This window comes from Ambystoma mexicanum, chromosome 4p (genome assembly GCF_040938575.1).
Source record: "Ambystoma mexicanum isolate Mex_15411 chromosome 4p, UKY_AmexF1_1, whole genome shotgun sequence".
Lineage (NCBI taxonomy): Eukaryota > Metazoa > Chordata > Amphibia > Caudata > Ambystomatidae > Ambystoma > Ambystoma mexicanum.
In genome coordinates, this window is record NC_090927.1 from 44,997,803 (window position 1) to 45,141,981 (window position 144,179).

Here is a 144,179-nt window from a genome sequence, read left to right on the forward strand (position 1 = left end):
TGCAAAAACCCTGGCGGAGATTGTGCTATACTACTTAGACGTAAAAAGAGCACTGAAATCCTATCTACATAGAACAGAGTCCTCCAGGAATTTCCCTCAACTGTTCCTCATCTACGTACATCCAGACAAAGGAAAAGCCATCTCTAAGCAGGGAATTGCAAGGTGGGTATACTCTGCCATAACCTTCTGTCACACCAAGGCAAACAAACCATTAACTGGACCAGCCCACGTCCATTCAACAAGAGCTACAGCGGCTTCAGCGGCATTGTGGTCCGGGTGTGTCTCAAAGCGGCCACCTGGGCCTTGCTACACACCATTACTAGGCATTACTGCCTCCAGGAGCAGCACGCTGCTGATGCAAGAACGGGAAAAGCAGTCCTGCGGCATCTATTCAAATAAGGTAGGCTTTTTTAACTGATTTCCTACCTCCATCTAAATTCATACTGCTTTGAAATCTCCAATGCTGGAGAAGGGGTACGTTTCTTGCCTGTAACTTCATTTCTCCAACAACGCGATCTTTCATAGATTCACATGCGCCCTCCGGCCATCCCCTACGATAAAAAGCCTCCCTCAGATACTCTAATTCAGCATGTACTGGGTAGAATCTGAAAAAGGCTGCAGGGGAGGAGCTACATACTCGACATCCCATTGGTGGGGACCAAAAGCACCCAAAAGGAGAGCAATGGGGTACAAAATAAACACCTAAAGGTTTTTCTTTATTTACTATTGTAAAGTTAACTGAGGATTGCCAGCCTGATGACGGGGAATTGTTCATAGCATGTGAATCCATGAAAGATACCAATGCTGGAGAAATGGAGTTACAGGTAAGAAACAATAGCATCCTGGCCTCCATCCGTAAAACAATTGATGGACCCGTCTCTCAGCGTGCACCTCAGCATCATTAATGCCTCCCTCATATAAGGGTCATTCCCGGATACCCTCAAGACTCATACAACCTCTTTTGAAAAGAAAATCCTAGATCCAGATGACCTGCCCAACTACTGGCCCATTACGATCCTCCTGTTTATTCACAAAGTCTTGGAAGAAATAGTCTGTACACAACTACTCGCCAGAATCAAACAACTGCTCCTCCTAAATGACTCTGCCAGGATTCCATCCCAAGTGGAGCATCGAGACCGCCCCCAGCCAGGTGGTGGATGATGCAATTCAAATCATGTATAAGGGTGAATCATGCCTCCTCCTTGTCCTTGTGATTCTTGTGAAACCCTATTTACAAGCTAAGCCAATATATAATTACATTGAAGAACCTTTATTTGGCTTATTTGTTCTACATTGGTCTTGTGACAAATGGTGCTGATTATTATAACTTGAAATCCTTAGTCGGTATCCTAATCTTTTACATCATGGAGGCAGCTCGGATGCAGGCTCAGAAGGAGATGAAGAACAAGAAACCGATTAAACAAACAAATCAACCACAGGACAAGGTTTCTTTAGAGTATCAAATTAGGAGATATAAGAAAGGAAACAGAACGAATTACTTCCCTACGAAGGAGAGTCTGTCATCCAGAAGGATGAAGATGCAGAGCTTTAATCTTTGGTATTTGTAACAAAAACAACCCCATGATTGTAGAAGGAACACTGCTAACTGTCGTCAAAGAAAAAACGATCCGAAAAAAACCCTGATGGGAAAGGCCAAACTGAAAGGGAGGGACATTGTTAAGTGTGAACCCATCAATGGAACTGAAGAGGAAACTCCTGATGAGGAGAAAAAACAGGAGCCACCTAGCCCTCATCCCTGAGGACTAACTTGATCATACAATCCGCCGGGAGAAGGGCGCCAATGAGTGTAATAAACCCTTCCATTTTGAAGATGTAACAAATAGATGTTAGAACTTGCAAGTTAATTATTGGGAAAAACCTCTCCTCCCCACCCCCATGTAGTGGGAGCATAGTTATTGCATTCACAATTGAGAAACCGTGAGGGACGCTGGTACCACCGTCCCTTCAAAAATGAGGTCACTGACTTCCAACTTCCACACTATCATATTCTGCTTGCCTTACTGAACACTGGGGAAGGAGGCAAGGGAAAACAGACAATGAGAGGAAATACTCAAAATGAACCCTCTTTAACTTACAGCAACCCCGGGAATTTGAGGTGAAAACCCTTCAAGAAAAACCCTGGCCAGCACATGGGGCATTACAGGAGATACACTAGGTATAGCAGTATGTCATGCATGTAACCACACCAGGCACCCCAAATACACCAGGCACCACATACACACCTACCCCTGTCTCTCCTGTGCCAGACCAGCAGCGGCATGTCAGTGGAGGTCGCCGCTTTTTCCCTTTGACAGGACGGGTGCCGTCGCACCATTCCCGGTGTTCGTGGCGGCTGTGGCCGCGTTGGAAGGCTCGGTTGCCTTGGAAATTGAGGGTGGTGCTCAGTGCGCATCGACCCGAGCAGCTGCTACGACGGGCTGGTCAGGTGACGCGGCTCCGGTCACGTGATCGCTTGTTGTCCCGATCACCTGATCACTTTGCCGCACGATAAAGGAAGTCTGATCCTACCCTTCCTTGCTTATCAGTTGTTCTGATAGACTGCTACGTGCCTCCACGTTTTGATACTTTGTTTCAGCCCGGACCTTGCCCACGCTCTTGGATCTTCCTTGTCTCACCCTTGGGCTACGACGACCCGGCTGCATCTAATTAACTCGCTTTTGGATCTCTGCAAACGTTCTAAGGACTGCCTGCACACCCCTTTTGCTACGACGACCCGGCTGTATCTACTTAACTCACTATTGGATCTTTGCAAACGTTCTAAGGACTGCCTGTACGCCCCTTTTTGCTACGACGACTCGGCTACATAACAAGTGACTACGAACTCGCTCAGATTGCTGGGCTACCTTTTCAGGCATTTTTTGACCTCCGCTCCAACTCTCCAGCCTTTACACCCTTGGAGCCTCTGCTGCTGCCCTGCAACCGCTGGATACGGCACTCATAACTCCTGGTACCTTTGTCATCTCGGGGTGGAGCCTCCATCTATTGGGAACCCCATGCAGTTCAAGCCCTTCCTCAGCTACTCCTTAGGTAGGTGTTCTTTAAATCCTGACCTATCAAGGTGTTTGATAGTCTTGTGCTTGTCACTTAATCACTGTTTTTCCTTAAAGCTACCTGGGGCTCCAGCACTTCCGTTCCAGCCACCTGTGGCCCCAATAACCGGTCAGCGAGTGCTTTTCATCTCTCTCTGACTGGTGCTTGGGGACAGAGGTATTCATAGTCTACATGGATACCGATTCACGAGAGACTAAGCCTTTCACCTAGACTTTGGATGCCGCTGCTGGAGACCCAGTAGCCGCTTTGGTTCAGGCCATTACGGTTCTGCGGGCAGACATGTCCGCTGCTACAGCGGCCATACACCAACGATTGGACGCTATACAAAGCGAACAACATGCTCTTCCCTCAGACCCTGAATTCGGGATACTCCACCTCCCCCCGGCCCGTCCAGTGGTTCCAACCTACAGACGCCTGTTTATGTGCCCACCCCATTCCCTCTGGCATCTCCCGAGAAATTCCAAGGCGACCCTAGGAAATTCCATACTTTTATCAACCAGTGTAAACTTAATTTCCTGCGTCGCCCTCAGGCATTTCCAGATTCCACCACCAAGGCTGCCTTTACGCTCTCACATCTAGGTGGTATCGCTGCCACATGGGCCAGCTCGCTACTGGAAAACAATAGTCCAGTTCTTTATGACTTTGATTTATTGGTGGCTGAAATGACCCGTGTGTTTGATACTTGTCACAAGGCACAAGCCAGGGATCTGGAACTATTAGATCTAGTTCAAGGGAAAACTCCTCTGATCGAATACATTACTTGTTTCAATCAATTATCAGTTGAAACATCCTGGCCTAAAAAGTAACAAGGCTGTAGTCTTCTATCAGTGACTAAACGACCCCATGAAAGACGCACTGGCCGTCGTGCCCTCTCTGCCCGCTCAGTACCCTGAACTGGTAGATCTAGCCCTCCAGGTAGACGTCCGGCGAGCCGAGCGGAAAACAGAGGCTGGACAAGGTCCTGGGTTGTCCTTGTCTCCCGCCACGGTGTCTAGTGATGCTCCCAGCGAACCCATGCAGATAGGGGTGGTTCGGAGTCCAATCACGGCCTCAGAAAGGGAACGACGTAGGTCTACCAATGCATGCTTTTATTGTGGGTTAAACAGACACTATGTCAAGGAATGTCCAAGACTCCCCAGACCCAAGCCACAGGGTTTTCCGAAGGCTCGTCCCTGAATCCGGGGGGTACGGATGGGCCTACACCAGACCCCCTCGCGGTTTCCCTCTTCTCCCATGAATCTGATTGTGGTCTGTGCTCTTCTACTATCTTCAGATGGTGCACAACATTCTGTACAGTTGGTAATCGACTCCGGGGCCACGGGTAACTACGTAGACATTGCATTGGTGGCGTCATTGAATCTACCCCTACAGAATAAACCCAGACCAGAACCCGTACAGGCAGTGAACGGTTCCACACTGGTTTCAGGCCCCATCATGCAGCAGACAGTGCCACTAACGTTAGTCATCCACGATACGCATCAGGAAACTGTGTCTTTTGATCTCATCACAACCCCCCAGTTCCGTATGATACTAGGCATTCCCTGGCTACGCATCCACAATCCCTCGATTGACTGGTCTCGTGGTCATGTGTTCTTTAAATCTTCCCATTGCCAGGAACACTGTCTTGTATCCTCTGATGTTGTTTCCTCACCATCCCAAGCTCTGGGTGCTTTAGCACGCCTGACCCTGGATGAGAACCAGCCTATGGACCTAACTCCAAAACACGTTGTGGGTGCCATCACTTCGAACATTCCCTCAGAATACCATGATTTCATAGAGGTCTTCGACAAAGGGTGTGCAGAACATCTCCTGCCCCATCGTCCATATGATTGTCCTATAGATCTAGTCCCTGGGGCTGCTATCCCGACTGGAAGAATATACTCCTTGTCCCCATCAGACGATCAGACCCTGAAGGAGTATATCCAACACTCCCTCCAGATCGGGCACATTAGACCATCACGATCACCCGCAGCCAGTCCCATCTTTTTTGTACCAAAGAAGGAGGGTGATCTCCGTCCCTGTGTGGACTATCCCACTCATCAACCCACTTCTGGATCGGTTGACACATGCCATGGTTTTTACAAAACTCGTTCTCCGAGGTGCTTAGAATCTAGTCCGTGTGAGATAGGGTGATGAGTGGAAAACCGCGTACAGCACTCAGCATGGACTGTACGATTATACAGTCATGCCGTTCGGCCTGTGCAACGCCTCTGCTACCTTTCAGAGGTTCATGGACGAGGTATTCCACGACATCCTTGACACCTTTGTTGTTGTCTATTTAGATGACATACTAGTGTTCTCCCCTTCTCTACAGGAGCACATATTGCATGTCCGGGATGTCCTTGCCTGACTTAAAGCCCATGCTCTATACACAAAGCCTGAAAAGTGTCTGTTTCATGCCACTGAGGTGGACTTTTTGGGCTTTCGCATTACTCCCGGTGGTCTATCCATGCACGCTTCCAAAGTCAATGCTGTTCTTGACTGGCCTGTCCTGACTACGCTAAAAGCACTACTGCTGCTGAACTTTCAAAAAACGAACGTGCGTTCGCATTTGTAAAATCTTCACCTGCACAGCACTGCGAGTCAGGAGACTCTTGCTGTTCTACGTCCGTTCCCCGGAGGGGGCGGAGACTGCTGCCGGTCACGTGCTCATCACGTGACTCTGAATCACCTCAAAGGCCAGACACAGTCTGCCGAGCTGTGTGCTCTCGCTGCTGCAGCTGAACTTTCAAAAAACGAACGTGCGTTCGCATTTGTAAAATCTTCACCTGCACAGCACTGCGAGTCAGGAGACTCTTGCTGTTCTACGTCCGTTCCCCGGAGGGGGCGGAGACTGCTGCCGGTCACGTGCTCATCACGTGACTCTGAATCACCTCAAAGGCCAGACACAGTCTGCCGAGCTGTGTGCTCTCGCTGCTGCAGCTGAACTTTCAAAAAACGAACGTGCGTTCGCATTTGTAAAATCTTCACCTGCACAGCACTGCGAGTCAGGAGACTCTTGCTGTTCTACGTCCGTTCCCCGGAGGGGGCGGAGACTGCTGCCGGTCACGTGCTCATCACGTGACTCTGAATCACCTCAAAGGCCAGACACAGTCTGCCGAGCTGTGTGCTCTCGCTGCTGCAGCTGAACTTTCAAAAAACGAACGTGCGTTCGCATTTGTAAAATCTTCACCTGCACAGCACTGCGAGTCAGGAGACTCTTGCTGTTCTACGTCCGTTCCCCGGAGGGGGCGGAGACTGCTGCCGGTCACGTGCTCATCACGTGACTCTGAATCACCTCAAAGGCCAGACACAGTCTGCCGAGCTGTGTGCTCTCGCTGCTGCAGCTGAACTTTCAAAAAACGAACGTGCGTTCGCATTTGTAAAATCTTCACCTGCAGAGCACTGCGAGTCAGGAGACTCTTGCTGTTCTACGTCCGTTCCCCGGAGGGGGCGGAGACTGCTGCCGGTCACGTGCTCATCACGTGACTCTGAATCACCTCAAAGGCCAGACACAGTCTGCCGAGCTGTGTGCTCTCGCTGCTGCAGCTGAACTTTCAAAAAACGAACGTGCGTTCGCATTTGTAAAATCTTCACCTGCACAGCACTGCGAGTCAGGAGACTCTTGCTGTTCTACGTCCGTTCCCCGGAGGGGGCGGAGACTGCTGCCGGTCACGTGCTCATCACGTGACTCTGAATCACCTCAAAGGCCAGACACAGTCTGCCGAGCTGTGTGCTTTCGCTGCTGCAGCTGAACTTTCAAAAAACGAACGTGCGTTCGCATTTGTAAAATCTTCACCTGCACAGCACTGCGAGTCAGGAGACTCTTGCTGTTCTACGTCCGTTCCCCGGAGGGGGCGGAGACTGCTGCCGGTCACGTGCTCATCACGTGACTCTGAATCACCTCAAAGGCCAGACACAGTCTGCCGAGCTGTGTGCTTTCGCTGCTGCAGCTGAACTTTCAAAAAACGAACGTGCGTTCGCATTTGTAAAATCTTCACCTGCACAGCACTGCGAGTCAGGAGACTCTTGCTGTTCTACGTCCGTTCCCCGGAGGGGGCGGAGACTGCTGCCGGTCACGTGCTCATCACGTGACTCTGAATCACCTCAAAGGCCAGACACACTCTGCCGAGCTGTGTGCTCTCGCTGCTGCAGCTGAACTTTCAAAAAACGAACGTGCGTTCGCATTTGTAAAATCTTCACCTGCACAGCACTGCGAGTCAGGAGACTCTTGCTGTTCTACGTCCGTTCCCCGGAGGGGGCGGAGACTGCTGCCGGTCACGTGCTCATCACGTGACTCTGAATCACCTCAAAGGCCAGACACAGTCACCCTCGCGGCGTTAAGCCCGGTGGTGTCAAGGCCGCTTGCTGTGCTGTTTTGCTGCTGTTTGGCTCTGGGAGGCGGTAATCATCGAGTTGAGCTCATCGATATTCCTGTTTGGCCACTGGATCCACAAGTAAGTGTCCTATTGTGCTAATCCGCAACCTACTGAGATCAAAGGCACAGGAACATTTAGACAAAAATCAGTGCTTGATAGCACGAACACATTAATAACATCCGCACACACAACTCTAACTTCCTATAATTAACGTGCAGAGAAACTGCATTGTAGGTTGGGAGATTATAAGGATGACGACAAAACAAGGCCCACAGACAAGGACAAAAACCATACAACAGCGTCGACAAACAAATCCTTGGTCGCTAGCAAAGGCAGGAGCAGAAATCCAAAAAGCCATCACTCATGTTGTCGGAGAAATGGCTGTAGACCTCGAAACAGACTCTATGGTGATTGGCAATGACAACACAGGACACGGTGAGCAACCCCCCTTGCCCCTTCAAATAGACTCTGTTCCATCGGATGACGAGAGAAATATTGAAGCCTCTCCACCAAATGGCCATTTACAACAGAGCGAAATACATGAAAAAGACAGCGACACGAACCAGAAAAAAATGCTTGAAATAAATCCACACTCGGAGAGTGCCATTGACTTAATCACATCAAAAGGTTTACCTAAGGAAAGCGGGAACAAACTTAAGGCACCATTGTCCTTGTCTGACCTAGTGCCGATCCCGCATGACATCAGTGAGGCTGACAAAATTCAAAGTGTTGAATGCATAGAAGATTTTGTCACCCCCTTTGAAATCCCTGACGTAGACTTACTAGGAGCCTTACACCCCGAGTCAATAATGGAGATCTCTCAAAACACACAAACAATGAACATAAAGCAAATAACTCAACCAACTGATACCCAATATCAAAACTCTAAGGAGCATAATAATCAAATGGAACCTGGGAAAAGTCCTAACCATGTTAATAGTAAACTAGTGTCAAATGTTAACACCATCCCCACACAAGAAAAAACTAATTTGAAAAGTGCCTTGACAAACGGATTTGAACAGGGATCCGCAATGCTGGACGAAGCAACAGTGGATGCTATCTCACAACTTGCTGCACGCCTAGGGAAAACTAACTCCCAAAGGCCGACCCCTGTGGGATCAAAAAACATAATAAACAAGGAACCTTCTAAATCAAACGGGACATCAAACAAAATTCATCAGTCCTTAAACACCAATGAAAATAGCGATAAACAAGGAAACAAAGTAAGTACACCAAGATGGCACGCAAGGACACCCGTGCTGGAAAAATCGAAACAACGACAACCCATGGAATTGAACATTCCCTTGACTCATATGAATGTAGACTCACCGAATTTACAAACAACGCCGAGGAGGGATTCTAGCGAGGCAGCCACGAAATCAAGCCTCTCGGCAGCGGCTGCCATGCAAATACATAACAATGTACTAGCCGCATCATCTTTAGCTATGATCCCCTTCGTAAAATTATACGAATCTCTAAACGAAACCATTAAAGACCAAGGCGCAATGCTAATTAATCTAATGGAAAAGATAGAACAATTGTCCGGTTTTACATCTTTTATCCAGAGCCAAATGGAGAAAGAGGCAGACGTATCTGCAAATTGGCAGATGCGCCTTGGCGACCTAGCAGCAAGATATCACTGTGACAATGACAACTTGTCCATAGGACTGCTAGAAGCGGTAAAATGGATGAGACACGAACGACATCAGTCTACTTTAGTAACTCCACACGAAGTACAGGGAAAGTTCCAGGAAATAAGAGCCAAAAATGATAAGTTACAACAAAACGTACGTGCACCTGATTGCGAGCAAACGACCTTAGAATCATCACAGAACAGGACAAATACCCGGCAATTAAATAAACAACAAGAACTGATGACAGAAACACTTCAAGATCACCCTCAGATCATTCTTGGAGAAGTTACTAAACAATCAGCCTTTAAAATCTTCAATGGCGTACATGAAGAAATAACAAAAGCTTCAAAAAATCAATCTAAAGAAATCACAACAAATGACGTTCCCAAGATCCCACTTTTTTCCGCAACCACCCTTGACAGGAATAAGTGGAAAAGAACAGCAAATACAAAAAAATTTATAAGAAATATGCCATTACCAACTCGACCAGCAATATTCGCACGAACGGAGAAGGCAAATCGAAAACCAACAACGTCAGAAAAGCAAGTCAACTCTAAAAACACCGAAAAGAGGAGCCCATGTAGGAAACGCATGCGGGGAGAAACTTCAGGAACAAGCACAGCACAAACCATCTCAACCTCGTCAACAGAGCTCTGCAATCTGTCAACATACTCGCATAACAGCGACGGAAATGATGACGCGGCTGTGTTTGAAAATGTATGGCAAGACGAGGCTCAACAAAAACAAAATTTTCCAAAAAGTGTTCCAATTCGACGAACCAATGAAAACAATACAAAGCTTCAAATGATGGGAAAATCAAATTCAGAGAAAGAAGGAATTAGAGCACAAGCTGCAAACAAATTAAATCCAAAATTAACAATAAATCAAAGGAAACAAACTGTGCACTATATATCAAAAACACAACAGTATCAGAAAAAGAAAAATGGCAACCAAATCACAAAACTTCGACTTCAAAACATCCATACAGATGAACACGAGATGAATTTAAATCGGACAAATGTGCTGAAGCTATTCCAATGTATACCCTCCTTACGGACCATTCATACGGATGACATCAAAATAGTGGAATACGCCTCTGAAAACTCCACTGATCAGGTGCTACTGCACATTACCTCAAATGCAGTGCGATCCACAATTCTACATGCCTTAGATGAACTTCTGGCATTTGGCTTTGACTTGATGGTAGAACCTCTAGAAAGCTCTAAACAGGAAAGAAGCCAATATGACGAGCAGGACACTCTCACAATGGAATCCAAAATCAACGCATTACGTCATTCACTGGCTAACACTCAAACTAAGCAAGGATTACAAAGACAACCAAATTAGCAATGATTGAAAAGACAAGAGGGACAAGGAAACCTCTTATCGTGGAATACACGTGGATTTACACACTTGTTTGAAGAATTTCCTGTTTCGTCTGAAAAAACAATATTCATTTGTTTGCAGGAAACTTGGCTACGTAATAAACCATCAAAAGATGGTTTTAGCATATTCCTCAATCCTGCTGGGAAAAACAGAACTGGTCGCCCCTTTTCGGGACTTTTGACGATGATTCGAATCAACGAAAGATGGACACCAGTACAATCCCAAAACCCAAATCCCTTTGTTCAAGGAACATTAATAAAATACCACCTACCAAACAAAGAGCAATGTGAATACATGCTAATAATTAACTGTTACTGGAATCCAGCCAAAATTGCAACTGACAAATTCATAAATTCAGTGCTGGAGCTCATAGACAACGTTATTCTAAATCACAGGAAAGTATGGATCATCTGCTGTGGAGACTTGAACTGTGCATGGTTTAAATGGGACCAAAATTCAGAAACTAATCTAAGAATTCCAAAAAACCAACTATGCAAAAGAGCAAATGCCTGGCAAAATATGATGTCAAATCGAGATCTGTGTATGATTAATGGAAACATCAAAGGAGACATCCCGGCAAAATGCACTTGGAGAGGTATCTTCAAAGGTGCAGCCAAAACCCTAGACTACATCTGGACGTCAGCAGAGATGTATGGAAAACTAATTAACATAGAAGTGATCACAACAAGAAAGAGTGATCACGAGATGATACGTCTAAATTGGCGGGTCTTTTGGAAAAAGAGCGAACCAATAACAGCCCAGTTAACAGTAAACTCGACTGGTAACAGACTGAGAATAACTGGCCCGCAGATACGACAAGTCACTGAAATTTTCTGCAGAAACGAGGACCAAGGTACATGTGAATATGCTCCACTATTATCAAACCTTGTAAAAAACCATTTAAGTACGACTGGTAAAACACATAAACATAATTTCAGTAAAGTGATTCAAGACGCTAAAAAAGTATTAAGAAGTGACGTGAGAAAACTGAAAAAAAATCACAAAACGGGTGATGCTCGAGCAAGTATAAAAGTTCGGCGCAATCAATATAGGAACTGGATTAGATCACAGAAAGCAATCATTGATCAAGATCGTGCGGAAAATATTATGAAACTTATGATAAAGAAAAATTCCAGAGACATATGGTCAATATTAAATGCTGGATCCCTGAAATTCCAACCAACAATTGTAAATGGTCTAGCAGGAAACATTTGGGTTGACCATTTTACAAAGGTATATAAAAGCTCCCATTGGGAACCAGCAATAGAACTCAACACTAGAATGAAGGATTGGGACTTAAAAATAGATGCACACGAGATTGCATATGCAATAACCAAACTAAAAAATTCCCGAGCGCCAGGTCCAGACCTGATCACAAACATAATGTTAAAACAAAACGTTGTGGAATGGTCAGTCTTTATGGAAATTCTCTTTGCTCGACTCGCTATAACTAAACAAATACCTGAGTCTTGGTCAAAAGCCATAGTGGTGCCAATCCATAAAAAGGGCGACCGGGACGACCCAAACAATTATCATCCTATCGCTCTTTTAGACACCATAGGTAAGGTTTGTGGATCATTCTTGAGAAAGAAACTCGCGAAATGGGCAAATGAAGAGATGATTGTAGACCCAAGACAAACGGGATTTACTGCTGGCGTCGGAGTGGACGCAAATCTTTGCATTTTAAGCATATTAAAAATGGAAACCATCAAAGCAGGTCAACGGATGTTTCTAGCTTTTGTCGACATGAAACAGGCCTTCGACGGAATAAATCGCAGAAGGCTATGGCAAAAACGTATTCTATGGGGATGCCCGGCTAACCTACTTGAACCTATCATAGCACTCCACACTAATACATCAATACGTGTGCGATTAAGCAACAATGGAGAAATGTCAGAAACCATTAAAACTGAGAAGGGGGTAAAACAAGGGTGTCCTCTTGCATCAGAGCTATTTAAATTGTTTATAGCAGATCTACCAACTCACTTGAGAAACGTCAACTCATTTCCTCCAAAATTGAATAATACACCAATTTCCTGCATAACATATGCCGACGACATAGTACTATTAGATCGTACACAAGTCGGACTGCAACGACTGTTAAGCAAATTGTATGATTACCTGACAATGAATGATCTCGAAATAAACACGGCCAAAACCAAGATCTTAGAAATTGGCTCTAAAGGTAACAGAAAAGACCGAAATTTTTCATGGTCCATAAACGGTGAAAACATAGAAAGAGTAACCTCCATAAAATATCTAGGAATACGCTTCAATAATTCCATCAGTGAAGGACCATGGATCGAAGATCTAAAAAACCGTATGAAAAAGCTGGCGTTGCAAGGAGCAAAACTAGAGAGAGAATACGGCAAATTCTCGTTGGCTCCTGTTATATTGTTCTATGCACAAAAAGTGGTACCAACAATAACCTTCGGAGCGGAAGCTGGGTGGAACATCTCAGAAACAACATGGCATCTGCTGGAAAGCATATTTTGGCGCAGAGTGTTGAATCTACCCAAAAATGTCCCCGCTGCCGCAGTAAGGCACGAATTATCACTGAATTCGTTACACTCGAAAGTTATATGGAAATCGCTTATAACATGGAGGAAAATGAATCTGAACCCCCCAATCCCAGCATATGAGATCTTCAAGACAGAAACTGGAACTCAAATAAATCTAACAACTAAATGGAACTCCAAACTAATGGGAATCCTAACCACAGCCGACATTAAAGAAACAGAACTGCTGAACACACCTCAAATTGCAAAAAAAAAATTTGAACGATGGTCCTGGATAATTAACAAAGAAATGCGAGATTCACTCAAATCAATGGCAAGTCTAGGGCCAATCGAAAACAAATTAAACACGCCAGCTCGATTCCTGACACGATGCCCTTCAAAGTATTATCGTATGCAGTTTCTAAGATTGAAACTAAACATATTAAGAACAAAAGAAACACTAAGGAGACAAAAAAACACAAAAATAAAAGACAGTTCCTGCAGATTCTGTAAGGATGGGACTGAAACCACCAAACATCTTATAACAGAGTGCACAGGAACAATCCCTCAGCGTAAAACACACCTGGAAAAGTTCACTCCGTTGAGGAATGATATCGAAAGATGGTGGAAAAATCTATTATCAGGCGAAAATATACAGCTAGTCTGCTCAGTAATAAATTACATGGACATGCTGTTGCCAAATCAGGATTCCTGGAACACAGACCAGAGAGTCGGCAAACTATAACCAAAGGCAAAGCAGCAGTAACAAGGAATAAGGATGAAGTGTGGAAGAATGTAACAAAAGCCTTATCATAAAATATGCATAAGGCTGTAGTTTTACAAAAAAAAAAAAAAAAAAAAAAAAAAAGCACTACAGTCCTTCCTCGGGTTCGCCAATTTTTATCAGCGGTTTATTTCGGGGGTTCTCCTCCATCGTTGCACCTCTGACGGTGCTCACTAGTCCACAGAATCCCTATATCTGGACCCCCGCACATCAGGAGGCATTCATAGCCCTAAAAACGGCATTCACCATGGCACCCATTCTACAACACCCTAATGATGAGCAACCGTTCATCGTGGAAGCAGACGCCTCCTCCTATGCTCTGGGTGCAGTATTGTCCCAAACCTGTCCCGCCACTGGACTCCAACATCCAGTAGCTTTCCATTCCCGTAAATTCACCTCAACGGAGTCACATTACACTGTTATGGAAAAGGAATTGCTGGCTGTCAAAGACGCCTTCGAAGTCTGGCGTCATCACCTCTTAGGGGCTAAACATCAAATCACACTATACACAGACCACCGGAATTTGCAGGATCTTGCGACCTTCAAGTGTGTCAACAGCCGACAGGTCCATTGTCACCTGTTCTTCGCTGCCTATGATTTCATAATTCGCCATCGCCCCGGTATCATCCATGTCAAAGGTGATGCCCTGTCGCGACTTCCCGGGGGTGAGTCGCTCCCGGTATTCCCTGAAGCTATTTTAGGTAGGAAACACATCATCTGTTTATGTACACCTCCAGAATGCATGCTTACTTCCATTAGACATTGGGTATTACACAACCCTGAATCCGTGCATGATTGGAACCTAGTGCTCCATGATGGTTTGCCATTTTTACAAAACAAGCTCTACCTACCTACTCGGGACACACGCATCCGTGCCTTGGAATGGTCCCACGACGCCCCGATCAACGGACACCCCGGTCAAAAACGCACCTTCGCATTGCTTCAGCGTTGGTGGCCTTCTATGCGCAAAGACATGTGCGATTACGTCAATAGCTGCGCCATATGTGCCCAGTGTAAGAACCGCAGAGGGAAACCCCTAGCTTTGCTTCAGCCACTACCCCTTCCACTCCGTCCATGGCATACTGTCTCGATGGATTTTGTGACCGATCTTCCAAGAATACATGGATATGACACCATATGGATTTTGGTAGATTCATTCACCAAAATGGCACGGTTCATTCCCTGCACCGGTGTGCCTTCTGCCCCAGTCATGGCTGGTGTGTTTTTCCGCTCTGTCTTTTGTCTTTTTGTTCTTCCTACTGTTCTTGTTTCTGATAGGGGTTCCCAATTCACCTCTCGTTTCTGGCGCTCCCTCACTAAACTTACAGGCATCGATGCTAGGTTTTCATCCTCCTATCACCCTGAATCCAATGGACAGACGGAACATCAGACATTGGAGCAATACCTGCGCTGTCTGTCCCTTCAATACCAACACTCTTGGCACCAAGTATTGCATATTGCTGAGTTTGCGTACAACAACGCCCCCCATTCCGCTACTGGTTACTCCCCTTTTTTTTGTTTTGTACGGTCAGCATCCTCACACCCCGCCCTTACCCGAACTCTCCACATCTAACACCCCTGCTGCCAATGTATGTCTCAGGGATTTGTCCTCTATCCAGGATCAAGAACTTACTCATCTTCGGGAGGCCCAACGCCGTATGTGTCGTGCTGCAGACAGGCATCGTATCCCGGCCCCTTCATACATTGTGGGCGACAAGGTGTGGTTGTCCACTAGGCATTTACATATATCTGGGTGTCAAAAACTGCTTCCTCGTTTTGTGGGTCCTTATAGAGTTACCAGGGTGGTCAATGCCGTTGCCTATCGCCTGTCCTTGCCTGTTACCTGGCGAATCTACCCCGTGTTTCATACTTCTCTTCTAAAGCCTTGCTCTCCCTCCACTCGGGCAGTGTTGCCTCCTTCCCCTGTCTTGCATGGTTCTCCGGATGAGTACGGGGTCAATTGCATCTTGGGTTCCCGGCTCACTAGGGGTCGCTTGTGCTAGTTGACTGGGTTGGTTTTGGCCCAGAGGAGGGATCTTGGGAACCCGCTGCCAACGTCCATGCCCCTCTCCTGGTTTCTCGTTTTCATAGGGACAACTCGTCCAGCCCACAAGGTCGTGGGTCCTTGAGGGGGGATTCTGTCATGCATGTAACCACACCAGGCACCCCAAATACACCAGGCACCACATACACACCTACCCCTGTCTCTCCTGTGCCAGTCCAGCAGCGGCATGTCAGTGGAGGTCGCTGCTTTCTCCCTTTGATGGGAGTGGTGCCGTTGCGCCATTCCTGGTGTTCATGGCGGCTGTGGCTGCGTTGGAAGGCTTGGTTGCCTTGGAAATTGAGGGAGGTGATCAGTGCGCATCGACCCGAGAAGCTGCTACGACGGGCTGGTCAGGTGACGCGGCTCCGGTCACGTGATCGCTTGCACGATAAAGGAAGTCTGATCCTACCCTTCCTTGCTTATCAGCTGTTCTGACAGACTGCTACGCGCCTCCACGTTTTGATACTTTGTTTCAACCCGGACCTTGCCCACGATCTTGGATCTTCCTTGTCTCAAACCCCTCGAGCAGAGGAGTAATTGTGCGCACCTTTTGATGCGCCTTGTCGAGGATGGGTAGAGTACTGGGAGAAAAACAGTCAAAGGAGCAGGTTCTATTCCCCTGAGGGGCAAATATCTTAATGAAAGCAACCTTGTCCTATGACCAATTGGGATGAAGTCACATGGGAAAGGACTTACGCCATTGTGTAGAAATGAAGTCGTTTAGTGATGCCGAGCAGGCAAACCGTTCCTAGAGTCCAGCCCAGCAGGACGCGCACATCAACAGGCAAAGCTAGTACCAAAGTCTGGGTGATCTGACCCAACACATTCGATAACTTGCCTTGACAATCCTCAAGGCCTTATCTACCCCATTCGTGCCCTCACTGCTCAGGAGCTGGAGCTCCCCCGAGCAGGATTGACCCCTGCAGGAGCAGCGGACATCCTGCACAAAGGCCACTGCGCCTTCCCAGGAATTCAGGTGAGCGCTGAATTCGTTGCGCTTTATTCTTAAAACCCCTCCGTAAATAGTGACATCGCTCTACCCACCGTCCCATTATCACTGGAGGAGAAGCAGACTGCCATGCGACCTGTATTCAGGTGATTCACTGTGGCAAGTCTACTAACGCCATTACGATACATGCAGTATCTTAAACTCTCCAATATGGCCGCCCGCTCCATGATGCCTTCCACCGGAGCCTAACTAGGCTAATACCTCAGCATCTGACCCCCCTGATTGGCCGCCGTTCCATCTAGGGCACCCATTGGTCACCGGCAGCGAAGCCGGCCCACCAGCACCAAGGACCACAGAACAAGGACGACACCTGTTTTGCTGCCTGTTTACTGCCGTGACTGCCTTCTGCCAGACCCCCCTGATTGATCCAATTCAAGGTAACATCTGCAGCCCTTCTCTGCACTGTCGCCACTTTTGTCATGGGTCAATATTCACCACTACTATATCTCTACTCGCCCCTCCTAATGTTAAGATGCCACACTGTTTCACATTATTCACCTGCGCTATACCGCTCGTGCAAATACGCTGGCTCTCAAATTCCACCTGTTGAAAATGCTGCTATGCTGCTTCTAACCGCACCTGTTTAATTCACACTCGGACCGCCTGTAAATTTGCTCTGCATCGATTTATTGCTTTGACATCTTGTGTGAATATGATGATTTCAACCTTACCTGATAAAGTGGCACCTAGACTGCCTGAAATCTGGTTAACTCTCAATTGTTTATCCACGCATGTTAGCCAAACGGCCCCACTCCGATTTTAGCTGTTCACGATTTACATTCTAGCCGAATTGCCTCCTCTTGAACTGAGTGGTTTATCAATGCATTTTAGCCAAATTGCTGCATTTTGAACTTAGGTGTTCACCTTTTGCATTTTAGCCAAACTGCTTCCTATTGAACTTAGAGGTTTATCCATGCATTTGAGCCAATTGCTGCATTTCCAACTTAGGTGTTCACCTCTTGCATTTTAGCCAAACTGCTTCCTATTGAACTTAGAGGTTTATCCATGCATTTTAGCCAATTGCTGCATTTCGAACTTAGGTGTTCACCTCTTGCATTTTAGCCAAACTGCTTCCTATTGAACTTAGAGGTTTATCCATGCATTTTAGCCAATTGCTGCATTTCGAACTTAGGTGTTCACCTTTTGCATTTTAGCCAAACTGCTTCCTATTGAACTTAGAGGTCTATCCATGCATTTTAGCTAACTGCTTCATCTCGGATTCAACTGTTCACCCCCTGCATTTCAGCCAACTTCCACACCTCAAAGTAAGCTGTTTACCCAGGTAATGCGGCCATCCGCTCTGCCTAACTTAAGCACTACTCAATGCATGCTGACCTCACCATCTAGTATGCGTCTATTCACCACTAATTTGGTTGCCTACTTCCTGATTAGCCTCAATCTTGCATTACCAACCAAGATGGCCCCATATTTACCTAAATTGCCAGCCTCATCCAGGCCTAGCAACCAAGTACCATACCTAGACTTACACGATCCTCAGGCACTGCTACTGTCCAGTCACCCACGCACCACCATAGAAAGGAACCTAGGACTTAGAGCCAGACTAGCAAAAATCTATGAGCCCCCTGCCTGCTCATTGCCCTTCACACAAAATTCTAGAACGTCACCACTCCGACCCAATCCCTCCACACAAACCAGTAACCTATCACAAAACCTCCACCCTACACCGCTCCATAACTCCCTCATCCAGGGCACTCCTGAACCTACACAGGACAAGCGCCATACCACCACTTCGAAAAATTCAGTCACTACTTCAAAAAACCCAGTTTGCCCTAAAATTAAGGGAGCCTTAATCAATGCCAGATCGCTAGTAGCTCATGCTATAGAAATTGCAGACTTAATCCTTACTGAAGACCTCGACTTCCTGGCCATCACTGAGACTTGGTTACATCCAGCAGCGGGCCCTATGCTCATGCTGGCAGTCCCAGATAACTATTCCATCTTAAGACAAAACCGCCCCAATTCCAGAGGAGGTGGCGTCGCCATCATCCATAAGTGCAGTCTCGCCATGAGACTAGCTACATCTACTGATGCCCTCTCTTGCGAAACACTAGCAGTTAAACTACCACTCACTAATACCCAAACCCTTAACATCTACCTGATCTACAGCCCACCAGGCCCCATTGGCACCTTTGAGGAAGACCTTAATTCTATTCTATCCAACAACCTCAAAGGTTCCACTCAAGCCCTCACTTTAGGGGACTTCAACCTGGGCTACAATGACCAGGATGACCATCTCGCCAGCGCCACAGCCAACACTCTCACTGAACTAGGCTTCGTGCAAAGATGCACGACACCCACACACGCAAAAGGCAGAACACTCGACTGGGTGGCTGACTACAATTGCCTAGTGAATATTTTAAATATTTCACCTTTAGCCTGGACTGACCACCACTTGGTATCATTCATGCTTTCCACCGATAGACCTCCACCCACGCCCATCACTAAGGCCCCACCTACTCTCACCAGAAACAAGAAGAACATGACAGTAGAAAGACTTATCCCTAACCTACTTCCCACACTTAACACACTCCCTGACAACCTGGATCCCGAGTCCCTGGTCGAAGAATATAACAAGATTATGGCCACCTCGCTGGACCGCATCGCCCCCCTTAAATTTAGATCTAGTAAACCGAAAACGCACCTTAACAAATGGTACACACCATTGCTCAAAAATTTAAGGCAGCAAAAAAGAAACTGTGAGGCTACTTGGAAAAAATCCCCTTCAGTCTCCAACAAAATCAAACTCTCTAAACTAGCTGCACTTTACAAAAAAGAAATCTACCTGGCCAAACGAGCTTCCTTTGACTCTCGTATATCCCAAGCTAAATCCAACACGAAAGAACTTTTCTCCATCCTCAAAGAAATAGAAACCCCCATAGCACCCCTTGACACGTGCATCAAAGATAAAAACTGGTGCTCAGAAATCCAAAGTGCCCTAGCGAATAAGATCGCGACTCTTCAAAGCAAAATCTCCAGTAAAAGAGCCACCCTGAATGACACCCTCGACTCAAAAATTCTGGATAAGCTCATGCCCACAGACCCCACCTGCTTCCAGTTCGCCAAAGTTAACATACTGCAAGTTGAAAAAATTATCCTGTCCCTGAAACCGTCTAACTGCCAGGGAGACCTGTGCCCTGCACAGCTCATTAAAGATGCCGCCCGTGATCTCTCCCCTTTTATCACGAAATTGATAAATGCCTCCTTCACTACTGGATCTATCATTACTAACCTAAAACAATCTTGGGTACTCCCACTACTGAAAAAACCCACACTTGACCCAGCCATACCTACAAATTACCATCCTATAACAACTGTTCCCTTTTTACTAAAAATTCTGGACAAGGTTGCCTATGTACAAATACAGAAGCACTTGGAAGAACACAACCTCCTAGGATCTAGACAATCTGGATTCCGTCCCCAACATGGGACCGAAACTGCTCTCATTGACCTGAAAGCACAGATGGATCTGCTCAGAGACAACGGACAAGCGGCCCTACTCCTCCTCCTCGACCTATCTGCAGCTTTTGATTTGGTTGATCACTCTGACCTATGCTCACACCTCCATACCTCAGCTCACTTTTCCACTGAAGCCATCACCTGGATCACTTCCTTCCTTAACGGTAGTACCATGAAAGTCTTTTCTCCCACAGTGGCAGCTGACCCTATACCCATCACCTGCGGTGTCCCTCACACTATACAACATATTTACCAAGCCCCTTTTCGATGATTTGGATCATCTTTGTATCACCTACACTAACTATGCAGATGATACTCAGATCCTCCTTCCGTTTTCAGGAGATTATGAAAAGTATTTGGCCTTGCTAAATAGGGTGTACATCATCATCCAGGCATGGATGGCCACTCATGGACTATGCCTGAATGATGATAAAACAGAGCTTATCATCTTAGGTACTACATTCAGCATAAAGAAACTTGGCCCTGCCTATAATTCCTTCATGATTGATGGGAACAACATCAAAGTCGGACAGGAGGTCAAAACATTGGGATTTTACCTAGACTCTACTTTTTCCCTCAAAAGACAAGTGAGTTCTCTTGCATCCTCCACGGCTTACACGTGTTAATTAATCCGCGCAGCCAGACCTTTCCTGTCGAATTCCAGTTGCCTGACACTTGCCAGAGCCCTCATATTGTCTCGCCTCGACTATTGCAATGCCATGTACTTGGGGTCCACCAAGGCCACCACCAGCAAATTGCAAACCCTCCAGAACAACGCTCTCAGAGCAGCTCTGGGCATATCCAGAAGAGAGCACATTACAGGATTCAGCCAACAGAACAACTGGCTCTCCACTAGAGATAAAATTCTCTTAAAAACGGCATCACTTACCCACAAGTCCCTTAACAATGGTGCCCCAATCTACCTGATCAACAGATTCCACAGACAATCCTCCTTAAGACCCGTCAGAACTATTTACAAAGACTGCCTATCTGTTCCCCACTACAAACGGGCCACCATAGGGGGCAACAGTTTCCCGGTAAAAGCTGGCAAGCTCTGGAACTCGCTGCCTCCAAACCTTAGAGCAGACCTTCCCTATCAGAACTTCCGATCCAAGGTAGTCTCCTGGCTGAAATTGGAGTCCCATTAAGACAATGAAATGCCCAGCGCTACCCGCACACATTGCAACCACGTGTGCCTTCTTGCTTACTTGTACAGTACGGTCCGATAATATGACTGCTGATTTGTATATAACACTATGTACCTCATTTTTGTATCATGTATATTCTCTGTATATTGTAACCAAGCTTTGAAATGTCTTGTAATTGCTAAGCCCTGATACCCCCGGGTACGCTCGCGCATTATAAATAATAAAAATAAACAAACAAACCCCCTTTTTTGTGGCCTGTCCCCTTTATTTGGGACCAAAGGATACCATGAAGTGGTCAATTCCTGGAAGAGGGCCACCCTTACAAAGAAAAACAGATGAACAATGTTACCACCCTTTTTAGTGGAGGAAAATGGGAGATCTAATTTTATCTAGCCACTTACCGGAGTCAAACCCCAGGCCACTAGGTTACCAATAGAAGAAAACAGGAACTGCGGGGAACAGCTATCAGATCCAAGAAGGGACAGACAGGGACTGTCGGTATTACTCCTACTCTCTTCCCTGCTTAACATGGGAGGGGCTGGGGGGAATGATGAAAGACGGACTGAGTTGTCCTGTAAATTGATTGGCTATACTAATGTACCTAAAGAGAGCTTGATCTGGAAAAAAGAGAAAAACTTAATCGGAAGGTCTCTTACATAGGCCCCTAAGGCTGAGACTAGTGAGGAAAACAAGGATTGACCAACAGCGTCCAATGAAGACTGACTGCGGTACCAATGGCTGGATCCTAACTCTCACTTTTATTAGAAGGAAAAAATTCTATCATTTGCACTTAATATAACCACAAACCTAGCAGGTAAGGATTAATTTTCCTCAAATACGTCTCATATTCTTGCCGTAACAGAGGAAACATAGGAAAAACATACTCCACAAGCGCACATCCAAGCTGCTCACCCTAGCAGGGTGTGGCACTCAGCAGCACACAAGGTGTAACCTTGCATTATAAACTCAGGCAAAGCCTGAAGCCGAGCAGGCGAAGGTGTGCCTTAAAGCAAGGTGAACAACTGTGCCAATAGTTTCCAGAAAAAAAATGCCATAATGTTAAAAATACATTTATATCTTTCTTAAAACACGCTTAATGCCCGTACTATTTGGGTTTCTAAGTGCGATACGGTATTCGCACCCCTGTTGTCCTGAGTGTAGTCTTGCTTCTAAGACCGAACGTTGCCCTAAGAACCCACCACCCGCTGTGTGCGAAACCTGAAGCAAAGCTTCTGAAAGGCTTGCACCTGGGGCAGGGGTGGGTGGTACATGCCAAACATATTAATAAATTAAAACAAAATAAAATCCAATAAAATATATATATAAATATTTAAATATGCCCCCCAATGCGTGTTGGGCCTGGAGCAAAGGTTACAACAGGCCTGCGCGCATTGGGTCTGGAGCTGGTTGCTCACCAGCGCCGATACCAGCCACGGTAATGGCGCATGCAAAACATCAAAGGCCCACATGCGACGGGCCTGAAGCCAAAGGCTTCCCCGCGCGCATTGGGCATGGAGCGGGCGGGCCCCTTTTAAAACAACAACAATAGGCCCACACGCGTCCTGCGCTGGAAAGCACAGGCACCCCACACACATCACGTCTGAAGGCCAACAAGCTTCCGCCCGGCCTGCGCGCGTAAAGAACAGAGGAAATGTAACTCTGTCGAAAGCGGAGCTGTTAAATAAAGGGAAACAAAACTCCCACCATAAAGCGGCGGTCGCACACGACCTTAACATTCCATAATAACAATAAGAAAGCACTTTTTTAAAAACAAGGAAAGCAATAAAGCGTTACTACCAAATAAAAAACCCATATAATAAAGTACAACATAACATAAAGAAAGTATTATGCCAACACTGACTAGCATGCAAAGCACAACTATAAGGAGTGATTTAGCTGTGGTGTCAGCAGCAAAGAAAGAGGAGTTGGGTTTAAAGTAAAGAACATATATAGAGGAGGGTCCCTGCCCATTGGTCACTGGCAGGGCATGACCTGTCCCCCATGTTGGATTGGGGAGCTCCCCTTACATTGACTGTAAACTGTATTTAGTTCTGTTATTTAAACTTTTTTGTTTGTAAAAGTTTTTTCTTTGCTGCTGTGGTTCAGAATTAAAGATTGTATTGGTTAATATGAAGCGTCCTGTCATGCCATAGAATATGGCACGGCCCGTCCACCGAGGGTGAGATAGTTACAAATGGCCCAGGAAATTCTTAAATGTGCTTTGACAAATGTAGAAAAACTGGTTATTTATGGGCAGAGGTGAAAGTGGGTGGGAACTACCGGGTACTACGTTCCCTTAATTTTTGAGGAAAAACAGCCATTGTGTGCTGACTTTATTTGACCCAGAGCACTATTCCAGTGCTGCAGACAGTGGGCCTCATTATAAGGATGGCGGTCCGTGAGCTACGGTACCGGTAAGCCTGTCGGTACCGTAGTGCTGGAAAAAATGCAACTCTTTCAGCAGCCGTGCCGTTTTTAATGGCAAGGCTACCGCCAGAGTTGTAATGAGGCTCGGCCTCATTACAACTCTGGTGGTAGCCGTGCCGTTAAAAACGGCACGGCTGCCGCTGGAGTTGCATTTGTTCCGGCACCCGCGAATGGGCAAGAACCGGGTCATGCCGAGCTCGGCGGACCCGGTAATTGCCCATTTTTTGGGTGCCTGAATCAAGGGCGTCCCGATCCCCATTTTGCCCCATAGGGCTGAATGGGGATGGGGACGTCGGATGCACCGGCACATTCAGAGTTGTGCCGGTGCATCCGACATGCCATTACACCCGCCAGGAAAAACCTGGCGGGTGAGACGGCCCCTGCGAGCATAGCACGTAGTGTGGCGGTCCGGGAACTACGGTACCGGCATGCTTACTGGTACCATAGTTCCCAGACCGCCATGCTTGTAATGAGGTTCCAGGGTCTATACAGGTAAAGGTGAGGTGACTATAGTCCTGGGCATGTCCCTTAAGAGGTGCGAATGCTGTGTGGATGGAAAGTGGGTGCTGCTTAAAGCTGCATGATGTGCAATGACAGACTCATGGTAGTCATTTAAATGCATTTTCTTTCATTGGGCCTCATTACGAGTTTGGCGGTAGCCTTGCCCTTATTAAGGGCACGGCTTAAGGGCACGGCTACCGCCAAACTCCCTACCGGCCCGGCAAATGGGTTATTACCGGCCCATTACGAGATGAATGGGCCGGTAATTGCACATTCGCGGGTGCCGGTATGGCCGGCCTCCCGATCCCATTCTGCCCATTCGCCATAGCTGTGGAGGCCGTGGGGTGCCCCTGGCGGTCCACTGAAAGCGTAAGGTAGCATTCGGTGATCTGGATGCTGCTCCCTCTGGTCCGCCCACTGCATGGATGCAGAGCCGGTGTGGGGTCTGGTGATCCAGGCCCCCCAACAGTGAGTACAGGTTGGTGGCATAGGATTGCGGTTGGACTGAGGAGAAGAGGGGAACATAGATCCACTTTTTTTTTAATTTTTTACACTTCGTTTTTATTACACATGGTTTATAAAAAGATTGACACGTGGCAAATACCGTCTTTGGAAAGGGTAGCAAATGGGTGTCAAAAAAACAATCTTTTAGAACACTATGAAAGTGCGTAGTAATCGCGGGTATGCACATGCGCTAAATATGCCTAGAATATTCCGAGCTAAACCGGAAAAATACATGTGCGCATGCTCGATAGCAAGGCCGCGTTACAGACATGATGGCGGAAGCTAAGATCTGCGCATGCTCGATAGCAAAGCCGCTTTACAGATATGATGCCGGAAGCGAAGATCTCTGATAGCAAAGTCGTTTACAGATATTGTGCCGGAAGCAAAAATGCGCATGCTCGATAGCAAAGCCGCTTTACAGATATGATGGCGGAAGCTAAGATCTGCGCATGCTCGGAAGTAAAGTCGCTTTACAGACATGATGCCCGAAGCGAAGATCTGCGCATGCTCCATAGTAAAGTTAAACGACTAATATGGTGCCGGAAGTGATGATCTGCGCATGCTCAGAAGTAAAGCCTCGGTTGGAGGTAAAGCTATGCAGTCAAGTTTTCTCTCTGGGGTGGGTGTGGGGCCCTAAGGCGGGTGGTCACCACTTGCCTTGCATTCCTGGACCTGGAGAACTGTCTATTCCTGCATCATTCAGGATGTGTTTATCCGTTCCTGCATTTCTTCTTTGCTTTCTGCCACTTGCATTCCTGGATCTATGTTTGGAAAAGCAAAACTACATGTCTGTGTTTTGTCATTTTATTTTTGTATAATGCCTTATGCATTTTTGTGATTTCAAATTAAGGAATGAAAAAGGAAATAGCGTGCCTTCATCTGCCCAAAGGAATGTGGCATGCAGAAATGTATTTGTCTTATACTTGGGAGTTTTCAAACCTCTCAGCCTATTGACTCTCCAGTGCTTGTGAAATCAGCTGTGCTTGGGGGCGTGTGACGACATTGACGTCAATGGGAACTATTGCATTTTTTTAATGTTGGTGAAAGTGTCCCATGTGTGGATGAGCCTATTGAAAGGAGGGTGACGCGCACCAAATGTGGGTAAGGTGAGAGGTGTCTGTAGATCATGGCTACTCTAAAGGGAAAGAGAATGGTAAGAATGGGGAAGGGGGGCTTTTAGTGGTGTCAGAGGGGGCTTTAAAGGTGAATGGATTCTTTGAGGGAGATTATCGTCCTGAACAGGGTCATGGGATTGATCTGAAAAAAGGTGGATGCTGGCTCTGAAAACTGACGAGAAGGGTTTGGAGGCCTGTGGCCTAAGGGGAGTGTCATGAGGGTCCCCAGCATTCAGTCCTGACACTTTAAATAAAAGCCTTTAGTATGCTTGGATTTTTCAAAATGTTTTGCAAGGAACTTGGGAGTGGTCACCCTGAGTTACCTGGGGGAACTCAGACCTGGACCCCCTGCTCACTGTGCTTAGCGAGGCACAGCTCCACCTCACTGATGAGGACCAACAAGGCTGAAACACGTGTGGAGTTGCTGTTGGTACTCTTGTTCAGAAGGGAATTGCCGTAGCATTTCGGCGCTGGACTTCCCATGTGGGCGGGACAAAGACTGATATGCAAATGGCTATTTCCCATCTGTGGAAGGTACAGTGAGCAAAAAGCAATGGCTGCGGATTCTCAAAGTGGGAAAAAACTACAGAACAGGTTATCATGCCATATTCTTTCTGGAGAGGGGCGTCTGCTACCTTTTCTGGGAAATCTTAGTATGCTTGGGCTTACTGGCATATGTCATAATGGGGAAATTAAAATGTGCACTTAAGATTCCCAGGACTGGGTAAAACTAAGTCTGTATGAAGAGGCTATCTGCAGCCACAGGAGGGGGATTGGAGTTCTGAAGGAGGAAAACACATTTTATAAGCAGGGGGATAGGTGCTATAAGAGTAGATGAATGAAGCCTCTCTGTAGGGTCCAGGAGGGGATCTGGGCAGGGAGGATTGATCTTGAGGATCAGGGGCTCTAAAGTTTAGGAGCTCTAAGATGCAAAGGTACAGACTCTGAGGAGAGTCAAGAAAGTACTCACATAAACCCTTCTGAGGTTACAGGAAGGGGCTCTGAGGTGGGGCATTTCAGGAATGAGGATTGGCTATTGAAAGCAGGTGGTCAGGAGATTATAGGAGGAAAGCAGGATGGGTCTCTGGGGCGTGGAGGTGACTGAGTGGTGGAATAGTAATACACTAGATATTACAGGCTGAGTGGGAGGGTTTAGTTCCTAGACTGAGTACAGTGAAGACTGGTTCAGCTGAGTGGAGTGGCCGTGTTAGGATTGGTAATGCTGAGGAGAGTGGTAGTGGGCTGGGAGTTTGGTGCAGTATAGTCTGCAGTGCGGGCTACATCACTGTATGCTGGAGCTTGCAGTATGTACAATACGTGTCATTTCACCAAACGTGAGAACAATTGTGCTTCAAATGGTTCTACAGTAAGGCCTCACTAGGTGGCTGTTTTATTAAACTTATTGAACATTGTTATTTCTAACAGAAACAATGCACCTGTGAAACATCAGTGATGGCCGAGGTAATCCTTGAATAGATGCTGTGACAGGCCCAGTTCAGCTGTATAAAGAAAATACAAATAAGGGAAATGCATCCAGGTATGTCGACGAGACTTCTCTGCTAATATGTTCCCTATTGGTTATTGTTTGTGTTTCCTGTAAAAAAACACAGCAAGCTGTTCGGTGGGCAGCTGTTGCACTATGAAACATATTCGGGGGAAATGTGGCTTGCTAAACTGTGTGTGACTTTTGAAACTATTGTGTGCTGAAAAAGAAGGCAATTAACAAACAGGTACTTTTTTTAATTTGTATTGTCATCTTGAATTGTCCTTGTGATTCTCAACACAGTGGATTATGTATTTAATTGTTTCAGCACACAACACTTTCTATGCAGTGCTGCTGGGTTGTCCTTTGGGGTCCCTTTTCTATTTTCTCTGTATTACCTTGTGTGAACAACTGTTCCCAAGGGTAGAAAGGATATGTATATCCTCTACATTATATTTTGTGAGACCAGCACACCTCACCTTATGTGGAGTGCTGGGAGAGATGCAGTGTATCCCTGTTCTCACTATTCCTGTGATATTTCTGTTTCAGTGACAAGCTCAACCTAAATGGCTAGTGGCAGAGAACCCTTACTACTGATTCTGTGCAACTTATTCGAAGGCTGTTTTCACAACTACGGTAAGGCAACCTTGGGTGGCCATTTTTCCAAAATGGCCCCTGTCTTCTTTTTTCGCAATTTGTCGTTTGCTTGTCCTTTCCAGGTCCTTCCTCTACTCTTTGGGGTGGGAAATGCCTTTGTGTGCTTTTTGTCTTCGGCGGGATACCTTGGGCAAGCCCGCCCAGGCTCCAAACTGTCTGAGAAGTCAGGAAGCAAGGGAGGAGTCCATAACTCTGCATCCCTTTGTCTTCCAGCCTGCCTGTTTTGGACCAGTTGCAACTGGGAGGTTTGCTGTTCTGAATGGACTGCCACGCACTCAGGTTTGAATGTTGCGCGCCTGTTGAATGGCTAGGTGCCTGTATAAAGTTCAGATCCTAGGATTTGAAGAAGTAGTCAACCACTGAACCAAATCCAAAGATCAAGAAAAGCCGGCCGAGACAATTTCCAGTGACCAGAACACATCCTAGTGTTATAAAAGAGATGTTAGTTACAATTAAGGAGAGTCTGTAAGAACTCTCTTCTCCAAACTGAGCCACTTGCGGCGATTCGCATCACAAATGGCTGCCATTTTACATCCCACCTTATTTATTTACAAAAATAGCATTGTGATGTCACGCTGCACTTGACATCATTACGTTACAGAGTTATCGCTTCTAACGCTAATCAAGCCCAAAACTCACAGGACACAAAAATAATTTCATGTTATAATTGTAATGTCACAATATTAGTGAATCTTTGAGCCTCATTACGAGTTTGGAGGCAGCCGGCTGACTCCAAACTCGGGTCCGGGTCCGTGGTCCCTGAATGGGGAAATACCGGGCCATTCCGACTTAGGCGGGCCATTCAGGGAACCCAGACCATCCACATTCCCATTTGAGCCCTCATATGGCTCAATGGGAATGGGGAGCATGCTAACAACGGGCCCGTTAATGACGGGCCCGTTGTTAGCATGCTGGTCCCCTCGCGGGACCCGCAAAGGACGTCTGGTCTGACTAGACGTCCAGAGCGGGTCCCGTGAGGGGACATCGTAATGAGGCGGTACAGGGTTAACAGCGCCGGCACCTTTACCGGCGCCGTTAACCACTTACCGCCTCACTTGCAATGAGGCCCTTTGTGTATAGATAAGTCGCCAATATCTGGGAAAATATATGAACTAGAGGCCCCCAAAATGTATTATACTCTCAGTATTTGCGACAAATACGAAAGAGAAAGAGTGCACTCGCCAAAGTAAATATTCCAAAATGTTACGAAACGTGCAAACTTAGCTGACCATTAATTCCCACACCTTACATTGGTGGTGAGGGAACGGGAAGGCTAAATTGAGAAAAGATTATAGTTAATACGAGCTCATATTTCATATTATTAAGCCACTAACCGCAGTCTAACTGGCAACTCCCCTAACTCAACAAGTCCTGCTCAGCAACTCCCTATAAGATGCAAGTTTTGTTTTCATGGCCAATTCACTATTATGAAGGGTACTGGAGAGCTATTACATTTCTTAAGTAGATATTCAACAAAGGTTTTAACCTTCCCATGACTATTGAGTCCCAAAACTGCACAAATCAGTCGTGGTCAAAATCCTGTGCCTAATGTTGAAATCCATAGACTTACTAAAACAGGCACAGTCATGTTGGTGGACCCATGGGCATCCAAACCAATACTTTCAACTCTGTATCCGATTAGTATTTGTATCATTCCGCCGCCATTGTTACACTATGCTCCCCTTTAGCATGATGGTCCTGCACCTCACATTCATCTCCTAGTAGTACATCATCTGGTTCTTAAAACATCTACAACTAAGGAAATCTACTATCATTGGTGATGATCTTGGAAGTTGTTAATAACTCAGGCAGGATACTCGGGAACCACTCCAGAGCCAAGATATTATCAAATAGAAAAATATTGTTCTGTCAGGTAAATTCCAATAGTTCCTTTAACATGGTAATATGTAAAAGGTACGAAGCAGACCTACTAGCATAGATATGATCTAGGGTCGTGAGTGCCAAAACATGTTCAATAGAAGTAATATAAAGTTTTCACATCTAAGGGGACAAGGCAATCCTCTTCCGTCCATGCAAAACTTTCCAGCAGTTGTAATAAATGCATCGTATATTTGTATTTTATTAAGCGCCTTAAACCAAAGTGCTGTACATAGGATACGGAACAGTACAACATAAATGTATAAACAATAACATCCAGAAAGGAATCACTCAAGAATGTTGAAGTAGGTTAGATTTCAGGGAACCACGGAACGGAGAATAGACACAGATAAAGCGAGGAGAACGTGGAAGAGCGTTCCAGTGAAGAGGAACAAGGAGTTCAAAGGAACGAAAACGAGACAGTGAACAGGGGGGACGAGGAGCCAAAATTAGGAATTGAGAAAAAGAGCAAAGAGAACGTGATGGGATATAGAAATACATTAGAGCAGTAAGATAGCTAGGAGCAAGACCATACAGAGATTTAAAAACAAGACCGAAAAAATGTAATTTAATTTGAGAATGAAAGGGTAGCCAACCAAGGTAGCCAACAAAGTGTTAAAAGAGAAGAGGTTATAGAGTCCTGCGAAGACACAGAAGATGAATAGAAGAATTGAACACTGATTTAAGAGGTGCAAGACAAGAGTTTGGGAGCCCAAGCAGGGCAGATGAACAGTAGAAAAGTCGGGAGAAAATTAAAGAAGACATTTTAGATGCTTGAAAGGTAAGAAATGGATGAGCCTTGCAAATATTATAGAGATGAATGACAGGAACGGGAGATGTGAAAGGAAAAAGAAAAATTTGTGTCAAAGTAAAGACCAATATTACGAGTGAATGGTGAGATAGAGAGCTGAGATGGAGGAAAGGATATAAAAGAGGGTGCAAGATGAGGAGGAAGAGTGTTGGCGGGAAAGAACAATACCTCGGATTTCCCGGCATTGAGGGTGAGATAATGGGAGGACATCCAAGATTTAATTGCAACCAAGCAAGCAGAAAGATTGTGATGAATTTCAGGAGAGAAAGAGGAGAAGGAAAGAAATAATTGGGTGTCTTCCACATAGAAATGGCGAGATAGCCCAAAAGAAGAAATAACAGCCGCAAGATAGGATGTATAGAGCGAAAATAAAAAAGGACTCAAACGTGGGCAAGCGAGAATGACTCGGAGGACTTGCCTGCCCAAGTGACCAAAAATGTTCTATTAGAGAGATGAGTGAAACCAAGACAGGACCGAACCTGAAAGACCAAAAGATGAAAGTGAAGCCAAAAGTAAGGAGTGATCAACAGTGTCGAAAGCAGCCGATGGATCAAGAAGAATGAGAAAGGATGAGTGCTTAGAGTATCGTACTGTAGATTGAAAGGGGCAGAAACCAGATTGAAATTGGGGAAGAATAGAAGAATTAGAAACAAACGTGGGAATCTGAGAATAAACAAGCTGTTTCAGAAGTTTAGTAAAATAAGGAAGTAGGGAAATAGGATGAAAGTGGATCAGCAGTGGGTTTCTTCAAAATAGGAATAATAGTTGCATGCTTACATGATAAAAGGAAAAGTGGAGGTGGAAAGACAGATATTGGAAAAAGGAGACACGATAGGGTACAAGAATAGGATAAACCTTCGGAATTAACGGGTCACGAGGGGAAGCAGTATGGTGAGCTTTAGCTAACAAAAGGAAAACATTAGAGTTAGAAACAGGAGCAAAGTGAGTAATAGAGGCAGAAGGACTAGGAACTGGAGAGGGAGAGGGTTCTTGGGCTGACTTAGATGCTTCGATGTCCTAACGAAGAGACAGAATTTTTGAGGAAAAGAAGTGAGCAAAATCGGAGACAGAAAGTGTAGAATTAGCAGAATGATCAATAGTAGGAGAGAGAAGACGTACAAGAGTTTGAAAACGACGCCTAGGATGAGTAGACTGAGTTTGTAAAAGATCAGAAAAATAAAGACGCTTAGCAGTAAGTAAACAGTCATCATAAAGAGAATGATAAGAGAAATAAGAGGAGCAATCGGGCGTGGATTTAGTCTTGAGCCAGCGCCTTTTGCAGCAATGAAGAAGACGCATGGAACGCAGGTGGGGAGAGAGCAAAAGGTTGAGAACGTTTATGAGTAGGACAGAAAGGTAATAGGTATCATAGAAAGGTATTTCTTAAGTATGCAGGCAACTTGCTAACTTCCTTAGATATGATGTATCTCGAGTACTTTTCTGTTATCCAACCTATCCCTCTTACAATGGGCCGACCCTCTGGTATAGTATCAAATGCTTTGTGAATCTTGAGTAAAAAGTAAATCCTAAGTATTCTAGGATTTGCTGTTGATAAATACCTCTCATCATGGTATGGTGTTGTTTATTTATATGGCGCCTATAAAAGTGTTTTCAAAGCTCTCAAGGGGGGTGGGAACATGGGGAAAAAACAAACAGTCGCTCAGAGCCCTTGAAATTCGGAGACGATAATAGCCTGCACAGACAGAGTAAGTGCGTACAAAATACATTTAGCAGTTTGGGATACAGCAAATAGGCCTGACGGCGATTCTGCAGATTTTACAGTGCAATTAAGGGGTGAAGACAAGGGAGAACAGACAGGTGATCTTCAGGCAAGGTGCGTAAGGAACGAGCAAGTGCACAGATGGTCACAGGGCGGGGGAGGATCAAGTGCACCCGGTCATTTGAGACTGGGGTAAGTGCAGAAAGAGCCACTCTCTTGGGTTAATGTCTCAAGTGCATTGAGTGTGGGTGGGGTGTAGGGTCCTGGGGCAAGTGCGAGGGAGGACTAGGGGGGTGCCAGGGACCAGTGAGACTCCGGGCAGCCAGTCAGCATGCTGCAAGGAAGAAGAGGGAGAGAGGGAAAAACAGAGAACTAGGTTAGCAGGGTAGAGTGAGAGAGAGAAGGAAGAAAAGAAGAGGAAAGTCTTGAGGTGTTTCTGGAATTTAAGGAGATCCGGCTCAAGACATAGGGCGGCAGGGAAGTTGTTCCAGAGGGAGGCAACTTCTGAGGATAAGGTTATTCCTCCAAATCTCTGCTTGGAGAACTGGCTCACTCGCAGAAGGTTGGAGGTAGATGAGCGGAGGGCTCGTGAGGGACAATATTTAGGTAGGCAGCATTGCAGGTCTGTAGGTCCCAGGCCCCAGAAAGCCTTGTGAACAATGCAAAGGGTCTTGAATTTGATCCTTGCAGCCACGGGGAGCCAGTGAAGGGATTTCAGCACTGGAGAGATGTGGTCCCAGGCTTGATGCCAAGGATAAGTTTCACAATTCTGTTCTGGATGAGTTGCCGAGGGCACAGAGCAGAAGAAGGGAGGTTGAGGAAGAGGCTTTTGCAATAGTCCAGCCTCGAGAGAACCAGGGCTCTGGAGATAGTGAGCCTCTGGGGGAAAGTGAGAAAAGGTAGAGTACCTCTGAGGAGGATTAGATGATAGTTAGATTTTTTTTAGAGATGTCTGAAATGTGAGAGGAGAAGGAGAGAGTGGAGTCAAAGATGACCCCAAAGTTTCTTGCTTCGCAGGTGGGTGCGGGCACAGGGCCAAGGGAGGCCGGCCAGAGTGAGAGAGGGAAAGAGGGAGCCGGGTTCACAGTGCGAACAATCTCAGTCTCAGTAGCGTTGAGGCAGAAGTATTTTGCAGCACACCATGACTGAATAGCGGACAGACAATCGGATATAAGCGAGGAGGCGGCTGAGGGTAGCCTGAAAGATAGTTGCGTGTCATCCGCGTAGCACCGGAATTTAGAGGTGAAAGTGGCAATCACAAGTGCCAGGGCAGTCATATAGACGTTGAAGAACCAGGGGATAGGTTAGATCCCTGGGGAATGCCACAGGTTGAGAGAGTGATAGTCGAGTGAACGTCTCTGAGTTCCACCTGGGATGGGCGATCGGAGAGGACGGAGGTTGACCACGCCAGAGCCTGACCTGTGATTCCCAGGGTGTCAGATGTGCGATCAGGATGTTGTGGTTAACCGTGTCAAAGGCAGAAGAGAGGTTGAGGAGAATGAGGATAGAGGGGGTGTTAGTGTCAAGATTTGAGAGCAGTTCTTCACAGGTGTTCAGAAGAGCAGGTTGTGTGCCTCTGGATGCTCTAAAGCCAGATTGATGGTCGTGGAAGGAACCAATGGATTCAGTGTGGAGATGGCCAGTTTCTCCAGGAGTTTGCCCTGGAAAGGAGTGATGGAGATAGGCCGGTAGTTTGCTGGAATGGAGGGGTCGGCAGAGGGTTTGTTGAGCAGAAGGTGCACAAGGGACTGCTTAAGGGCAGTTGGGAAAGCTCCATTGGAGAAGGAGAGATTGCAGAGATCAGCCAAGGCTGCGGATATTGATCTTTAATGGTTTTGGAGGGGCAGGGGTCCATCTGTTTTGATGAAGCCTTCATAGATCTGACTTGTCTGGTGACCTCTTCCGGTGTGACGGGTGAGAGAGAAGAGGGGGTAAGTGGAGCGGGGGCCAAGGGAGGCTCCGGTGTTGGTGTATGTTGTGGTGTGGAAGAGAGGGTGAAACGGCTGTCTTGGGTTTTTGTGGTGAAGTGTGCAGCCAGGGCCGCTGCAGGATTGGCCAGTTCCTTGCAGACTTTGAAAAGTTTGGTCGTGTTGTTTGATGCCGCGGAGATGCAAGCTTGAATAAAGACTCTTTTCTTGGTGCAGATGCAAAGTCAATGATGCCTTTGAAGGAGACGGCAGGCCAGTTTGTCAGATGGTTCGCCAGACGCATTCCATTTCCGTTCAGCTGCCCTACAATTGCGTTTAAGGGCAGCCAGGTCGGAGTCGTACCAAGAGTTGAACTTTTTGGAAGGCTTCAGTCGGACCCTCATGACAGGGGCATGAGTGTCAAGAGTGTTGGAGATAGAGAGATAGAGGTTAGCAAGTGCTGTGTCATGGAGGGAGTCAGCTGAGGGAATGAGTGGAGGAGAGTAGGAGGAGGCAAAAGCAGCCACTGTCACTTTTTTCATGGGGCTGTGGACTTTGAAGCCAAGTGGCTGTGCCGGATGTATTGCTGTAAGAGGAGAGGAGAGCTTCAGGTGTGTTGAAAGAAGGGAGTGGTCAGTCAAAGAGAGGGAGGTAGTGAGAGGGATAGAGAAAGGATGTCAGTAGAGATGAGAGCATCCAAGGTGTGGCCTGCGGTGTGCCTGGGGCCAGAGGGTAAGATAGCGAGGGCGAGAGAGTCACAAAGGTTGCGGAAAGGACCTGAGGAGTCAGGAGTCCAGATGGATGTTAAGATCACCCATCTGGAGGAGTTGAGTAGAGGAGCAGAGTAGAGGAGGAGAGTGGGGAGGTGGCCAGGTCAGCCCTTTCAGAGAGGAAGAGAGTGGACTGAGAGCATCCAAGGTGTGGCCTGCGGTGTGCCTGGGGCCAGAGGGTAGGATAGCGAGGGCGAGAGAGTCACAAAGGTTGCGGAAAGGACCTGAGGAGTCAGGAGAGTCCAGATGGATGTTAAGATCACCCATCTGGAGGAGTTGAGTAGAGGAGGAGAGTAGGGAGGAGACCAGGTCAGCCCTTTCAGAGAGGAAGAGAGTGGAGTGACCTGGAGGCCGATAGAAGGCGGCCATAATGAGAGAACATTTTGGGCATAGTGAGAGTCTGCAAACTAGGCATTCGAAGGAGGAGTAGGCCTGAGTATGGATGATATGATATGGCATTTATAACGCGCCTATACACAAGTGTTTCAAGGCGTGATGCAGGTATCCATTCTGGGAAGATAAGCACCACTTAGGCCTGGGTGCAGGGAAGATTTTGAAGCCTTCAGGGAGTAGCGTGTCAAAGATCGTGACAGAGCTATCCTTGAACCAGGTTTCAGTGATGGCGAGCACATCAAGATCCATGGGTTCGAGGAGGTTGCAGATATCAGACGATTGTTTGACGGCAGAGCGAGTGTTGAGAGTGGCAATGTGGAGCAGCTCGCCATCTTTGAGGGTCTTCCTCTGGGGGTGGACACAGGGGACAGTGGTCCCCCCAGAGGGTGGCAAGAGGGCCAGGGGGATAGTGGAGGATGTCGAAGGAGCCAAGGACGACAAGGGAGTCGGGACAGTGGGCCTCATTACGAGTCAGGCGGTAAGGGGTTTACGGCGGCGTAAACAGCGCCGACCCTTACCGCCTGATTCCGAGGTCCCTTAGCGCCATGGAGGACTTAACACCTGCTTTTAGCAGGTGTTAAAATCCATGGCGCTAAGGGACCTTGTTGTTAATTACGCCACCGTAATTTACGGTGGCGTAATTAACGCCTTCCCCACTCCCATTATGCCCTATGGGGCAAAAATGGGAATGGGGAAGGGTAAATGGGGATTGGGGACTAACCGCCCCGCCAACCTCGGAATGGGGCGGTAAGTCCGCCAACCACCATGGCGTAAACATAGTTTACGCCATGGTGGTAAAGGTACGACCCAGGCGGTAACTTACCGCCTGGGTCGTAATGAGGCCCAGTACGTCAGGGTAGGGGCGCCTATACATAGGAGGAGGAGGAAGGCACAGAGGGCCAGGGAGCCTGTGCAGAGGTGGAGGAAGGCACAGAGGGCAAGGGATCCTGGGCGGAGGGAGAGGTGAGGTTAGAGAGGCGAGGGAGCAGTCTGTCGGAGAGAAGAAGGTTGGGTTGAGGACCCTGAACCATGATGGTTCCATAGAGATAAACATTAATGATGACTCTGGAAATGGCGACTAGGTCAAGGAGAACCTTCCAGCGAGTGCCACCATTAATGGGAGAAGAGGTGATAGGAGAGAGAAAGCTGACCGTGTAGTGACTCCATAGATCAGGTGAGAAGAGGATGTCAGCGATAGTCTCTCTGGCGGAAGCCGTGCAATAGGAAGGCCTGGGTTGGAGCCCAACATGTCCTTAAGTTTCATCCGGACAGATTTAGTGATAGGAGAAGGATAGGAGATAGTGAAACAGTTGGGAGAGGATAGGAGAGATAGATAGTGACATGGTTGGCTGAAATGGAGGGGGGGGGGGCATTTACCAGGCTGAAGCACTGATACGCTTGTAGGCAGTGGTGGGGGCACAAGGGAGAGGGGGAGACAGAGGGAAGCGCACCAGCTAGTGAAAAACACAAGCAACACAAAAGGTACAACTAAACTCAGTTTTCAGCAGAACAGGTGAAATACATGCAGCAACTGGGCAAAGCTAACTATGAATTTCTGCAGGGCAAGGTGAAACACATTCAGAAACTGGGTAAGAATAAATTAGCCGCAGTTCAGATGAGGTGAAGTGAGAGGGCAAACAGTCCCAGGTGTGAAGGGAAGGATCGATGAGGTTAGTGTAACGCTCACCTGATTCCCACGGAGGCGCCGACCCGTTCTGGACTGCTACAACTTCTTCCATGGTAAAGCGTAGTGCTTGGAAGATGGACTGGACTGGACCCCCAAACCTCGTCTGTCTGGCCCGTAGAATAATCCTTCTGTAGATGGGAAAAGGGAGTTAACTGTCTGCTAGATTGTGTGTGAGATTCCCCCCTTTTTCACCTTCTCACCCTCCTCGAACCCTAGCTGTGCCTTCCGCAGACTCTCACCTTAATTTCTGTATGGACGAGCTCTCCATCCTGCTTCTGACGCAGGGGCGCGTAGGTTTCCAGTTACTTCACTGGATCTCGGATTTGGCGAGGGTTCGATGTCTGCTTGCCTTTACCAAAATGCTGCCTTAAGTATATAGTTCAAAAGATCAAGTCTTATTTGTCCCTTGGCCTTTGTTTAATTTTCAGGGACTAGGTGAGGAATCCGTGTGGAGGAATGGATTCGCTGAGGTAAACTCAGGTGAGTACTTTTAATGAAGGTGTGCCGTAGTGGTTTGCTCCGACACCTTAATGAGTGTGTCTTATTTCCCCATAGGGGCCGGGGTACGGAAAAGCCAGAAAAGCCGCTCCGACCCGAAAAGGGAACTGAGGTCCCAACAAAATTCAGGTAAGACTTAAAGTGAGTAATCTGTCCTTTTGCAATTAGTTCGTTGCTCACCTTGTTTTGTCCTTTTTCTCCATAGGTCTTGAATGCGACCGATGTCGCCTATGGGCGCTGAAAAGGTTGCCGGCGCCACGTGAAGGTAAGTGGAAGCGGCGCGGCAGCGTGAGAAGCGGAGCGCTTCTAACTATTGTCTTTCTTTTCCGTAGGTGCTGGGATGCGGCCGATGTCGCCTATGACCGCTGAAGAGCTAGACAGCGCCACGTGAAGGTAAGTGGAAGCGGCGCTGCAGTGAGCGATGAGATGCGTTTCTAACCCTTGACTTTCTTTTGCAGGATCGACGGAGTGAAGAATCCGGATGCTGGATGAAGGTAGGTAATGTCCTAATGCTTGCCTTTCTCTCCTTGCAGGTGTTCCAGGTGCTGGCGGGCGTGGCAGGAGCCAGGATGCAGGAGCCGACTCGGTGAGCGTCCTGCTGCAGATGCAGAATAACGCGAAGCACGTGTGGCCATCCGGGTGTGGTTTAAATAGCCTTGTAAGAGCTTCAGGTGAGTGTTCTTCCACTGGCCCCACCCGAGTAAGAAAATAGTTCCTGAAAGAAAATAGTTCCTCCCCAGCCTTAGTTGGCTTGGAGCTTCAGACAGCATGGTCTGCCTCGGGTGAGTATGCAGCATGGTCTGCCTCAGGTGAGTTCACCCAAGCATTACCATATGTTCTGCCATGATGAGCCTGGCGCCTATGGCGCCAGGACAGTTGCCTTTTATGAGCCTGGCGCCAAAGGCGCCAGGACAAGGTCCAAAGAGCCCCTATATGGGTTTGCTGGGTCCTGCTTGGTGAGTATGAAGTCTGCTTCCGGGGACGCTGGGTCTGACCTGGCTCCTCGGGAGCAGGCATCATGACAGTTAGTTAAAGGAACCAACTTTCAGAGAAATTCTAAGTGGCCCATTACGTGGGAGGGTGTAGGAGAGGACCCTCAGACCCAACCAGGCAACGGACAGGGGTACAGCCAGGGCTTAGAAAGTGGGCCTTAGAAGAGGGGGCTGGCTAAAGCCTGCCGGTCCCCAATAGGCCAATTTTTTGTAATCTCCCACCCAATCAGCAGACATGCAGGTGGGAAGAGGAGGACTCCGAGGGTCCTTCTAGGTTGCTGGGCAGGCGACGGCCATCTTGGAATTGCCACTCAGGCCACCAGGCAAATGAGCAGTAGATGTGGAGACTCTACAAATCAATATGGTGTGCCTTATATTAGGATGAGATTAATAACTATGAGAATTAGAGGCAGTGAGCTTCTGGGGGAAGGAGAGGAAAGGAAGAATACATCTGAGGAAGTGCAGTTGGTAGTTTGACTTAGAGATGTCAGAGATGTGAGGAGAAAAGGAAAGAGTGGAGTCGAAGATGACCCCGAGGTTCTTAGCCTCACAGGTGGGAGCAGGAAGAGGGTCAAGGGAGACCGGCCAGAGAGTGACAGGAAAGGAGGGTGCAGGTGTGCCAGTGAGGAGAATCTCTGTCTTACTGGCATTAAGGCAGAGATCATTGGCGGCCCACCACGCATGGATAGCAGACAGACAGTTGGAGATGAGAGAAGAAAAAGAGGTAGCAGAAGGAAGCCTGAAAACGAGCTGAGTGTCATCTGCATAGCACTGAAAGTTGGAGCAGAGAGCGGCAATGCGGTGGGCGAGGGGTGTCAGGTATTGGTTAAACAGCCCGGGAGAGAGGTTAGACCCCTGGGAAACCCCAGAGGTAGAGAGTGAGATAGAGGAAAGGAGGGACTCATGTTGGACCTGGGAGGGTCCATCAGAGAGGAAAGAGTTCAGCCAGGCCAGGGCCTGATCGGTAATACGCAGGTTATCACAGAGATGGTTGAGCAGGATGGCATGGTTGACCGTGTCAAAGACAGAAGAGAGATTGAGTAGGATGAGGACAAAAGGGATGTTAGTCGAGGTTGGAGAGCAGGTCTTCACAGATGTTCAGGGGAGCAGTTTCCGTTCTTCTGGCAGCTCTGAAGCCAGACTGATGACCATGGAGACAAGCAACCGAATCGGTGTGAAGATCTAGCTAGGAGATGGCCAACCTTTCCAGGAGTTTGCCCTGGAAAGGAGTGATGGAGATCATGGGATAATTAGCCGGGCATGAGGGGTAGCGAGTGTTCCAACTTGACTTGGGTATCAGTGTCGGAGGGTTCCGTGCACCATTGACACCTGGTACACCAAACGCTGGCTGTTGTTCCCGGCCTTGTAATTCCTTTCTTGGAGGCTTCGTGGGTCTGAGTCGATAAGGACAAGGGCACTTCCCTCGTGGACGTCCTGTCGGTTCTTGCTGCCTTTCTCCTCCTCTTGAATTGCCGTACCGGACAGCTGCCTCGTTGTCAAGTGTGTAAATTATTGGCAATTGCCTGATTCTGCCTGACCCTTGTTTTGGTACATGTCAGGTAAATGGCTTTGTTATTAGTCTGTTGTCTGTCATGGTGTAAGAAAGTGTTTGTGTCGGAAAAGGGGGAGGTAGATTTTCTAAGTATCCTACGGGGTAGGATGGGCAAAAGATGTCATAAGGAATGGGGTGGTTGGTTAACTTAGAAAGGTGAGCTTTGTAGGGTTTGTGAATTGAATAGGAGAGATCATGGGAAGGGTGTTTTGTCACAACAGATTGAGAGTTCGGGAAATAATAATCAGAGGGACGTGGGGGAGAATGATTGGGAGTATTCGGGTACACAACTGTAGAACAGGGATTCTGGTGCAGAGGGTTTTGAGTTTCTATTGGATTTACCAGATATGGAGGGGTCGTTGGATTTGGGTAAGGTATATTCTTTGGGTGGAAGGAGATAGATGTGGAATAAACTAATAAAGCCTCAGGGACTTCGTCCTCCTCGCCTTTGTCCCTGGTATAATACAGCGTCTCACCTTGGGGATTTCCCCAAGCATAACCCCGGACTCATCTACCCAGGTGATCCTGCCTCGCTCGTCCGCTCCGAGGGCTGGGATCTGAGAGCGCCAGCCCTTACCTGACCACCTGAATAAGGGTTTCTCAAGGTCTACTTGGGGAAATACCCTCAGGTTTCTTACAGATGTTACGGGACATATGGATTTCTTTTTCTAATATGGTGGTTATGTATAATATGCAACAATCTTTGGTGTAATAACTTATGCGTTTGGTGAATGATATCATTTGAATCGGATGCACATGATTTTAGTCCTGAAGAAGACCTGATGGTAAAGGTTGAAATATGTGTTGGCAGCAGTCCATTAAAGAGAAATGACTTCAATAACTTTGGAACATTGCTTCTGTTTTGTATATAATTGATTTATAATTGTAGGATATAGCGCATATGGTCACTTTTTCTATTTTATTTATACATTCATGATTTAGGGCTAGTGTCAGGTTGGTTGACCAGTGTATTGTTTTCCTATCCCTTGAACTGTATGAATCTTTTTTGATTTGTATGAAAAATCTATTTTCTATAATTAGGTATTAGCTCGATGAGGTAGTAGCCCATTCACACTCATTCCTATTCTAAAAGTAGTTGTAGGTTCATACTGTTCCATGAATTTGCGTTCCACTATTAAGAAAAGTATACTTGTAGATTGGTTTACTATGTGATTTCTACAACTGAGTGTCACGGTATAACTGAAAATGTCTACAAAAAGGAATCTAACAGTAACATGGTTTGACTCCGCTTGAATAGATGTGTTCTATTCTAAATGCTGTTAATTGGGTTGGATTTACTTAGAATTTATTTCTGTTAGTATTCTGAATAAGGTCTCTGCTTTGGTCTGTAAAAAACCCCATCATTTTTATATAATACTTCTGGGTCAAAGTGTTTCTTTTGAACCATTTGTATGCTACAGGTTCTTTGTACTTTCCTACAGCCATCTCTCCCTCGTAAGATGAGCCTGGCTGCTTTGTCTATGCTACCAAATACTCAGGTGGTACAGCCTTATACTAAGAGCGGAGATGTGTACTGCCTGACTGAACAGTTTTGTGAAACCCTTAATTGGACTTTAGGAAACAGCCCCTAACAGGTTCCATACAAGCAGGTTTCAAAGAAGTGTTAGACCAAGCTGAATTGAACAAACTAATTTCAACTAAAACGCAACTTATTTTGACAGCAAACCATCCTCTTACTCCCATTTCCTCCATGTGTCCAAAGATTAAATAGTCTTTAAACAATCCCTGCTGGGTATCCAATTGTGGCAGCGACAGACGGCTTACTTGAACCACTTTCCAAATATATAGACCAGATCATACAACCACCGATTACATCTACCCCCACCTTCCTGAAGGACACAGGAGATTTCTTGAGGCAATTGTATCTGGCACCAACGTACACTAACCTATTGTTCGCAAGTGATGTGACCAGCCAATACTCGCCAATACCACACAAAGTGGGGTTGAGTGCCATGGAGTGGTTCATCCTCCAACCCGACAATATAGGAGCAGACAAAACCTTTGTACTTGCACTACTCGAATTGGTCCTGAATAGATGTTTCTGCTTTTAGAATAGTGTTATCTCCGAACTGGTACTTCATGGGGGCGAGTGTGGCCCCAGGTTATGCCAGTGTATTTGTGCATTACTTCTAGCAGCAACTAATATTAGCAGAGAGGGCACAATCTCACATAACTCTTCTGTAGATGTTATATCGATGATATCATTGGCGTCTGGCAGGGTACCAAGACTAAGTTAATTTTCTACATGACTGCAGTAAAATTCACTTTTGCACAGACCAGACAGCAATACACTTCCTAAACACCCATATGCAATTCACTGAGGGGAAATGTACTTCACGATATACCAAGCCAACTGATAGGAACAGCTTCCTACATGCAAAAAGTTTTGATCCTCCAAATACTATGAAAGGGTTACCCTTTAGTCCACTTGTAAAACTTTGGATAATTTCTGACCCAATGGAATATGAGAAACAATGTAACCAGATGCTGGAGCGCTGTAGAGCAAGGTACTGTGATGACGGACACTTATCAGTTGCTAAAACCAAAGCCGATACCTTGCCACGAGATACACTACTACAAGAAAGACTTTGGGGGTCATTCCGAGTTGGGCGGTAGCCGTGGTGCTGTTAGCACCATGGCTACCCTCCCAAACCGGGTCCGGTCTGGCAGAATGGGGACTTACCGGGTCATTCCGACCCTGGAGGACCCGGTAAGTCCCCATGCTAAATACCATTCCCCATAGGGCTCAATGGGAATGGGGAAGGCGCTAATAACGGTACCGCAAATTGCGGTACCGTTATTAGCTCCAAGGTCCCTTATCAGGAACCGCAGAGAACGTGTGGTCAGACCACACATCCTTTGCGGTTCCCGCTAAGGGACCTCCGAATTGGGGGTAAGGGATTTCCGGCACCGGCATCATTACCGGTGACCGTTAACCCTTACCACCCAAGTCGGAATGAGGCCCTTTGACGTGTAATTGGCACTTACACCTACTTACGTCAAAGTAATCGAGTAAAGCAAATCATCTCTAAACATTGGAATATTTTGCAGCATGATATCACTGCTAATCTCTTCCCTGACAGACCCATTTTGCTTATAAAAATAAAGCTTCCTTGTGGAAATCACTGGTACATGTAGAATGTGAAGCTATTAGACAGTTGAAATTGATGTAAATTGGGTTCCTTTCCATGTTAAAGACATACACAAGTGGTCACAGTTCAAGGCTGTTTATTAAACTGTATGCAGGGGTGAGAAACACGTCTAATCTAAACCTAAACCTAAGATGGGAGCAAGCTACACCCATCAAATAATAATAAGGCAGTCCTAGTAGCGTCTTGTCCAATCAAAAGGGCCTATACATAAAAAAAAACTATTGCCAATCCTCACCACTAAGTTACAAAAAGAGTGTGGGAAAATGTTCACCAGAAAATAAAGTGTTCTCAAAATGATAAGTCAAAATGGTAGGGCAGGGTCTCCCTTCCCCACATGTCAAGAACGGGACAAGTCGAGCACAGCACACTCCTGGGCCTCTCCAGCATGAGGCTCATGATTCCAGTTCAATGATACCAGAACCTTCAAGGGCCAAGTCTCTTTCCTTCGAAGGCTTGCTGGACCAAAACAATAAACAAACACAGATTCTTTCGGTAGTCTTGCACTTTAGGCGATTGCTCCTTGCCCATAGGATCTCCCTATGCCGGGCTCAGATCCTCCTTGCAACTGGATCTCCCTCCGTCGGGTTCACTACGGCCTTTCTTTAACACAGTTCATGTATTTCTAACACAGTTCACGTTTTCTCTCATTTTCTTCAGGAAGCAGATGTTTCCTTCTAGCTTTCTTGTGGCATCCCTCTGCCGGGTTCACACTTGCCTTATTTCACAGTTAACAATCTTCTCTGAAAGCAGGGTTCTCTTCCCCTAGCCTTCTCTCTCAACCACCAGTCAGAGACTTCTGATTGTACAAAGAATTTTACGTGACCTTTGTAGGACCAGGGCCTTCTGGTACTTGTAGTTCTCAACACAAAAGGGGCCAGCAAGAGTCCTTCGACTGAGCACTCCTACGGCGCCTGACCACTCTGCAGCTGGCCCTTCTCTGGGCTTTCACAAACGTTCGAATATACACAAGTTCCCAGTTTCTGGTTCCTACATTCATCAAATGTTGCGACTTGCAACCTTGGGCTCAACACATGTCAGTTTTGTTATCAGCTTCTTCCGACTCACCCGCTGTGTTGAACCCGTTGGCTGGTCTTGCCTCTGGTGTCAAGGACGGTGCCACGGTAGCTAGCACGCCTCCCCGCTTGTGCTATCAATGTGGGAGGCCCAGTGCAGCGTTGACATCTGATCCTCCACACGCCAGCCATAACTCGCGGTCTTATGATTTCCCTCTCTGAGGTTTCGCGGGTCTGAGGTGAAAAGGGCAACGGTAGTTCCCCCTTTGTCGTCCTTTCAGGTCTCGTCACCTTTCTCCTCCGTTTGAACTGCCGGTTCGGTGTAGCTGTTGTGTTCGGCCTTGCTCGAAGTGTGCTTTCGTGCTCCGCCTTTTATCCCTGTGGGGAAGGTAAAGGGCCATCATGCATGTGTGGGTATTGTCAATTGCCTGACCCGTGTGTTGGGACATGTCAGGTAAACAGCTCTGGTGTTGGTTCATTGTCTGTTACGGTGTAAGAAAGTGTTCGTGTCGGAAAAGGGGGGGACGGGTAGAGCTTCTAAATATCCTTCAGGGTAGGATGGGGAAAAGGTGTTACAGGGAATGGGGCACCGTATCTCGCCCGTCGGTGTACCACTTCCACTCCTCGAAGACCCCTCACCCAGGTGAACCTCCCCCACTGGTCCACCCCAGGGAACTGGATCCAATAGCGATGGCTGTGTCCTGGCCACCTGGATGTCAGTTCTCCGGGGACTAGCGGGTGAGAAACCTTCAGGTTTCTCACAGGACTTTGTTTTGGGCCACTTGGCTTTGCCATTGGCGGTGGGGATGCCGGACTGCCCGGCTTAGGACTCCTGCATACACCCTCTTTTACGGTTTTTATGCAGTTGGGTTACTTATTGCTGGTATTTGTTTCTTGTTTTTTCTTCATACTGTTTCTCAGAAGTCTTGCTATCTAATTGTTTTGTAGTCCTTCTTTACTTTGTCAACTTTTTGTTTACTGTAATTTTGACATTATTTTAGCTTATTAAGTTGTTTGTTTATACCGTTTTACTTTTGGGTTTGTTTTGGTCACAAACACTTCTTTTCAGTAAATGTAGCTACACATGCTTGCATACAGGCATCTGTGGTTTAACCTAGACTGATTTTAAAAAGAGTCTTTACACCATTTCAATATAGCGACCATTTTGCCACAGGGCCTGCTGGCATTTTGTACCGAATGTCAACATCACTTCCTGTTATAAACTACTTGCAGGTGTACAAGTGCTTCGCACAGTAATTCCTACTTCATTCCTAGTTTGAAGTTTATTTACTGAACTAAACCAATGCTTCTTTATAGACAATATTTCTAGTCTTACCTGTAGGGGGTACTTTGAACAAATTGTCTCTGCAGCAAGCCACATAAAGCTGACCATGAGAAAAGCATGAATCCCGTAAATCGATTCAAGCTACTTTGAGTTGGAGCATTGAGATTGCGCAGCAACATTATTGGTGTCCCGATCTACAGCCGAGGCAGCAGCGACCTCAACATACGTGCCGTACGTGTAGGGCTGAATTGTGTAAGCTTAAAGTGCCTTACCCATACGTGTATGGCTGAATGAAGCATGTAAGCTCCGTACTGTTCAGGTGGCATACATTCATCAACTACGCAGGAGAGTTAAGTTTCTGTAATTATCATGAGAGATTAGCCACAATGTGACGGACAGGGTCATTGCAAACACTAGTGGAGAGACATGCACCGTTTCCTGTCACCCACATTACCACAAAAACCCCATGACTTCAAAATTGAGTGCCTCTAATGTCAGCTAGAATGCTGATAGTGTGGAAAGTTTAGGAACGATGAACTGCTGAAGTTTGTCTGTCTAAGGCAAAAATCTGAATAATATATATTTTATACGTTTTACATTGCCTACACTATGGAACCTACTCGCATTCCAAATTTCAGGTTTGTAGCATGTTGGGAAGTATGTTGAACATTTCAAACAGACGCACACATTTTCATTACACGGCCTGCGTTAGCGGGCGTTTAGTTATGGTTGAATTGCTCAACCCATAGGAAGAGCACTTTTTGGGCAGCTTATATCTTTGCCCTCCTGGACGAATCCTCACAGAACTTTGCAAAAACAGTATATGGCCCCATCAGATCGATTCTGTGAAGTTTGAGGTTTCGCTAAAGGGGGACAAAGGTATAGGGTGGGTTCCAAAATGTGTGATTTTCCCATAGACACAATGGAAAAGAATGTTGATCACGCCTACAGCCTAAACCGCTGGAGGTATTTTCACCAAATACGCGGCAGGAGCGGCAGCTTGGTCCTGCGTGCTTTTGTAAATTTGGTGTAAATCCATCCAGTAATTTTTTACTAAAACAGCCAAAAAGTAGGTTAAACCAAAAATTAAGTGACATCTCGGTTCGGTCCGCGGACTCACTTCCCTGTTCAGTCCGCAGACAGGCCTTTGATTGGCCCAGAGGGCGGCATGAGGTCAGCGGACATTGGACGTGCCCGCTGATTGGATGGTGAAAAGCGTGAGGTGCGTCAGATTTTTGGAAACGCCTGCCATGTTGGATTCGCAGACAGCGGGCGATGTCTGTGAACACTGTGGTGAAAACATATTAAACACAACATTGCACTTGTCAAACTAATGAAACAATCTCGGGAGAGGTGTGAGGGGTGATGAGGATGGAATGGGATATAGCCTTAAAAAGCCCAAAGAACTGGCGTTTCTCTTCTCCGATGTCCACGAACAGTCCGGAATCTGGGGCTGTCCTGTGATGTTGACGAACATCTGAGATGTTCGGGGACATATGTGCTTATTTCTACATTACAGGGTTGGTGAAAAGCAGTTTTTGGATGGCTTATAACTTTGGCGCCACTCAATGAAACCGCATGAAATTACGGAATTTCATTCTAGACCTGACTCTGAATTGTTCTGTGTGGTGCTGTTTTGTCAAGAGGGAACAAAATTAAGGGCGGGGGCCCCAAATTATTTAAAAGCTTATAAATGTGGTGCCATTTGACAAATCTGCACAAAAGTTTGCAAAAGTATTGTAGACCTAGGCAAAATTAGAGGGGGTTAGGGGGGGTCTCCACATTTTTAGATGGCTTATAACCTTTTTGCCGTTTGACGAATGTGGACAACGTTTTCAGAAAGATTATAGACCCAACCTTGAATGTTTGTCCAAAGTCTGAATGAATTTTGTCAAGTAGGGGCTAAGTTATGACTATTTTATGTACGTACATTTTGACACTTTTCAAAAAATAAAACGTGCATGGATTTGCAGGGAACCCGTTTAAGGAGCATTGGCAAGGACCTGAAAGCGTGGTTTTGCAAATGTGTCTGTGTTTTATTTTTAAAAAAATAGTGATATAACTTTTATGACCGAGGAAAATCTGGCTACTGGCCATGACCACGAGGGTCCACCAATGGGGTTAAAGTGGGCATGGCTACCAGGGAACCGGCTATGTGGTAAGGTTTTCCGAAATTGTGATAGGTTTGAATGGGGGAAAAAAAAATCTGCTTGTGGGCACAGGTTGAAGCGCTGGATGGGATTGCAGCAAATATGCACAAGGAGGGCCAGCAAGAATCTGAAAGCATTGTTTTGCAAACATGTCCTGTGTTTTATTTTTTTCAGAAGTGCGAAAATTAAGTACACAACACAGTGATAAAACATTGGTGTCTGGGCAATTGGCCTGGCCGTCAGCAAGGAGAAATGTGTACTGTCATTTGTTTATTGGGGCATTTCGGCTTGGCTGAAGCGGTAGTTTTGAATGCGAAACAATATTCTTCTTGCGGCTACAGCCTGAAGTGGTGGACTAGATTACAACAGACTTGCGCGGCGAGCATTAGCAAGGACCTGAAAGCATGTTTCTGGAATATATGTCTTGTGTTTTATTTTTCCAAAGTGTAAGAATGTAAATAGAAAAACTAGTGATCTACATTTGGTGTCTGGGTAGTGGGCCTGGCCCTCGGCAAACGCAAATTATTGCTCTGATTTGCTTATTGGGGAATGCGGCTCGGCCGAAGTCCATGCCCCATGGATTTGGGGGACGGCCATGGCTGCAAGCCATGAGCACTGGCCATTGGTTACATTTTTAAGTTCAAGTTCTTATTAATATACTTTCAGTGAAGAGGCTTTGTATATACACATACAACATAAATCATGACTCACAGCCAAGTATACAAAATTGCACAATTAAAATCACAATACTGTTTGCTCCAAGAGTCACTTATCCACAATTTGGAGATAAAAAGATACAATAAAATAAATAAGATTAATATCATCACCTAGCATGAACTTGCTCCATACATCAGCAATGTTGTTAAAATCAAACATGTTATTATGGGATTTTAAAAAATAATAGCGCAACTTGGCCAGACTTCCACAATCAATTATGAAATGTTAAAGTGATAATGTCATCGCCTCCACATAGACGACACTGACGCATTTCTTTAGGCACGCCTTTCCTTACCATTGTTTCAAGAGCTACTGAGGAATGTAGTGACACTAGGATAAGCCACGATGTATTGTGGCAAATTTAGACGGGTGAGCCCATATTGGCCAAGATTTGAGTCCACACATGACTGCCATTGATATATATCCAACAGTCCATTTCCCATGAATGCTTTGAATTATGCCACTGTGCCAATGATTGAACTGCCACCCAGTCTCAAAAAAGCCTTGATGTAAGCTACAGTGATGGTATCATTCTGTAATTTACACAAGTTAACAAAAAACATGACACATTGGCTAGTATAAGACATCACAACACTTTACAGGTCAAACTCTAGATAGAGATATTCCACAGAGATGTTCCTGGGAAGCCGCATCAATTTGCGAAGGAGCAGCGCTTCAAATGCTATAAGCCGTCTCCAATATTTACGGCCCCATATTGCTACTGCGTATAGCAGGATAGCTCTAACTTTAGCTGTATATTGTTAATATGACATGTGTAGATTACCCCACATTTCTTCCGATAAATACGCTTAGTGCATTCACAGCTACTAAACATCGAGATTTCACTGATTCCCAATGGCGATCCCACTTGAGTTTGTCATCAATTAGAACACCCAAACATTTGTGTGCACTTGTTCTACTCTCTCATTACTAAACTCCCACACATAGTTCTTGGGGTTTTTTTCTGCTGGAAAGACCATCGCTTTACTCTTCTCGATATTAATGGTCAAGCCATTGGCAAAGGAGTAAGCGGCAAGAGCATCCAGCATTTGCTGCAAGCCAGTAGGGGTGTAATCTATCAGCAGCAAATCATCGGCATAAGCCAACCAGCCAATCACTGTTACCCACCTTCACTGGATTGGCACCGATGTTACCAAAAGCTTCTTCCATATCTGCCAAGTACAGACTAAAAAGGTTTGCCGCCACGATGCATCCTTGTTTGACGCCACTACTTGCAGGCAACATTGCTGATAGCCTCCCTGTGGCATTCAATCGCAAATGAACATTTGTATCCGAATATAACATCAGCATTTTTAACAGGCCTTTAGGAATGTTCCAAGTGTTTAGTTTCTGCCATCGACGGTTCCTCATCACCGTATCGAATGCAGCAGAGACGTCAATGAATGCACAGTAAACATTGAGCTCTCTGCGCAGCCATGCATGTTCTATTGCCGATGTCATAATCAAGAGGTTATGGGCAGTACTTGCTTTAGATCTAAATCCTATTTGATTCGGAAGCAGGATTTTATTTTCAGTTATCCATGCATTTAGTTCGAGAAGCAGGATAAGTGCAAAACATTTTGAGGAGATGTCTAACATAGCCAACATACGAAAATTTGCCGGGTTATCCCAGGTGCCTTTCTTGTACACTGTAAGTATATGACTTATCGTCCATGACTTTGGGATCATACTCAGCTTACCTATTTCTGTGAATAATAAATGGAGAGCCGCTGCCCATAATTCAGGCTCGCTTTTTCAGCAATAGGTTACATGCGCCATCCGGGCCGGCCGCCCGAGAGTTGTTAAGCTTTTCTATTATCAATACTAAATCTAACACTGAAACTTTACACTCCCAAATTTCTATCAGCAGTGGAAAACTGTCTTTTGCATCTTCAGCATGGCCAAGGGTAGCTTTAATGTGGGCACTCAATTGTGCTTCTGGGATGCAATTTAAGTCTTTGTTTTCCACTTTGCAGTAATTGCCAAATCCCTAAGGTGTTCTTCGTGAGTGCTAGATTGGCAATGTTTTGCCATTGCTCAATCTCGCACTGCTGCTTGTGCTGTTTTAACCATTGTCTATAGTTCTTTTTCACTTCATGAATCATAGAGGATATAGACTTGGCCTCAGTTATGTTATTATGTAGGGTTATAATGTTGCTATCTCACAGCGCATCGTCTTTTTGGCTACACTTACCAGCTACGATTGAAAAAATATCTAGCATAGATAACAGCCCCTCGGCTTCGAACAGGTGCATGTGTCCCCTTGTATTCCATGAAGACCTTAGTTCCCATTTATCAATGTCATCGATGTTCCTCGGCGCAATACGGTTTCAACGTCGCGGGGAGCCACTGCCAATACCCATCAGGCATGGAGCTATTCTGGGCCACGGCCGGAGGGCTACCAACTATAGTAACTATTTCAGTGGCATATGTCTTAGGGACAGTAGAGCCATTGTTGGCCGGTTTCTTCGTTAGATTCACCCCCTTCTTTTCCCACTACTGACAGCACACTAGTAGGTGCTGGTAGAGATTTCTTTTGGCAAATATTCCCAAGCTTAGGTGGGCGATTTTTAATTAGTGTGAAGGGCACTATTGTCGCTGTGTACACCAGCCTCAGTATATCAACTTGGTAGCCCAGGATGTAATTAAGAGGAGAGTTTGAATGAAAACATATGTTCATGATAGTTCAACTTGGTCCACAAGCCAAATAAATTGGGGTGAGATTACTCTTAATGGTATAATGGCCTGGAAAATATTCATCACAGCCCTATGATTTAATGGTATCTGCGAACCATCGCAGAAAATGTGTTGGAGTTGCTAAGCCCTTAGGTGACTCCCATTATCTACAGTCAAGTTATCTTCAGGATGTCTCTGTTCCTTAGTACTGTTATTTGGAAGCTTCCATAGGTCAGTCAGAGTGGATTGGGCATGTGGAGCAGTCATCCTCTGTGTCAGCCATTATATGTATAGCAGGCAAGGATGGTTCAATCAAAGGCGCTCTGATATTACTAGCTGTTGGCCCATTAGTTAATTGGGCAGCTGTCCATCATCCGATTGTTGGGCACGGACCTCGACCCGGCCACATACAGCTAACGGCTGTTTTATCACAGTTTTTTTTTGTGTTGCACTCTATTTTTGGGCAAGCAGGTTTTTTTGCTGTACATGAAGGCGTGGTGCACAGGGGGTCATTTACCCTTTCCGTTTCTCATACCATGCACAGCAGCAGCCTTATTAGGGTTGTCATTTTGAAGAGTGTTAGTTAGATTAGGTCCCAGCGTGCATTCTGAAGACATACTAGTACTTCAGTGGCAAACAGAATAATCTTTGGAGCTCAAGCTTTGATGAATCGACGACGATTGTACATCTAGCTTGGTTTCCAATCTCTCCCTTTTGGCCAGCAATGACGGGAGCAAGTTCTCGAGCGCATTAAATATGTCATCAGAGGACATGCTCACCTCATATCTACTGATGTTTGGGCTCTCCTGTAGTACATTCGTCGCTTTTAAATATGGGTCCAACTTGATGCCATTAGCACCACCCTTTGGCATGGTCATGTTTACATATTGCATCATTGGAATTTATATTAGGCTCAAACTATGGGGTGACAGCATGTAGGGGGTAGATACAGCATCAACAAAAGACATTTCTTTATTTCACAAACAGTCGATATCAAGTTCCTCCAGCATGGAACTAGCAAGACTGATATTGGTGTGAACTGTAAAAGGCAGACCAGGGGACTCGGTGTGCACCATTGCCTTCTGTGTGTGCACATTGCCCACAGTAATGGGAGTATTATGCTCCCTAGTAGTAGGTTTAGTGGACTCCCATATACGTGTCTTAGAGGGGACATTATGTCCTACTGTCACCATATCAGATATTACTTTTTCCATCGGGCTAACGGAGGCAGCCAAGGACACGCTTGTGTTTCCACAAATAACATCACTAACCAGTTAACAGCTAGCACATCCCAAATCATTCGTAAGAGTGACAACTAATTCTTTTGTCGCTAGGTTCTTCATATTAGACAGATGATGATGAAGTCTGCGATATGGATGAAGGCAATTTTGTGTAGTGTTCAGTCATTTGTTTACTTGGGGTCAGTATCTTTTGAGGATGAGAGATCGCGTTTGGAATACAGATACGTCTATTTCGTAGCGCTTAATGGGTGGCGAGCTCACACTCCATATCGACAATGCCGGTGCACACTTTGCGGTACTGGGAGTGGCTTAAGTATTTGTTATATAAGTGTCTAATACTCGCTGGACCGCTATAATACCGCTCGGTTAGCTACACTCGCCGGAAACTTGCATTACCAACGGGTCTGTAGAATGAAATATCGAGGATCAATCACCAGCAAAACCATAGTCACACTACTCTCCAGCTACCTCCTAAGCATAGACACAACATAGACCTAGCATAACCACTCTAGTAACATGGTGCTAGTAGTATGCTAGTAGGAGTTCACAATGCCATGCGAGTGATAACCAAGATGTACCTTAGTCAGAATCACGGGCGGATCACAACGCAGCAACACGTGGCTTGATACTGACGGGATAACAGGATGAAGATTAACCTCAATTGGACACGCTAACTGTACGCATGTGAAATCAAACCTGTAAAACGGTCAACTATCAGGTTAACGGCTGACGTGCTGCGCTGCGAGCAGTGAACAGCCGAACAGCAACTTACAGAGCCACTTGCTCTGAGCGCGCGCACCGCACAGTTTGTGGGATTCTGGGAAGGGGGCGAAGTCATCCTAAAAATCAAATAAAATGGATATTAAGGCTCTATAATTCTTGTTAAAGCCTCTAAATTATATACCAATCGTCTAAGAGTCCAAACAAATTGGGTTTCCACTCCTTAAAGGCGTACCAAATCAGCGATGTGGTATTGTATCAGCAATCTTCTTGAGCGTGATCCAAGGGTCCCAGCCGAACAGCCACTTACAGAGCCACCTGCGGTTACATTATTAGGGTATAGTGGACACTGAGCTAGGATATAGGGTAGGTGCAGTGAATAATAGGGGTGCTTTGGTTCGGCCGGGTTCATGGTGGAGCCTTAAGCCGTAGGCAATTGAACGACAGACATAAGTATGTGTTGCAAAAAATGTTTTTTAAAGGAGGGTTATAGTTCTTTCATATTTATGAAAAGAGGAATTATTAATAACTTATATACAGTGATGTAACACCATGAAACATTTTCACTTATAAAAACCTATTAAATTGACAGAAAAAAACTTTGTTAAAGGGATGTGTAAGGAACTCATGGTGGCAACAGTAAAGACAGACACAAGTGATCATAGTTCAAGGGTGTTTATTGAACTGTAAATGCAGGGTTGGAAAAAGCCTAATGTAAACCTAAATCTAAGATGGGAGCAAGCTTCGACCATCAAATGAAAAATAAGGCAGTCCTTGTGGCGTTGTGTCAAAGTAAAAGGCCTATACTAAAAAAAGCCTATTGCCAAATCCTTACAACTAATTACAGAAAGAGTGTGGGATAGGGTTTTCAATAAAGAAAGGAGTGTTCACAAATAGTAAGTCAGGATGTGATTTCCAGGGGTCTCCCTTCCCCACGATTTGAGCATGGGACACAGTGGATCTCCTGAGCACAGCACACGCTCGAGCTTTCCCAGCACGAGTCGACAGTTCTGTACCAGCTATCAGGTTCTTCGATGGTCGTCTCTTTTTTCAATAAGACGTCTCTTGCCTTCGAGGCCTGATGTATCCAACAAACAAATACAAAGATCAGTTCTACGTATACTTTGGGTGATGGCTTCCTCTTCTGGGTGGCGACCCTTCACCAATCGTACTCAACAAATCAACTAAACAGTTCCTTTTACAATGAACTTTGGGTGATAACTTCTCACCCCTGGATCTCCCTCGGCCGGGCTCGGACTCAAATGACAAGGGGGACAATTCACTTCCCCGGGTCTTCCAATACTTCTTGCATTCACAAATCTTTGTCTTTTAAACAGTTTTTTGGGCTTTGCTCCTTTTTGTCGGCTTCCCTCTGCCGGGTTCACTCTCGCCAACTTTTACAGACATTTCACTGTGGACACCCCGCGGTCGGGTTCACTTCGATCAACACACTATTCATAGGGACTTCAGGTCTCACGCCTTTTTTGTAAGCATCCCTCTGCCGGGTTCACTCTTGCCAACCTTTATCAAACAGTTCATGCGCTCATTTCACCAAACAGGATTCACTTCCCTTAGCTTGGCAATCATCTATCGGTCAAAGATTTATGACGGTACAGAGGATTTTACAAGACCCCTGTATGACCACTTTGACCTTTTATCGCCTCTTCCCCAGGGCTTCTGATTACGGTAGTTTCTACCATCGAGTAATCGGCCAGAGTTTCCTCGCTGAGCACCCACGTGGTGCCGGACTCCTCTGTTGCTGGTTTTCCCCCTCTTTCATCAATCGTATCTTTCAGATTCTCAAAAGTTCAAACTAGCCGTTGGCTATTTATCGTTCAACACGGTTTCTTATCGACACTCCCCTCGACTCACCGGCTGGGATGAACCACTTGGTTTTCTTTCTCCTTGGAGTCAAGGTTGGTACCACAGAGATATTTCGTTTAACAACCAAATTGGTACTTCAGACCCATTTTATTTCAGAAAATAACTTTAACCCAATTTGCTTGGGGCGCAATAAGTGGTGCAGTTGGAATACTTGTTCCTGTTTGAACTAACAGAGTAGAGGAACTCAAGGTCTCAGCTGTTTCATGCACCAATGTGACACATTCTAAATTGAATCTGATCCTGGTCGCGGGGGTATTCCCAATTGATATCACCCAAAAAGTTCCTCATGTGAGATAACGATATTCATATGACTGTAATTGTCAATCTTACCTCTACTACAGATTTTGGCCTTTTCCAAGTTCCTATCAGACCATCCCAATTGAGAGCCCTTGCTGTTTATTCCTAGTGCACCTCCTCGCTGCACATTTATGCATACAGATAGTTAACCAATCCACAATCTCTTCTGCAGACTTCATATGACTGTAACATGTATTCCAACATCAACACTTATTGCGCCACAAGCAAATTGGGTTAAAGTAATTTTCTGAAATAAATGGGTCTGAAGTACCAATTTGGTGGTTAACCGAAATATTTTATTAGTTGGCCCTCTGTGATAACACGTGTTTCGGCACTTGACTGTGCCTTTTTCAAATCAGGGCTAGTCTATCCATGAAATAAAAACATTAAAGCATGGTATAACATATGCCGCTTTTTCCAAGTTGATAATTTGACCTTCCAGGCTGTTTTATCCAATTCGGGCGTTGTACAGGCCGCCTCGTCCACCAGCATCATGATTCAGCTGCTTCATTGTGTATTTCATTCGGTACTGTGGAGACAGCTGGCCCCACAAAGAAATCAGTGATTTATTTTTGTCGAGGAGGAGGCCATATTCAAATCAGCCTCTTCCTGCACCGGCACCAACCTATTGTGCCCCTTTGTTTTAGCGTTTAATTTCTGTTTGTTTCATGATTGCCAAACAGAAACACACCAGCAGCTCTTTCCAATTAACCAATAACACCAATTATTGGTTTTCCTACTTTGACTCAGCCCCGCGGGGGAGCCACAGGATCGGGGGCGGCTCAAAGTCTTAAAAGTCCACAGCCACTGCCCCTGATTACATGTATTCAAAATAGACACAGGTAGAACGAGTCTTGCCAAACCCGGACACCAGTTACAGCAGCGATCCGCACTTACTGAGGGCGGCTCAAAGACTATCTAACTGCACAGTCGCCATACTAGAATGAGAGCGCAGGTTGCTTTTAACCAGTATAATAGGAGGAAAATACCAGGTTCAACATTCAACGTTCAGGAATATCACCAAGTGACAATAAGTTCCTTGTTACGTAATTCAGAAGTACGTAGTATCAAGACAGCAACCAAACTTCAGAGAACGTTTAGGGGATTGACATATATTAGCAATCTTACCAATTGCCAGCAACCCGTTGCCCCCGCCTACCGCCTGCAGACTGTCCACTTCAGGCTCCACTTCATGGCCCGCTTTGCAGTTCCCGTGAGGTTTTATTATAAATGTGGGCAGAGTTTCTCCTCGGTACGTCAGCAAATAACACGTTGGAACAGCCACTAGACAGCCTTTCCTTCTCACAACCAGGTAGCAGAATATTGTACTCTTGTGCTCCACCTTTTATCCCTGTGGGGAAAGGAAAGGGCCGTCACGTGTGTGTGATTCGGTTAATTGCCTGACTCTGCCTGGCCCTTGGGTTGGACATATCAGATAAACAGCTTTATAATTAGTCTGTTGTCTTTTACTGTATGGGAAGGTGTTTGTATTGAAATGACCGGGAGTATTCTGCGGGCAACAGAAAAACAGGATTCAGAGAGAGGTTGTTTCCTATTGTGACGAGTTTGGGCTTTTAATTGGTTTACCAGAGGTGTATGGGTGAAGGGATTCTAATAGGGGAGCGTCATTGGGAGGAGGGGAGATAGCTGTGGTACAACCTACAAAGGTTTCAAAGATCTCGTTCTCCTCTCCTGCTTCCTCGGCATAAAACCGCATCTCATCTGGAGCTTTTCCCTGAGCATGACCCCGGGCTCCCCTACCCAGGTGATCCTCCCTTGCTCGTCCACCCCCAGGGTTGGGATCTGAGAGCGCCCGCCCTCCCCTGGCCACCTGAATAAGGGATTCCCGAGGTCTACTTGAGAGAATACCCTCGGGTTTCTCACAGATGTTACGGTGAAGATGCATCCCACCCTTGGTGCTCCAGTAGTTGGCCAGTGGCATCCCACCTTGGCATCCCTGGGTTCTCATGAGAACTTGCCCATCCGTACTGCTCCTTGGATTTATGGACATCTCTCACTGCACAATGCATATGTGCATTTATAGGAGCACTGTGCAAAACCCTTTTGTCTAAGTAAGGGAAATGCAGATGCACAAGATTTGTAAAAGATTAAATGTCGGTTATTGTGTGGAAGCTTCCTAGGTGACAGGGTTATATGTAAATGTTTTAGAAGTGATTGGTGGATGATGTGTGACTGTGTGTAGGCAGGCATTGAGGGAGTGTTACAAATATACAATGTACAAGGGTAGAAGGGCTGCCCTGTGCGATGGTGTGCACGTGCCATCCGAGTCTTTTAATGATCCCTGGCCTGGGAACGGGACTCTGGAGACTGTGGATAGTTATAAAGGTCCATCGATTATGGTCCCTATTGTGTGCTAGAATAAAAGTATTGTTTTTGTCCTTTTAATATTTTCTCTATTATATAATTGTCCATTAGCACCCTGAGTGGGGGAGCCAGCCAATTAGGTGGCTAGGAACGCAGGCTTGAACGGCCGGTACAAGCTTGTGTTCCAAGCCTCCTGACGGCTGGCTCTCCCCGCTGCCATCCTCCCCACCATCCTCCGTCCCATTATTTATTTATTTTTATCCCCCATACTCACCTTATTTCGGCAGTGGCGGGTGCTACTGCCGCATCCGCTGTAGGAAGGAAAATCCTTTTTTTAAAACCTTATTTTATTTTTTAGCACCCCAGGTTACTGCTTTGGCAACCTGGGGTGCCAATGGCCTTCATGGGGCTGGAACGGGGGGGGGATGAATGCCTCATTATTACCATTAGCATAACACAAAATGGTAATGGAAATGTTGGAGAATCTTATTCAGTCTGGAGAATCATATTCAGCCGGTCTACTTTACTGAGAAATGTAAAGTAGATGGAACCTTTAAGATAATTTTTTTTAGTTCTATTTTCTAACTGTGAAAGGTGGCCTCAAATATTGTCTCCCCAATATCCAATGTAAAGTAATCAAATTATGGAGCAGGGTTGCTGGGCCGGAGTTCAACTTTCCCAAAGTAGTGAGACTTCTTCCAGAGCAAATGTTTGGGTCTTGAGAGGATCTGAGAGAATCTGAAGAAGGGGTGGGAGTCCCCTTCTTATAAATACGCAAGTCCCCAGTTGATTGGACTAAAACTAGCCTGCCTTAGTGGTCCAATCCCTATTCTTGAACCAAGCAGACTTTGCCCTTCGGATGTCACACCCAAAGTGCTTTGCTCCAGAGGAAGTGGAGGGGACAGGAAAGAGAGCGGCAGAGAGAAACAATATGGTGGAAGTCTCCTTCCTTTGACCAGAGCACTCCTGCCTACTCTAATCACGCCCCTTCCCTCTAAGAGCAAAGGCCTTTAGAGATTGCAGCACCATGGAGTGAGGCTACTCCTTCCACTTGCGTGTGCTCCCTTGCTGCCTGGGCCAGGACAGCTACCTGCTGTGTGGCTGTCTCTGGTGGAGGGTGTTAACTGCCCTCACAAAAGAGATCAAACAGGCCCAGTCCTCCAGGTTCCCGTCCTGCCATTTTGCAGTCTCCACCCGGCTGCCCAGAAGACACATCCCCTTCCCCAGCAGAGCTGACACATGGTCATATCAATTGGGATGTGGCGGCCATGATCATATGTAGTGCCATAGCTTTATTTGAGAGTTTGCCCTGCCACCTGCATGGTTTACTTCTGATCATTGCAGTTTTGTTACCAGGCGGGGGTGGGGATATCTTATATGCTGTTCCTGTGCTGCAGAGACTTTTCTGTTATTCCAGTTGTCGAGTGGGCATCTTGAGACCTTGGAACTTCCTTTGCACTGTGGTTAGAGCAGGCGCTGCGGATCAGGCTACTGAGGCAGCACGGCACAAGCACACTATGCTTTTGGCATGGAATTGAAGACCAGTGGAGTCAGGTTAGCAATTCCCCTTTTGGGGATGGAATTACCTGCATCATTTTTGTGTTAATAACAATTTTTTTTTAAAAGCCAGGGCTTTGCACCCTTGCCAGATGGCAATTCCTCACAATAGCAGTTACAGTGCAAAAGGGGCACTTGCCATTAGCCATCGGCTAGAGGTAATTGACTTTTAGCGAAATGGTGTGCATCTGTAAAGAATTGAGTTGGCGGATGACTTTCTATGGCTGGCTAGGAGCTTGCAACAGTTAGGGTGGTTTATGTGGAGTGGGCACACAATCAGATCATGGGATGGTCAGTATGTGATGGTTAAAGGAATAGATTGTGGACTATTGCCACCACTCCTCCCCTGCAATGAGTACTCTTGTAGGACCGGTTGGGGGAGCCAGGGTGCAGGAGTCTCAATGCCGGGACTCGGTGTTCATAAAGCAATGTGATGCTAATTAAGACAAGTCCTGAAAGCTGGTGCACTGAGGAGTCTACAACATAATGAGGTACACGTCCTGAATTCCAGGGGTTGAAGAGGGTGGGGGTGATTCAAAGCATTCTTTGCCTAACACAGATTTTGCAGTAATTGCACCTGGCTGGTGCCATTGGTTGGGGTGTGGTACCTGGCCTATTGATGGTGGAGATTAGAGATGGTCCGTGTTAGGGCAAATTCTTACCAATGTGCTATTTCCCTTCACCTTAGGGACTCGCAGCAATTTTGCTGGATTTTTGAGGATTTGAGTTTTTTACCTGGAAAGAGTGTGAGCCTTTTTTTCCTCACTCTTTCATGTATTTTGATGTGTGTTTTACACTTGTGTTCTTTGATTATGGAGTTTAAGTTAACTCCATGGGCATCATCTTTTCATGTGTGTTACACAGCACCCTCAGTGCAGTGACACAGGGGTGTCTTTTAGACTTCCCAAAGGTTTGAATACATTCTCTGGGATAAGCTACTGTTTCCCAGAGAATGTAGAGTGAAATTGACTTTACTAGTCTTTCCAAATTCCTAGGCCTAGTACACACCATCTTACCATGGAGTGCTGGAGGGGTTCCATAGTATCCCCTGTGTCTAAATACTCATGTAGCAGTCAAATGCTACCCTTTCCTATTGAAAAGGCTGGTGGCAGTGGTTTTACAATGAACTACCATGATTTTTCCCGACCGCGAACACAGGTAGCTAAAAATCACGGGAGCCGTGTTTTTCAAGATGGTGCCTTAAGCCCCTTTGTTTAAACAGGTCCCGGTCTTCTTTTTTCGCTGTTTCTTTTTGGAAAGGTCCTTCTAGTGTTTGTCTCTGGGCGCCAAACCAGGTTTGGTCCCTTTGTCCGTATGCTTTTGGCGTGCTTCAGGACTGAAGACCGACTCTGGCATCTGAGTGTCTGGGGTGGGCAGGAAGTGAGGGAGGTGCCCGAAACTCCCTGTGCATAGTCTCCTAGGACACCCAAATGCACTCTGGCGTGATTGGCTGGCTGACTGTCCGGCAAGGACAGCCACCCTGCTGGGTGAGTGACAGCTAGGCTGGAATGAAAGGGAGACAACTATTAAAAATGCAAGTCTCTTGGACTGGAAAGCAGAGTCGACCACTGGAACGAAAGAACCGAAGAAGAGCTGGAAGAGGATGGCTGCTGCAACTCCTGGCCCGGTGAAGCCCTGCTGCAGGTCCGAATTGCCAAGTTCATCTCGACAGAGAAGCCCCTTCAAGGACGACCTTTGAGTTGGTGGGACCATCAACTCATAAGCCACCTGGATACCATTCTCAAGGCTGGTTAGGATTGACCAGGGAGAGGGACACCAGCTTGTTGTGCTTGAATCTACAGCTACTGAAACTGAAGTGACTCCATCTTGTTTGCTTTTTCCGACGATCCCGGGCAGTGCAGGAGTCCCCTGACGTCCTCCGTCTTGTCACCACGACTGAGGCTCAGGCACAGTGAGATATGCAGGACCTGCCAGGAACCACCGACTTCAGCTGCAAGTCTTTCTTCATACTAAGGTACTGTGCCAACCCGATTGAGAGAACGCCACTCTGAGGGTGAAAGTTCGTGAAACTTTCCCAACTTGCAGGCTTAATCAGCTTGTGACCCGACATATGATTCTTTTTCGCCTAAACTACTTCTGAGAACTTTTGCGAAGACTTTACCTTTTGATACCAGAACTGCTCCTTCCTATCCAGAACACTAGCCCGTGGACTTTGGCCTGGCCTATTGACTTGAATTGAGCTCTTCTGGTGAACTGAAACTATTTGCACTGTTTAACAAGTATATGTGATCCATTCTACTTACCTTGCCCCTTTTGCTCACTTCGAAGTAACTGAACTGCCATTTGGCTCCTATTTCAGGGGAGCTCAAACTGTCTCAAAATCCTTTGTGTGGAAGTGTATTGGTATATAATAATTAAGTTACCTCGTTCTAGTGAAATGTTTTCTAAATGATTGTGTAATCAATTAATAAGTGTTTTTATCAAGAAAACTTGAGTATAAGTGTCTACTTGAACCACTGTGATTGAAAGACCTCTGTGTAACCTCTTGTACTGCTCACATTCACTCTTGAGATAAGCCTGGCTGCTCAGCTCGCTACCAAAAACTGTGTGGTACAGACTTATACCAAAGGTTGGTTTGGCTAACACCTGGAGTCCTAATTGTGTGTGGTGGTCCCAGAGGGTACTGCATGCAATTCTGCGCAACAGTCAGTTGAGTAGAGCCACTGGGAGCCATTAATGGGCTGATTGGGGCTTTCAGTGTAGAGGATGTGGGATCTCTTTCTACTTTCTCCTGGGTGCAGGATGGACACAGCGTACATATTCCTGCACTTAAATTACCCATTTGGGCCAAGAAAACTGCAGCTGAAGTAATTGTTACCTCGGACCCCCCTGTGCATGGCGAGCTTTGAATCGCACAAGAAAGACAGAACTTGACGTTGCACATCAGCTGTCGTAAGTGTTAAGAAACCAAAAATTACCCACCATGCGTTTTCCTGGGATTAGTAAGGGCTCCGTTCAGGCCGCATTCTCTGCTTTGTGACGCTGTACTCGTAGAATGGAAACCACAGCAGCTAGAATATCTTTATGGGTGAGGGGATATAACCCAGCATTTCTTTCCTCTGATTCATGTAGAGAATGAGGCAAGGCATCCACTTTTCTGTTTTGAGTTGCTGGAAGAAAGGTGATCATACTGCAGAGAACAGACACACCCACAAGGCTTGTCTACTGTTCCTGCATTGTTGAGTATGAAATATTGAAGATTGCAGTGATCTGTGCAGACTTCAACACTAAGGATTCCCCCTTGAAGTTCTTTTTAGTTTTTTTTTAGTTTTGCAACAAAATGGCACTGATGCCTTGGCCCAAGGTATCAGTTTCCAGAACAAAGGGTAGGGCATTGTCCGGGGTGCTATGCCAAAGCCCTAATAAATGCCTATTTGAGAGATTGGAAGGCCGCCCTTTCCATTTCAGCCCACTGGAATCTTCGTCTGGTGCTCAGAAGATGGGTCAGATCTTGTGAAAGCCGTGCAGAGTCTGCTCTAAAGCCACAGTAAGAAATTGCAAAGCCGAGAAACGCTGAACAGATTTGAGATCATGGAGGGTCTTTCCAGTTTATGATGGCCTGTGTCTGTAAGTCCATTTGAATACCATTACAACTGATAATGTACCCCAGGAAGTCAATCAAAGCGACATCAAACATGCATTTCTCCAGTTTGGCCTATAAATTGTTTCCTGAGGCGCTCCAGGACTTCTTGAACATGACACACGTATGACTCGGAGGGTGAAAACACCGGGATATCATCAAGGTAAACCCACATAAAGCATTGCAACTCTGCCAGAGCAGTACCAAGATCAAAGGGCATCGCCTTGTATTCGTAATGCCCAAAAGGCATTTAGAAGGCAGTTTTCCAATCGTGTCCCGGTCTAATTCAGACTAAATGATAAGCACCACAGAGTTCCAGGTGGGAATACATCTTGACTTCCCTTGAGGACTCCAGCATGTCTTTTATCAAGGGACATGGTTATATCCTTGAGTGTCGTTGCATTCAATAAACTGTAATCAATGCAAGGCTGAAGGGTTCCCTCTTTCTTGTACACGAAAAATAGGAGATCCCAAATGAGAGTCTGAAGGAGTTATATACGCATGGTCAATATTTGTATGTTATTCTTTTTAAAGCAAAGACCTACCTCGAGAGCAGTGGAGCGCTGTACAGACTGAGGGTAGCCAGCGTTTGGGCTGGTATCTTTTAACAGTAGTGCAGTACTGTGAGGTGCGGTCTGTGTGTTGGTTTGTGGAGAGCCTGCAGTTCATCCCATAGTTCCTGTAATGCTTCATTTTGGGCTCCATAGGATTAGTTGTGCATCAAAATCTGTAAAGCGGCCCACTCCCCTTTGTCCGCTTTGTAAGGAAGGCATGGTATCAAAGCAAGACAGAGACAAGTGATCACAGTTCAAGGGTGTTTATTATACTGTAAAATGGGTGATATAAACACCTAAGCTAAACCTAACTCTAATATGGGAGCAAGCTACGACCATCAAATAATAATATGGTCCTAGTGGAGTCCAGTCAAATAAAGAGGGCCTATACTCAAAATAAACTATTGCCAATCCTTACTGCTACGTTACAAAAGAGTGTGGGATAATGTTCACAAGAAAAGAAGGAAGTGTTGGCCGGGGTCTCCCTTCCCAATGTTTTTAGCACGGGACAAGGTGGGATTCTCGAGCACGGCACACTCCTGGGCTTCTCCAGCACGAGGTTACAGTTCCTTTTCCAGTATCAGGGCCTTCTGTGCTTAAGTCTCTTCTCATGCAATGTCTCTTGCTTCAGAGGGCCTGATATGCCAAAACAACAAAAAATAAAGTTTCTTCTGGTAATCTTTACATGGGGTGAATACCTGTCACCTTTGGATCCCCCTCGGCCGGGCCCCGATCCTTCTCTCAATCGTCAGCCTCCCTCAATCAGGTTCAGACCAACCACTCACTGTGGACATCCCTCAGTCGAGTTCACACTTGTCATCACAGTGTTCATAGGTGTATTAACACTATGCAGGATTCACTTCCCCAGTCAGGCTTTCTTTTAAGCCCCCAGTCAGACTTCACATAGTTCTATCATCGCTATGATTTAGCAGGCATTCCTTGGTCGGGTTCACATTTGCCCCAGTATCACAGTTCCATTGTTTTAGTTTTTCTTTTCCCCTACAATAATCGAAAATCTTAATGTCTTTTTAAACAGTAGCACAACGTTCAGATTAGGTCCCCCTCGTCCGCGCTCAGACCTTCCGAAGGACGATCACATCTCGCCGGGTCACTCTGTTAGCCTACGGCATGCACTGGCTTCCTATGCTCACAGTTTGTACGGCGTTCGCCTCAGTCGGGCGGCAATGCTAGTTCACAACAACATAACATCTTCTTTAGTGTGTCAAGGACTTCGATTGTACAAAGGATTTGACTTCACCCTTGTATGACCACCTTAACACCTTATACCGGCCTTCCTTAAAGCCTCTTGGCACTTGTAGTTTCCTTTATTCGCAATGTTCAACAGTCTCTTTGTTCAGGAGAGGGGCACCAGCTAGAGACCTTCGACTGAGCGCCCACGTGGCACTGGACCACTCTGACTCTGGTACCCAGTTTGTTCATCAACAACCTTTTGTTTAACTTATCTTCTTACTACTGCAACCTCAAGCCTAACACAAGCCGGTCGACTATCAGTTGCTTCTGACTCACCGGCTGTGTTGGACTTGCTTTGTCCCTTTTTGCCGCTGGAGTCAAGGATGGTACGTTGATGGCCAACCCGCCTCCACGTCCTGGCAATCAGTGCGGGAGCGTGCCATGTACCGCTGACATCCGTCGCACCACCTGCCAGCTGCGATTCCTGGTCTTGCGTGTCTTTCATCGGAGGCTTTGCGGGACTGGGTTAAAAAGAACAAGGGCAACTCACTCCTTGACGTCCTTTCTGGTCTCACCACCTTTCTCCTCAGTTTGAACTGCCGTCCTGGAATGGCTGTTTCGTCGTGCGTTCAGCCTTGCACAGAGTGTGCTTGTGTGCTCCGCCTTTTATCCCTATGGGTAAGGGAAAGGGTAGTCAGGTGTGTGTAGTTGTCGGTCGAATTTTATTTTGACGTTTTTTATTCGAAATGGGGGGTTCCCCCCAACCCCCATTTTTTTTTTGTTTTACCCATTTTTTTTTTATTCACGGACCCCAAAATATATATATAATTAAAAAAAGGGGAATTTTTTTTTCTACATTTATTTTTCGACATTATTGTCAATCTACATTTTTTTTGTCGACATTTTGCCTGACCACCCGGTAATTGTCTGACCCTTCTGTTGGGACATGTCGGGTAAACGGCTCGGGTATTAGTCCGTTGTCGTTCACGTTGTGAGAAAGTATTTGTGTTGGAAAGGGGGGAGGGTAGAATTTCTAAGTATCCTACTGGTCAGGATGGGGAAAAGGTGTCAAAAGGAAGGGGGTACCGCGTCTCACCCTTAGGTGGCCCACTTCCACTTCCCGAGGATCCCTCAGGTGATCCTCCCTTAGTAGTCCACCCGCAGGAACTGGATCCAATAGCGATGGCCGTGTCCTGGCCACCTGGATGACAGATCCCTGGGCACTAGTAAGTGATACACCTCCAGGTTTCTCACACCTCGTACTAGATACACGGGTCTTCTGCTGATGATCCAGAGTAGCGTTCTAGGCCCAGAGTGTAGTCTGCTCTTGTGGAAGGACCGTGTGTGGGGGGGATCCCTCTCTCCCTTCGACCCAGCACTGAATGACTCACTCCTGTTAGTTGGAAGATCCTTCTCCCAATACCACAAAAGAAAGATCTCTTGCGTATTAGCATGATATTGGAACAGTGATAGACCCTGATCAAGGGTAGCCAGAAAGAAGGGAGACAGAATTGAAGGACAGAGACTACCAGAAGATAGCATACGGATGTTTGATCATTCGGCCCCAGAGCCCGGCATTCGATTATTGCATTGAGTTTGTTATTAGCATGCATGTTAGTCTTGATAGCGACGGCATCAGTTAGGTGCGTCTATCTACAGTGTTCACTGTGCCCACATAGTTCAATATCTGGTATCTTCAGCCTTGTTGACCGTCCTTTGCACCCCTCTGTAAGTCTGTCTATAGTTTTCATGACACTGCATTTAGTGACGGCACCGTCCTGGTGCGTCCGTTTACTATGTATATACCTGAAAACAAAGGTATATATTAGTTAGTCTTTTTATCAATGTTTTGAAATGTATCGCTTATGTTTAGAATAAGGAATATGTTCTGGGGATGTCCATGATGAAAGACTAGTACAAATCTGAAATGCATTTGGCACAGAATTATTATCTGATCGCCGCCTTTTCATTGTACAAACAACTCGTTTGGAATTCGACCAATAGAGAACTTGATGGGGAAAGGTGTACTGCGATATATATTTTCTGATCAGTAACTTGATTTTTCAGGTGAAAGTTAAAGTACCAGTTGCAGTGTTTTGCAAGGGATAAGGTGGCACCACAGGGTTGTTTTCCCTGGTCTTGGTTTTAACATTATATAGGCCATTTGCTTGTGAAGGTGGATAATGCTGCCTTGTCCTAATACCTATTTGTAATTGTTAGTAGTTCTTGAGTAAATCAAGGTTGTGCCCACCCCTCCTTGTGTTTTCACTGCCAAAAACTTGTCCCAAGGAGAGAAATGGAAGATGGTGGAGGAAATATTAGGAAGAGAAGAAATCGGGTGGGGCAGAGGCAAGGAGGCCCCTGGGCAAAACTGGCACAGTGGGGCAAGTGGTGCCTCGCCTAAGGCAGCATTCTGACACCCAGTATATCCTCCATCTACAGATTTTTCAGACACATTTTATCATGTATTATTTCTCATCAGAAATGTGTTCCCAATTAATGACCCAAGACCAATATCAATATAACCCTTTTATATTGAGTTTTACACATAAGTACAATAGACTGTGTAATTGGTATTTGAATGAGGAAAAAGTAGTAATAACCAAGCTCTAGAATTATGTGGGTAAATCATGAGTCTGAAACAATAAACACCTCCCTGATTATGAATGGTCTGTGGACGTTTGATAACATTTACTGCAGCCACTTGACTGAAATGCAGAGGACGCACTTTAGAGAAGATCCCTTTGCTTGGAGAACGTCTCCTGCATGGAATATCTTTATTCAGAGTTTGGTATTAAGATATGGGTTGCCAGGTAGAACAAGATGACTCTTATTTAAGCAATATACCCCGAGCGGCGGGGGCATTACCGACTCAGGTAATGCCCCGGGGTCATAGTTATAGGCCCAGAGCAAAGCAAGGGCCTTAACGAAGGCCCCGGGGCATTACCAGAGTCAGTAATGCCCCCGCCGCGAGGGGTATATAGCTATTAGTACCCCGGCCCGCAAAAACTGCGTGACCGGGGCACTAAAAGCTTTTTTTTTGTCCCGAAACGCTGCAGTGTTTAAAAAAAAAAAAAAGACAAAAAAGAAAATGGCCGCCGCCATGGAAAGGGAAAACAGAGTCCGTTTTCCCTTTCCATGGCGGCCATCGGGAGCGGACGCGCTGGGAACACAAGTGTTCCCAGCGCGCCCGCTCCTGAAAAAGGATCAAAAAGAAGGTAAGTGGGGTTGGGAGGGCGGGAGTGGGATGGGGGAAGAAAAAAAACAAAAAAAAGTACCTGCGTCCCCGGCGAGGGACGAGGGAAGCCTCCAGCCGTCTGGAGGCGCGGAGCAGGGAAGGCCCCGCTTTTAGTCTACACACGGCTGGAGGCTTCCCTCGTCCCCGGCCGGGGACGCAGGAACAAGAAGGTAAATTGGGGGGGGGCGGTGGGAGGGAGGGAAGGGAATAATAAAAAAATACTTACCCGAATCCCCGGCGGGGGGCGAAGGCAGCCTCTCAGCCGCGGGGAGGCTCGAGGCGGGGATGGCCCCGCTTCGAGCCTCCTCATTGGCTGAGGGGCTGCCACGCCCCCTGCCGGGTACTAAAGCCGTGGAATCCCGACAGAGGGATTCCCGGCCTGGTAACGACTCGGCGAGGGCCAATCAGAATGGCTCTTTCATTCTGATTGCGCCCTCGCCGGGTACTAATTGGATATAAGACATTGGGGAATCCCCAGTATATTTCTGAAATGGCTGAAAGAGGAGCTGTGGGTGATCCGGTTAAGACGGGTGCTGGGAGATCGCCTTAAAATTCCAAACATTGAAAGTATTTCTAGAGTATGTAATGAAAAGGGAAGGGTGTGGTCACTAAGGCATCTGCACCCATTTAGGGCTCTGCACAAAGACTGAATAAAATGCAGAGGAGATTTGTAGAGAAATGGGATCGGAAAGATGCAATATTCTGGCTTGGAGCTTTAAGGGGAAAGGAGGTTGCCTTAATCTTGGCTATGTTACGACTTTGGTTTATAGTTTGAAACCTTAAAGACATGTGAAATAATTGTAAACTAATGAAACACTATTTCAAAAATAAAGAAACTGTGCATGTCTAATGTTTCTTTTTTCTTTGTTTAAAAAAGAATGTGTCAATTTTCTTTTACAGTTTTCTAAAGCCTGCACAGAAAAAGCAAAGGGTTAAGATGTAAAATGCCCGAAGAATGGGTTTACCTGTAACAAAAGGGAGGATGTTGGATATCTTATGGAATGGACGTTTCTAGAAGGCCAGTCTGGTCAAGAACTGGGGGTGGAGGAAGCTACGCATTATTGAAAGGATTTCTATTATCACATGCATTGCATATTCAGAGTGTCAAGGTAACCGGGAGAAGGAAATGCTTCTGAAAAGTAAAAGAAAATGCATGGATGAGCAGGAGACCCGAAAGCAAGGCTGAATTGGAATTACTATTTAATTCTAAATTCATAGCATGTTTATTCATAAAAGAATGCAAATAGTAGAAAACAATATCAGTGCATTGAATTTGAAAACACTACATACCAAGGTTGGATCCAATAACCCTAACAAACATGTTCTTTTCACAATCAGCATACTAACAACATAAGACATTAAAGCATTAAGATTCTCTGAGACCACCCAAATGGGAGGAGTTGTCAAAAATTCAACATGCATGGACAAACAGAAGTGAAAAATCGAAGCTCCTAAAAAGAGCTTTCCTTTGTACAATGCATTATATCCAGGAGCGCACTGAGAAATGAATATAGAGCATTCTATACAAATGGCTGACCCTGTAATGAGGTTCACTTTGCTGTGGCATTCTTGCTAAACACAATCCAAGCTGGAGAAATGAAACCCCCAGAGAAACCTTGCCAGGACAATGAATGCCATAAAAGCTTCAGTCTGAAAACCCACCTGGCTCAAAATGAAAAAACCCACACAGGAGAAAATCCTCATCAGTACACAGAATGTCATAACCGTTTCAGCCAAAAAACATATCCAACTCTACATGGGAAGACCCGTACAAGAGTAAAACCTTATCAGTGCATTCATTGTCAGAAAAGCTTCAGTGTGAAAAGCAACCTAACCACCCATGAGAGAAGCCACACAGGAGCCAAACCTGATCAGTGCTCTGAATGTCAGAAATGCTTCAGTGTGAAAAGCGGCCTAACTATCCATGAGAGAAGCCACACAGGAGCCAAACCTTATCAGTGCTCTGAATGTCATAAATGCTTCAGTGTGAAAAGAAGCCTAACCACCCACGAGAGAAGCCACACAGGAGCCAAACCTTATCAGTGCTCTGAATGTCAGAAATGCTTCAGTGAGAAAAGCCACCTAACCACCCATGAGAGAAGCCACACAGGAGCCAAACCGTATCGGTGCTCTGAATGCCAGAACTGCTTCAGTCAGAAAAGCAACCTAACCACCCATAAGCGAAGCCACACAGGAGCCAAACCTTATCAGTGCTCTGAATGTCAGAAATGCTTCAGTGAGAAAAGCCACCTAACCACCCATGAGAGAAGCCACACAGGAGCCAAACCGTATCGGTGCTCTGAATGCCAGAAATGCTTCAGTCAGAAAAGCAACCTAACTACCCATGAGAGAAGCCACACAGGAGCCAAACCTTATCAGTGCTCTGAATGTCAGAAATGCTTCAGTATGAAAAGCAACCTAACCACCAATGAGAGAAGCCACACAGGAGCCAAACCTTATCAGTGCTCTGAATGTCAGAAATGCTTCAGTGTGAAAAGCAACCTAACCACCCACGAGAGAAGCCACACAGGAGCCAAACCTTATCAGTGCTCTGAATGTCAGAAATGCTTCAGTCAGAAAAGCAAGCTAACTATACATGAGAGAAGCCACACCGGAGCCAAACCGTACCAGTGCTCTGAATGTCAGAAATGCTTCAGTGTGAAAAGCAGCCTAACTATACATGAGAGAAGCCACACAGGAGCCAAACCTTATCAGTGCTCTGAATGTCAGAAATGCTTCAGTGAGAAAAGCAGCCTAACTATCCATGTGAGAAGCCACACAGGAGCCAAACCTTATCAGTGCTCTGAATGTCAGAAATGCTTCAGTGTGAAAAGCAGCCTCACCACCCATGAGAGAAGCCACACAGGAGCCAAACCGTATCAGTGCTCTGAATGTCAGAAATGCTTCAGTGTGAAAAGCAGCCTAACTACCCATAAGAGAAGCCACACAGGAGCCAAACCGTATCAGTGCTCTGAATGTCAGAAATGCTTCAGTGTGAAAAGCAACCTAACTAAACATGAGAGAAGCCACACAGGAGCCAAACCTTATCAGTGCTCTGAATGTCAGAAATGCTTCAGTGAGAAAAGCAGCCTAACTAAACATGAGAGAAGCCACACAGGAGCCAAACCTTATCAGTGCTCTGAATGTCAGAAATGCTTCAGTGTGAAAAGAAACCTAACTACCCATGAGAGAAGCCACACAGGAGCCAAACCTTATCAGTGCTCTGAATGTCAGAAATGCTTCAGTGCGAAAAGCAGCCTAACTACCCATGAGAGAAGCCACACAGGAGCCAAACCTTATCAGTGCTCTGAATGTCAGAAATGCTTCAGTGAGAAAAGCCACCTAACCACCCATGAGAGAAGCCACACAGGAGCCAAACCGTATCGGTGCTCTGAATGCCAGAAATGCTTCAGTCAGAAAAGCAACCTAACTACCCATGAGAGAAGCCACACAGGAGCCAAACCTTATCAGTGCTCTGAATGTCAGAAATGCTTCAGTATGAAAAGCAACCTAACCACCCATGAGAGAAGCCACACAGGAGCCAAACCTTATCAGTGCTCTGAATGTCAGAAATGCTTCAGTGTGAAAAGCAACCTAACCACCCACGAGAGAAGCCACACAGGAGCCAAACCTTATCAGTGCTCTGAATGTCAGAAATGCTTCAGTCAGAAAAGCAAGCTAACTATACATGAGAGAAGCCACACCGGAGCCAAACCGTACCAGTGCTCTGAATGTCAGAAATGCTTCAGTGTGAAAAGCAGCCTAACTATACATGAGAGAAGCCACACAGGAGCCAAACCTTATCAGTGCTCTGAATGTCAGAAATGCTTCAGTGAGAAAAGCAGCCTAACTATCCATGTGAGAAGCCACACAGGAGCCAAACCTTATCAGTGCTCTGAATGTCAGAAATGCTTCAGTGTGAAAAGCAGCCTCACCACCCATGAGAGAAGCCACACAGGAGCCAAACCGTATCAGTGCTCTGAATGTCAGAAATGCTTCAGTGTGAAAAGCAGCCTAACTACCCATAAGAGAAGCCACACAGGAGCCAAACCGTATCAGTGCTCTGAATGTCAGAAATGCTTCAGTGTGAAAAGCAACCTAACTAAACATGAGAGAAGCCACACAGGAGCCAAACCTTATCAGTGCTCTGAATGTCAGAAATGCTTCAGTGAGAAAAGCAGCCTAACTAAACATGAGAGAAGCCACACAGGAGCCAAACCTTATCAGTGCTCTGAATGTCAGAAATGCTTCAGTGTGAAAAGCAACCTAACTACCCATGAGAGAAGCCACACAGGAGCCAAACCTTATCAGTGCTCTGAATGTCAGAAATGCTTCAGTGCGAAAAGCAGCCTAACTACCCATGAGAGAAGCCACACAGGAGCCAAACCTCCCCTGCAGTGAATGACGGAAAGCCTTCAGCCAAGAATTCTAACTTAATACAAAAAACCCATGCATTAAAAGAACCATACTACAGCGCTGAATGTCAGAAACAAAATCGGCCCTTAATGATCTTTAATTCTCTCTGTGACAAACTACAGAGGACAATACCCTGCAGAGAAGCCCCCTGCATGTCTGGGAAGCCCCCTGCATGTCTGGGAAGCCCCCTGCATGTCTGGGAAGCCCCCTGCATGTCTGGGAAGCCTCCTGCATGTCTGAGAAGTATCTTCCAGAAATGAAGCAGCTAATCGTGTGGATCCAAACAGGAGTAGAACCTTCAGTGCTTTGAATATCAGGAAAGCCTGAGTCAGAAAGGCAACCAAAATCGAGATGGGTGAAAACACAAAGGACACAAAGCTGGTCAGTTCACTGCATGTCTGAAATGCTTTAGTTCCAAAATCAGTTTAAGGCCACATGAGAAATCCCTTTCTGTGTAATGGACGTCAGAAAATATGATACAAGTCTAATTCAGAGGCCTGCAACCTTTTGGATTTTATTTATTATGCACCAAAAACCATACAGGTAATAGGGGGTGCTAAAAAGATTCAAGAACGCACATAACGCACAAGACAACCTATGATAACAGACCAGCAATTTAGTTAATTCAAACAAGTGTTTTGGATCTCCAGATGTTTTGGAGTACAACATCCATCAGCTCTATTGAGCATAGTTAGTGGTTAGCGCTTATGGGAGTTGCTTTTCAAAACACCTAGAACACTGCAGGTTGCAGGTCGCTGGTCTAATTCAACATGAAAGAGCCAAGTGTCTGTCATAAATTCAATTTTACTCAACATCACAGAAACCGCACAGAAGCAATCCTGTATTTCAGAAATGCTATATTGAGAAAAGTCCACTCGCTTGGCATGAGAGACTACGTGTGATATTTAAGACAGAAGAGTGCACGAAGAGAGAGGAGATGATGAAATATCAGGAAAGGCTCACAAACTGCAATCAGAATGCAGACGTTGGTTTAGGACAGAAAGAAGATGGACATCCGGTTCCTCTCTGATAGCGCAGCAGTTGAATGCTAATTAATCATTAACATCAAAATGATGATCCTGCTGTTCCCTAAGTATGCAGAATACGAAGCAACTCCCCCATGCAGTACATCCTGCGGAACATTCAGACACTGATTCCTTTCAGCAGTAACCATGACTACGAAGCAGACCCCCCATGCAGTCCATCCTGCGGAACCTTCAAACACTGATTCCTTTGAGCAGTAACCATGACTATGAAGCAGACCCCCCCCATGCAGTCCATCCTGCGGAACCTTCAAACACTGATGCCTTTGAGCAGTAACCATGACTACGAAGCAGACCCGACATACAGTCCATCCTGCGGAACCTTCAAACACTGATTCCTTTGAGCAGTAACCATGACTACGAAGCAGACCCCCCCATGCAGTCCATCCTGTGGAACCTTCAGACGCTGATGCCTTTGAGCAGTAACCATGACTATGAAGCAGACCCCCCCATGCAGTCCATCCTGCGGAACCTTCAAACACTGATGCATTTGAGCAGTAACCATGACTACGAAGCAGACCCGACATGCAGTCCATCCTGCGGAACCTTCAGACACTGATGCCTTTGAGCAGTAATCATGACTACGAAGCAGACCCCCCATGCAGTCCATTCTGTGGAACGTTCAAACACTGATGCCTTTGAGCAGTAACCATGACTACGAAGGGAACCCCCCATGCAGTCCATCCTGCGGAACCTTCATACACTGGTTCCTTTGAGCAGTAACCATGACTACTATGCAAACCCCACATGCAGTCCATCCTGTGGAACCTTCAAACACTGATGCCTTTGAGCAGTAACCATGACTACGAAGCAGACCCCCCATGCAGTCCATCCTGTGGAGCCTTCAGACACTGATGCCTTTGAGCAGTAACCATGACTACGAAGGGAACCCCACATGCAGTCCATCCTGCGGAACCTTCAGACACTGATTCCTTTGAGCAGTAACCATGACTACGAAGCAGACCCCCCCATGCAGTCCATCCTGTGGAACGTTCAAACACTAATGCTTTTGAGCAGTAACCATTACTATGAAGCAGACCCCCCATGCAGTCCATCCTGTGGAACGTTCAAACACTGATGCCTTTGAGCAGTAACCATGACTACGAAGCAGACCCCCTATGCAGTCCATCCTGTGGAACGTTCAAACACTAATGCTTTTGAGCAGTAACCATGACTACGAAGAAGACCCCCCCCATGCAGTCCATCCTGTGGAACCTTCAAACACTGATGTCTTTGAGCAGTAACCATGACTACGAAGCATACCCCCCAATGCAGTCCATCCTGTGGAACGTTCAAACACTAATGCTTTTGAGCAGTAACCATGACTACGAAGCAGACCCCCCCCATGCAGTCCATCCTGTGGAACCTTCAAACACTGATGCTTTTGAGCAGTAATCGTGTATCTACGATGCTATCTAAGATGAAAGTGCCTCAAAGAAAGCTTATGAATAAAGGGTACATATAATTAAATCAAACTTAGTGTAGAGCAGCACTGCGCAACCCGAGGCTCTCCCAATTTGGCCTCATGATCACAGCCATTGATTAGGCTAGCTAAGGCTGATGGAGTTTTAGTCCAAAATATCTGTACAGCCAAAGGTTCCAGAACCCCTGGCCTAGGGGTTAAAACCAGCAGCTGTGAAAATGTCGTAAAAGAAATCTATGAAGTGGTTTTATGAAGTGAATTTGGCCACATCAAAGCTCTAGGAAGAAACTTGCAGCTGGAGTGTAAAAATAGATGAAGCATCCTCGCGCTCAGACCAATGCTGGAAAATGAGACATTTCAGCTATAACACTCTTAAAATGACCTCCCAGGTGTTGATTGATTTACTGACATTTGCTCAAAAAGTGGGTGAGTTACATGACTTTTTCAGTGAGCAATCAAAAAACAGACTTGACTAGTCAAGATTTTAAGTTAATTGTTTGAGATGAACAGTGAATGATATCCTATTTAACTATAGAAGGTGTAAGGTTTTCAGATGGCCTAACTCTCAAGTTAGTGTTTCTTAGGATTTTCCATCTGAGGTGAGATCTATGAGAAACACTTTGTGGCACAAGACAAGTTTCAAAGTACATGCAACTAAGTAAGACAGACACAAGTGATCACAGTTCTAGGGTGTTTATTGAACTTCAATGGATTGATTAAACGCCTATCCAATTCTAAGTCTAAAATGGGAGCAAGCTACGACCATCAAATAACGCAGTCCTAGTAGAGTCTTGTCAAAATAAAAGGGCCTATACTAATAAACCTATTGCCAATCCTTACTTCTAAATACAAATGATGTGGGAAACGATGTTATACAAAAGAAAAGTGTTCAAGAAATTATATGTCAGGATATTTGAGCCGTTCGTTCTCCTTTCCCACGTTTTCAGCACGGGACAAGGCGGCACACTTGAGCTTAGCACATTCTCTTGCTTCTTCAGCATGAGGATGTATTTCCAAACCTCAATATCAGGGCCTTCTGTGCCAAAGTCTCTTTGCCATTCAAAATATCTTATTACAGAGGGCCTGATGTGACAAACAAACATTCAAAGTTCCTTTCTTCTCAGGATTTCCTTAAGCCCAATTTCTCAGGTGATTCTTTGTTGAACCAGGGGCCCCCTCCACCGGTCTCAGACCCACCTTAATACAATATTCTCAATTGGTCTCCCTCCGCCGGCCTCAAACCATTTTATCTCATTTTCCAAACCTTCCTTTCTGTATCAAAAATCGAAGACTTTCGACTGTGCGTAGGATTTTGCTCGACCTTTCGCAGGACCACTTCGATTCACAATTCTTTCCTCATTACAACACTTTAACTTTCACTTCTGTCACTTCTCAGCTGGGTACCGTATAGAGACCTTCGATTGAGCACCCACGTAGTGCCGGACCACTCTGTCAACGATATTGTATCTTTCCTTTCAAAGTTCAAGCATTCATCAGCAGTTTAACTTTACTCGCGTCTTTCATCAGACACGTTTTAACAATGTTTGTTCCAGCGCTCGTTATACACTGTTGCTGCTTGCAACCTTGGCTTCAACACAGACCGGTCTTGTATCAGTCTCCTCAACTCACCAGCTGTGTTGATCTCTTTGGCGCTTCTTTGATTGTGGAGCCAAGGACGGTACCACAGTGGCTGCAGATTCTCCCCAACTCGATTAGTCTCGCGGGAGTGCCCCGAGTATCTCTGACACACAATGCAGGGTTCTTCAGCCTGGTTTCCTGGCCTTCCTCTTTTTAATCTGACGATTTCTTGAAAGCAATGTTTTTTTGCTGAAAAGGTCAAGGTTATCTCCCTCCTTGCGGACCCTTCTCGATCTGACGTCTTTCTCCCCTTGCTCAGCTGCCGTCTTGAAACTGCTGTCCCTTTGTGTGCTTTGCTTCGTTCAGAGTGTGCTTTCGTGCTCCGCCTTTTATCCATGTGAGGGAAGTTCAATGGAAGTCAGGTGTGAGTAATGGTCAGTAATTGCCTGACCTTGCCTGACCATTTCATTGGGACATGTCAGGTATACTGCTAGGGTGTTAGTCTGTTTTCTCCCAGAGCGGGCTGTCCGTGTGAGTGTTCATGTAGGAAAGGGGGGGGGGCAGAGCTCCTAAGTATCCTACCTGGTAGGATGGGGTAAAGGTATTACAGGGAAGGGGATACCGCATCTCGCCATCCGGTGTCCCACTCCCCGAAGACCCCTCACCCAGGTGATCCTCCCGCACTGGTCCACCCCCAGGAACTAGATCCAAAAGCGATGGCCGTGTCCTGGCCAGCTAGATTACAGATCCCCAGGGACTAGCGGGTGGGACACCCTCTGGTTTCTCACACTTCTCAGCTGTTCTAAAACTGCATCTCCAGATGGGCATATGACAATCTAACTTGGGCAAGCAATCTATTTGTACACTCCTAGGGTTTAACAGTTTGTACCGTTTCCTGTATGTGTGCATTTATCACTTGTATAATCTCCTGTGATGCAAGAATTGTGTTTTGGTCACCTAGAGTACTGGGGTGGACGTTACTGGTGTTGTAAGGGTGGCACTCATTAAATCTGGGTTGCTTCATAGCTTCAAACCACTCTTGTAATGGGTGACATTGCATGGAGAAGCCTATGTTACTTTTGGCATTCCATTTAACATGGTTTCTGTGTGAGCTCTGGCAATTCCTACTTAATGCAATGTTGCAAGCTCAGTTTTTCAAACACCGAATTCTCCCCATGTGATAGAAAGTTAGCAAATCATTTTCTCATGGTGATTCCTGCACCGAGGATATTGTGGGTCTCATTCCGAGTTTGGAGGTAATTTGGTGGTAAATCTACAGAATTCCCACCAAATGTGATTACGGTTACCGCCACTTTGTCAAATAGGTTTACCACAGGATTACAAGTGGAGGTAAATCGTCATCTTTGGAGTCCATAGGGATTTTGGGCAGATTTAGTGCATGGTAAATTCACTTTTTTGTGGGGGTTGTGCAAAGTGGCAGATTTACCTCCAGCTTATTGTATGAGGTAACTGTCACGAATGCTGGGAACCAGCGGATTATCCTCCAAATCTGATAAATCAACGTCCACCTCCCCTTTCTCCTCACCTGTCTCTTCCGGAACGGATTCTCGTCTGGAGGTCTTATTCTTGGGCTTCTTCTTCTTTGTGAAGAGGTACGGCCGTCCGCGGGAAGAAGCCACCCTGATCCCCTGATAGACAGGGAAGCAGCCGGCCCCCGTCCCGCAGAAACCAAGATGAGAGGAAAAAAGCAGCCACTTAAAAAAAACCTCTCTACGGATGTAGCTGGTACTGATGCTGTGCAGGAAGTGATGACTGGTAAGCCCGGGAATGCAGGAAAAAACCGGAGCAGGAGAAATTAAGGTAAGTTTCTCGGTGTAGCAGTAAACTGGAGAGTCCGGAGATGCTGGTACTGAACAAGGAGCAGTGCGAGGGACTGGAATGGAAGCACCGCCAGGAACCAGGAACGTGATCCAGGTGAAAAGAAGGAGAGGAGAAACCCCGTACGGTAAGAGGACCAGAAGGACGGGAAGGCAGGGAAAAGGAAGGGAGGAAGAGAAGCTGAGAGAAAGGATTCCGCGATAGACACCGCGGAAAATGGCAACAGGAAAAAAGCACGGAAACAAAGTAGCACGGCAACAAGGCAAAGGAAACAAAGTTGCAACGCACAGAGCCCAGGGGAGGGCGTGGCTATATACAGAAACAAGAGAAAAAGACTAGACGTCAAACCAGGAAGTGAAAGGAAAAACAGGGAACAATCTAATGGCGCCGCCAACGCCAAGCCTTCCATAGCCGCCAGCGACCACCAAAAGACGGCGGCATGACAGTATGCCCCCCCCAAAGGACACCCCCCCCCCCAGTTTACCCGGGAACAGACGGTGAAATCGCTGAATCAACGCCGGAGCGTGCACATGAGACACCGGTTCCCAGGAGTCCTCCGAGTGTGGATACCCTTTCCAGTGGATGAGATACTCCAAGCGACCCCGCCGATAGCGGGAGTCACGAACGGAAGCCACCTCATACTCATCGGAAGGAACCACCTTGGGGACTGGATCCCGTGGCAAAGGGCGATGGTAGGGATCACCCTTACATTCCCTCAGAAGAGAGGAATGAAACACAGGATGGAGACGGTGCATGTGTTTGGGCAACCGGAGGCGGAAAGCCACGGGGTTGATCTGGCGAAGTATAGGGAAAGGACCCAGGTACCGGGGAGACAGTTTAGAGGGGCGAAGCCAGCGAGGCAGAAACCTAGTAGACAACCAGACCTTGGTGCCCCTCCGCCATGCCGGAACGGGCAGGCGCTTAAGATTGCAGTATGATCGATACCGAAGACTGCTTGCCCGCAAACATCCCGTGGCAGACTTGTGAGCCTCCGAGATACTGGTAAGTAGGGCATCCACAGATGGAGTGGTGGAAGGGGGAAAGGAGAGAAAAGGAATAAAGCTGGGATGGAAACCATAGGAACAAAAGAAAGGACTGAGACCAGTGGCACTGTGCTTGGCATTGTTATAGGCAAATTCTGCGGTGACCAACAGACTAACCCAATTATCCTGTTGGGCATTTGTGAAGCACCTAAGATACTGCTCCAGTGTGGCATTGGTTCTTTCAGTCTGCCCGTTAGTCTGTGGGTGGAAGCCAGATGATAAGGCAGGTTCCATTCCCAGTCTTTCACAAAGCTCCCTCCAGAACCTTGAAGTATACTGAGAACCTCTGTCGGAAATAATCTTGTCCGGGGTACCATGTAAGCGAAATATTTCTCTGGCAAATACAGCTGCCATCTCAGCGGCAGTGGGAAGACCAGCCAAGGGAGTGAAATGTGCCATCTTAGTGAAGCAGTCGACAGTTACCATGATGCATGAACAACCTTCCGAGGGTGGCAGATCCACAATAAAATCTGTGGATATAAGACTCCAGGGTCTCTTGGGAAGGTCTTGTTGTTGGAGAAAACCAATCGACTTTTGAGTGCTATGTTTGGATCGACAGCATACAGGACATGACTTGACGTAGGTTGAAACTTCTTTGGCCATACTGGGCCACCAGAACCTGCGATGAAGCAGTTCCAAAGTGTTCTTAACACCTCTGTGTCCTGCCGTTGGATCATCGTGGCACCACTTTAAAGCCGACTGACGGGTGAATCTGTCTGGCAGAAACAATCGCTGTTGCTTAAAACACAAACCATCTTGAATGGATAGGTCCTTTGAGAGAGGAGAGGTGGACCGTGTGGCCTTGCAGACCCTTTCCAAGAAAGACTCCACCGAACAGATTACCTTAACTTCAGGAAGCATGAGACTGGGAAATTCCTTCTGAGACATGTCTGGATAAGGCCTTCTAGAAAGGGCATCAGCTAGTATGTTCTTGGAACCTGGTAAGTAGGTCAATGTGAAATCATATTGGGAGAAGAAATGCGCCCAGCGAGCCTGACGGGAGTTGACACATTCCATCTTTTGCAGTATTTTAAGATTCTTGTGGTCAGTTCTGATTTCAAAGGGATGGTTAGCCCCTTGTAGGAGATGTCTCCATTCTTCGCATGCGGATTTCATGGCTAGGAGTTCTTTTTCTATCACCGAATAGTGTGTCTGGCTGTCATTCAGTGTCTTGGACATGTAGGCAACAGGATATTCCAAACCTTCATGTTCCTGTAGAAGAGCTGCACCAATCGCCGCAGAGGAGGCGTCAGTCTCCACAATGAATCTTAGATTCTGATCTGGTTGATGAAGTACCGGGGCAGAGCAGAATTCCTCTTTAAGTCGTTGGAAAGCTCGGTTTGCCTCAGAAGTCCAGAAAAAGGGCATTGAAGACTTTTTTAACAGCTTTGTAATGGGAAGAACTCGATCCGAGAAACCTTGGATGAATTTGCGGTAAAAATTGGCTAGCCCTAGAAACCTTTGGACGTCTTTGATGGAATGGGGTGTAGGCCATTGCAATATGGCGTCGATCTTAGCGGGATCCATGCGGATTCCTTCCGAAGACAGGATAAAGCCAAGATAGTTTACCTCGGAGGCTTGAAAAATGCACTTATCAGCATTGGCTTTAAGTAGATTGTCTTGCAGTCTTTGAAGGACTTGGTGGAGGTGATCAGAATGGAGTTGGGCGTCTTTAGAATAAACCAGTATGTCGTCAAGATAGACGACGGCACAATGAAAAAGCAGATCAGAAAAGATGCGGTCCATGAATCTTTGAAATATCGATGGAGCGTTGACTAGGCCAAAGGGCATGACACAATATTCGTAGTGTCCGAAGGGAGTGCGAAAAGCAGTCTTCCATTCAGCACCTGATCGTATCCGCAAAAGGTGGTAGGCTCTTCTTAAATCGATCTTAGAAAAGATTTTCGCCCCTTGAACTGCTTCCAGAATGTCTCCGATCAGTGGCATGGGATACCTATCCCTAAGCGTGACTTGGTTTAGGCCCCTATAATCGATACAAGGACGTAGTTCATTGGAACCTTTCTTTGGAACAAAAAAAAGTGAAGCCCCAGCGGGAGAGAATGAAGGTCGGATCAGGCCATGATGTGTATTAGAATCCAGATATTCCTTGAGAGCCTTCTTTTCCTTGAGGGAAAGAGAAAACATTCGCCCAAAAGGAACAACAGCATTGGGCTGGAGAACGATCTGACAATCCTCTGGTCTATGAGGAGGTAACTCCTGCGGGCCATCGTCCGTAAACACCTCCTGATAGCGGAGATATTCTTTGGGGATGCTGTTTACCTTCAACACATCTGAACAGGAGGTTAAATCTGGAAAAATGTTGACAGAAGTATGCAGGGTCTGCGAAGTACATGACTGACGACAAAATGTTGAAGTAAATGACAGTTGATTCTTTGTCCAATCAATGATCGGGTTATGCTTCCGAAGCCAAGAGACTCCCAGGATCACTGGAAAATGTGCTGCTCGGATAAGGTCGAATTGAATGGTTTCGTTGTGATGTAGGATCTTCATCTGCATAGGAGGTGTGGTATGGGTGATAAGACCCGAGCTGAGTGGTCTACCATCTACACCTTCCACCTTTTGGTCCTCGTCTTTCTGCAAACGGCGAATACCGACCTTTTCCGCCCAAACCAAATCCATAAAGCAACCAGCAGCGCCGCAGTCCAGTAGCGCCAGAACCTCATAGGACTGCTGAGAGATGCATAGCTCTACTCCAACTACCATGAGACGGTTGTCTTCTGTGGTAAGCATGGGTGTCACGGATAAAGAAACAAAGGGACCAGGAAATCCCCCTCAGTAACTTGTCCCTACTAGCTCCGAGGAATGGCGTTTCCCGAACGTCTTGGTGGAACATTAGGACAGTCTCTAAGAATATGCTGGTTGGATCCACAATACATACACAGGTTGTTCTCCCTGCGTCTTCTTCTTTCTTCCGAGGTGAGTGGCCCTCGAGTAGTCCCAATTTGCATTGGCTCCTCTTTCGACATACAGGTAGGAGAAGGAGAGGTAATCCCAGGATCAGGCGTAGCAGGGAATCCACGCTGTTTTCGACGTTCAGACCGCCATTCTGAAAGGCGGAAATCCAGCTGTACCACTGTAGACCACAAGTCGGTTAAAGTCGCTGGTCTGGTTACCCTTGCCAATTCATCTTTAAGGTCTTCCCTCAATCCTCGACGAAAAATGGTGTACTGAGCATTCTCTTGCCAGCCTGCGTCTGCAGCCACCCGTTTAAAGCGGGAGATGTAGGACAGAAGATCTGAACTTCCTTGTCGAATATCCAGTAACTGTTCACTGGCGACTACCGCAGTCTCTTGCCTTTCGAAGGCCAATTTGAACTGGGCGGTGAACCCGGCGTAATCGTGTAGTAACGGGCTGGCACTGGTCACAAGCGGAGTAGCCCAGGAAAGAGCGTTACCCGTAAGGTTAGAAATCAGAAAACCTATGCGGGCTGCATCTGAGGCATATGTCTGAGGTCTGAAGGTGAAATAGATTATGCAAGCCTCCATGAATTCTTTAAATCTAGTAGGTGAACCATCATATTTACCGCAGGCTAAAGGCATGGGAGGCAGATCACTCCGGGACTGTTCGAAGTGGTCGACTCGCTGTCTCAGAGCAGCGTTTTCGGCCTTCACAGCCTGTAATTCTAATGTCACATTCTGCATTGCTGTAAGCAGCTCTTGGACCTGTTCCGGAGTAGACATTGTAATCTCTTTCTGGCGTTGCAAACTGTCACGAATGCTGGGAACCAGCGGATTATCCTCCAAATCTGATAAATCAACGTCCACCTCCCCTTTCTCCTCACCTGTCTCTTCCGGAACGGATTCTCGTCTGGAGGTCTTATTCTTGGGCTTCTTCTTGTTTGTGAAGAGGTACGGCCGTCCGCGGGAAGAAGCCACCCTGATCCCCTGATAGACAGGGAAGCAGCCGGCCCCCGTCCCGCAGAAACCAAGATGAGAGGAAAAAAGCAGCCGCTTAAAAAAAACCTCTCTACGGATGTAGCTGGTACTGATGCTGTGCAGGAAGTGATGACTGGTAAGCCCGGGAATTCAGGAAAAAAACGGAGCAGGAGAAATTAAGGTAAGTTTCTCGGTGTAGCAGTAAACTGGAGAGTCCGGAGATGCTGGTGCTGAACAAGGAGCAGTGCGAGGGACTGGAATGGAAGCACCGCCAGGAACCAGGAATGTGATCCAGGTGAAAAGAAGGAGAGGAGAAACCCCGTACGGTAAGAGGACCGTAAGGACGGGAAGGCAGGGAAAAGGAAGGGAGGAAGAGAAGCTGAGAGAAAGGATTCCGCGATAGACACCGCGGAAAATGGCAACAGGAAAAAAGCACGGAAACAAAGTAGCACGGCAACAAGGCAAAGGAAACAAAGTTGCAACGCACAGAGCCCAGGGGAGGGCGTGGCTATATACAGAAACAAGAGAAAAAGGCTAGACCGTCAAACCAGGAAGTGAAAGGAAAAACACGGAACAATCTAATGGCGCCACCAACGCCAAGCCTTCCATAGCCGCCAGCGACCACCAAAAGACGGCGGCATGACAGTAACTCCTCCACTTTACCTCCAAATATATGATTCGACTGTTTGTGAAAAACAGCAGTAATTCCGTTGCCACCCCAAAAATCTGAATTACCGCCACTTTTTTCCCCGGCCTGCCAAACTTGTAATGAGGCCCATTTTCAACTACACTTTTAGGGTATTTTAAAACCTTACCAAGAGTTTTTCAAATATTCCGGTCACATGCTGCGAAAAAACGGAGCATATAGGTCCTGTAAGGCAAGACTAGAGAGTAGCAGGGAGGGAGAAGTGGCATCCAATATGGCGGACAGATCAGATGCAAGCCTGGGCCATCCCCCTAAGGCCAGAGTGATTCCAGGTGCACTAGGAGCAACAACAAATCCCAACCCTGCCGCAATTACAGAACACAGTTCAATACCATAACCAAAAGCCCATCCCAGGGAAAAAGGAAGAGAACTTTAAAACTGAAAGACCTCATTCAGACAGCGTTGGTTTTTGGAGAAGCTTGAGTCATGCAGTTGAAGAACAATACAAGTAACGTTCGGGAGGTATTGGGGACAAGGAGAGATGGGACAGGTGGATGTAGTAAGGAGGAGTCCATAACATGCACTGAGATCGGGCTTGAGAAGAGGCAGTGTCCCCCTAACAAGACTTAGCAGAAAGACAGGAGCAGGCCAGGATGCCCTAAGGCAGGCTCAGGAGACGGTACAAGATTCGGGCAAGGAGTCCAGAGGAGGAATTGTCAGGATTACAAAGGGGAAGAAGCTACAAACTTTGTTGAAGGATGTTGTCTGGCCCTGGGTATGCATGGGGTGTTAGGAAGGGGAGGTGCCTACGTCTGACAACCTCAACCTGACAGGAACTACACCTATGTTTAGTTGGATGTGGTACCAACAGGAATTGTTTGGTAAATCGTGTGGAATTTAGGCTGGTAATAGGTTTCATGAACAACCACACGACTGTCAAGGGTACAGGAACTCTTGGAAAAACCAACCATGCATCTGAGAAGTGAGACCGCATCACATCCTGTTCAGCCGATTTGACTTGCGTGTAAGTGAATCCTGGGTTCTAGAATTCACGAGTCCTGTCTTTTTTTGTATCCCTTGTGGCCTCCCTCCATTCTCTTCTGTTAATGGTTTACTCTGCTGTTTAGCCCTTGTGGCTTCCTGAGAGTATTTATGACGCTGTACCTCCCTCCATTCTCTTCTGTTAATGGCTTACTGTGCTGTTTAGCCCTTGTGGCTTCCTGAGAGTATTTATGACGCTGTACCTCCCTCTATTCTCTTCTGTTAATGGTTTACTGTGCTGTTTAGCCCTTGTGGGCCTCCTGACAGTATTGATGATGCTGTACCTCCCTCCATCCTCTTCTGTTAATGGTTTACTGTGCTGTTTAGCCCTTGTGGGCCTCCTGAGAGTATTGATGATGCTGTACCTCCCTCCATGCTCTTCTGTTAATGGTTTACTCTGCTGTTTAGCCCTTGTGGGCCTCCTGAGAGTATTGATAATGTTGCACCTCCCTCCATTCTCTTCTGTTAATGGTTTACTGTGCTGTTTAGCCCTTGTGGGCCTCCTGACAGTATTGATGATGCTGTACTTCCCTCCATGCTCTTCTGTTAATGGTGTACTCTGCTGTTTAGCCCTTGTGGCCTCCTGACAGTATTGATGATGCTGTACCTCCCTCCATCCTCTTCTGTTAATGGTTTACTGTGCTGTTTAGCTCTTGTGGCCTTCTGACAGTATTGATGATGCTGTGCCTTCCTCCATTCTCTTCTGTTAATGGTTTACTCTGCTGTTTTGCTGTGGCTCTTTTGTCTTGCATTTCTGTGTCTCCTTTCATTGAAATGTGTGGGTTCCTGCATGTACCCTCCTTGCTATTTCCATGTGCACCTCCCCCTCGACACTTATCTGACCTCCGTGTACTAAGGCTGTGAATGACCGAAGCCCCCACCCCCTCCCCACATGTGACGCCAAGAAGGGGCTGCGTTTCACTGATGGCATTTTATAAATCAATGATGAATACATTCATAATTATCTGCCTTTGTGAAATAAACAAGTTCCTGTATAATGTTAGGGTGCCAAAAGAATATATGACCCAGACTGATGTCCACGTTCCTTATGTATTCAAATTTGTTGCATCTTTTGGAAAATAAAACCGATGACCTATCAAAGTACTGCCCAATCCAAGCATCTGACTTTTTGTAGGCACAAGATGTACCCATTCAGTACCTGTTTCACTCGTTATCACTGTTTCTTGCATAGATGTACATTTAATACTTCTGTAGACATGACAATGTTTTTCTTGAACTGTAATTTGTAACTCCATTTAAAATAGAACATTTGATAACTCTTCAGCAGCAGGCGATGCTTGTGCTCTGTGTTGCTGTGTTGTGATGTCTGCTCTATTTTTATATTTTAATCTGGGTATTTGAGCATGAATCTTGCTTCAGGTAGCCAGAGTCTGTACATCGGTAGGTGTGACAGGCATACATTGAATCAGGGGTCTGCAACCTTCGGCTCTCCAAATGTTCTGGACTACAACTACCATCAGCCCTAGCCAGCATAGTCAATGGTGAGGGATTATGGGAGTCCTAGACTAAAACCCCTGGAAGGCCGCAGGTGGCAGAGCCCTGCACTGGATGGAAGCCCGTGGTGCAAGGGCACAGTATTTGCAACCGTATGAGAAGGAGGAAGCACTCAGCTGGGAGCTGATCCCAGACTACGCCCCATGGTTTTCTACTGCCGCTGCACTGGCACGCCAGGGTGAAGCCCATGGGGCAAGGGTGCAGTGTTTGTCATCGTAGGTGTTCAGCACCCTGAGGTGGTGACGCCTTTTCTTAGTACCTGAACCAGCGCGGGGCTGTCGTTGGGCTAAAGCGCTCCCATTCGTAAACCTGCTCTTGTAAGTGGGCAGTGCATTATAACCGGAAGCACAGTGATTTATAGTTACTGGAGCTAAGCCTAAGCATTCAGATTCTTTTTTTGATCCTTCTTTCCTCAAGATGGTGAAAAGAAAAGCTGAAGAAGGTAGAAGGAAGCTTTCTAAGCTGTTAAAGCCTATTAAGGATGTCAATGTGTTAATTACTGAAATCCAAGATTTATTGGAAGACATTGATGTATTGACTCTGCTGGCCCAGTACATGCCAAGATGGCGCAGGAGCCCCTAGAGATTGTAAATTTGCGGGGGGTAAACCCAATTGTGCAGTGAACTCGCGTTCCTCTGACTCAATAGACGTACTCATCATGTTGGAAGATGGAGCCGTTGGGTCTAAAGTGATGCCGGTTGGTATTTGCAGAAATAAAGGCAAACCCATACCAGATGTCCTCAAGGCCTTTGTGGTGGGTAAAAAAGGTGACCAAGTGGGGGAGAGAACTGTGTGTTCCCGGTATCCAACCCAGAGGCGTGCCCAGGCAGAGGGGCGGGCACATGTCATCCACATGCAGGGTATAGTATTCTGCCAGTCCAGTAGTGGGGGGTATAATATAGCTGAGCTTGAGAAGGAGGTGGGCGCAACCTTAGGTGTGAGTCTGTGCCCAGGCATGAACCAGGCTCCTTTGAATGAACCAGGATGCTGCTCACCCATTTCCCATGACTCGGAGCTTTCAGGCGAGCAGGTCGTCATTGCACCGGATGTCCTCTTATGTAACAGATTTGGGCCAATAGAAGAATTGCCAAGCAAGGAACCTGTAGAGATGGCGATGAACGCAACGCTCGGGGGAGTATAGGGAAGGGCCAGGGCAAGAAGGCCGGGGCTGCCACTCTAACAGCTGATCCACCCACCAGGGCCCTTGGAGACTGTACACAAGCTGTTCCCTGTTGTGATTGTGGTGGGAATTATATTTTTAAAGTTCTAGAGGAATTAGGCAAATTGAATGAAGCTGTATCCTGTATGGCAGAGGAAGTAGCCAATCTGTGTCGCCTCTGCTACCGGCCTAAACATGATGCTCTGAACTTCAATCCCAAGCCCCTCTGAGTGAGTTGAACAGTGCTAACCTCTTATTGCCACCGTCTAGCGTGGGCTGGAGTCAATCCACCCCGCTGAGCTTTTCAGACATTTTGAAGAGAAATATAGCTATAGGAAACCAGAAGGTGGAGAAGCAAGGATCATGTAAGATAAAACCAGCAAGCTAAACATCTGACTCTGTGTTCAGGGAGACTCACTGTGATTTGAGGTCAATATCTGAGACTGTAGATAACTATTCTCGGTTGAATCCGCCCAAAGGGTATTTTAATAATGGTACCTCCTTGGCTGTTCGTTCGAGGCAAGTACTATACCCCCTATGCCATCAAGGTCGGTTGGCCCAGAAGGACTTTGTTTGCAAGTATATGTACAATGTGCCTAGGCTGTCAGAAGAGCAATATGAAAACCAAGAAGCCCTTGTCAACAAAATATACATTAGTTGCACCACGTCAGGGGCTGTAGATCTGTTATTAGAGCTGACCTATTTGAATGTGTAAGGGGCAGTATGACATCTGGCCAGGATGATTTTATCCGGCTGACTCTGGTTAACAGATTGTTGGTGGAGGGCCTTTTGTCAATAGAACTTCCTACTTGTCCTCCTGTGGGTTCGAAGATCACTACGCAATCATTTGATCCAATCCTCGGTCTCTCGCAGGCATGCTGGGTTGAAGTTGTTTCAGCCGTCCTGTTATTCTCGGCCGGGGAAAGGAGGGAGAGGATTGAATGGCGGGTGTTGACTGACCATCACTGCTGGCTGTTCCCTGTTTAGCCCCTGTCCTCTTTCCAGCTAATTTATCATTGCCTTTTGTTTCTTCTTCAGCAAAGTTTGCCTGGATGCAATATTTTATCATGGAACATAGCTGCCATTCAGAGACATATGGCCGATCCTACCTGTATTCATTTCTACATGATTTTGATGTTTCTTTCTTACAGGAAACCTGCACCTGGAGGTTGAGGATATCCAGGGTTTTTGTTCCCACATGATTCCTGCTCCAAATGGCCCCAGGGGGAGACCTAAGGGTGGGCTGCTGACTTGGATTGGTCCTCATCTAAATGTATCCTTCAAAAGCTGCCCAACAGGCTCCTGTGATATGCAATGTCTAGAAGCTAAAACCACGGAAGGTAGGCCTATAGTCCTGTTTAACATCTACAACCAGCCATATGGTGTAGCACCTTTGGTGAGCTTACATAGGATGTTTGACATTATCCGGAACGACGAACATCAGGTTATGGAACCCCCGCTTGTGCTGCCAATGGGTGATATGAACCTCCAGTTTGAGCCCTTGTGGGACGATCAGGACAGAGTTTGGTGTATACCAGCTTTAGAGTTTGTTCGTCCATCTATTATCCACCAATTTGCAATAGAGGCAGCACGCATCCTTAATGATGCTGGCCTAAGAGCTTGTAATGGCAGGATTAAACCAGACCAACCATCTGAGTTTACTTATGCTCGGCATAATGGGCATTCTAGGATTGGCTATGCCTTCATCAGTGCTAACGATGGGGAAAATGTAGCCGGTCTTGAGGTTTTAAAGCGCTGTGACAGTGACCACTACCTGATCCTCAGTGTTATCCGTGTGAGGCTAATGTTACAAGTGTATCTCGCGCCAACACAGTCGCTCTAACAGGCCATGCTAGGCAATGTGGCCCTCTATTGATCTTTCCTCTTTTAAACATAGCATCTATAGAACTATTGAACCAAATATAGCAGTGATTTGCCAAGAAAATATTGATGACGTGAGCATTTTGACTAACTACAACTTGTTGGTACATAGCCTCCTTTCCTTCTTCATCAAACCGGCAAGAAGGGTTCAACAGACTGCCATGAAGAAAAAGGGGTTGTTTGATGAGGAATGTAAAGAAGCCAAAGATAGACTATCATTACACCTGATACATGGACCGTGTATCGATAAACAGCAGTGAGAGTTCTGAGGTCCTTGTATAAAGACGCCATTCGAAGGAAGGATGTTTACGCTAATTATAGTTGGGATGACTTGCTGTCTGCATGTAGACTGGGAGGTTCCACTTCCTTTTGGACGCTGGTTGAAGGAAGGAGCTGAACAAGCTGGAGACTCCGAAATGTCAAATTCTACTGGACATATGGCACCGTCACTTTGTCGATTTATATGGGGATCCCCAGGAGGGGCCCAAGGTAGTAGACCTTTGTTGTAGCTATCCACCCATGGGGGTGGAATCTGTTACAATATCAGTGAAGGAAGTAGAGGAAGCCCTTACTGCATTAGGAACCGGGAAGGCCACAGGCCCTGATAAAATCACCATTGACCTCTACAAAGATGAGAAGTCCATTTGGGCGTCTGTTTTCTTGTGTGTTTAACTCGGCTGTTGTTATAGTTAAGGTTCCACAGTCTTGGTGTGATTCGAAGATTCTACCCATTCATAAGAAGGGGGTCAGAAGTATCCCAAGGAACTATAGACCTTATTTCTCTGTTGGATGCAGCTAGTAGAACCTATGCCAAGGTGTTACTCGGTCGTTTGCAAATGTGGGCAAATGCGTGCAAGGTTATCAGCCATCTACAGTCTGGTTTCCAGTGGGGATTAAGCACCGTTGATCAGAGCTTTAGATTAGACCTGATACTGGATAAGTAGGTCTCTCTAAGCCAGGTCAATATTTATGATATCTTTGTTGACCTTTGGATGGCCTTTGACTGTATTCCTAGTAAGTATCTTTGACAAGTACTGTTAAAGCAAGCTATTCCTGGGAATACACTTGTCAATATTAAAACTCAACACTGACGATAAGGCTACAGTCGGGTGAGGATTGGAAGGGGAACTAACGTAACCTATTGAGGTAGACAGCAGGGTCCGCCAGAGTTGTGTGTTGGCCCCCCTTCTCTTCTTTATATACATCAATGAGCTGGTTGAAGAGTTACTGGACCAATGCCTTGATCCGCCCAAATTGGGCTCTGACCGGCTTCTCGTATTTTTCACAGACAACGCTGTAATCCTGTCTACTACCCCAGTGGGTTTACGACATAACCTGGCTATCTTTAACAAAAAATGTAAGGAATTGAGCCTTGTGCTTAATGTTGAAAAGACCAAGTCAATGGTCTTCAGGCATAGGGTATCCAAGCGGACCAAACTAAACATTGAAGGTAATGGTACCATTTTGGAACAAGTGTCCACATATGATTACTTGGGCATAAGATCCTCAGAGAATTGTCTGTGGTCTCATCTCTTGAAAGCCACCGTGACCTTGGACAAATACAGTGGTGGAATGGGGAAGTTCTTGGCTACTCATGGTAGGAGAGCAATAACACCAGCTCTACATCTGTATCGGTCCTAGGCCCGATCTTCAGCTGCTTATGTAGCAAAGCTATGGGGTCATGCAAAGGATTCCTCACTTAGTGTTTCGGAGAACAACTCCATTAGTGCACTGCTTATGCAACCCTCCGGAGACCCCTAGCTAGCCTTCGTTTGGAGTGTAATCTTTACCCAATCGCTGTTGTTGGGATCAAGCCATTGTTTTATTGGGTGCGAATTTGCTCTAATGCAAACGCTGCTATATACCAAGCTGCACTAAAAAGCCTGAGTCTGAATGGATTTGGTTCACTTCCCTGGCTTGGGTATGTGCGCTCAGAGCTTTTTAGGCTGCATCTCACCAAACTTAGGGAATGCCCTGAAGGAAGCTATGAACTCGGGATGCTAGGCCTTGCTCAAGTGGGCAAGTACCAAGGTAATCTTTCATCAAATGAAAGCGGGATGTATGTTGCGGAGTACTGGTCGTTTGTATTGAAATTCCAAAACAAGAACCTGGCTTTGACGTTGGAGTATTCAGGAATGAGACGGACACAAAGATGTCATGTTTTAGCTAAAATCTTTTATTAAAAGAAAAAGACAAGGTCGGGGGAGAAAGGCCTATCCTATCCGTAAACTATGAGGATTTCCCTGCCTCAACAAAACAGGCTAGTGAAGCAGTCAATGCCAGGATTTCCCCAACCAAAATATGTCCTGTGTCCAAAACCTATCCTATCCCTTGCAAAACTGTCTAAAGTGTGTAGGGCCAAAGTGTTCAAAAATGAAGTTTCTTTCAACGTGAAAGTATCCAAAAGCAAACAAAGTTCCAAAATAGTAGCACACAGTTCCCAGGGGAATGACTCCCTTCCCCTGGTCTTGATCCAAGAACACGTATTTGTATTTATTTATTTGTATTGCGCACCTTGCCCTGGAGCATCTGGGTGCATACATTTGAAGAAAGTGGTTACATACAATCATCACAGCTTTTCCAAGGGAAAGAGCAAATCTTAACAATGATAATGCAGTTCTTAAGGGATACAAAAGATATAATACAAGTACAATGTAGAGAGGTTACTATAAAATTACTTTTGGTATACTACAACATATGCAAAAAACAGAAGATATAAATACAATTGGGAGGGATAGGAATGAGATGTTAACACATTACCATAATAGGCCCGAGTGGGTAGGTAGATGAAGCACATGCATCAAGCTCGTGGAGTCAGAGTGGACAGATGGTTCTGTTCCGAGTGTAGTGGGTATGGTGTTCCATAGTTTGGCCGCGAGGACTGGGAAACTAGATCCCCCGGCTGTCTGAAGCTTGTAGCTGGGTATAGTCAGAGTGTGTACATGGGCTGACCTCAAAGGTCTGATGGCTGAGTGTCGCGTGAAGCGATTGGTCATGTATGCAGGAGCCAAGTTGTTCTAGGCCTTGTGAGTTAGAGCAAGGGTTTTGAGCGATATGCGATATGCGATGGGCAACAGGGAGCCAATGTAAATTGCTTCTTGTGTCAGAGATGTGTAATCTCCTCGGGAAGTTGAGGGCCGCCTTGGTGGCATTATTCTGAATGACCTGTAACTTATCAATGTTACTTTGGCTAGTCCCTAAGTAAAGGGCGTTACAATTATCAATTTTAGACATGATAAGAGTTCTAGCGAGGATAATGCAGTTGTCAGTCGTCTGAAAGGGTCTGCAGGCAGTGATGAGTTTGCAAGTGTAGGCCGAATTCGAAACAACAGCATTAGTTTTTTTTGGTAAGAGATAGTGTCAAGTCTAGGTAAATGCCAAGTGTTTTTGTAACGTTGGACACTTTGATAATGTTCCCGTCAATAGTAAAAAATGTGTAAGCTGGGTCAAGTTTCGTAAGTTTGGTGTGGGAGCCTAGGACAAGTAGCTCAGTTTTTTCATCATTAATGCAGAGCCTGTGATGTGCCATCCAGGCCTGTATGACTGTGTAGACTTCATTGAGTGCTTTAGAATCAGTTAGATAGTCGCCTGTGATGGGGATGAGTATCTGGGTGTCGTCCGCATAGTTAGGGCCTCATTACACGGATGGCGGAGAACCATGGCGCTATTAGTGCCATGGTTCCTGCCGGTAAAATACCGGCACCGCCTTGGCGGAAAGGGGAATTACCGCCCCATTCCAAGGTTGGCGGGGCGGTAATTCCCCCTTCCACCATTGCCCTTCCCCATTCCCATTTTTGCCCCATAGGGCATAATGGGAATGGGGAAGGCGCCAATTACGGTACCGCAAATTGCGGTACCGTAATTACCTCCCTGGGTCCCTTTGCGAGTTGCTTTTTAACGCCTGTAAAAAGCAGGCGTTAAATCCCCCAACCTGCAAAGGGACCTCGTAGTAAGGCGGTAATCCTTACCGCCATCCGTGTAATGAGGCCCTTATTGTTGGAGACACCCAGATAGTCAAGTATGTCAAAGAGAGGCTTAGTAAACACATTGTACAGTGTGGGAGATACACAAGATCCTTGTGGGACTCCACACGGGACACGTGCTGGTTCCGCCAAGGCAGAAGGTGAGAAAACCCTCATGGTTCTATTAGCCAAAAAGGAGCTAATCCAAGATGTGGCGGCGTCTGAGAAATGGGCAGCTATTTTAAGGTCGTGACATAGGATTTGATGATCAACCAAGTCAAAAGCTGCTGAAAGATCAAGAAGAAGTAGGAGTGCCAGCTTGCCCTTGTCTTTCAGATCCTCGATTTGTGTTTTTAAATCAATCAAGGTGGTCTCTGTCCCGTGTCTGGGTCGGAAACCTGATTGTCTAAGGCCCAGTAGTTTATTTGTTTCGAGGTAGTCCTGGATTTGTAAGTAAGCTTCCCGGTCCAGGATTTTTACTAAGTAAGGCACAGTGGTAATAGCCTGTAATTGGATGGGTTACTCGGGTCAAGAGTGGGTTTTTTGATTAATGGGATGACCTAAGCGTCCTTGAGGTTATCCGGGACAATACCAGATTTAAATGAGGCATTTATAAAGGTGGTGATGAATGGCGTGAGATCATGCGCAGCCTCCTTGATGACAGGGGCGGGGCATGAGTCCCCTTGTCAATTTGAAGGTTCAAGCTTCTTGAAAATATTTTCAACTTCCCCAATAGAGAGAGGTACAAAGCGGAAAGGTTTGAAGGAGTGTTTAGGCGTAAGGAGGTTGTAGGATGGGGAGTTGGATGCAGAGTCAGAGAGGTAGCTTCCTTTAGTGTTGATTTTGGCTTGAAAAGTAGTAATTTTATCTAGAAGTGCCTTTTGGATGTTGGTACACCATGCAGTGTCAGGGGTCCAGGTATCCAACAGGGCTACTGGAGACTCTAACTCCTTGAGGATCTTAAAGAGTTCCTTTGTGTTTGATTGTGCTAGCAATATCCGTTTGTTGTACCCGTCTTTTTTAGCGCCCAGTAGGGCTTCTTTGTAAGTAGAGGAGGCATTAGTTAGGTTGTTTTTGTTAACTAGAGACGGTATACTTTTCCAATGTGCCTCAGCCTTTCTTTTTTCTTTGCGCAGCTCTCTGAGTTGTGGGGTGGAGGCGAGGTTTTTGTTTGCTCAGTTTTAGCGGCACAATGGTATTAAGGGCTTTGAGCATGGCATGATTGTAGATATCTACTAGGACTGTGGGGTTGGAGCAGGTGGTTGAAGCAGTATCAAGCAAAGGGAAGATCAGCGGTATGAGTTTCTCCATCGTGATATCCTTCTTATTATGAGTGTGGATGGATGGGGAGAGTTTAGGTTTGGCTGTTTGTGGTTGGAGTTAATAGAGAAAATTATTTTGTGATGATCAGACCAAAAACAAGGGGGTCACAGAGATCAGGTTGAGCAAACAGTTAAGGTCAGCGATCCAATCAAGGGTGCGTCCTTTATTGTGGGTAGGCTCTTTGATTTGTTGGGTAAGGCCGAAGTCAGTTAGCGTGCTTGCTAGGTCAAGGGCTTTAGTATTGTTCACATCCTGGTACCCTAGATTGAAATCGCTAAGTAAAAGGATTTGTGAGTTGGGCTTGGTATTGGTGGCAAGGATGAATGAGATGTCCTCGGAGAACGTGGAAATAGGACATGGGGGCCTATAGATAATGTGCACTCTAGCAGTTTAATTGGGAGAGATAGGTAGTTTAATGGAAAGTAGTTCAGCGGATGGGATCCGGAGGTTAGGGACAGCTCTATATTACAGTGAACTCTTGAAAATGAAGGCTAATCCTCCACCCTTGGTTTGATTCGTATCCTTGTCGCACCTAATGATGGAGTAATTGTCTGGGATCGCCAGGGACAAGGCAGGGCCTGCTGCCGCATGCAACTATGGTTCCGTGATGTCAAGGAAGTCTACATTTTCGGTTATGGTTAGGTCAGCAATCTCTAAGGCGTGAGCAGGGAGGGATCGAGCATTGATGAGCGCGCCTTTGACCTTGAAGTCCTTGGCAGTGCTGGTAGCCAGAGGGGCTGAAGCATTTTTGTTGGATATCTGTGCAGTGCTTATGTTGTTGTCAGGCGCTGGTGATTTGTTGTTAGCGTCATGGTACTGTCGGCGTGTCAGATGGTGAGTCTGGATGCTAATCTTTGGTTTATGGCCTGGGTGCGACATAGTTGGCTTGTGTATGTAGGTATAGTCTAGTTAAAAGCAATTAGTGGAATAGCCAGATGTGGCGGCAAAGGACTGTTGGCAACAGTGAGTGCCTGTGAGATGGTTAGGCGAAGTCTAGTACCTAGTCTTCGGTTTCTAATATAGGTGGCAGTGGGGCGATTAGATAGGGGGACTTTACTGTATAGAATCGGGGTCTGGTTGAGAGTTACATGGCAGTGTCGTGAGGTTTCTACTGTGAGTAGTGCAAGGTTGATTGGGTGTGGGATTGGATGCAAAGTGTTGTAACCAGAGGGCTGGTGCATTCAGATAAGGATTATGGTTTGTCATGACGACAGGAGACTTTCAGGTATGTCGTAAGGGTAGCTAGTGAGCGTGAATGAAAGTACTGTGAGGTAGTAGTGCGTGGTATGTAGGTGAAGTAAGGTGTCCAAATGAGGGCCCAAAAGGTGAGTAGGAGGTGCGTTATGGTGCGTAGTGTATGTGGGTGGGCGGGCTGCAGTATTAATCTGACAGTTATAGGGAGCAAGGGCGCAGAGAATTCAGGGGTACAGTATATGCAATCTGTGTACCACCAACCCTTCAGAGGATTGGTGGAATTAACATGCAAGGTACTGAGTTAGCCTAATAAGCTGTTGACCACCGTGTAGACCGTATATTTCAGAATAGGCACATCAAATTAAACACGTAATGGCATCAACTGTACACTGAGAGATGGTGAGTAACAAAATCAATAAATCAGGACGCCTACAACGTTAGCTAGCAACACAGGAGTGGCAAGTGAGCAGGCAGAGAGTGGAATAAATCATAAACAAAGCAAAGTGGGAGCAACTGTGCAAATATAAGAACATGCTAAATGCGCATAAAGGGGATGTGATAATAACATATGACAGATATGACAGCTAATCATAAGCTGTTAGAAAAGCATGGCAGGTTGGTAGTGTATATGGACCATGGATACCAGGAGTTTACTAGGCAAACTGGGAGGCAGACAGTGAAGGTCAGAAGGGCAATGCGTCAGGAACATGGATAGAGAGTACAGATAATACAAGCAGGCCACTAGGGCGGTTACAGGTCTCAAGGAAACATAACGCAAGTAATGAATGCCATGACATTAACCTTAGAGGTAGTAGTAGACTGTAAGCAGGAAACATGTAGGTCAAAAAGTCTTAATGACATGGTGTCGGAGGAGCAGCATAAGATGCAGAGGTTAACTGTGAGCACCAGCAACAGGCAACAACTATCCGGGTGGGAGTCGGAAAAGGCGAATGCTGCTCAGGCACCACGGCCCTGTGAGCTTGCGTGAATGAAAAAAGTTAAAGTACCTTGTACGAGCTTCTTGGATGAAAGTGGAAAGACCGACATGCAGGGTTTCTGGCTGATGACTGCGAAGGCCTAGGACAGGAAATTAGCCTTTGCGCAGGCCATGGTGCTGGAGGCCGGTTTACGCATGCCGGCTTGCGAATGGCCAAAATAAATGCTTGGGCGGCCAACGGAGAGGAGCCAGCAGCCTGGGTGGACCCAGACAGGGGAGGCAGAGTGCCTAGGAGTGCCAGGCGGCCATCTTAGAAGGGCGCCCACGAGATACGCAAATATGGGATCAGCTTGCAAAATTGAAATAACGCTGTATAGCGTGGATAAAAGGCAGGCGATGGTAATTCCTCAGCAGAAGAGGAAACAGTGCGTGTTCAGCAGCGCTTTTAAGGGCAAAGTTAGGCAATTTTCTGAATAATGCTGCATTAGCCCACGGGCCTACCTCGTTGTAGGAAGAAGCTCCAGCTTCACTCCCAGGCGTTGCACTGCTCCTGCAGTGTTGGAGGGGCTCCTGCTCCTCTGGTGCAGAGAAGAAGTGTACCTCCCTCCTCTTGTTAGCACAAAGTTTCTCAGCCAGAGGGACTGGCTCCCTTCCCTTGGTTGGTTCGCACCTGAGCAATATTCACATCCTAGTAAGCCAAGAGAATGCCTCTCACCTCTTGACAGCGCACTGCTTTATAAAGTTCACAGGCCTGACGGGAATTACTCCCTTCTCCTGGTTCTTTAATTCTTTATCAAACAAGAATATGTCTCGTCGTTTCAATATTCCCCTTGCACAGCCTTCATAACCTTTTAGCCGGAGAAGTCCCTCTCCATCTACCCAGATGCTCATTAGTGGGTAGGATATCAAATCGTAAATAGGTAATAAATTGCATAAGCTGTATATTGATGGGCTTGAGCAGGTATGAGCAAGGGCGAGTAGGAGTAAAACTCTGTCCAGCGTAGATCTTATACATCTTTTTTGAGAGTAGGATGGGTAAACTCTTGTCAACATCCCAAGTTGCTGTTTTCCTTCCAAGGTCAGGCAAGGTTTGAGGGTCATGCAACAGATTATCATCACTAGGCATATCAATCACTGCCAGGTGCTCCTCAACATCTAGGGCCTGTCTAGTGAAGGGTTATGCTCTCTAGGGCCCATCTAGTGAGGTGTCTCACTCTAGTCTAGGAAGGATTGTGCTGGGTCTAGGGCCCATCTAGTGTGGTTCTCACTCTAGTCTAGGGCCTGTCTAGTGAAGTGTCTCCCTATAGTCTAGGGCATGTATAGGACAAACTGTGCTCAGTCTGGGGCCTGTCCAGGAAAGATTGTGCTTGATCTAGGGCCTGTCTAGTGAAGGGTTATGCTCTTTCTAGGGCCCATCTAGTGAGGTGTCTCAGTCTAATCTAGGACCTGTCTAGTGAGGTGTGTCTCTCTAGTCTCGGGCCCATCTAGTGTGGTGTCTCACTCTAGTCTAGGGTCTGTCTAGTGAGGTGTGTCTCTCTAGTCTAGGGGCAGTCTAGGAAGGATTGTGTTCCATCTAGGGCCCATCTAGTGAGGTGTTTGGCTCTAGTCTAGGGGCGGTCTAGGAAGGATTGTGCTCTGTCTAGGGCCAATCTAGTGAGGACTCTCGCTCTAGTCTAGGGGGCATCTATGCAGGATTCTGCTATGTCTAGGGCCTGTATAGTGGAGGGCTATGCTCTGTCTAGTACCTACCTAACAGACCATTCCAGGCATACTTCTTTTCCTCTGATGCAGTGACTGTGTGTGTCTGCATCCAGAAACGAGGGAACAGGGAAGGACGGCCTTGACCTTTGGTTTGCAAGCTTCATTGGCTATTGTTGCATTGGAGCTTGACGAGGCAGAGCCTGGAATCCTAAAACATGGCACTAGATTCATCCCTAACAGATACATCCAAGCATTACAGTACTAAATGGAAATCGTTGACCGAAACCATGCATGCAAAGTAATCGGCATGCTATTTGTCAAACATTTAGAATACGTTTTTAGTGTTATCTGTGAGTCTTCGTTTACACTTAAACACATTGTTATTGGCATTAAATTAGAACAGGGCTAGTAGGTGAACATGACCTGTCCCTACATGCGTAGTACAGGAAGTCAATACAGCGATGACAGGCAATGCTTTCATGTTCATTTTATAACATTACTGCATTCTCTCTCTTAATACATGATTTTCCCTATAGATAGCAGTAATTGAGCAAAACAGAAATTCGATAGTTTGGCAACCCAATAGTCGTGCTCTAAACTCCATATACTTGGTATTACTAACAGTAATCATCTGGCAGAAGTCACTTCCATTGAATAAAATGGAGATGTGAAAATCTAAGGTAAAAGCAAAGCCCATGAATGCACTCAGGTGACCCCCATCACATGGAGTCACCTGGCAATACCTAATCCCTTGTGAGATGCTCCTCTGGTCAGTCGCCCTCCCTGGTTAGTCACTCTGCTCTGGTCAGTTGCTCTTCTGGTCCTTGACTGCTCGGATGAGTTACTCTCCTCTGGTCCTTGGCTGCTCTGGTCTGTTGCTCCTCTGGTCCTTGGCTGCTCTGCCGCCCCTCTGGTCTTTGGCTGCTTTGATCACTTGCCCCTCTGGTCTTTGACTGATCTGGTATGGCCCTTGGCTGCCGTGGTCTGTCACCCCTCTGATCCTTGACTGCTCTGATGAGTTACTCTCCTCTGGTCCTTGGCTGCTCTGCTCTGTTGCTCCTCTGGTCCTTGGCTGCACTGGTGAATTGCTCTCCTCTGGTCCTTGACTGCTCTGATGAGTTACTTCCCTCTGGTCCTTGGCTGCTCTGGTTCATTGCCCCTATGGTCCTTGGCTGCTCTGGTGAGTTGCTCTCATCTAGTCCTTTGCTGCTTTGGCTGTTGCCCATCGGGTCCTCGGCTACTCTCGTGAGGTACTTTCCTCTGGCCCTTGGCTGATCTGCTTCGTTGCACCTCTGGTCTTTGGCTGCTATGATCACTTGCCCCTCTGGCCTTTGGCTGCTCTCATCTGGTCTGGTCCTTGGCTGCTCTGCTCTGTTGCTCCTCTGGTCCTTGGCTGCTCTGCTCTTTGGCTGCTTTGATCACTTGCCCCTCTGGTCTTTGACTGATCTGGTCTGGTCATTGGCTGCTCTGATCTGTCACCCATCTGGTCTTTGGCTGCTTTGATCACTTGCCCTCTGGTCTTTGACTGATCTGGTCTGGCCCTTGGCTGCTGTGGTCTGTCGCCCCGCTGATCCTTGACTGCACTGGTGAGTTACTCTCCTCTGGTCCTTGGCTGCTCTGGTGTATTGCCCCTATGGTCCTTGGCTGCTCTGGTGAGTTGTTTTCCTCTGATCCTTTGCTGCTTTGGCTCTTGCCCCTCGGATCCTTGGCTGCTCTGGTGAGGTACTTTCCTTTGCTCCTTGTCTGCTCTGCTCCATTGCCCGTGGTCTTTGGCTGCTTTGATCTCTTGCGCCTATGGTCTTCGGCTGCTTTGATCACTTGCCCCCCTGGTCCTTGGCTGCTCTCTGCTCCGTCGCCCCTCTGATCCTTGGCTGCTTTGATCACTTGCCCCTCTGGTCTTCGGCTGCTTTGATCACTTGCCCACCTGGTCCATGGCTGCTCTCTGCTCTGTCGCCCCTCTGATCTGCCAATGTTCAAAATGTAATTTGATTCGATTCAAAAGTGATAGTGGGCACTGCAGTGAAAAATGCCCCTGGCACCAGGGTATTGGTCCCGGGAGGATAGCTCAGTGGCAACGTGCTCGCTTTGGAAACAAGATGACATGAAGCAACACAGGTTCGATCCCCGGTTCCGTGGTTAGAAACCTCTGGGTATTAAGCGCGTTATAACTACGCAACTAAGCCATATTCCTGTAACAGCGCCTCGATGCCCCCGGGCTGTGTGAGCACTTTAAAAGTGCAAAGAAAAAGAAAAAAGTACACTGAAGTCTAGCCATAAAATAGTTTTTCCCTAGAGAGGGTATATTGGCAATCGAGGATTGAAGCGTGCCCAACCCTGCTAGAATAATGGTGCGCCATAGTTTACACCTGGCGATGAGCCATAGAGATCTGAGTGATAAGACCCCCAGTTCCACTCCAAGTGCTTCAACCGGGACACCGTGGGGCACTTCTAAAATAGATCTCAGAATGGAACTTCTATCCTTTCCATCCAGGAATTATTCCCCTCGTCCAGATAGACAGCCCTGTATAGATTACCACGGACATTCGATGTGCTATACACCTTGACTTAAGTGCAGTGATGGAGCGCTGTAAACCATTGGGGGTCTGATCCAAAAGGATGGTCTCATCTGCATAGCAGAGCCATGAGATTCTTACTCCTCCCAAAACTGGCGGTAAGTTGCTCACCCAAGAACATTTCTTATACTTTATAGTCTGCATTTTACTTCATATAGTTTGCTACGGAACAACAGGGTTCTTTAGTTCTTTCCCAGTGTCCTTTCAGATTCTTACAGACTCCTCCTGGTATCCCAACCCTTTTATCATGAGCACACTGGTTGAGCATCAAGGTAGGGGGTAGAGCACTAGGAAAACTAGATCCCTGCTCTGGTTGTGGTAGTTTAAGTAGTGAATCCTGCTGCCGGTTGATGGGTTCTTGGGGTACAGTGCTCTTCTGTCCCAGTTAATGGTAGGAAAAGGTTTGTAAGAACCACGTGCACTCGGGCGTTGGATATTAATTATTTTGTCCAATTGGGTTTGAGTATATTAAGCACCAAATGAGAAGCCTTGTCACTTCGGTTGGGTTCAAGTGATAGAATATTAACATACAAGGTGCCGACACGTGTTTCGACTCAACAAGGGTCTTTATCAAGGCTGTAGTGGTTCAGAAATAGTGCAGTTTGCGTTGCGTGTGAGACAACGTGAGGAGTTGAGATGAGTAATGGCCAATTTGTCATTGTGATGGAGAAAGATGTGTAACGTGACATAGGCGTAGTGGTATTCCATTGGACATGATATTGTTATGTGGTACGCAAGGTGATACTAGCGTTATTGCATAATAAGCATGGTGTTCAAGGTAGCAGTAGTAATTGGTTAGGTATACATGGATTGTATTTTTATCGGTGTGTGTGTGTTTAAAACATCATGGTTAGGACAATCTCATTGTTATAGTTTTTACACACAGTCGTTGCAAATTAAACCATTTTTACGTCAAACATGGCGGAACAGAAAAAGCACCAAGGGGGGAGATAAAACACAGTGGGTGGTTACTAGTATTGTGCATCCGGATGGGATGTGGAGCTGCTGTATGGCACATCAGGAAAGGGGCTCTGTGTTATATCTTACCGGCATGTAACAGCTTCTAAGCATTAAGCTGGGCTAGGAGCTCCAATGTTGTTGGTTCTGCTGATTAGCAAGCTGTGGGAGAAGGGGGAGAGGACCTGCATATATCTCAGAGGTTCCTGGATAGCACAGTAATCAGGTTTTTTGGAGAGAGTGGTTGAAGGTACAGCCCAGGAGAGTTGCATGAGTGTCCGATAGGCGAGGTGCCCTGGCATCTTGGGTTAAGTGAGGGCCAATGCTGGGCATGGCATGTGGCTGTGTAGTTGGGCAGCAGTCTTAAACCCATGTTGGAGGTTGTACTGTCCGGGGGGGGGGTGAAAAAGACCATTTAAAATTGAGGTTAAGGGATACCACTAGGGGGCTTGGATGGCAATGGCTGCCTGAAGCAGAGCGCCACAAGCCTGAGGGTGACATGAGATGAGAACAAGCGATTCCGAAAGCGGCTGCAGCGGGATCCGAGACGCCGGAGGGTCTCAAGAGCGCACATCGCTCCCTAAAGTGATAGGGGACCCCGAAAAGGACACCTAACAACGAAGCTTAGAGGAGCCGGCTCGGAGGCCAGGCCAAGAACAACGGACGGACGCAGGTGGGAACCGAGGAAGAGGTGGGGGAAGGGCACCACCCCGGAGGACGGTCCAGAGCTCCCCCGAAATAGAAGGATCCATGAACGCCAAAGCCTGCGGTGTGGGCTGTGGCGAAGAGCGTTGTCAGAAGGACATGGGGTGACCCGAAGCGAGGCGAGGAGTCAAGGAGAAATACTGTGAGCTAAACAGAAAAGTTCTGATGCCACCACTGACCCATCACCAGCGGCCCACCACAAGAGGGAAGCGAAGGAGAGGTGGGGGGAAGTGTGGAAGCCCAGAGGTCGGTGCTGCTAATCCAAGGCACGCAACCCCAGCAGTTGAGAAGAGTAAACAGAAGAAACGAGGCGAGCCACAAGAGAACCCGGACCCGGTAACAAGCATTGGGGAATAGAGGCAAAGAGGAGATAGCCGCCGAGGGAGCCCGGAGGAGCAGTGAATAACACGGACCGACCAGCGCATGATGGTGAGAGAAAGCCTGGTGCCCTGGCCTGCGTAGAGCGCTGCAGGAGCAGGGCGGGGTGGCATCACCCTCCATATGGACCCCCCCCACTGAATTAGGATGAAAGGGACAACGCAACCCGAGGACCGGGCAGTGAGCCCCGGCAAAATCCCCTCCCCCCGCCCCACAGAACAGACAAAAACTCTGCCGGCAGCAAAGGGGGCTAGGAAAAAGTGGATGAGAGTCGGGGTGGGCCCACACAACCCCTCAAAGCCAACCCCTTTGACCCAGCAGCTGAAAAAAGGGACATGTTCCCGCAAAGCTTGACCAAACCCACAGAGCCCATGCCCAGGGGGCTCACTACGAGGCATACAAAGAGGACAGGTGAGGGCGCCAGGAGCGAACAAACCCCCATTTCAGGAAGCGGGAAACCCAGAGGAGAGACCCACCTGGGTAGCCCACCAGCAGAAACAAAACATAAGGGGCGGTGGAGGGGAGGAGTGAGACAAACAGTCAAGGAGGGCGGAGGAGCCCCACAACTGAGCAACCCCCCTCACATTGGAGTCAGCAACAAAGGTACGGGGCATCCCCCCACACTGGACTCATTCACAGCAGCAAAAGAGGCGCTAAGAGCGGTGAGGCAACACTCAGGCCCCCTACAAAAAGTGCCACCAAAAAGCAGGCCCAAACAGAGGTACACTGCACGGGGAACACCAAAGAGAGAGTGCCAGACCCCCATCCACCCCATTGAAACAAGGCCGTAGGAGGCAGGTACCTGCCCACAGTAAGGTTCCTGGGATAGGACAAACAGAGCACCAACATAGGCTCACAAAAAGGAGAGCGGTGGCCGATGCAAGGCCCCCCACTCCAACAGTACAGAAGGGAAGAGGCCCACCAAACAAGGGACACGCCCAACTCGATCCCAAAAATGAGCGACGCATCCATAAAGGAGGACATAGCGGGTGTAATGGCGGAGATAAGAGCCCTGCGCACATACATTCAAACATCCATTGCGGAGCTGCGAGGAAAACTGGAGAAAATGGAAGGAAAGGTGGAGAACCTTGAGCACAACCCGATCAACGTCGACCTGGTGGAGATGAAATTGAACACCAGAATGACAGACATTAGTTGAGGGAGGAAGATGACCTGGAAAACGGAACATAGAATGAACCTATGGATAACCGGCCTGGAAGAAACAGAAGGAGAATCGCCGGCCCAGGTTGAGAAGAAAGTACAGGACATTGTGAACCTCCCCTATCAAGCGGAAGGAGGGAAAAAGGTTGAAAGAGCCCACAGAGGAGGAAGAACGTTCACCGGTGGCCCATCCTCCATAGTAGTGACATTTCTGCAATACAGAGAAAAGACAGAAGTCCTACTCAGGGCGAAGCAGGCACAAGAAATTGACTATCAGGGATCCAAGGTCAAAATCTACCAGGACCTGTCGGGCCTCACCTAGGGGCGTAGAGGAGAATGCAGGCCTCTCACCACATGGCTCACGGTTTAAGGAATACGGTACAGGTGGGGGTACCTCTTTGCCCTGCTGTTTGAGGCCAAAGGAGAGGAATAATGTCACCACAGCAGAGCAAGCAAAGCAAGTCCTGCAACACGTAACAGAGTGCACAGATAAAAGAGCGCTAACAGGCCCACAGGGGGCTCGCTCTCCCAGGACAATACAAGTGGAAGTAAGACACCAGAGGCGCAAAAGAAGTAAAATGGGGAGGAAGTACGTGAAACTGAGCCCCCACTCGCCATCAAAGCCACCCTGACCCAGATGGGGGCACTGAGCCTGCTCTAAAAAGACAGCGCTAGGAGGTAAAAAGACAGCGCTAGGAGGTAAACGGGAAAGGGGAAGGAATAACTAAAAAGACCTCAGGCAGTGGGGAATTTCCAACCTAGCTGCCCTCAGTTCAAAGAGGGTGTCTCAACACAGGGTACCATGGTTGGGGTACACGATTGTTGGGATACTCTCTTAGTTTTGTTATCAGTTTGTGGGGGGTAGGGCGGGAAACAGATGGGGTCGAGACTAGCAAAAAGTGAAGGGTTGGGGAGAATCGGATGGGGAAACGGAAGGTCCACGGCACAGGGATATAAACGAGAGGAGGTAGCCCAGGAATGGAGTGATAATTAGGGGAAGCGAAAGGGAGCAGCCTCCTGAGGGTGGGAACGCTAAATGTCAAGGGTATGAACTCTCCCACCAAGAGATCCCTGGTGGTGCGGGAATTTGAAAGGGCGTCACTTGATATACACCCCTAACCAGGACCAGAGCGCTTTCAACAATGAGGCTCTCTTCACCATACTGACTAGGAGTAGAGGGGTACTTGTAATAGGAGGAGACTTTAACACATGGGCTGAACCACAAATGAACAGACAAGTGACAAGATCGATGCACAGGGTGACGCAATTGGGAGGAGACAAATTTAAAAAGAGTCTGGGAAGCAGAGGCCTACTAGATCTCTGGAGGTCCCGGGACCCAGTCCAGAAGCAGAGGCCTACTAGATGTCTGGAGGTCCCGGCACCCAGTCCGGAAGAGGTACACATTCCTAGCAAGTGTTCACGCAACCTTCACTAGAATTGACAATTTACTAATAAGCAGAGAGCACAAGTCCTGTATAATAAATAGCGAAATCCGCTCGGTGGGCTGGTCAGACCACGATATGGTCACCATGGACCTTGAGATGGAGGGCATAAACAGAGGTGACTCCAAGTGGCGCAGCAACGAGTACCTGTGGTGAGATATAATCTTCACCAGGGATCTCACCGCTGTAATAGAGGAATATTTCCAGATCAACGATAACGGGGAGGTAGGGAAGACAACACTGTTGGAAGCAGAAAAAGCAACATGGCGGAGGGGCTGTAATAAGGGAGGGAGCCAAGAAGAAACAAGAGCGAAGGTTGAAGGAGGAGAAACTGGGCAAGGAAATCAAGAAACTAGAGGGCAGACTACACTCCCGGGGGACCTACCGAGATGAAGACCTGAGAGCACTCAAACAAAAAGGGGATGAATTGAGCGTGCTGGGAGTAGGGGACACAGTATGGAAATTAAAATTCTTAAAGCAAAAATGTTATGAAAAGGGAGACAAGGTGGATAAGATGTTGGCCGCCAGGCTGAGGGCTCGGAGGACAGAGAGATGGGTGGAACAAGTTCAGGGGGAAGGTGGACACTGGGCCACTTCCCCGGGAGAGGTATCGAACCAGTTTGCCAATTACTACGAAGGGCTTTATAAAAGTGAAGGCTCCAGGGAGAGATTAGAGATGCATGAATATATCACTGGGGCAGGGGTGACGCAACTGACCCCAGCTGAGAGAGACCTCCTAGAGTCAGCATTCACCCCCGAAGAAATAAAGGTAGCGATAAACAGACTGCCAACAGGAGGGGCCCCAGGGGAAGACGGATACACAATGGGATTTTATAAGAAATTTGCAGGAACTCTGGCCCCCCACATGACTAGATTATTTAACTACATACAGGATTCAGGTCAAGCCCCACCATCCTTTACGAAAGCACACATAGTAATCATTCCCAAGAACAGCAAAGACCACACCAACTGTAAGTCATACCACCCGCTATCCCTCTTAAACATAGACGCAAAGATCTATACCAGAGTCCTGGCCACACGTATGGAAGGAATCTTTGCCCGCCTAATTCACTCGGGCCAAGAGGGCCTTATAAAAGGCAGACAGGGTGCAGACGCCATACGCAAAACACTAGACATTATAGAGCACTCGAGAGGGGGGGGCATGCACTGCTCAGTTTAGACTTGGCGAAAGCTTTTGACCGGGTGGAGTGGGAGTTCCTCTGGGTCACATTGGAGAGCTTTGGATTCGGGGATCGGTTCATGACAGGGATTCGAGCGATATATAATGCCCCCACAGCAAGGGTGGTAGTCAACGGCAAAGCCTCCAGAGAATTTAATCTCACAAGGGGAACCAGGCAGGGCTGCCCGCTACAACCCCTCGTGTACACCCTTTTCATAGAACCCCTTGGGAACATGATTAGGAAAGACCCCACCATATAGGAAATCAGGGTGGGGGACTGTGACTATAAGCTGGGTATGTTTGCTGATGACATCCTCCTGTATACCTGACCACCTCCACACTGAGAGCCCTCCAGGCCATAAGGAACTACGGCTGATGGGCGGGACTGAAGGTCAATATAGAGAAATCCACACTCTTTCCATACAGCAACCAGAGGAACGCAGCAGAGGATTAGGAATCCCAGTTGCCCCGGAATCAATTAAATACCTGGGAATTAACATCACAAAAGACACCAGCGACCTCTACGAAGCAAACCTTCCCCCACTTATGACAGAGCTAAGTGTAGAGCTTGGCAGGTGGTCGAAACTGACGATTTCTCGGCTTGGGCTCCTCAATGCGATCAAAATGGCAATCTTCCCCAGAGTCATCTATCACTACCAGATGCTCCCAGTAGAGATCCCAGGGACCCACTTCACCGAACTGAAAAGCAAAATCAACAAATTCCTATGGCAAGGGAAGAAGCAAAGGATAGCATACAATACCCTGTTCCGGGGCAAAGAAGAGGGGGGAGTAGGCCTTCCTGACTGTTATCCATACTACTGTGCAGCCCAGCTGCAGGCCCTGCTGCCGCATATCAGAGGAGACAAAAACAAGCAGTGGGTGGTGTAGAGAAGGAGCCAAGTACTCTACCTCAACCACTTCACCCATATTGCATATATGTTGGGAACCAGAGTGTGAGACGCGTGCGGTATCAGTGAAAATACTGATACCAAGGAGAATCCTGGAAGCAAGGTTCCCATTCAGAAAACCATACATGCATTTGAGACATGATGACCATTTGAATGAAATCCCAGAAGAAGCAGAACAAATGAATGGCAGAGAAGAATGGTGACGTCACACAGAACCGAGCTGATGTACATAGAAGAGATGAAGAGACTAGAGAATGAAGATATTCTATAAGGCATCAATAAAGTATCAAAGATTAGGGACATCTTGGGATCAAGATGAAGGAAACATGCTACAGAACTGATGAAGATATCAAGTCATTTTACACGTGTACAGATGCAAAGAAATGCAAGCAGATGAAGTATTCGTGAGGCTAGCTTTATAGTGAATAGATTGCGGCATGTGCCAACATGCACATGTATTGGAGTGAGTAAAGAATGGATGTTTCGAGGGGATTGTGTCCTCCAACGTATTCCACATCTATGACAAGTAATGTCCACAGCTGTGCTTTGGAAAACTTTCAGCAGAGGGCGACCTGCGTCGAGGGCGTCGATCCGTTGTCCCTCGAGGTCCTCCGTCGAGGGTCGACGTCACCGGATGTTATATATAGGATACACAGCGCCTGTAGCTTCAGTTCGTTTTTTTCCGCAAACGTGTTTGCTTCAGAATCTCGGCGTGCTCGATTCTTTCTTAGTGTATGATTTCTTCATCATCTTCTACTACCCCGAAGTCGGGCTTTAAAAAATGTCGGGACTGCGGTTCGAAGATGTCCATCACGGACCATCACAACATCTGGTACTTCGGCGAAAGCCACACCACCGACGACTGCGAGGATTGCCAGTCCCTGACGTCTAAGGCCTTACAAGAACAGAAGGGGAAATTGACGGTAGGTAGGGTGTCTAAGCCCCGTAAATTGAAGTCTGCTGGGCTTTTGACTGATGACTCGAGGGCCGACTCTGTGTCGGGGAAAATCCAGGGGGTCTCGGTCTAGGAGTGGTTCCCGCCATTCCTCTCCCTCGTCGAGGCATTCTAGGAAACACGGTCGCCTTCCCCGTCCTCGTCGGAGGAGGACTCCGCCAGATGGTTGACTTGTCCCACCAAGTCTTCGTCACCGGCCGAATGGGATGCATTCCGCCAGCAGATGTTAGCGATTTTCGAGTCGCAAGGCACTGTTCCGGCCACGCCTTCGAAAGGAGCCGGCGGGGAACGAGCTAGGTCCACCACTCGCACGCCTTCGGGCATTTGGCACGATCATCGGGAGCCGTCGAGGTCCCGCTCGGAAAAGGGAGATTGCCATAGCTGTGTCAGATCCAGGTCCCGGTCCTCAACGCCATAGAGACCATCGGAACCTGTGAAGCCTTCCAAGAAGGCGTCAACGCCATCAGCGCCGTGTCCGTCGAGGGGCTCTCTCGAGGCTCCAGCCTCGAAGAAGTCGTCGACGCCATCCTCCGGCACCCTCGACACCGTTTGTGGAGGATTTGAGGTGCCCCCGAGGGCTGAAGAACCTCCGAGGAAGGCTGCCAGTAAGTCTATGAGGCCTGTTTTTGAGCCCTATTCTGTTCCTCCTCCTAGATTGGAGTTTATCCAACCTTTACAGGATATTTCAGAGGTTGAGGAACTGTCTAAAGAGGAGATGGCCTTGCCTGTGCCTCCTGATGTCCCTGATGACCTTTTGTCTGGGCATAGTCTGATGGAGGAACTCTGTCAGTCATTGCATGACGCTATCGGCCTTGGCACCTCTCCGGAGGTGGAGTTTGGCCGGCCTGGGGCACATGCGGATTCCTCCTATCGGCGTCTCATGTCAAGGGTGACGGAATACTTGGAGTGGTCTGCTCCACCTATTGAGTTTGCTCAGGATGATTTGACGGACATCCTGGATCAAGGTCCGCCCACTGACCCGGTGTTGCCGTTTCACATGGCTTTGCAAAGGAGGGTGGCGGCGGCTTGGACTGCTCCGGAGAGTCTACCGGCAGTTAATAAGTCGCTTCCAAAGAAATACTGCCCATCCAGTAGTGACCCCTGCTACTTATCGACGCACCCTACTCCGGAGAGTTTGGTGGGACAGGCGGCTACGGCCTCATCGAAGCAGGCTGCGTACCCTACCATCCCTCCTGATCGGGATGATAAGCACTTTGATCGTTGGGCAAAGAAAGTATTTTTTCGGCTGAGGGTATGGCCTTGAAGTCGGCCAACTCCACTTGTGTCTTAGCGAGATTTACACACACTCTGTGGAACTGTGCGTCTTTGGCGGCTGAGCATATTTCCGAAGGGGAAGAAAGGGATGGTTTTCTAGCCCTCATGCAAGACGGCAAGGATGCCATGTGCGAATCCCTTCAGTCGGGTTTGGACACGGCAGACTGTGTCAGCCGTACCGTGATACGCAGGTTTGTGTGGTTACGGAAGTCGGGGTTTGCTCCTGGTGCAATCCCATCTTCTGAACATGCCCTTTGATGGGGTTCATCTGTTTGGCAGCAAGGCTGACGAGAGCCTTGAGAGGTTGCAGACCTCCAAAGCTGCAGCGAAGTCTTTGTGTGCTGCAGTACGTCAATCTCCGCCTTTTCGTTCTAGGGAACATCAATAGAGGGGAGGTTCCTTTCGGTACTACTCTTCCTTTGGTAGATCAAGAGGAGCTGCCAGTCAAGGGGCCACCGTAGGATTACCCGGGGTGGAAAGCAAGGTACTCAGGGTGCCAAAGCCACTTGGGCAGTTGCCTCTTTGCCCTAAGGCACTGCCACAGCCGCACCCGCTCAGTCATGATGCCATGTCCCATGGTTCGCCAGTTGGGGGCAGACTTGCGCAGCATCTTGGAGATTGGCGGGCCATTACTTCAGATGTGTGGGTTCTGGAGATCATAGCCCACGGCTACTGTCTTCCCTTCCGGCAGAGGCCTCACGACAATCCACCGGGGAAGCTCTCTTTGAAGTGTCTGGATACGCTCCTTGCGCAGGAAATCCTATCCCTTCTGGAGAAAGGCACCATAGAACTGGTGCCTGTAGCGGAGAGGAACAAAGGATGGTATTCCCCTTATATTTTTTATCCCAACAAAAAGACAGGGGATTGAGACCCATCATGGACTTGCGTTGGTTGAACAAGCTCCTCAGGAAGGACAAGTTCAAGATGGTAACTCTTAAGTCGTCCAGGCCCTTCAACTTCAGGATTGGTTGGTGTCTCTGGACCTCAAGGATGCTTACTTTCATGTGCCAATTCATCCCAAGCACAGGAAGTACCTGAGGTTCGCGGTTGGCGACTCGCATTTTCAGTTTTGGGTCCTGCCGTTTGGATTGACCTCCGCCTGAGGGTCTTCACCAAGCTGATGGTGGTGGTGCCAGCGTATCTCAGGAAAGGGGGGATTCACGTCTACCCCTGCCTGGACGATTGGTTGATCAGGGCGCGCTCTCCCAAGCAAGCCCTGGATCATCTGTCCGTCACCTGCCACTCCCTTCACAATTTGGGCTTCTGCCCAGAGTCTCCCGGCGTTCGAGTTCTTGAGGTTGCTTGGCCTCATGGCATCCTGCATTTTCCTGGTGCCAGAGGCCAGGCTCTGGATGAGATCTCTGCAGTGGGCTCTCAAGATGCAGGGGTCACAGTTCTCCGGCAGGATGTCGGATCCCATTCAGATTCTGACCTTGGTCGCCCAGGACCCTCTATGGCGGCCCATCGAAGGCAATCTGATGAAGGGAGCACCATTTTGTCAACCATGGCCGGAGGTGACTATTGTGATGGACGCATCCCTCACAGGTTGGGGCGCTCATGCCAACGAGTTGACAGCCAGCAGATGTTGGTCTCCGTCGGAGTCCAGACTCCACATCAATCTGTTAGAGCTGAGGGCCGTCAGGCTAGCCCTGAAGGCTTTTCTGACGTCTGTGTGGGGGAAGAATGTCCTGATTATGATGGATAATACAGTGGCCATGAACTACCTCAACAAAAAAGGGGGGGCAGGGTGACTCCTGTTGTGCAGGGAGGCGATGCATCTCTGGTTCTGGGCCATCCAGCAGGAAAGTTCGATCTCGGCAGTTCATCTGGCTGGAGACGGAAACGCGGCAGTGGACGCTCTGAGGAGGCAGAGCACGGTCTCTTGCGAGTGGGAGCTGGCTCAGGAAGTTCTTTTGGAGATCTTCGCCCTTTGGGGAACCCCACAAGTGGATCTCTTCACCACCAGTGTCAACCGGAAGTGCGAGAGATTCTGCTTGCGGGAATTTCCCACAAGAGGAGCCATAGGGGACGCGTTCGTAGTGGAGTGGTCCTTCCCACTGCTGTACGCGTTTCCTCCAGTCCCCATCATTCCGCAAGTGTTGCGGAGGTTACAGAGGTTCGGTTCCCGAATGATCCTCATTGCTCCAGCATGGGCCAGGAGAGCGTGGTACCCGGACCTTCTAGACATGTCCATCTGCCCTCCACGCCGTCTTCCCTACCGAGACGATCTGCTCTCACAGTAGGGAGGTCGGGTTCTCCATCCAGAGGTCAAGTCTCTCAGCCTTCATGCTTGGTACCTGAAAGGTTGAGGTATAAGGATTGGGACCTCCCCGAAGACGTAATGGAGGTGTTGCTTTCGGCCAGAAGGCCTGCAACGAGATCCCTGTACTGTTGCCATTTGAGAAAGTTCTGTGACTGGTGCAGGGTACAGAATGTGGATCTTTCCAATGTTCCATTCCTTTGGTTTTGTCTTTTTTGCTTTCTTTAGCCCACAAGGGCATGCAAGGGTATCGGGTAATATTATCCCCACCAAAAATATTGCCGTACATATGGTCGTCGGGAACGGCCATAGGCGATATTTTTGGTGGGGATAATTTATGGGGTAAATGGGTGGGGGGGTTGCGGGGGTGTCCCCCACTCCCTTTAAAAATATATGGGGGGTGTCCCCCGCAGGTTCCATGGAGTAATATTGCCGCAAAAATATGGCAACATTTTTGTATGGCGATATTTTTGCGGGGATATTATCACATGGAACCCATGCAAGTGGGTACCATTAAGGGTTACCTGGCGGCGCTGTCCATATTTAACCGCTCGTCTGAGGAATGTTCTTATTTTAAGATTCCTTTGATCTCCCAGTTTCTAAAAGGGCTAACTAATGTGTTTCCAGCATCGCCTTTCCAGGTGCCGGGATGGGATTTGAATTTGGTTTTAAAGTTCCTAATGGGAGCTCCGTTTGAGCCCTTACATTCTTGTCCGTTGCGACTGTTGTCCTTTAAAACTGTGTTTTTAGTTGCGGTTACTTCTGCACGCAGAGTGAGTGAGTTGCAGGCACTTTACGTCAAGCCACCCTTTAAGGTTTTCCATAAGGACAGGGTTGTCCTGCGGGGGCGGCCTTCTTTTATTCCAAGGGTTGTGGCGGAATTCCATTTGAGCCAGAAGGTGATTCTTCCGGCGTTTTATCCTCCTCCACATCCTGGTAAGGAAGAGAAGAGGCTTCATAGTTTGGATCCTCTGAGAGCTTTGAGCTTCTATCGCTCATGGATGTCCCGGGTCAGAGTAGACGATCAGCTCTTTGTTGGTTATGCTGGAAGGCACTTGGGTCAGGCTGTTTCCAAGCAGACCTTGTCCAGATGGATCATTTTGACGATCTCGGAGTGTTACCGTTTGGCGGGAAAGGACCCTCCAGTAGGCTTACGGGCTCACTCTACTAGGGGTGTGGCTGCCTCCACTGCTCTACAGAGGGGCGTTCCGATTCGAAATATTTGCGAAGCAGCCACATGGGCCTCTGTCCATACTTCTGTGAGACACTATTCCTTGGACTCCATCCCTGGGCAGGATTTAGCCTTTGGTAAGGCAGTCCTCTATTCAGCCATTTGATTGGGCATTCTAAAATTGTAAATTCTTTCCCACCTCCTTAAGTTGGTACTGCTTTAGGAGTCTGTCATAGATGTGGATTACGTCGGAGGACACAATCCCCTCAAAGAACAAGTTACTTACCTTATCTGGTAACATTCTTTCGATGGAATGTTCCTCCGACGTATTCCACATCGCCCTCGCAGCCTGCCCCTCTACTGAATTTCCTATGCGATTGCATCTTACGTTTCCGCAAGGATTTCTGCAGTCATACTGGCAGGAGATTGGTGCCACATGTTCTGTGAAAAAACTACAACTGAGGCTACGGGCGCCGTGCGTCCTATATATAACATCGGGTGACGTCGACCCTCGACATAGGCCCTTGAGGGACAACGGATCGACGCCATTGACGCAGGACGCCCTCTGCCGAAAATTATCCGAAGCAGCACAGCTGTGGACATTACTTGTCATAGATGTGGAATACGTCAGAGGAACATCCCATCGAAAGAACGTTACCAGATAAGGTAATTAACTTGTTCTTCCACTACGTAATTTGGCAGAGCTGGACTAAAAAAAGGAAGGTCTCTTTTCCAGTGTGTCACAGTTAAAAACAATTGGATTACAAAGCGAAACTCAGAAAGGCAAGGTTGGTTAAGCCCCAGGAAGCCAAGGTTGTATCAGGCTGGGGTGAGCAGACATTGGATACAAATCGTGTGAAAGAACGAAACTCCTGTTCAGATGGACAAAAGCAAGGAAGACGTCAGATGTCCATTCAAAAGTAGTATTTTAAAGGCACCAGAAGCTCGATTTTGTGGTCTTCAATCACGTGGAAGGATGAAGTTGGACGAACAAGATGACAACACCTAGAGCATGCCTTCACTCCTCTAAATTCTCCAGAACAAAGAACACTCCCAAGGACACGTTTAAAGTCCTAATTGACAGCAGACCATTGAGGTGATGATAGATGATTATGCTAATTGGTGGGAAGCTATGGTTAAGATGAGCCCAGCCTGCGTGCTGCTAACGTAGGTGGAAAAGTACTGACGGAGGTTAGAGTGACAACCAATGTAGGGGGCCGCATTATTAAGGGTCTTATAGTTTGTGTAACCAATGGGACGTTGTGTATTCAGTGACGTTCATAGTGACCTGTTTAAGGGGAGGGCTTAGTTGCCCCACCTGATGTTAAGAAACCTATCTCTTTCTCTCACTCTCTTAAACTAGTATGGAACATATACTTAGATGTTCTCGTAGACCCTATCACAATTGCCACTAGGTTTTTGTAGTTTTACACGTAGGATGACGTTAGTAAATACGTATGTTGACGTCACCTATGACAAATTCTTGTTCTAAAAGAATGCTTTTTTTAAGATGTATTGAGAGAAACTTGCGCTGAGACGTCCGTTGATGTCTGCTGTACTCCCTGTTTTAGATAATTAATATTAAAACAGTTAAAACAGTTATCTTTTGATGTTTGAATAATTTCTGCAGCCCCATCCATCTCAAGGGTATTGCTATCTTGAGTGTCCCAGTGCAGTGGAAATAGAAAATTATTAAGGCCAGTGTCACTGGGGGAATGTCTCTGGGCACCGAAATCAGCATACCCAAAAAAGGCAATAAACCACAGGATACTAGGGTCGCTCCTTAAACTGTGGTGGAACAAAAGCGAAATGAAGGGACACACAACATGGCCCTCCTCCATGAGCCACATCTGAGCCCGCCGATAAGAAATGAGATTCAAGACCCACAGCGCTTCCAAGAATGGTACGAAGCAGGCCCGGAAAGAGTTGGTCAAATGATAAAAGGCAAATTATGCATCTTCCTCCAAGAACTAGAAGAAGGGCTACAAATCAAACCCATACCATCCTTCTACTTCCTCCAACTGAAAGGGGTCTTTATGTCCCCGAAATGGAAGGACAAACTGCAAAGAGACTTAAATCAGCTGGAAAAGATATTGAGCGTATCCACATCATCGAAGGCCCTAATTTCTCAAATGTACAAAGTCCTTTTGAGCAAAGAGAGGAGCACAAACGAAACCCTCAGGTAAACGTGGGTAAAGGATTTGGGTGACCCAATTCACAAAGACTTTTGGGAGCGCCTCTGCAAGAACGCTCATAAAACCTCCACCTTGTGCCAATTCAAACTACACAGATTAAAGCTTCTTCATCGGTGGCAATATGACCCCAAGCGCCTCTCAAGATGTTCCAAGGGTCGAGGCCACTATGCTGGTGTGGCGAGCAAGCCGATTACTGGCATGTATGGTGGTGGTGCCCAAAGGCACAGGCATTCTGGAAGGAAGTTCTGGTGTGGATTAAAAGCACAGACTGGGTGGAACACTGCTGCAACCCCTGTTGGTTTTATTTGGGCTGGAGGAATCAGAGGGCCGATGGTCATGCCTCCAGCACGTGCCGCACTTCCTACTACTGGTGGCAAGAGTATGCCTCACGATAAGATGGAAAGCCCAGACACTCCCATCTGAAAGAATGTGGGGCCAGCAGGCCAAAGAGATTTACGAGATGGAGAACATTACAGGGGCCCTCCACGACCTCACCCGAGGAACAAAATGTAATGGCTACACTTCCTCAATGTATACAAATAAGCCACCCCAGGTCTAGACACGGGCCCCGTGCCGGCCCATCCGAAACCCATGATAGCCATCTGATACTCTTGACCCATCTCGACCCCGGGGGTTAAGGGGTTTCTTCATATAGACAGACATGTGTAGAATCAATGTTATGCGTTTCGATGTGTATCCAAGTTCACTCACTTCTTGAGGGGATGCAGGTTACTTGAGGGATGATATTTTTCTTATGTGCTTTGTTCACCTCAAAAATGCATCATAAAGAAAGAATTTAAAAAAGAAAATTGAGGTTAAGGGTGCCCTGCAGGGTGTGTGTTGGTGTGCTGGCAGTGTGGGGTGACAACACAACCGCAACTATGTGGATTCATGAAATACAGTACCCTAAACAACACTTACATTTTGGACTGAACTCTAGTACAAATGCAATAAAGAACAGGAAAGCTTAATGTTGGAGTGGGTGTAGCAAAGCATGGAGGAAGGGAGGTGCTGGTGACGGTTGAACGTTTCTGTTTGTATTGTCTCCGCCCTCTGGCTTGAAATTTCGGCCATTTTGGGAAATTGTCTGTCCAATGTATAGTACTTCTTTCTGACAGTACTGTAGTTTAGCCTTGTCCACCTTGTACCCTTTGTCAGCATGTGTACTGCGTCATTCCTACACTTGTCTTCTGTCATGATGCAAATGAAAATGTCATCTACGTACTGCAGGACCGTGCTTTCCATCTGTAAATTCGCTAGGTCCATCTGGGGGTCCCTGTGAAATATAGAGGGTGATTCGCAGTACCCTTGAGGAGGTTTCTATGCGTAAAGGACGTCAAGTCTTGTGAGTCTGGGTGTAGTGGCACTGAGAAAAAATGTGCTTTTCAAGTCTAACTGTGAAGCAGCCGGCTTCCGCCAGAATGCTGCACATAATTGTCGCTGGATTTAGAACCAAAGGATACTGCTTCTACAATATGGTTTAGGGGGGCGTAAATCCTGGATGAATCGCCACAAACCCCACCCCCCTTTGATTTCTTTACGAGGTACACAGCCGTGTTGCATGGGGACTCTAATGGCACTAGGATGCCTCGCTCCACTAGTGCTGCAATCGTCTCATAAATGCCCTCATCTGCCTCCTTTGAGAGTGGATATTGTTTGACTCTGAGTAAAATTGCTCCTGGTTTTAACTTTAGCTTCACTCCCCCTATCACTTTCAGAAGCCCCACATCATAGGAACATGTTGACCATAGGATGCTGGGTACCTAGGCCAGATCCTTCTCACAGAAGGATGGTGGTGACTCCAGCGCCATTGCCATCCTCTGTGGCAACTCCCTGTAGTGTGTTCTCAGCCAGTATGTCACACTCATCTCGAACACCATCTCGTGCGCTGACCGGTCGTCTTTGCCAAGTTCTTCATCTGTCACTGTGGTTAGCCTGCACCCTTCTGCCACTGCTCGCCATGCTCGTCCTGTGTCATCCATCCCATGTACTTCTATCCACTCGTACCTCAGAATTATTGCCTCGATCTCTATTGGCACTATCGTACCTTCTTTCTCGTCCATATGGATCTCTGGTCTGAACAAGTACTCATTTGGCATTCGCCACATCTTCCCTGCATACTCATACGTCCCGTCCTCTTTCCTCCATACTTGTGGGGACATTTCGTCCTTCGAGACTGGACCGAAGCACTTTTGTAAAAGCATCAAAAATGTTGAATTTTGTCCTTCTTTTATTTTTACATGGGGGTACCGCATAGCCCTCAGTCCTTTTCTTCGTGCGGTAGGGGCTGGACGCACTAGCATCACCAGGAATTTTTTTTTATTCCCTTTGTCCTTCCTTCTTGCTCCGTTCCCACGTCATCTAGTCCTCTGTCTATGCCGGAGTGTCTGGGATTCGTGTCCTGTTCTTCATGCGAACGTCGTTTCGCGAGGGCGGATCCCCATTCTCTTTGCTTGGAGTGTTTAGGCCCAGTGTATCGCTGGGATTTGTGCTTCTATTGCGATTCCCTCTCCTTCCGGGCACTCCAACGTCGTCTTCTTCGGTGGGAGGAAGTGTTTCAGCACGTTCCTCCACCTCATTTCCAGCTTTACATCAACAAAAAGAAGAAACACCCAGTAAGTTCTTTACTTTTTAGGGTGCCACGGGACTCCTTCCCGGGTTCTTCCAGGTCAGGGAGGGGCTTGAGTAGCTCTGTCACCACGGGTTCCCCTGAGATATGATATGATATGATATGATAAGGCATTTGTAACGCGCCTATACACAAGTGTTTCAAGGCGCGACGAGGCAGGGGGGGGACAAGGGGAGACAGACAACGATCTTACTAGGCCAGGTGTCATTCAGATCGCGCAAGTGCAAGGGTAGAGGGGAAGGGAAAAGTGCATGGGGGAAGGGAGAGGGGAAAGTGCAGTACAGGGTTAGATGCCTCAAGGGCCTAATAGGCGCACCGGAGTGGTCTCCGAGGGTTCCCACATCAGACCTGCCAAAACAGCACCCTGTTCTGAGGTTCACCGTTTGGGTGCTAAAGTTCAGCTCAGTTCTTCTGTGACTCTGGATACCGTGGTTCCCCCTGAGGTCTCTACTTCTAGAGCTTTCCACACAGACACCGGGGTACGCCCTGAGGTCTCTATTTCTGGCGCTTTCCACACAGAGTCACGGCTCGAGGCCCCTCTTGAGGGAGCTATTCGTCCCAGGTTGAAACCCTAGGTTCCTCTTCTTGGGGCTAAAGTCAGCACAGACGGATTCGAGAGATCCTCTTTGAAGATCTTGTCGGTGAGGTACATTCCTCAGCCGTCCCACGCTCAGGATTGTGGTGATACCGGTTCTGTCGAGGGGGCAAAGAGGGCGGTAAAGGACCATAGGCTTTCCAGTACCGGCTCTGCTGAGGTTCCTCCACTGGAGGCTAATTCTAGGGCAGTTTCTAAGATGTCCAGTAAACATCCAAGAGCTGCTAGCACCGGCTCGGCCGAGGATCCTTGTGTCAAGGCTAAAGTGTTACTTAAGTCCGCTGTCTCCCCTGAAGATGCATGTGACGCAGTTCTCCTCAGGTGTTGACAAAATGGCGGCACACGTCCATGATCCATGGTGGCCATTTTGGATACCTCTCTTACACCAACGTTCACGAGGTCTGATGCTGGGCGCATTTCTCTTGGGGCTGAGCAGCCTTTTCTACTCTGTGGACAACAAAAACCTGTTCCGCCCTTCATTCGACTGGCGTGCTCAGACACTGCTGTCTCATACAGTCTCGCTCCCTCCTGCTTTAGCACCACTGATCTATGTGGATCCGGCCGGTGGTGGGCCCTCCTCGTAACCATCCTCCTTGCGTTCATGAGGGTATGGCCCTCACGAGCGGCCTCTGCCTGTTCCAGAGCCACAACCTTTGGCTGAGGATGAGTTTTTTTTGGGAAGTTTCAGATGCTCATGCATTCTGACCCCATGAAGGCATGTTTCAAACGCATTTACAGGGAAATGTACCCTGAACCTCCTGTGCCACCTTCTGCCCCGGCTGGTTCTATGCGGGTCCCGGTGGTGCCACCTCCTCCACCGCTTCCTATTGGACCTCCTCCACCACTCCCTCCTCTGCGCCCGCTGTCTCCTATAGAGAAGACACCGGCAGAGCGGGAAAACACTTTAAACCCTGAGGCGGTACGCGTGGTGGACCAGTCTTCTGTTCCCGCTTCGTTGGATGTGCCTCAAGCGCATCAGGATAGCGATGAGCAGCGCCACTTTGTTAGAGCATTCCATGACCGGGTCCTGGATATGATGGCCCTCCTTGATATTCCAGTACCTGAGGCCCCCACTCCACAGATGGGGGTGCTTTCTGGAGCCTTTACCATGTAACCTTAGGAGCACATCGACCTGTTGCTCCAGAAGGACATCTTGGCTGAGGCCCATAAGGTCTGGGATAAACCCCGTTCCGGGCTACACCTCAACAAGAGGATTGACGCTCGATAAAAGGTTCATGCCTCTGAGGAGATAGCCTTATTGGCTTGTCCGCTCCATTCCTCAACGGTGGTGGCAGCAGCCACCCTCCAGTCCAAGCCAGACTCTGCCTCTTCCACGGCAGCGGCCCAAATCCTTTCCAGAGAGGATAAACTCCTGGAGGCCTTGGGTAAGAACGGCTTTGTCAATTCGGCGCTCTAACTTCGTCAAGCCAACACAAAGCTCATCCTGGTAGCAGCCAATATGAGGCTGTGGAAAGAGCTCGCTGATTTCCAGGAGTGTATTCCTGCAGATAGGCTAGACTACTTTAAAGGCGGTTTGTTGGACGCCAAAGTGTTGGCACAGGATCTACTGTAAGCTGCAGCACACCACGTAGATAGCTCTGCTCGAGGCCTAATGGCCAGGGTTGACATCTCCCGCCAGGCGTGGCACCACGCGATGAAGTTCTCAAAGGAAGTGCAAGATAAAGTACTGGACCTTCCTTTTAATGGCAAGGAATTGTTCCATTCTTCTACAGACGAGGAACTCACAAAGACGAAAGCGAGTACCCAAACCACCAAATCTTTATTGGTCCTGGCTCCAGCTAAGGCCCCTTATACACAGAGGTCAGGGTCCCGGACTTGGCCTTTCTCTGGATTCAGGGGGTTTCTGGATCGCCCTGTGCACGGTACTAAAGCTCCGGTTGGCGGGCCCCATCGAAAGCAACAACGGCAAGGTGGTCGGTTTTTCTCTTGCCCATCAGCCTCCTCTCCAGGGACAGGTAGTCGCCCTGCCGACATGTCATCCAAATGATATATCTGGTCGGTCGCACAAGACTCCGGTGGGAGGAAGAATCTTGTCTCATCTGGAGGCATGGCAGACCATCACCGAAGACTGTGGGTTTTGTCCATCACTCGGGCGGGCTTTCGCTTGCCCCTCCCCCTTACCCCACCCTTCAATCCTCCCTTCCAGCAGATCGGGTCGCCCTCTTTCAGAGCCGAGGTACAGAAACTTCTAGACCTCAGAGCGGTGGAGCCTGTTCCCATCGGGGAGCAAGGGGAGAGCTTCTACTCCTGTCTGTTCACAGTGCCTAAACCCAATTGGGCTGGCCTGCGTACTATCCTCGATCTTTCCCAGTTCAACCTTTCTCTTCCCCAAGAGAAATTCAAGATGATTACGCCTTGCCAAATAAAGTCCTCTCATCGGAAGGGCGACTGGCTCAGTGTAGTGGACTTTCAGGGCGCATACATGCACATCCTGATATGAATGCTGCATTGGAAATATCTGCGGTTCACCCTGGGAGGGGAACATTTCCAGTTCTGTGTGTTCCCTTTTGGTCTCAGCTCACCGCTGCATGTCTTTACGAAGATGTCGGTCATCGCAGCTTTCCTCAGGCTGTAGGGCGTTCATGTATACCCATATTTGGACTATCCGCTCCTATGCAGTCCTTGCCACAGACGGCATTGATCAATCTCCAGTCTCAACTCCAGCTCCTGTTCCACCTTGGGCTGTCGGTGAACTGGCGGAAATCTTCCATGATGGTCTCTCAAGACCTGATTTTCCTGGGTTTCTGTTGGAATACCGTCAGTACCAAGGTGTTCCTAACGGCGGTCAGGATTGCGGACCCATCATCCACGTGTCAGCTCTTCCTCCAGTCTTCGCACAGGACTGCTTGGTGGTTCCAGAGACTTCTGGGCCTCATGGCCTCTTGCGTGCTAGCCCTTCCTCTTGCACGTCTGAAGATGAGGCATACTCAGCTGGCTCTTCGGAGCTCTTGGTCTCAGGCTTCAGACCAGGATTCCAAGATAATCCCAGTTCCATCCTGCATGATGGCGGATCTACAATGGTTGTCTTCTACCGACAACCTTTCAGTGAGGGCCTCCTTCCAGGTTAGCACAGACTCCTCCCTTCTGTGGTGGGGTGCAATGATGTGTCATCTCGAAGTATTCAACCTTTTGTCACTTCGGGACAGGCAGTTTCATATAAATTATCTGGAACTCCTGGCTGTTTTTCTGGTGCTCAAAGCCTTTCAACCGTCCATCATGAACAAGGTAGTCCGTGTTCGCACAGACAATTCTGTGGTGATGTTTTACATCAACAAGCAAGGTGGCGCCAAGTCACCTCTCCTTGTGGACCTAGCAATACAGATTTGGGAATGGGCCATCCAGCACAAGGTTTGTCACTTGGCTGTACACATTCCGGGTCATATCAATGTAACTGCATGCTCACTCAGCCACCAGTCCCGAGTGGGAATTGAACACAGATGTTCTCTCTACCATTTTTCCCCAATGGTGCACTCCAGAAGTGGACCTCTTTGCGACTTCGACCATTTCAATACTTCTCAACCCGTTAATAAAAAATGACGCAACTATTTTTCACACGCATCGATAGGTCTACCTGACGGTTATTGAGACAGAGTGTCAGCCCTTACTGGTCGAAAAAAGGTACTTCACCCTTAAGATTTTCCTTGTTGTTTTCTACGTACGTGTAGTTGAACCACAGTAAATCACTTATACTTACAGTCACTTTTTGACTATTCCTGATAGGTACATTTTGGAATATCGTTACGTGACTTTAACGGATTAGAATATCCATACTACAATGACCATTGTAGTCTGAAGGACAAACTCTGGTGCACAAACATCCAGAATGCCCTATTGAATAAATGTCTCTCCTCCAAAGCAAGATTGCTAACAAAAAAGCTAACACAAGCAAGCATAGCACAGCCACAGCTCAGTCCAACAAACCACAACATTATTTCCGCTTTTCTCAAGTATCCACCTATGAGGTTTTGACTAAACTTTGGAACAATTAGGACATTATTTTAAAACCAGTTGATAAGGGTGGTGCTTTGGTCGTCATGAATCGATCACTCTACAAACAGGAAGTAGAAAGACAATTGCAAGATCAAGAAACGTATTTAGAAGTGTTTATTGGCCCTACAGAACGAGTTGGAGAATTGATTAATTCCTTTTGAAGAAGCAGAATCACAAGACTGGATTTCTGAAAAAACGAAACTGTTTTTGACTAAAAAATATCCAACTATGCCGGTATTATATATACTACCTAAAGTTCATAAGAGTTTGTCTGAACCTCCTGGAAGACCCATTATAGCGGCTACTGATAGTCTACTGGAACCATTAGCACATGGATGTCTGTAGTCTGTACACCAATATCACACACGAAGCAGGCTTGGAAGCCATGGAGTGGTTGTAGTTGACATCTCAAGGCTGTAGTGTCAACAAATTATGTATTTTAAGTCTGTTGAAAATAGTACTCAACAATATTTTTTCCGATTTGAAGAAAGATTCTTTGTGCAAATATCGGGTACATCTATGGCTGCTGCTATGGCACCAGGATATGCCAATACCTATATGGCATATCTCGAACAAACAGCGGTATTTACCAAAATACAATACAAGGAGCATTTGAGATGCTATTTTCGTTTTATTGATGACATCTTTGGAATTTGGAGAGGGCCCTAGGAGAATCGTTTGGATTTTTTTTCATACATGAACCAACTAGCACCAAGGATCAAATTTACAACTTTAACCAGTAAAAGTCATATTCAGTTTCTTGATGTGGAAATATACAGCAAAGAAAAGCAATTGCATACTACTATCTACAACAAGCCTACTGATAGGAACAGCATATTAATGGCATCTAGCGTTCATCCTAAGACCACCAAAGAAAGTATACCTTACAGTCAACTTTTGCGGTATAAAAGAGTTATCTCAGAACCTGAAGAATATGCGAACCATGCGGCAAAATTACATGAAAAGTTCATAGAAAGAGGCTATTCACAAGATTTATTAACAACTTCACAGATTAAGGCATCATCATTGCCAAGAGATCAGCGTTTAGTACCATCTGAAAAGACTGATCAAGATCCATTGGTTTATGTTACTACTTATTCAGAACAAAGTCACAAGATCAAAAAAATTCTAACAAAGTATTGGGAGATGCTTAAAATGGACTCGATTTTGGCACAATTGTTTGAAAATGTCCCAACTTTTGCTTACAGAAAGAGTAAATGTATTAAAGATTTCCTAGTTAAAGCAGAATATCAAAAATCATTAAAAGAATTGAACATATTTAAAGACACATTGCCTTGTAACAACTGTCAACATTGTCACAATGTAATCAGAGGTTCAAGTATCAACCATCCCTATACAGGTAGAAGAATTGAATTGAATCATACAAGTACTTGTGACACATCAAATGTGATTTATGGAATAAGTTGCCCGTGTGGCATCTTTTATGTATGATTAACATAAAGAAAAGTGAAAACAAGATGGACTGAACATAAATCAAACATAAGAAATAAATAAATCCACTCGCCGGTATCACAACACTTTAATTCCCAGAATCACACAATAGCTCAAATGAAACTTTTAATCCTTGAACATGTCAAAAGTCCAAAACGAGGAGGAGACATTAAGTTGCTATTGAGACTGAAAGAGATTGAATGGATTGAGAGGCTTGATTCCCTGGAGCCCAGAGAGATGAATAATGAGTTTGATTTAACGTGTTATATTTAGTTTTGTATTGTGAGAAATAAGTAATGTTTGATGGTTGAGTTCTATGATACTCTCTTTTGTAGTGGTAATTGAGTAATATACACATTGAGGAGTATATATCAAGTCCAATATGTTTTGTTTTTCCTAAGAGCAAAATTGTGAAAAGTAAATAATGTTATTCTCTCAGTGCCAAGCACCGTCAGCGCTTTTTCAATTCGAAATTACCTCATTAATCTCCTTGGTCTGACACCAAGTTTATAATAGTATGGGTTAATCACATATTCCTGTAAGTCATTAGAGTCAACACAGAACTCTGTCAGTATGAGTCATCATCAGTGTTACGGAGTGAACATATACTTATCACGTGAAAATACATAGAATTTCACATAGCGAGTGTAGTTCTTTGATTTGAATTATCTATTGGTTTTTGGTCAATGACCAATATCATTAGGTATTCAAGAATACCAGACAGAGTATTGTGATGCAATTGCACACTGTACAGAATTATTAGGTTAAGAGTCACATGATAATGAATTCTGTGTGACTACTAATAAAAAATAATAAAAATTAAATGAACTACTTACATTTGTTAATTTGTTGAGGAGTAAGAGCTCTCCAGATAGATATTTTTATTATGTATTGAAGATCTTAAAACACTATGCAATCTCTAGACGTGTATGTCACGTGACTGGTATTGCGATCATGTGACTACACTAGGAAGAGAACCGAAGCCCGGGACGGAAGACTGCTGGTCCAGTGGTTTTTTAGTACCCGGGCTTCAATTTCAGTAATAACAACTAGATTAGGGGGTCTCAAAAAATTACTATAACGATTGCAGAATCAGCATTGATGATAGTTACGTGTCACGTGTTCGGAATCGCAATCACGTGACCAAACCAGGAAGAGGTTATAACCGAGGCCCGGGACGGGAGACTGCTTGTGCAGTCGTTTACCCAGTTGCAAGACTTCGGTTTTGAGAATACATCAAGTGGTGATTCCTAGTAGCTACATTTAGTATTCTTTTGGAGTTTTTGTGGCATGGAGATTGATTTTCTTTGACACATAACTTACGGTTGTTGGTGGCTTCTCTTATAGATCCACCACGTGGGAAATAGAGCTGGCCTTAGCTTGAGAGACACGGGGCTACCAAGTAGGAGGTTTGGACGATGCTTGAACAAGTATGTGGTTTTTCACTTTACACTTTGGACATGGAGTTATTTAAAAACAAAAAAGATCTTACATACCTCTTGGATCATTGTTTTCAGATCCTGGTGACATTAACTCATGAGGAACAAGTATAATCTATCTGGATGGATTGAAGTCATCCTAGGATAGTAAGGTTAGCGAGGGTATTTACCTGATATGCGCTCAGGGACTTGGCAAGAGAAATAACATTAGAAGTTGCTGATTGAAATATTTGGTCTTTTTTAACAGAAAGGGGAATCTAACAGTAACATCCATACCTGAAGAAGGGGACATAGGACCCCGAAACGCCTCGTATAAAGTGTTGATCAACTGTTTTGTGAACAATATGAAGATAATATTGTCAGATCAACATAGGGTTGTTACTTCATTGTGTTACATTTTATTGATGTCTTTTGAACAAATCAAATTGATTGTTTCCTAAACATACTGGCTATGAAAAGTAAATGTGTATCGTGTTGAATTCGGCACTCTGATTTATTTTGGATGCATACAGTTGAGATCATATGCGATTGTTATTAATAATTTGTTTTCATCAGGAAGTTTTTCTATAGAATTCTTACAGATAGTTACATTTTGATGAAGATGATGATTTCCTCATTTAGAGTGATCAGGTTGTCATCTCAGTGGATTCTGAGGTGAAAATAGTTTTCTTGTTTTTTCACTCTCTGTTTAGTAGCGAGGGTTTTTCTAACCTGGAGCACCAGAAAAGTAATGAAATGTTGTCTTTAATTGATTTGAATAGGAAGTATTAGTAGTGCACCAGAGTTTTAATTTTTCTAGACATCTGGGTGTCACCTACACTAACTATGCAGATGACACCCAGATCCTCGTACCTCTCACAGGAGAGTATGACAAGGACCTGGCCTTGGTGAATAAAATGGTTCCATGTCATTTAATAGGGATGTTTTTTCGCGGGGGCCAAATTTCTTTTACATTATTTTTGTGGGGGGGTTCCCCACAAGCCCCCCAGTACATTTCATTGGTTATTTATTCACAAACACCCACACCCCATATATATAATTGTCTAAACCCCCTAATAAATTAGATGGATTTTTTTCGTTAAAAAATTCAGGGTAAAAAAAACCTGCGGAAAAACATCCCGCGATTAAAGGACGTTGTACCAAATAAAATATACCTTATCATTCAGGCCTGGATGGCCGCACACGGCCTATGCTTGAATGATAAGACTGAGCTCCTAATACTCAGAACCACAGCCAACCTCAATAAATTGAGCGCAAACTATACCGCCTTCAATATCGACAGTAATACCATTAAAGTGGTAAAAGAAGTAAAATCTCCAGGTTTTTACCTCGACTCTGCCTTCACATTAAACATACAAGTTAATGCCCTGGCGTCCTCTACAGCTTACAGAGAAGGTTGAAGCTTTGTTCTGGTTGTGTTCAGTGATGGCAACAGATCAACAGAAAGTGTACTCTTTAACAACCAAGCTGATTTGTCACAGTGATACCGTTTGGAGGGACAATTTTGAATCCATTAAACCCTATAACCCGAGTAAAAGTAATAAGAAGTCTGAGGTAAGTGGCACCTCCACCACTCATATAGAAACCCAGGGGTATGATCGTTCACGGGTTGGACTACCTGGGGCATCGGGGGCGGTTATAATCTCAGACACACTGAATTCTACATGGGGTTTGGAAGACTCTGTGAATATAGCAGCAGTGTCCGAGGGAGATGCGATCGATGCCCTTTGTGCAGAAATATCTTTGATGAGGGAGACATCCAGCCCAACCATAGGGAAATTACCTCAGCAGAGGGTTTACTTCCAGACAACCCAGAAAGATGGTCAGGTGGCTGGTCTAGGCATAGGTGGCGGGCCTCATATAATATCAAGGAAGCACCAGGATGGGTCAGTTAGAACGGTCAAGTTAAATGGCCCCATGGATAAATGGATCCGTTTCCAAGACACTAATATGGTGATACACCAAGAATCACATAAGTTAGTGAGACCCCTGTTAAAGACCCAGTAATATCAATCTAAAAAGGTATCCACAGGTGGGTCTGTCCGTAATAGCCAGGGAATTCTACCACATGTTGTGGGACCTGATACAAGGTCTGGGATGGTCTCCAAATGGTCTGCCCTCGATGGTGGAACAAGTGGGAATAAAGAGACAGACCAGTATAATTGGATACATAATTCACAACCACAACTCAGTATTGGGGACACCGGGGCTCAGGCAAAGAGGGTACCAGTCTTTCTATTGGTACAATCGAGTAAGACTATTGACGTGCATATGACCAATGATGTGGATAAAACCCAAGCACCTTCTATGGCCGACCTGATGGACCTTGGACTCACGCTCAGATTGGACTAATTAGTTCCTACGGACGTTAGGTAATTTCTAAATGGTGTAACGCTCACCTGATTCCCGTAAAGGCGCCGGTCTTGACTGGGCGCATACCGTATCTTCAAAGGTGATGTGTAACACACGGCTGGCTCTTTGGGCTGGACCTCTGTGCACTGTATGTCTGGCTCGAAGGGTAAGATGTCTGCAGATAGAAAATGTGGGATTAATGAACTGGGTTATTGAATGTCTCTCTCTTCTTCCCTTTCTCTTCTCCTGTAGAACCCCAAAGGTTAACGCTCTCACCTTAGGTAAGTGAACGCCGTGCTCTCCATCTGCCTTGAGGCAGGGTGCTGTAACCAGTTTCTTCACTGGAGAAGGGGAGCAGGCCTCTTGACTTCAGAGGACTGCTGTCCGTCGTTTACTGCACGAACGGTAAGTTTCGAGTAATTCTAATGTCTTTAAAGTCTTTAGTAATGATGTCTCTTGTTTTGCAGGGTTCCGGCGATGGCGGATGGCGGGCTGAAGTGAGTATTAAAGTTCCCCAATGTCTTTAAACGCACCTTGTTTTGTCTTTCAGATGCGGGATGCAGCGCCGAAGGCCTCCGGAGCGTGCGAAGAGTTGGTAAGCTTTTGTCTTTCAGATGCCGGAATGCAGTGTGAAGACCTCCGGAGCGCACGAAGAGTAGGTAAGCCTTTGTCTTTCAGATGCCGGAATGCAGCGCGAGGCGTTGGTGACAGCCGATGGACCAGGTAAGTGAAGAGCTGTCACTGAAGACCGTAATGCTAACCTGTTCTTTGTTGTCTTTATAGGTGTTGCTGAAGACTGGATTCAGGATGGTAAGCCTTTTTCCTTAGGCCCAGGATCAGATGCAGAAGACACGATGAGCGTTCTGCTGCTGAGGATGCAGAATAACGCAAAGCAAGATTCATCCATCGGGTGTGGTTTAAATAGCCTCCTGTAGTGCTTAGGTGTCTCCTTCCACAGCCACGCCTAGGTAAGAAAAGAGTTCCTGCTTTCCAGAAGAGTTCCAGTGTTCTGAATCTAGGGAGTGGCTCCTGCCCCACCCAACAGGAAAAGTAGTTCCAAACAGAAGAGGATCAGAGACTCAACTGGCAGGCAAGTAAGCAGCATGGTCTGCTGCAGGTAAGTCCACCCAAGCATTATGAGCCCGGCGCTTCCAGCGCTGGGACTGGGCATATTTATGAGCCTGGTGCCACTGGCGCCAGGACTGGGTCCAAAAGGTCCCAATTGGGACTGGTTGGCACTCGGAACCTGGGTTATGGATCTGCTTCCAAGGGAGTTGGGAAAACCCTGACCTTTTGGAAGCAGAGATCATGACAGTACCCCCCCCTCAAGGCCCCTCCCAAACCGGGCTTCTCGGGGGGTTTTGGCTTGTCAGGAAATGTTCTGTGAAATCTTTTGATTAGGCGAGGAGCGTGGACATATTCAGCAGGTTCCCAGGATCTCTCTTGGGGGCCGTAGCCTTTCCAGTCAATTAGGTAGAATAGTTTAGATTTGGAGATCTTGGAGTCCAGAATGCTTTTGACTTCAAACTCGAGTTCTCCATCAACTAGGATAGGTTTTGGAGATTTGGTTAGTCGGGTTTGAGGTTGCACGGGTTTTAATAGAGAGACATGGAAGACCGGATGTATCTTCATGTGCGGGGGCAAGTCCAACTTGACCGCTACTGGGTTTACTATGGTAGTGATGGAATAGGGACCAAGGTATCTTGGGTTGAATGTGCGTGGCCCTTTTAGAGGTAGATATTTGGTGGATAACCAGACTTGATCCCCTACTTGATATTGAGGGGCTTCCTTCCGATGTTGATCTGCTCCTTTCTTGTATTGTTCTTTAGCCCTTTGAAGGTGAGAAACAGCTTCCTTAAAGGCTTGGGTGATTGTAGAATGCAGGTAGTCTACTGCTGGTGTTTCAAGATCTTGGAGGGGATCCAACTCTGAGGTTCGAGGGTGACTGCCGTACAAAAGAAAAAACGGGGTTTTCCCAGTTCCCGAATGGACAGAGTTATTGTAGGCATATTTGGCTATCCAAAGGATGTCTTTCCATGTTTTTTCAGTTTGTTGCAGCATGCAGCGTAAATACTGTTCCAGAGTTTGATTGGTCCTCTCGGTTTGTCCGTCGGTCTGAGGGTGGTGACTGGTCGATAGTCTCACATCAATTTGAGCCGACCGACAGCAACTTCGCCAAAAATGAGAAATAAATTGACTACCTCGATCCGAAATTAGAACCGAAGGAAAACCGTGCAGTCGGACGATGTTTTCGAGAAATTCTCGGGCCAGAGTTGCTGCTGTTGGCAAGCCTTTGAGCGGAATGAAATGCGCCATCTTGGAGAATAAGTCCACGATTACTAGAATCGTATTGTATCCGGAGCATGGAGGTAGATCGGTGATGAAGTCCATAGAAAGCGTATGCCAAGGGCGAGGTGGGATGTCAATAGGGCGTAAGAGGCCTGCTGGTCTTTCCTTTTGACTCTTGTTTTGGGCGCATACTCCACAGGACATTATAAAGTCTCTGATATCTTTTTTCCAAGACGGCCACCAGAAGTAGCGCTTGATCTTTTCTGAGGTCTTGGCCATACCGGGATGTCCTTCCATTAAAGAATCGTGATAACAAGAGATTACTTTTTTCTGTAAATCTGTGCTGGGTAGGTATAATCGTTCTTGGAAATACAATAAGTTGTCCTTTACTGCAAAGTCCTTTCCCTGCAGATGCCAATTCTGTATGTCTGCTTGAGTTACAAGTTGCCTGGCTTTATCCTTAACTTCCTCTATGGATTCTGTGGCGATTACACCCAGAATTCTTTGTTCGGGAATGATTGGTACAGGTTTAGGGTTGATCAAGTGTTCTTCCACTCCCATCCGAGAAAGGGCATCAGCTTTACCGTTTTTTGTACCAGGTCGATAGGTAATTATGAAGTCAAACTCGGCAAAGAATAATGCCCAACGGAGTTGTCTAGAGGATTGGGCTTTTGCGGTTTTCAAATATTGCAGGTTTCGGTGATCCGTAATCACAGTAACGGTGTGTCGGGCCCCCAGCAGATAATGCCGCCAAACCTTAAAGGCAGACTTGATAGCCAGAAGTTCCTTGTCAGTAATCGTGTAATTGATTTCAGGAGGCGAGAATTTGCGGGACCAAAATGCTTCGGGATGCAACTGATTGGTTACCGGGTCCTTTTGTGATAGAACTGCCCCCATGGCAAGGCTTGAAGCATCAGTTTCCACGATGTAGGGGAGTTCGGGGCGAGGGTGTTTTAAGATTGGTGCAGAGATAAATTTAGTCTTCAAATCCTGGAAAGCTTGTTCCGCCTCGGTAGACCATTCAAAACGTTTGTTTTTCTTTAACAAGGCAGTGATGGGCTGGACTATTCGAGAGAATTCGGGGATAAACCTGCGGTAAAAGTTAGCGAAGCCTAACATGCTTTGCACACCTTTTACAGAGGATGGTGATGGCCATTTGAGAACTGCATCGACCTTCTTTGAATCCATACGCACTCCGCCAGGTGATAATATGAATCCCAAGAATTCAACTTCAGTCACGTTGAAAACACATTTTTCCAACTTAGCGAAAAGTTTGTGTTGACGCAATCTTTCGAGGACCATTTTCACGTGTTTCCGATGTTCAGATTCCGATGAAGAATAAACGAGGATGTCGTCAATGTAAACAACAACACACACATCTATGAGCTCTCTGAGGACATCGTTCATAAAATATTGAAAGGCGGCCGGGGCATTACAAAGTCCGAAGGGCATGACCTGATATTCAAATAGCCCATACTTGGTGCGGAAGGCTGTCTTCCATTCATCGCCCTCTTTTACTCGTACCAAGTGGTAAGCTCCTCTAAGATCCAGCTTTGTATATATGCATGCTTTTCTGACTTGGTCCAGGAGTTCAGGGATCAAAGGTAACGGATATCTATTCTTAACGGTGATCTGGTTCAGGGAGCCATAATCTATACAAGTTCTAAGGTCTCCTTCCTTTTTTGGAACGAAGAACAAAGCTGAAGAAGCAGGGGACTTGGAAGGACGAATAAACCCATTTGCCAGGTATTGATCCAGGTATTGTCGAAGGTGAAGGTTCTCAGGCTCGGTGAGGGCATAAATTCTACTACAAGGAGGAGTAGATCCAGGTATCAGGTCGATCTGGCAGTCATAAGACCTATGAGGAGGTAGAGAGTTAGCCTGATCCTTCCGGAAAACATCTTGGTATTCTAGGTATGCGGGAGGTAACTGGGGAGTCTCTGAAGAAATTGCTGCCAGTGCAACACCAGGTGGAGGGTGACAAGTAGAGACACATTCTGGAAACTGGACCGTTCTTGCTCGCCAATCGATCAGAGGATTGTGTTTCTCTAACCAAGGTATTCCTAGAATAATCTGAAACTGAGGGGCCTTGATCACATCGAACACAATCTTCTCATGGTGTCCATCTTGACTTACTAGCGTCACTTCTTGAGTGGTATGCGTTACTGGCCCGGAGGCTATCTCCGTACCATCCACCGTAGTAATGACGTCCTTTACAGCCTTGGGACAAAGAGTTAGATTCATCCTCAAAACCATTTCATGATCCACATAATTGCCGATGGCACCGCTGTCGACGTAAGCTTCAATTGCATGTAATCGATCCGGATTATCAGGGCTAATGAGGACCATAGGTATCACGAAATGCGAGGTCACGGAACTGGTTTTCACGCTCAGCAAGAGGACCTCTATTCTTGTCGGGCGAGGTCGTTTCCCTGCTCAGAGTTTGTAACTTTGGTAACTGCAGCTCCTACTGCCTTCTTGGCAGGTTTCACCGGACAGTCTGGAAGAAAGTGCCCTGAGTTTCCGCAATAGAGGCATAATTGCAACTGTTTTCTCCTTTCCCGCTCCTTTTGTGTTAGAGGACCTTTCAGACCCCCTATTTGCATGGGTTCCCCGGAGTCTACTCCTTTGGAAGGAGTTGGCGGTTTGGAAAATACTCGAGCATCAAACTTGGAACGATCGGCCTTCCTGTTCTGCAGTCTGTGATCTATTTGAACGACTAAGTCTATATAGTCCGAACAATCTTGTGGGGGATTCACTACTTGGGCTAACACATCTTTGAGCTCTCCGCGTAGACCTCTATAAAACAGCTTAATCCTTTTGTCCTCAGGCCAGTGAGTTTCCACTATCAGTCTGTTGAAAGACGCAATATAAGCCAAAAGGTCTTGATTACCTTGTCGCAACGAAAGAAGCTCATTGTCCAAGGCCTGCCCCTGTGAATGTCTTGCGAACAGTTTTTCCATACTGAGCTGAAAAGCTTGAAAATCATGGAGGACCGGATCATCTTGATTTACTAGAGGGATCGACCAGTCTGCCGCATTGCCACTAAGGTACGAAAGCACGAAAGCTACTTTAGCTTGATCAGTTGGAAAGGCTGCTGGCCGGCATAAGAAATGCAACCGGCACTGATTGATAAATACTGCAAACCTCTTTGGGTCACCAGAAAATCGTTCGGGCGGAGCCAGAGGTACATTCCCAGGTAGGTTGATCTGCACTGGATTCATAGAGGATGTAGAAGGAAGATTTCCCCCCAGATGCGGGTAACGGGGTCTGTCCGGCTTGTGACTGTAGCAATTGTCTAGCGAGATAATCTGTTCGCTCCTTGGAAATAATCAGTTCCCTTCTTAGAGTGTTCGTTTCCTGACGGGCTGCATGCACTTCTGCCCTTAGTTCCCCAAGTAACTGGGCTAGCTCGTCGGTATCCGAGGTTTCCATAGCGCCTGGACGGGAGTTTTGTGGTAGGCTTTGCGTTCTGTAACGCTCACCTGATTCCCGTAGAGGCGCCGGTCTTGACTGGGCGTATACCGTATCTTCAAAGGTGATGTGTAACACACGGCTGGCTCTTTGGGCTGGACCTCTGTGCACTGTATGTCTGGCTCGAAGGGTAAGATGTCTGCAGATAGAAAATGTGGGATTAATGAACTGGGTTATTGAATGTCTCTCTCTTCTTCCCTTTCTCTTCTCCTGTAGAACCCCAAAGGTTAACGCTCTCACCTTAGCTAAGTGAACGCCGTGCTCTCCATCTGCCTTGAGGCAGGGTGCTGTAACCAGTTTCTTCACTGGATAAGGGGAGCAGGCCTCTTGACTTCAGAGGACTGCTGTCCGTCGTTTACTGCACGAACGGTAAGTTTCGAGTAATTCTAATGTCTTTAAAGTCTTTAGTAATGATGTCTCTTGTTTTGCAGGGTTCCGGCGATGGCGGATGGCGGGCTGAAGTGAGTTGAAGATGGAGCCCGTGTGATGAATAGAAGCGCCTGGAAGCACGTAAGTAAGCGCTTGTTGCCTGCTTCACGATGCGCTCTAACTGTCTTTTTATTTTGCAGGTACAAGTTCGGGGCGGCTGCAGGGTGCCGGAATACCCACTGGGTTAGATGTGGAAAGGAGTAATGGCACGTGAGTATTAAAGTTCCCCAATGTCTTTAAACGCACCTTGTTTTGTCTTTCAGATGCGGGATGCAGCGCCGAAGGCCTCCGGAGCGTGCGAAGAGTTGGTAAGCTTTTGTCTTTCAGATGCCGGAATGCACTGTGAAGACCTACGGAGCGCACGAAGAGTAGGTAAGCCTTTGTCTTTCAGATGCCGGAATGCAGCGCGAGGCGTTGGTGACAGCCGATGGACCAGGTAAGTGAAGAGCTGTCACTGAAGACCGTAATGCTAACCTGTTCTTTCTTGTCTTTATAGGTGTTGCTGAAGACTGGATTCAGGATGGTAAGCCTTTTTCCTTAGGCCCAGGATCAGATGCAGAAGACACGATGAGCGTTCTGCTGCTGAGGATGCAGAATAACGCAAAGCAAGATTCATCCATCGGGTGTGGTTTAAATAGCCTCCTGTAGTGCTTAAGTGTCTCCTTCCACAGCCACGCCTAGCTAAGAAAAGAGTCCCTGCTTTCCAGAAGAGTTCCAGTGTTCTGAATCTAGGGAGTGGCTCCTGCCCCACCCAACAGGAAAAGTAGTTCCAAACAGAAGAGGATCAGAGACTCAACTGGCAGGCAAGTAAGCAGCATGGTCTGCTGCAGGTATGTCCACCCAAGCATTATGAGCCCGGCGCTTCCAGCGCTGGGACTGGGCATATTTATGAGCCTGGTGCCACTGGCGCCAGGACTGGGTCCAAAAGGTCCCAATTGGGACTGGTTGGCACTCGGAACCTGGGTTATGGATCTGCTTCCAAAGGAGTTGGGAAAACCCTGACCTTTTGGAAGCAGAGATCATGACAATGGTTCCACATTGTTGTGTCTATGGGCTAAGATGCCCTAGTTATCCCTGATCACTTCAAATGATATAGCCCAGTTATTCTGCCCAAATATATATATTATAATATATATACTTTGTGATAATGCCCATGTATTGTTAAGAGCAGGTTTGAAGCTCTTGATGTGCAGAGAGCCGAAGGATGTGTGTGATAACAAAATAAATATCCATAAGTCTAAAGGGGACAGTAAACAGATTTCAGAGTGACTGGTTAGATTGGATGAAATCCATACATCGGACGAAAGCCCCTTTCTGAATAGATCTATGCTTTTTCAAATTTGGGCTAGGATACCATGGCTTTTGTTAATTTCATCCAATGATTTGGCACACGTACTGCTGCCAAGGGCTGATAGCCCAACAAACTGGGCAATATTGAGGTTATCAAAGAAAATTGCGACCAATCTATTGTGGCGAAATGCTGAGGAATTGCTTGGGCCGGGTTTAAGGGTAGAGGCGGCTGAAGACACCTGCCTGACTAAGGTAGGGATGAATCATGGGGGGGTCATTACGAGGTTGGAGGTAATGGAAATATGATGCCGGTAAAGGATTACCGGCACAACATACCACTCTGGGCTATTCCGACTCAAGAACTCGGCATTAGAGGCGCCGCTAATAACGTTGTCGCTAATAGCGGCATGGGCGCTGTCACGCGGCCCTTCTGGCCGGCAATACCGGTATGCCGCTAACAGGAGGACATCACAAGTCAGGCATACATGCAAATACCGGCATCATGAAGGCGCTAATACTGGATACCGGCATGCCAGCAATACCGGCATCGCGAACCACCCGTAAGCTGCTATGTGCAGTGTTCCCAACTGCCACAGGTGCACACAATCAGCACAGGTGGAGGCAATGGAGTCTGGGGGAGCACAAAAGGAGCACACCCACACACCACACCCCTTCCCACACCAAAATGATTCCACTAGTAGTCGCAATACTGGGGCTGGAGGACATGCTTGCATTGCTACACCAGCAACAACAACAACAGCAGGCACCACAGAGGAGAAGCAGGAGGAGAAGGAGGGTGAGACAGGCCCAGCAAGCCCCACCAGTGCAGCCAGTGGTACCACGCAGGCAGCCCCCAATCCCTCGCATCAGAGCCAGTCCATTCAACCTAACCCCTGAGCAGATCCACACCCTGTACCGTCTGGACCGGGACACCATCACCACCATTGTTGACATGAGACACAATGACATTGTCAGCCTCATTGAAATACGCACCGCCATCCCCCCTTTACTGAAGGTACTGTCGGTGCTCCACTTCCTGGCCACAGGCACCTACCAGCACACAGTGGGGCACATGCATGGCATATGACAACCCTTATTTTCTCGCATGCTGAACCAAGTGCTAGATGCCCTCCTGAAGCACACAAGGGACTACATATCCCTACCACGGACTCCCCAGGAGATCTTTGATACAAAAGTTGGCTACCATGCCCTGGCAGGCATGCCAAATTGTATTGGTGCCCTCGACTGCACCCACGTGGAGTTGGTGGTCCTGCATGACATGGAGGTGGTGTACCGCAATCGCAAGCTTTACCACTCCATCAATGTGCAGATGGTATGTGACGCCAGCAAGATCATCACACATTGTTGTGCCCGATTTCCCGGACCAACTCATGACTCAATGGTCCTGCGGAACTCTACGCTACCACGCTGCATGGAGCGACATGCAGGACAATGTGCCTGGCTGCCTGGTAAATTGCATGACAGGCACATGGCAGTGAAATGGGGGGATAGATGCACACACCACCATGGTGTCATTGTTGTGGTGACAGCACGATGTGCACATCCCAAAACACTGTGCCCCAAAGCATCCCAAACAGAACATGACAACCAATTTCTAAAGCAATGAATTAAGCTGCACAACTATCACAACATGCCAAACTTAAAACCACCCCACATCCCACAACACATGCACCACCCATCATCGGCCCACACCCTCCATAACACAATCCAGCAACATGCTGTGAGTATTCATTATGTAAATGTCTGCAGCAAATCACTACACAGGACAAGCATCCATGAAAGTGCACTAAAGAAAACCACCAAGGGAATCCACTGCTTGTCACAGGGCCACCACCACAGAAGTGCAGCATGTCACCATGTGAATAATCGGCGCTGAAAGCCTAATAATGCAGAGACTACTGCCAACGCTGCCAGTTAGAAAATCATACAGATCACTACACATCACATATATATCACAAACACAGCCGTATGCGTCTACTATGCATGAGCCACATCAAGGCAATGTACACCGTGTATCATCTTGAAGATGCAATCCACACCATAAGAGCATGGCACAGCACACATTAAGGGAATGAAAAATGAGTGCATACAACCAGGGACATGTGCATGTGACCAACAAATATCTGCAGGCATGTGTGATGAGTACAGCTGTCCATCAAGAATCGACTACCACATACCTTTTTTTTCTCACATGCAGGTGATAGTGGCTATCCCTTGAAGCCGTGGCTCCTCACCCCTGTCCGAAACCCGCAGAACAGGCACGAGGAGGACTACAATCGTTCCCATACCCGTACCCGTGTGGTAGATGAACAGACCTTTGGCCTGTTGAAGGCACGTTTTCGCTGCCTTAGCCGGTCGGGTAGGGCCCTCCTCTATAGGTATGAGAAGGTGGCCAAGATCATCATGGCAAGTGTCATGCTTCACAACAAGTGTATCCAACGGAACGTGCCCCTGCCCCCTGACATTGAACTGCAACCACCAGGTGATGATGAAGGGGAGGAAGAAGATGTGGGCGCACATCATCGCGGTGCCGATGCACAGGAGGGACGTGCTGTGCGCCAGTCTGTGATTGGACAATATTTCTAAGACACATGGGTGAGGAGGATGACATGAAAGTGGGACAGAGGGCACTGGGTGTTGGAGTACATGGACACTATGCACTGTATAGCAATAAATGACACATATTCAGTAAGGAATGTCCACTCAAGTATTTTTCTGCTACACAACGGGTGTATTAAACTGTTCAATAGTGTTAAGTGCTCAAACCCTCCACCTCACAAACCCTCTCTCACCTCCCCCTCCCCCCACAACTCCCCCACACACCCTCTCCCCCCACCTCCCCCCACAACTCCCCCACACACCTTCTCCCCCTCCCACTCCCCCCACAACTCCCCCACACAACCTCGCCTCCCTCCCCCACAACTCCCACACACATGGTGTCCAAGCAAATGCTTCATATGTCTGCGTCTATTGCCTTAATCAGGCTGCCCCATCTGCATTCGTCCACTTCCTGCACCTGGTGGCGGCATGTCTGATTGCCGCAAGGTGCGCGCTGACCTGTGAAGGGGGCTGGTTTGAGTGGAGCTGGATGATGAAGGGATGGCCGCTTGCTCCAGTCTGGGGGCCGGATGCTCAGCCTCCAAGGAATCCGCTATGCGGGAGAGGACCTGCCTCAGAGCAGACGCCTCCTCTCATATTCGCGTTGTGCTTGCCTCAGTGGCCAGCCTCAGGGACGCAGTGTTGTTGCGCCCCTCTTGGTACTTTCTAGCGGGTACCATTAGAAGTGTTTTTGATGCAGCACCTCCGACTAGTAGTATACTAATTGCAACTGCATTACTTTGGCGGTACTATAGCGCACCATCTACTATAACGACCTCTAGGTTCCATACATATCTTTACTATTCGTTTTGATAGTGCTGCTGACAGCGGCCTGTATCCTTTGAACACATGGCAGACTATCTACTTAATAGAGAACAAGACCGAGCTGCCCTTTTTGCACCACAAGTAAGTACAGCCAATGCCTTTAGAAGCAATTTTTGTTCGATTGAAACACTCAGACAAAAATGTATTAAATTAGAGTGATTATCAAAAAAAGAAATCAACAAATATTGGGAGCAAGCATCCCTAACCAAGTACTTGGAAAATTATAAATTACTGAGAGGCTTAAGAATCCTTATTTTCCCAAATTTCACTAATGAAGAAGACGCAGACTTAGCAAACAAATGGGAAGCAAACCTCACCCAAAGTTCACAAACTATGTTAGAACTACTAATCATGCATGCTGAACGAGAACACACCAGAGTCCTATCTCAAATCAATGTCCTTAAAGAAGAAATTAAAGCCATGCCCAATCCAGAAACCACCAAAACCAAAAACTTTGCCACAATGAATGAAATAGTTAGAGAGTACCAAGACAAAATCAAATTAAGGAAATTCCGTAAATACTTTAGAGATGACCAAGATTACAGACAAGACCGAGTGTACACATTCCAAAGCAAATATGATGCCGTTCAGTCTAAATCACGTGACAGTACAGCCAATACTAGCCCAATCAGTTCAGACCCAGACTCTGAAGGAGACACACAGACTCCTAGTGAACCAATTTCCAAACCAGTTTCGACTCCCACTACAGGAAAGGGTTTTTTAGAACAGATACGACGGTACAAAAAGGGCAGCCAACAGAACTACAATACCAAACAAGTACGATTTCGAGATCAAATAGCATCAAATATACAAACAACAACCATCACGTTGGAGGCAACAGGGGAGGCAAACGCCAATGTAAGTCCAGACATAGAGTCTGGCCGCACCGGCATTCTGACAAGACCCAAAAAAAGGAAACAACTGAACAAATGAACACCCCTAATCTAGTAGTGAACCTATCTCACCGTACTTTGACTACTGAGCAAATCTGGGTTCTTAATAAAAGCCTTTCATTTGCACCTACCAACAGTACATATTATGTCCAATTCCAAATAGATTTGTTTAAATTCATCAGGAAACTGAAATTAAAAAAATTATTTGAGAACCAAGTGAAAACTCCTGTCTCATTACCGCCACTCGGTACTTACTCTATGACAGACATTGAACACATAGAGACACTACTATCCCTTTCCATGGACAGGACAGGACAGGACTCAATTGATGACTGATCTTGATGTACAGAACAGACACATAAACATGACTGAACTTAAATTCACATCTAAATCCACCCCAACTTTTAGTGCGGACAACATTATAGATACCTTTCATGCAGCTATGACCAAAGACATACACACATTTTTGGACCAACCAGCTAAAATTTCTCTTTACCACAACTTGGGCCCACAGGAATTACAAGCACTTAAACAATTGAAAGAAGACTCCAGCATTACAATCAAAGAAGCTGATAAGGGTGGTAATATTGTCATCCTCAATACTGAAGACTACATCAAAATGGGGACCAAGCATTTAGATACACCAGGGAGCTACACTAAACTCATCAAGTATCCAACCAAACAAATTGTACAAGACTTACAATCCCTTATCAATGAGTGCCATACTTCTGGCCATCTAACAGATGATGAGAAATCTTTTCTTTCAATTACACACCCCACAATGCCCACCCTATATTTTTTACCTAATATTCACAAACATTTCACTGAATTACCAGAAATCAGACCCATTATGTGTGGGATAGGGTGGGTAACGGAAGGAATCTCACAATATCTTGACCAAATATTTCAACCTTATGTTCTACAAATGAGCACATACCTCACAGACAGTACTCACGTTCTTCAACTCTTACAAGATATTGTTTGGCAACCAGATTTTCGTCTGGTAACCTTGGATGTCACGGCACTGTACTCCAACATTAAACATGACCTAGCCATTCAGGCAGTAGACTACATTTTTCGTAATTCGTCTGTGTCACATCACCATATCCAGATGATCAAGGCTTTTCTTAGGTTTACCCTGTCAAACAATGCTTGTCTCTTTAACCAAGTGTACTATTTGCAACAACAAGGTGTGGCCATGGGTGCCGAATTCACGCCATCGCTGGCTAATCTCTTCTTGTCACACTATGAAGAGATACATATTCTTAACAACCCAGAATTTCGTAACAAACTTATATGTTGGAAAAGGTATATGGATGACATTTTTATCATCTGGCATAGCACCAACTTCTCCTTTGATGAATTTGTGACATTTGCAAATAGCAACAACTTTGACATTGCTCTGACAGAACACTCCAATCCCACTACAGTGACTTTCCTAGATTTAGAAATCTTTGTTGAACGCAACTTATTACAGACCAGGACCTTTAGAAAGCCATCTGCAGTCAATGCCATCTTGCACGCTAAGAGCTGTCACCAAAAAGCAACCATTCTCAACATCCCAGGAGGCAAATTTTATAGGGCACGAAGAATTTGTTCAAAAGATGAAGATTATGGGCCTCATTACACGGATGGCGGTAGGGATTTACCGGTACTGGTAAAATACCGGTACCGGTAAATCCCTACCGCCTTACTACGAGGTCCCTTTGCGGGTTGGGGGATTTAACGCCTGCTTTTTGCAGGCGTTAAAATCCAACCCGCTAAGGGACCTCAGAGCTAATTACGGCACCGCAAAATTGCGGTGCCGTAATTAGCGCCTTCCCCATTCCCATAGAGCCCTATGGGGCAGAAATGGGAATGGGGAAGGGCAATGGCAGAAGCGGGATTTACCGCCCCTCCAACCTTGGAATGGGGCGGTAAATCCCCTGTCCGCCAAGGCGGTGCCGGTATTTTACCGGCATGAGCCATGGCGCTAATAGCGCCATGGCTCACCGCCTACCGGATAATGAGGCCCTATGAAGCAGAAACTATTCAATTAACCAACCGCTTCAAGCAAAGAGTTTATCCCGAAACTACAGTGCGCAAAGCCTTCCAAAAATGCTCTAAAATTAAACGTTCAGAATTACTTGTTGCCAAAAATGCCCAACAATGTACAGTACAAAACAGACCAATCTCGATCATCACGCAATTTTCAAGAGACGCATCCACTCTTTATAAACTGGCATCTACTACATTTGGATCCAGACCTCGTGCCCTACATTATGGAAAAGCCAAAGTTTACGTTTACCAAAGCCAACACTCTTCGGAACCAACTCAGTCCTTCCTTTTTTGACCCGATGGATACTTGCAATCCTTCCACATGGTTGAAACAATCTGTTGGTTTTTACAAATGTGGTACTTGCAACCAATGCCAATATGCTCATCAACACTGCCAATAATTTGTTGACAACAGTGGAACATCAATTCAAATCAAAGATTTCATAAACTGCAAATCCAAACTAGTGGTGTATGCCATCATCTGTGTATGTCATAAACTAAATAAAGGAAGTACCATTAGGCAATTAAGGGTTCGCATCAGAGAACATCTCTCGAGTCTTAATAAAATGGACATTAATTTACCTTTGGCACTACATTGGCAAACTAAACATCAAATGGACAGCCAAGCTGATATCCGCTTTATAGGTTTGATCAGAGCGAAATGTGGCAAACAAGATATGCCTCAAACTCAGACAATTGGAATCCAAGCTTATCTGTCGTTTTCGTTGTACTAGCATAGGCCTCAACAGAGACCATGAAATGCATGTATTTTTGTAATTCTGCACCTACTACTAAATCAATTTTAGTGATTACATACTCATCTCCTGTGATGTTCATTTTCTTTTCCATGTTAAGATATTGCTGTCAGCACTTAAATCGCTACAGACCACTTGTATTTGTGTTCACTGTGTATTATGCCAAGATACTGCAATTTACATCAGAATAGTTTGAGATTAATTGTATTTGTGAAAAATGTATTGTAGTGACCACATTCTCATCTCTTGTGATGCTCACTCTTTGTTGTGCTAAGATACTGCTATTAGCACCAAAATAGCTTAAGATTACTTGTATTTATTTTCACACTCTGTTGTGTTGGGATACTCTAATTAGCATCAGAATATATTATCACAACCTTTTTTCCTTTTCTTTCCCCCTTGCCACTTTTCAGCCAATTCAGCATTTTATGCTTTTTACTTTTCCAAATACTAAAACAGAAACATGGGAACATCTCATCTGGTCCCATTCCTTGATTTATTGAACCTATCACTATACCTCTATGCAATGCTGACATTCTATGCATCTTTACACTAACTACGAACCACTTTACTTCATTATCCCTCCAGCAACTATGTGCCACCACATATTCCTCACTATCACTTTCTCTCCTCATTCTTATATACATTCACATTAGTTATTTGCAACAACACTTTTCTTTCTTATTTTTCTTCGCATACATCATTTACATTACTCGGTTTGTTTACCCTACCATACCGCGATTTGTGTGCGCATGACGTCACTCGCTCTAACATGTGCATGACGTCATGCGCGCGACTCGCATCTGACGTCACACCGCTCAATGCTCGTTTGTAATTTCATACGTGTCCGGCTCCCGGACGTACCAATACTATGCACCTCGTACTCCCTGCTGGGGATTTGGCCCCTTAATTTGATACACAGCACTTTGCCACAAGAACAGGTTTGTTATTATTAAACATTCCGTGCTTACCATGTAATTTCTGCCGTATTAGCCATTATTTTTGCCAGCCATTTTAGCACACCATGACTCATGTATGGTTTACACGTTTTACCAGATTTCTCATTTCAGTTTCTTTCACTGATGACTATACTTTATACCAACATATATATTTTTTGAATGACTGCTACCCACCATTCAGGGTAAGTTGGCACTGACTTTAATTACACACCTTCCTGGATTGCGCATAGCTACGTCCACAGCATTATCTTATTTCAATCCTTTATCTTTTCTTTATGACCTAGGTGGATACCACCTATTCATCCAATTGGTTTCTTCCTCTTACCATGACACTCGGTACGTGACACTCTCTATTCTCCACCTATGCATGCCAGGTCCCCTACCATATTACTTTCTCTACCCATTCACTTCCAAATCTGTACTAAATATCCTCTCCACTGCCTGTAC

General features: G+C 46.7%; 1 protein-coding gene across 3 annotated transcripts; it reads left to right on the forward strand.

Annotated features, from left to right (window-relative positions):
• The first annotated feature begins 27,384 nt into the window (after window positions 1-27,384).
• LOC138452954 (zinc finger protein 91-like) lies at window positions 27,385-88,854 on the forward strand. 3 transcript variants are annotated; one of them, XR_011260334.1, is made up of 3 exons: window positions 27,385-27,494; window positions 27,990-28,076; window positions 88,678-88,854. XR_011260334.1 is itself a non-coding variant. In XM_069605326.1 (3 exons), the coding sequence occupies exon 3, from the start codon at window positions 69,524-69,526 to the stop codon at window positions 72,326-72,328; it is 2,805 nt and encodes a 934-aa protein (XP_069461427.1). In that variant the 5' UTR covers window positions 27,385-27,494; window positions 27,990-28,076; window positions 68,828-69,523; the 3' UTR covers window positions 72,329-75,631. The 3 variants fall into 3 exon arrangements, 2 of the variants coding, with proteins under 2 accessions (XP_069461427.1, XP_069461428.1); XM_069605326.1 differs by lacking the exon at window positions 88,678-88,854 and adding an exon at window positions 68,828-75,631; XM_069605327.1 differs by lacking the exons at window positions 27,990-28,076; window positions 88,678-88,854 and adding an exon at window positions 68,828-75,631.
• The last annotated feature ends 55,325 nt before the right edge of the window (window positions 88,855-144,179 follow it).

Coding starts and splice junctions, on each gene's coding strand:
- LOC138452954 (XM_069605326.1), top strand. CDS start 69,524: ATGAAACCCCCAGAGAAACCTTGCCAGGACAATGAATGCCATAAAAGC.